The sequence below is a fragment of the Triturus cristatus genome, chromosome 4_1, assembly GCF_964204655.1.
Source record: "Triturus cristatus chromosome 4_1, aTriCri1.1, whole genome shotgun sequence".
Taxonomy (NCBI): domain Eukaryota; kingdom Metazoa; phylum Chordata; class Amphibia; order Caudata; family Salamandridae; genus Triturus; species Triturus cristatus.
Window position 1 is genome coordinate 34882194 of NC_140585.1, and position 144179 is coordinate 35026372.

The window sequence follows — 144179 nt, forward strand, 5'->3', positions numbered from 1 at the left end:
TGTTGAGAGAGATAGAGATCAGGGCGAGGAGTGTCCCGGTCTCCCCCTCTGGTGGCAGCATACCTTTAGTAACTCCTGAGTAGAGTTTATATTCCTAACGATGTCATTAAGGATTTTCACAAGAGTGAGGATATTGGGCAATGGTTTGCCGCATATGAGATAGCAATGGTGTCCCACCGGGTCCCTGAGAAGGATTGGGGAGCGGGCTTGTGGGGACGCTTTGTGAGTGATGGTAGGGATACCCTGTTGGACCTGCCTGAGGAGAGCAGGATGGTGTATGCCCAAATGAAGGAAGCTTTGATGACCCATTATGGTTTGACCCCAGAAATGTACAGGCAGAGGTTTAGGACCTCTAAAAAGTTAGAGGGTACCACATGGGTTGAATATGTGTCTTATTTCTGCAGAGCAATGGATCGCTGGGTGAAAGGTAGCAAAGTGGAAACTTTTGAGCAGTTATACAATTTGTTTGCGTGGGAGCATTTTTCTAGTAACTGTTTTCCAGAGCTACGCCAGCACTTGATTGATAGCAAGCTGACTAACCCTAGGAAACTTGCTGAGGAGGCGGACCGCTGGGTGAGCACCCGGGGCCGCAAAGGTTTTATTGGAGACTTCGCCAGAGGTGGGCAGGGTCCCCAGCAGAGAAGTGGGGGGACAAGGGTAAGCCGAGGGAGTTCCAGAAAGGGCCCCAGAGTAATTCCCAAGGGAAGGGTTCCCAACCTCCCCCTGAGAAGAAGCAGGTGTCCCCGAGAGGTAGGCCTGTTCCGAGGGGACCACTTTCTTGTTTCAAGTGTGGTCAAGTGGGCCACAGGTATTATGATCCCCAGTGGGACCCCCATGCACCCCCTCGTGCACCATCCCGCCAGATTGCCAGTGTAGCCCTGGGGGGAGGAGATGGAGGTCCAAAGTAGGTGGGACCCGTAGAGTTAACCCTTGTCTCGCTAGGAGACTTTGAGAAGGTCCCTAACCCCACACTGCCCAATACACTAAGAAGTACCGGCATTGGGTGACCATCAATGGCCATAAGGTGGAGGCTCTCAGGGACACAGGAACTAGTGTGACTGCTGTCAGCTTCATGTTGGTGTCCAAAGAGCAGATTGTCCCCCATGCATTCTGTCCCGTAGTATCAGCAGACAACTCAGAGAACCAGTGTGAGGTGGCTCAGGTTCCCTTCGAGTGGGGGGGGGGGGTCTCAGGAACTCTTCAAGAGGCTGTGAGGCCCACCATGCCTGCAGACTGTCTGTTGGGCAATGATCTAGAGAACTCCCCGTGGGCTACGGTGGAGAGGAAGTCTCATTTGGAAATGTTGAGCCTACCTGAGTGGGCATGTGCAACCACTCGGTCCATGGCAGCTCCGAAGGGTGTTCAAGAGGGCCTAGAGCCTGAAAGTATGGCCCAGGCCCCTGCCTTAAAGAGAAGGAGTAGGGGGAGCGGGAAACCGGCCCCCGCAGTTCCCATGGTCCCGAAGGGAGCAGACCCTGAGGGGGAAGCCCTGGAACCTACAGGGGAACAAGTGGCTGAACTGGGAGAGCTACCAGAGCTGACCCATTGGCAGTAGGAAGGGGGGCTCTCCAGGGAGGAATTTTGCGTGCAACATAGAACCTGCCCTTCTCTTGTGGGGGTGCGGCAACAGGCCACCGCCCAAGCAGCAGGTGATCAGACAGGGTCACATTGGATCTATTGGGAGAATGACCTCCTTTACAGCGAGCCTAAGGTTGCTGAGCCTGGGTCAGCCCGTGTGCTGGTGGTACCCCAGTGCTTCAGGACCTTCCTACTGGGGTTGGCTCATGATGTACCATTGGCCGGACAAATGGGGCAGACCAAGACCTTTGAGAGGCTGGTCACCCACTTCTATTGGCCCCAGATGCGCAGTAGCTCAGATGCCCACTGCAGGACGTGTGAGACTTGCCAGAAGAGTGGGGGGAAGATTAAGGCCCCCCTACAGCCCTTCCCTGTTGTGAGTACCCCATTCAAGACAGTGGGCATTGATATTGTGGGGCCTCTGGATCCCAAGACAGCCATGGGCAACAGGTTCATCCTGGTCTTGGTGGACCATGCCAACCAGTACCCCGAGGCCATCCCGCTCCGGACAGTGACGGCCCCCGTGGTGGGACGGGCACTGATGGGGATTTTCTCCTGCGTGGGATTCCCCAGGGAGGTGGTGTTCGATAGGGGAACTAATTTCATCTCCAAGTACATAAAGTCTCTGTGGGAGGAGTGTGGGGTAACGTACAAGTTCACCACTCCTTACCACCCCCATGAGTAATGGGCTGGTTGAGAGATTCAACCGGATCCTTAAGGGCATGATTATGGACATAGGGGAGCCCATGAGGCATAAGTGGGAAGTCCTCTTGCCGTGCCTGTTGTTTGCCTACTGTGAGGTGCCACAGAAGTCCTTAGGGCTCAGTCCCTTTTAGCTACTCTATGGTCACCCGGTAAGAGGGCCTCTGAGTCTGGTCAAGGAAGGCTGGGAGCAATCTCCCAGGAAAACTCCCCAGAATGTGTTTAATTACATGCTGTCCTTCAGAAACCAGACTTGGCGTTTCAGGAAACTTGCTGAGGCAAACCTGGAAGCCAGCCAGGAAGAGATGAAACGCTGGCACGATCAGAATGCCACTCAGATCGAGTTTCAGCCTGGACAAAAGGTTTGGGTCATGGCCCCAGTGGAGCACTGTGCGCTCCAGGATAGGTGGACCGGCCCCTTTGAGGTGGTGGAGCGCAAAAGTCCTCTTACCTATGTGGTGGACTTGCAGTCTCTCAGGAACCCCTTGTGGGTCCTACATGTTAACCGCCTGAAGCCCCACTTTGAGAGGTCTGAAGTGGGCATGCTTCTGATCACAGATGCTGGGATGGAGGAGGAGAGCGAGCCCCTTCCTGACCTCCTGCGTGCCGGGGAGCGAGAAGGGTCAGTGGAAGGTGTGGTCCTCTCCCCCACCCTGACTCCGGAGCAACAGGGTGATTGTCGCCAACTGTTGGGGCAATTCTGTGATCTGTTCTCCCTGGTGCCTAGTGTCACTGATTGGTGTGTCCATGACGTGGACACTGGGGACAGACCCCCATTAAGCATAAAGCTTACCGAGTGACTGACCGGGTAAGGGTCTAAATTAAGGACGAGGTTACCAAAATGGTTCCCTTGGGGTGATTGAGTACTCTAGCAGTCCGTGGTCCAGCCCAGTGGTCCTGGTCCTGAAAGCTGCCGTGCCGGGTGCCACCCCAGAACTTCAGTTCTGTGTGGACTACCGGGGCCTCAATTCAGTCATGAAGACTGACGCGCACTACATCCCCAGAGCTGAGGAGCTCGTAGATCGGTTGGGGGCTGCCAAATACCGCAGCACATTTGATTTGACGTCTGGGTACTGGCAGTTTGCCCTGACCGAGGGAGCAAAGGAGAGGTCAGCATTCTCCACACCCGATGGGCATTACCAGTTCCGGGTGATGCCCTTTGGAATGAAGAATGCCCCTGCCACCTTTCAGAGGTTGGTCAACAGGGTGTTGGTTGAGCTGGAAGATTTCAGTGCCGCCTAACTGGATGACATTGCGGTGTTTAGTTCCTCTTGGGAGGACCACCTGCGCCACCTCTGGGAGGTATTGATGGCACTGCGGAAGGCAGGCCTCACAATCAAAGCCAGTAAGTGCCAGATTGGGCAGGGTTCTGTAGTATATTTGGGGCACCAGGTGGGGTGCGGCCAGGTGGCATCCCTGCAGCCCAAAATTGAAACTATACTGGCGTGGGAATCCCCCAAGACTCAGACGCAGGTGAGGGCCTTCTTAGGACCCACGGGGTACTACCGGAGGTTTCTCAAGGGATATGGCAACATTGTTGCACCCTTCACTGAACTGACTTCTAAGAAGCAGCCCAGGAAGGTTAACTAGACTGACACCTGTCAGAATGGTTTTGACGCCCTGAAGACTGCCATATGCACCGCACCCGTGCTTCAGGCGCCTGACTTTTCAAAGGAATTTGTTGTCCAGACGGACGCCTCAGAGCATGGTATAGGGGCTGTTCTGTCAAAGATCAATGAGGAGGAGGTTACTTCCCCGGGGACAGAGGTGGAGTGCAATTGAGCGTGAGGCATTTGCTGTAGTCTGGGCGCTGAAGAAGTTGAGACCATACCTGTTTGGGACTCACTTCTGGGTTCAGACAGACCACAGGCCCCTTAGATGGTTGATGCAGATGAGGGGTGAGAATCCTAAGTTGTTAAGGTGCTCCATTTCCCTACAGGGTATGGATTTTCCGGTGGAACACCGCCCTGGTACAGAGCGCGCCAATGCTGACAGTTTGTCCAGATTTTTCCGCCTCAGTGATGAGAACCCCCAAGGGGATGGGTAGTTCTCCCCACATTTCAGCTGGAGGGGACGCTTGTTAGACCTGGCATCATTGGCGTGGGTCTCCCTTCCTCTCTACTCTCCCTATCTTTTATATTGGCTGGATTTAGATGTTCTGGGCGCTGTGCCACTGTTACTCAGTGCCACAGCGCAAATGCTCCCTGTATATAAATGATTGTATGAATAAGGATAACTATAATACCTACATCGCTGTAGCTTGTTTCAACAGTGAGTTACCTTCCATTTCACTGTCGCTACTGCGAAATGATCCATTCTCATAGGCCAGGATGGGCCGGTTAAAGATTGCTTTCTATCATCCTATCGGGCCCTAGGAACCTGATAGGACCCTCAAGTTTGATACATATACGCTCAGGACATTGAGGGGCACCTTTTAGTAAGGGCCGTTTATATATTGCATGTGTTGAAATACCTTTTCAGAAAACGTGGTAGTTTCTTGCCTAAGCTTTACTGTAGGCTAATGCGCGTATGTGTATTGGCCGTCTGGTTTTGGAGTAACAAGGCCAGCTGGGTCAGACCTGGCTGGAGAGAGAGATCGGTATTCAGAGCATGGGGAGGGATGACTCTTTGATCTGAGCAGGGCCATGCCTGGCAAGATGAATGATGGCTCCACCTCCCACTGGGTGTCTGATATCAGACCCCCTCATTCTGAAAGGGCAGGATGTCATCTTGTAAACCAAGTGCTCCCCGACCCCACCGAACTGGTTCTGACCGAAGTCAGTGATTTGCAACCTTAGAGAACAAAGAATTTTTAGGTATAAAATGCTGCGCTGGAACTTTGGCCAAGTGTGTTCCTGCTGGATGTCAAGACGAAACTCTGTCCGAGTGAACAGAGGAAAGGACTTTGCAACTTTCATCAAGCTTGCCGAAGAAACTACCCGAGGGCCTAAATCGAGAGCGCCTCCTGCAGAAGTCTCAGGGACATTAGACTTCAACCCGTCCGCCGTCTAAATTCCTGTGCGAGGAGTTCTGCTTGCAGGTGAGGCCTCCGTCGAGTAATCGGAGCCTCTAGTTCTACTTTGAGGACCGCGGACTGGGCGCTTCTGTACTTTTGCTAAACCTGTGCGGGCCGCTGCAGCTAAGAGAGAGCTGCCACCGCTGTGAGCTCGCCTGAATCGGAATTGAGACTTTCTAAATTTCGCTTAACCTGTGCGGGCCGCTGCAGCTAAGGGAGAGCTGCTGCTGCTGAGTGCCCACCTGACTCTGAACCTTTGAACCTTCTTGCTAAACTTGTGTGGGCCGCTACAGCTAAGAGAGAGAGAGCTGCCGCCGCTGAGAGCCGCCTAAATCTGTACCTTCAAACCTTTCGCTGGATACGTCTGGGCCGCTGTAGCTAAGAGAGAGCTGCCGCCACTGAGAGCCCGCCTGAATCTGCACCTTCGGACCTTCCGCTGAATCTGCGTGGACCGCTGCAGTCGAGAGAGCACTGTGGCCGACTTGTTGAGACCCTAAATTGTCCCGTGAGCTGCCGCAGCCAAGAGAGAGCTGCTGCCGCTGAGTGCCCGCACCCTTTGCTACGGTGCACCATCGTGATCTGTCCCGTGGGCCGCTGCAGCCAAGAGAGAGCTGCTGCCGCTGAGTGCCCACACCCTTTGCTACTGTGCACCATCGCGATTCATCCCGTGGGCTGCCGCAGCCAAGAGAGAGCTGCTGCCGCTGAGTGCCCGCACCCTTTGCTACAGTGCATCATCGTGATTTGTCCAGTGGGCCGCCGCAGCCAAGAGAGAGCTGTAGCTGCTGAGTGCCCACCCCTGGTACTTTTTTTCATCCTCGTAATTTGCCCAAGGGGCCGCTGCAGCTGAGTGCCCGCACCATTGACAACTTTGCATCCTTGGGATTTGTTCTGTGGGCGCCGCAGCTAAGAGAGAGCTGTGGCCTCTGTGCGCCCGCATCATTGACAACTTTGCATCCTTGGGATTTGTTCTGTGGGCCGCCACAGCTAAGAGAGAGCTGCTGCTGCTGTGAGCCCGCCACGGAGCTGCACAACGAGAGTCATCGCCACCACCAGCCCGGGCCGCCGCGTGCTGCTGACACTGAGCGCCCGCCTGCCCCTTAGTGCCTGAACCACTGTGAGTGCACGCTGCGTACCTCAGCCTCCAAGACCTGTGGTCGCTGGGAGTCCGTCTGTCACCGTCTCCGCTTCTTTCAGAAGCTGCGTGCTGTAGTCCCTTTCAACGACAGGTACCTGGTGCACAACGGGTCGCGTAGGCCCCGGCCCTGAACTCAGCCCTGTCCCGCTTTGGGTGAATACGTTGTTGTCTCTTTTAGTTCCTACAGGTTGACGTGAATTGTAGTCGTGGAAACACTTTGAGAGTCTTTGAGTTAAACGGTTGGATAAAGGTATTATTTTTCTATATCTACCTGAGCTGTGTCCTTTTGTGGTGTCGTTACTGCCTTATTGTACATGGTCATAAACGCTTCACACACTGCCTCTGAGATAGGCCTAACTGCTTTTGCTACGTTACCACAGGGTTGAGCAGGGGTTATCAAAGGGAGTAGCCCACTTGCCCTGACTTAGGAAGAAGGGTCCCTATTTGGACAATGGCGCCAGCCATGGCCAACTAGAGACCCCCATTTCTAACACTTCCCTACCACCTTCTTCCGTACATTCGAATGCCTATCCCTAGAACTTCAAATACATCACGGCTCACCCTTCAGATTCCACACCATCTACACCCGCCCGGTAACTACTCTTCCTTTTTGGAGGAACTCACCGACTTCATTAGTGACAATTTTCTCAAAGTGACAGACAGATCTTCTTGGGTGACTTTAATCTCCACTGGGGCTCTTTGGAAGACTCGCCTGCCAACAAGCTTACCACCTTTCTCTCAGCCAATGATCTCTTCCAACATTTCTCTGAAATTACGCACTCCAAGGGCTCAATTCTGGACCTTGTCATATCCAAAGCAGACCTGATTTCTATTGCTCCCCCCATCCATGTAGACTGGTCTGGCCACTTCCTCATTCCCTTCAGTTTTCACCTATCGCACTTTATAACTCTCAGCCAACCTAAAAGAGCTACTACCTGGTTCCGCAACACTAAACACATTGATCTTGACACTCTTTGTGATTCTGCTATGCGTTCACTTCCTAGACTAGACCCTAACGTGGATGTCTATGATCTCACCACTCATTGCCTCTCAGTCCTAGCAGTCTTGCATTTGTATTTGTATTTGTAGGGGAATTTATATAGCGCATGTATACCGACAGGTCTCTTAGCGCTGACAGAAGGAGATTTGCAAAAATGGCCCGGCAAAGACAGTCCTGGTGACAGGGATCTTAACAAGTGTCTCTAAAAAGCAGCGTTTTCAGTAGCTTTCGAAAAGGGAGTAAGCATGGTTCTTTCCGTAAAGCATCCGGCAGTTGGTTCCAAAGACGTGGCAAGATAACAGAGAAAGCTCGCCCACCCTTGGTGGCCAGATTGCTTCGAGGGCAGACCAGCTGGAAAGCATCTGTGGATCGAAGTAGGCGTCCTGGAACATACTTAGCCAGGCGATCCCTAATGTAGCTGGGGGCGTGACCATAGAGGGATTTATGGGCGATACATAGGCCCTTGAATTTCGCGCGTTGTCTAACGGGCAACCAGTGTAGCTTAAGAAGCAGAGGTGAGGCATGGGACCTTCTAGGAAGGCTGAACACCAACCTAGCAGCGTCATTCTGTACCACCTGGAGCCGGTTAGTGAGTTTCAGAGGAAGACCCAGGTACAGCGCATTCCCATAGTCAAGGCGTGATAAAATAGTAGCCAAGACTATGGATTTCATGGAGGAAGTTGATAGAATGGGAACCAGCTTCCTCAGTTGCCTCAAGATACCAGTGCAGGTGCCCACCACTGAGGAGACTTGATGACTTAGTGAAAGTTCAGCATCAATCTTGATTCCCAAGCTTTTCACGACTGGGGATGGACAGGGAGGAGTCCCAAGTTCTTTGGGCCAGAACAGGCCACACCAGGAGTTATTAATGGTTGGGACGACGAGGACCTCCGTTTTGTCGGGGTTGATTTTTAAAGAATTAACTGTCATCCAGTTAGTGGTGAATCTTAAAATATTTTGAACCGTCTCCTGGGCATGGGCTGAATTGTCAATCCTCAGAATAAGCTGAGTGTCGTCAGCATAATTAAAGACACGACAGTCCAGATTGGATAGGGCGGTCACTAAGGGTTGCAAGTAAATATTAAAAAGCAAAGGGGACAGCGCAGAGCCCTGGGGTACGCCGCATGGGATGTCACCTCTCTTAGAGGAACAATCACCAAGATGAACCCTTTGCGAGCGACCAGAGAGAAAGGATTTTAGCCAGTCAAGGGCCGAGCCCCTGAGTCCCAGATCCATCAGACGGGTCAGTAAGATGGAGTGGCTGACCGTATAGAATGCTGCAGAGAAGTCCAAGAGCACAAGTGCGCTCGGCTCTCTCTTGTCAGCATTCAATCTAAGGTCATCAAGGACAGACAACATGACTAGCTCCATGCTATGATGGGCTCTGAAACCAGCCTGACGTGGATGTAGAAGCTTAAATTTGTCCAGGAAGTCGGATAGGCTTCTTAGGACATGTTGCTCCATAACTTTAGCCAAAAAGGAGAGTTGTGAAATAGGCCTATAGTTTTTCAGTTCAGCCTTGTCAGCTCCTGGCTTTTTCAGTAAGGGGATAACTCTGGCCTCCTTCAAGTTAGATGGCACCTGACCAGTGGCCAGGGAGTTGTTGAGGAGCGAGAGGATCTGGCATTGCAAGATTGGGCGAGCCGGCTGAAAAATCCTGGGTGGACAGGGATCAGCCGGTGAGCCGGATTTAACTTTGTTTATCAAGAAGGCCAAAGCTTCTGAGTCCAGAGGAGGAAATTGGGCAAGAAATTGGGCTGGTAAAATTTGAGGTAACGCCAGTCCCGGACTGCTCAGGGCAGCGACCGCAGGAGATCTATTAATCTCGTGCAAAATATCCATCACTTTCTGCAGGAAAAAGGACTGCAAGGTGTCAACGTCGAAAGGTATTAAAGTTGACGTGACATCGACCTTTCTGCTAAGTTCTTTTAGGATCTTAAAGGTTTCCTTTTGTTTGTTAGGGGCATCAATAATCCGAGCCTCATAATATTCTGCTTTCCTGGAAGTGATAGCTTTCTTATAGAGGGCCAGAGCAGCTTTATAAAGGATCAGGTCGGAGGCGTTATACGCTCTCCTCCACTGTCTCTCAACTTTACGCAGGCTCTGTCTATGTATCCGTAAGGCCTCATTGAACCAGAGAGCCCCTGTATTTTTGGACTTTATTCTTTCCCTACGTTCTGGAGCCAGGTGATCAATGGCCGATTGGAGAGTATCGCTAAGAGATTTACTGGCTAAGTCGATATTAGTATAGCCCTCCTCTGGCCTGTGCGGGGGTAGTCTCTGAAGAAAATCGGTGAGATTATCCGACTTGATCTTATGCCAGCTTCGCACTCTCCTCCATTCTGGAGGTAAACAGGTGGAAGGACAGTCCAAGGGGATCCAGCAAGAGATAAGGAAGTGATCCGACCAGACACATGGGAGACAATTTAACAGTCTATCTTGCTGGCTAGTTGACCAAACCAGATCAAGGGTGTGTCCCTTAAGGTGAGTGGGGCCATTTACCAACTGATGGAATCCTAAGTTAGACATGGTCATGTCAAGTTGACAGGCCTGAGACTCACGGGGACTGCTATCCCAGTGGAAATTAAAGTCACCCACAACCATAAGCTTTTGATAGCGTGTACTAAGGTCCGATATAGTTTCGCTGAAGTAATTGCAGAAAACAGGTGAGGCGTCCGGGGGGCGATAGACTGTCAGAAGTACAAAACAAGAGGAGTCAAAAATAAACTTGACTCCTAGGATCTCAGAATTGTCCGAGCTTTCTGATAGTATCATAGTGGCCTTGAGACTAGATTTAAAAAAAGTCGCCACCCCCCCACCTCTTCTATTATCTTGCCTATTGTGCCAGAAGGCATCAAAATTCCCTGGCAGGGAAGAGATGAGGTCAGGGACTGATGCATCCCCCATCCATGTTTCTGTCAATGACAGAATGTCAATATCGCCATCCTGAAGAAGGGTAAAGATTTCAAGGCGATGTTTGTGCAGAGATCTTGTGTTCAGGAGGGCCACTGTCAGGCCCGGAGGCTTCACTGGTCTGGGTGAAGGATGGACTGGGGGAGCAACAGAGTGGACTGGGGTTGCAGCGGGAGTCCTAAGAAGGTTTTCAGTTTCCAGTATTGACAGGGTAGAGGGTTTGAGAGGGTAGACAAATGTAGCGAAGGACAACAGCTCAATAGATGAATATTTTAACGTTGGGCCAGGGTGTATGGCCCATGGTCCCGGCAGGGCGCGGACGGGCGCAGACGGGCTTGCCTTAGGCGCGCCTTCAGCTCGCCCGCGGCACGCCCACTGCGCGCGTCCGCTGTGCGTCGGCTCCAGCGCGCTGAAATGTCGTCCCCTACCGCCCCCCAACCAATCAGCTCTGCTGTGCAGCAGCTGCTAACTCCCTCCCTCTCAGCACTACACCGCGTTCAAAGCGGAAGTGGTGGTTCTGGTCAGTGATTTGAACAGGACCAACAGGAAGTGAGTCAATTGTTTAAATTTTTAAAAACACGGGAGTGACTTTGAGCAAATTAAAACAGTGACAATTTACATCAGAGACAGGTAATCGAGCACTGCTTTACCAGGACACACATGAAACAGGACTGCCAGAGAGCTATTGGCGCGTCTCTCGCTTCGTCCGCTGCGCGTCGGCTCCAGCGCGCTGAAATGTCGTCCCCTACCGCCCCCCAACCAATCAGCTCTGCTGTGCAGCAGCTGCTAACTCCCTCCCTCTCAGCACTAGACCGCGTTCAAAGCGGAAGTGGTGGTTCAGGTCAGTGATTTGAACAGGACCAACAGGAAGTGAGTTAATTGTTTAAATTTTTAAAAACACGGGAGTGACTTTGAGCAAATTAAAACAGTGTCAATTTACATTAGAGACAGGTAATCGAGCGCTGCTTTACCAGGACACACATGAAACAGGACTGCCAGAGAGCTATTGGCGCGTCTCTTGCAGTCGAAATCGATAATGTCGCTCCACTCCAAAGCAAAAGGAAAAGACTGACCCCCTCAGCACCTTGGTTCAATAAAGCTCTCTACGATGAAAGGAAGAACCTTAGAATCGTTAAGTAAGATCCAAATACCACAACCACATCTTCCATGAAAAAGCATCACATTTCAGATCCCTCCTTGGCTCAGCCAAAAACAGACCCAAAAAACTTTTTGACCTCATCAAAAACCCAAACTGTTCTCCCCTAACCATTGAACCTGAGGATTCCACAAAGAAAGCAGGAGAATTCGCTATATTCTTTGATAAAAAGGTCAAAGCACTGGTGGATGAGGCCGCCCACCCCTCCCACATTGAGGAGCGGAAATCCTTAGTCACTTGGCAGAACTTTGACGTGATCTCGAAAGATGACCTACTCAAATGCATCCTGGTAACTAAACCCTCCTACCATTCCTCTGACCCCATCCCTAGTGACATCGCCATTGAAATCTACACCCATACTCTCTCTTACTGGACCAGGCTAGTAAATCTCTTCCTCAGTCAAGGCCCCTTTCCTGTTGCCCTCAAATCAGGACAGGTTACCCCTCTTCTAAAAAGAAACCCTGCTGATGCGAACGACCTCAACAACTTCCGCCCTATCACCAACCTCCCTTTTCTTTCGAAAATCACAGAAAAATGTGTTGCGAAACAACTTTCCCTACATATTATGGACAATAATCTCCTCAACGTTTTCCAGTGTGGCTTCATCCAAAATTGCAGTACTGAAACAGCCCTGCTGCAAGTGATTGATGATGCGCTGCATATACTTTACTCTGGAAAATCGTGTCTTCAGATTTTTCTAGACCTATCTGCAGCCTTTGACACTGTTAATCATAACACCCTCCTTAACACTATTCAACAGAGAATGGGCTTGGATGGCACAGTGCTTAAATGGTTTGCCTCATTCCTCTGGGACAGATCCCAAATGATCAAGATAGCGAACAGTCTTTCGTCTCCATTGGCTGTAGGTCAAGGCGCCCCTCAAGGTTGTATCCTTGCACTCACTTTGTTTAATCTCTATCTGGAACCATTAGGGACCTGTTGTATCCCGCATTGTTAATAGTATAACAACCAATCAGATTACCAAAAGGTCACTGTAATCTGATTGGTTAAACTGTTCGCGTCAGATGGAATGTGGGGGTGGTATTTATTCAACGTCATGTTATGGGCGTTACCTTTTCCCCTGCGGCAAGCGTACGAGCCGGATCCTATGAGTTCCGACGATTTCACTTCAGCTGTACTGAATAAATATTGAATATATAATGAGCTGTTGAGTTTCAAGAAGTCTTCCTTGGCGTCACACCACAAATGGCGACGAGTGCGGGATGCCGATCATTCATGAAGTATCGGGTGAAATTCGTGTGAAGAGGAAATCGTCAAAAGTTTGTTTCAGCGATATTCTGCTGACTACTATTTCGTGGTGCGGCTACCTGCTTCGTGTGATGAAAACTGGAGTGTTGTTGTTTTCTGCCTGCAGATTTACGCGTAAAGGCAAGTTTCTGCATACATTTATTTCGTGGAAATCTGCATAAAATTGAAGACGGCATTTTTTGTTTATTTTATCAGGCATCGTCTATAAAAGGAGTGTAGAGAAATCTTCATGAAGCGTGTGGGTAATCGTAACGGTATTCAACCGTCAGTTTCAACTGCCACATTGCTCGTTGACGTTTGACAGTTCAACGTCAGCTGTTCCGTCAGTTTCAACCGCCGCATTGCTCGTTGACGTTTGACAAGTCAACGTCAGCTGTTCCTCAAGTAAGGTGGCGCATGTAAACGCGTCGGTTTCACGTTACGTGACGCCATTTTGTTGATTTTTTTTTATTCTTTGTTTTGTTAGTAATTCAGAGTTTACGGCCAAAGTCCACAGGATTGACAGATACTATTTGAAGTGAGCTTAACACTCAGAATTCATTTCTCAATTTAAGGAAAGAGAAATAGGATATAAAGTTGAAATATATTTCTCTTGTGCAAGCAATGATATGAACTTATATAATAATACTATTCTAGTGTGACTAATACATAAACATTTTTTTTTTTCAAGATATTTTATATTTTCAGAAAGTAAAGCTTGTTTTGTGAATAACATGGCAAACAATTCAAATATCAGTGCGCCGGCTGCATTTTTGAGTGAACCGGGAAAACCGGTTATGAGGTGGAAAAATTGGTTCCGGGCATTTGAGAACTACCTGGTGGCCATTGATGGTAAAAAATATGAACCTGAAAGGAAAAAAGCAATTATGTTCGGTTTATTAGGTGCAGCAGGTCAAGAAATTTTTGACAGTTTGCCAGAATATGAGGCTCAACCTGGTCAATTTATTCCGCTTGATGAATTTCAGGAAGCAACTAAAAGATTGGAAAAGCAATTTGGGGAAGAACCAAATATTATGGTTGGCAGACATCGTTTTGCTATGCGCAAGCAATCTGAAAATGAAACAATAGAAGAATATATTGCGTGTTTAAGAGTTTTAGCAACTAAGTGTGACTTTAATGATATGGTTGATGTGTATATTCGCGACCAGTTTGTTTTCCATTGTTTCGAAAAGAAAATACAAGAAAGGTTATTGGCATGTAAAAACCCAACTTTAGAAGAAGCAATTGATATAGCAAAGGGCATTGAACGATCACTAGAAAGTTCAAAAGTTTTATCTGCAGAGAATGGTACCAAGACTAGTGTGTACTATCTGCAGGACAATAAGAGAGTTTCAAATGTACCAGACAGAAGAAATAAGTTTGCGTCCAGTTCAGAAAATAACACATTTGTTTGTTTTAGGTGTGGTTCGAGAAATCATAAAGCAGATTACACAGGATGCCCAGCACAGGGGAAGAAGTGCACAAAGTGTTTCAAGGTAGGGCATTTTGCAGGTGTATGTAAGAATTTCAGGGGGCAAAAGTTTTCAAAAGTAAAAGTCAATGCAGTAGACGATTTTGAAGAGGATATGTGTTCCAACATTGTTCTAACTTTGGGAGATGATTACCAAACCATAAAAGGTCCTTTGGGTATTGCACACATTGGAAGTGTGGAATTAAATATAATGGCGGATTCTGGGTCTCCAATAACAATTGTTTCTGACCAAAAATATGAGCAATATTGGCCAAATGTGGATCTTTTAGCTTCCGATGTGAACCCAAAGGCATTTGGAGAATTTGACATCAACATGCTGGGGTATTTTCATGACAATTTGGAGGTCAAAGGTAGATCTGTCACTACAAAGGTTTATGTTGCAGAGCGAGGTAGGAATATAGTTGGTTGGAGGGATTTAGCACGTTTGGGAATTATTTTGAAACCCGGTGCAAGTGATCCTATCGTATTAGATGAAAATTGGGTGTGCTCAATTTCTGATTCCAGTTCAGTATCTTATCCAGAAAATGTAGGTATGGTGCTGAACAAGTATTCATCGTTATTTGAAGACAGAATAGGTTGTGTAACAGGATTTGAGCACAACATCAAAATTAAGAAGGGAGCCATTCCGATCAAACATAAGGTAAGATCAATTCCTTTGTCAGTAAAAACGGATTTAAGGAAAGTTTTAGATAAGTTAGTCAAAGAAGAAGTAATTGAGCAAACAGATTCAGCAGAATGGGTATCTGCAATTGTTTTAATTAAAAAAAAAAATGGCGAGGTGCGTTTGTGTGCTGACTTGAGGTCTTTGAATAAAAATATTGTGGTGGATTGTTATCCTTTGCCTAAGGTCCAAGAAATTTTAGCAGCAATTAATGGATCCAGATATTTTTCACTCATTGACCTCAAGTCGGCATATCATCAGGTCAAGTTATCTGATAGTTCAAAAGATTTCACAACATTCATCACACCGTTGGGTGCGTATAGATTTAAGAGATTACCATTTGGTTTGGCTTCGTCGTCAAGCGTATTTCAAAAATTGATGGAGTGTATTTTGGAGGGTGTTGAAGGTGTACAGAAATTCCAAGATGATATACTCATTCATGCAAGCACCATTGAGGAGCATAATATCATTCTTGACTTAGTATTGAATAGATTAAATGAAAGAGGAATGACAGTTTCAAAAGAGAAATGTACGTTTTTGCAAACAGAAATTGAGTATTTAGGCCACGTAATTGGGGGAAATGGTATAAAACCAAAATTAGATTTAGTTAAAGCCATAAAAGACGCCCCAGTACCACATGACAAGGATGCTTTAAAGTCATTTTTGGGTTTAAGTGAATATTATTCTCGATTCCTGGAAAATTATTCAGAAGTGGTTGAACCTTTGCGTATTCTTCTGCGCAAAGGAGAAAAGTTTTCATGGGCTGCAAGTCAAAATTGTGCTTTTGAAAAGGTCAAACAAGCAATTGTAAATGCACCTTCATTAAAACCGTATGATCCGGAAGGAATAAACATTATTACAGTTGATGCAAGTTCAGTTGGAATCGGTGCAGTTTTCACACAAAAAGTGAAAGGTAGTTCCCACACAATAGCTTTCATTTCTAGACGGTTACAGGAAGCTGAAGTGCATTATAGCACTATAGAAAGGGAAGCACTGGCATGTGTGTGGGCCGTAGAAAAGTTAAAAATGTATCTGTGGGGAAAGCAATTTGAATTGGTGACGGATCATAAGCCATTAACGTATTTGATGGATGGTTACGGTAGAGGTAATGGAAATTTGTCTGCCAGATTAGTAAGATTATTGGCTAAGCTTCAGGAATACACATTTACCATAAGTCATATTCCAGGTAAGAATAATGTGAGAGCAGACTGTTTGTCAAGGTTGCCATTGGATATTCCTGAACCAAAAGTGGATGAAAACACGGAATGGGTTGTTTCTTGTATAAAAGATGTTGAAAAGAATTTAAAAGTGGGAAATACAGCAGAGTGGTTGGAATATATTGAAAACGATCCAGTGTTGACAAAAGTTAAGAACTATATTGTAACCAATTGGCCACCAGTCAGGAATCTGACTTCAGATCTCAAAACATATTTTCAGGTAGCAAATGAACTATGTATTGATAGTGGTTTTGTTTTAAGGGGTGACGCATTAGTGCCGCCAACAAAAATAAGAAAAAAGTTGATTGAACAGGCACACAAATGCCATTTGGGATCTATCATGACAAAAAAGTTATTGAAGGAGCATTATTGGTGGCCGGGGTTAGATACTGATGTCAACAGATTTGTGGATAATTGTGCTATTTGCCTTAGATCAGACAAACATTGGAAGATGCGAGTGCAAGAAATGCAATTAGTACAAATACCTAGTGCACCATGGTTAAAAGTGGCAATTGACTTTGCCGGACCATTACATGTATTGGAAAATGTTTGCAAATTTTTAATTGTTATAAGTGATTATTATAGCAAATGGATTTATTTCAAATTTGTGTCTAAAATTGATTCTGAAGAAGTGATTAAGTTTTTGGAATCTTGTTTTGCAATAGAAGGTTTACCAAAGATATTGGTATCAGACAATGGCAAACAGTTGGTTTCAGAAAAAATGGTGATGTTTCTGAAACAAAATGAAATTGTGCAAGAAAAAACACCAAATTATTCACCTAAATCAAATGGTCAGGTTGAAAGGGTGAATCGATTCTTGAAGGAAAGTATACAGATGGCATTGGCAGCTGGTTACCCAGTACAGGAGTTCGTAAGGGAAAGAGTCAAAGCATATAATGCCACAACTAATAGTGTTACGGGTTATTCACCATTTTTTCTTATGAGAGGTAGACAGTGTATTACATCTATCTCACCAAACTTCGGTTTGCAAAAGGATGAAGCTTTGAAGAGAATTGAGGTGAAAGATTCTGAACTTAAGGTAAAGGATAAGATTGTAAGTCAACAACTTAAGTCCAAGGTTTACCATGATAAAGTACACAGAGCAGTTGTGAAAGACATCGTAATTGGTGACTGGGTTTTGCTCAAGAAACCATTTGTAAAATATAAAGGAGAGTCAAAATTTTATGAGCCACAAGAAGTTGTAGACGTGTCAAATAGTGCAGTGCTATTGCAAAATTTTGGATGGCGACACAAGTCAGATATAATTAAAATTAAAGACATGCAAAAAGATCTAATTAACAAAGAAGGAAGATGGGCTGCAGATAATGATCAAAGTAACGGGTGGTATGATTTTGGAGTAATGGAGAAAGAGGTTCAATCTAATCAATGGAGGAAGGAAGAGCAGGAAGATTTAGACAGCGAAAATGATGTCAACCGTACTTTGATACATCCAAGATCTGAAGTTGCGTCTGAGGTGGTTAGATGTGAAGCATCGCAAGGTGAAACACAGTCTATGAGTGATGTGAATGTTAAAGATCAGAGCACCATCAAGATGCCTACTTGTGAAGCATCGAGTAGTAGCCAAGAGGTGTACCCTAGCACATCATCTGGAAGAATTTCGCGCTTTCCAAGTATTTACAAAGACTATATTGTATATTGAAGCATTGGTGTTTATAATGTAAAAGAAAGGTTATCATTCGTAACCAGTTTGATATTTAAATTGTTTATGAAAGGGAGATGTTGTATCCCGCATTGTTAATAGTATAACAACCAATCAGATTACCAAAAGGTCACTGTAATCTGATTGGTTAAACTGTTCGCGTCAGATGGAATGTGGGGGTGGTATTTATTCAACGTCATGTTATGGGCGTTACCTTTTCCCCTGCGGCAAGCGTACGAGCCGGATCCTATGAGTTCCGACGATTTCACTTCAGCTGTACTGAATAAATATTGAATATATAATGAGCTGTTGAGTTTCAAGAAGTCTTCCTTGGCGTCACACTACAGGACCCTCCTAAGTAAATCTGGGATCCATTACCATCTTTATGTGGATGACACTCAAATCTACCTCAAGGTGTCTTCCGCACACGATCTCAAACTACTCAACTCTACTCTCAACTCTATTAACAACCGGATGCTAGCTCACCAACTCATTCTAAATCCCGCCAAAACTTAATTCCTCCTCCTTTCTACCTTTCTCTCCCCTCCTCCTGTTCAATCTTGGATGGATCAGCTGAACTTACTCAACAATAAAGCCATCATTGTCGACAGCGCTAAATCCCTAGGTGTCATACTTGACTAAAGACTCAACCTAATCTCCCACATCAACTCTATTTCTAAGAACGCACGTTACCAGTTGCGCCTTCTGTGGGGGATTCGTCGGTTCTTCCCGGAAAAAGACCTTAAAACATTGGTACAATCACTGGTTCTCTCGAAACTGTATTATTGCAGTTCTCTTCTGACGGGCCCAACCCAAATCCCACCTCTCCCCTCTCAAATCCATCCTCCATTCAGGAGCTCGCTTTTTTCAGGGTCTAAACGAAGCGACCACGTCACTCCTATCCTGTCTTCTCTTCGATGGCTTCCCATCGAGGCAAGATCTATTTACAAAACGGCCTGCATCACACTCAAAGCATTGCACAAGTCCCTCCCTCGTTACCTAGTGAATGAATTGAAATTGTCCGGAGGCTCTCGACCTTCTTGCAATGCGGAAAAGCTTTTGCTTGAGCCCCCCTCCTTCAAAATGGAAAATCGATGGCGCAATCCTTCTCAGGCAATGCGGTGAGAATATGGAACTCACTTCCCCCATTGCTTCGTGCCACCTCCTCTACCCGGATCTTCAAAGCTGACTTCAAATCTCTCCTCTTCCAAAGACACTTTCAGAACGAATTCCTTCATTCTCAGGCCCCTCGAGGAAGTTCGCTCATCATTGTAAATTCCTCACCCATGCTTACTGTGTTGGATTTTGTGTTTGTGTACCCTTGCTTTTATAACAAGCATTGGCATAGCCAATAGGTCTCGCCTTTGGGACCTTATAAGTGTTTAGCCATGCAACAGTTGTATAACTAAATACTTATAAGGTCCCAAAAGCGAGACCTATTGGCTATGCCAATGCTTGTTCATTACAGGGCTGAGAAGTAGTTATTGCATGCACGGGAAGAGGGCTCAAATACCGGTCTGAAACACAATCCAGACCCACTACGCCCCTGCCTCCTGGACTGTCTATCTCTAATAAGACCACAAGTGGCTAACAATCATGCAAGTTCGTAGACGCAATTTAACTGAACCTTGCAGACAATTGTCTTATGAACGTGCATAAGCTGAAGAATTTAAATACGCTTTTGTAGCTTAAACTCTTGAGTTAATGGTTTAGGAGCTTCTAAAACAAGGAGGAAAGAAAGGGTTAATCACATGCACATACCACCACTGCTGGAGTAAACAGAGGCAGGCAGGAGGGAGTGCTGGAGGGGGGTTTCGCAGTGCAAGGTCTCTCAACCATGAGAAGCCCACAGCTATGTGTGTGTGCTTGGAGGGTGGGGGAGGGCTCCAAGCGTGAGGAGGGAGGGGGGAAGCCGTTAACAGGCAGACAGAAGGGATTATCAATGCCTTTGTGAACACCAGCGAAGGAAAAGGAACATGAGAGGAAAGAAATGAGAGTGCAAATGGATAACGCAGTTTGCAGCTTTTTAAGCAGCAGGCGTTCCAAAAAGAATAGAAATGGGGTGAAAGCCATCCATCCAAGACAGATTTTTTTTTTTTCCATCAACAAAAATCTTTATTTAAAAAACTTTGAGATATACAAACATAGGTCAGGGAACTGCAAGCAGCAGGACTTGATAGCGTGGGTGGGCATGATCATGAAGAAGGTAAGCACGTGTTTGAGGGAAGGGTGAGTAGCTGCTGTGATGGTGTACCCAATGCCAACAAAAACAAGAATAGGAAATTATTATGGGGAAATAAAAAGAGTAATTCAAACTGAAAGAAAATAGAAGCAAAAAAGACTCAAGAAATAATTTCTGATGGAGCCAGAGAGAATGAAATACCGAAAAGAACTGGTAAAAGAAAACAAGTGCGAGCCACGAACCATGTTCTGAAAAGGGAGGAGGGAGATGCGAGCAGAGCATATGGTGTGCACTTTCGCGGCCGCTTTAATGTTCTCAGTGGCCGCGCTCACTGAGAACATCAAAGCGGCCGCGAAAGTGATCAGCAGGCAAACAAATGGTGCGCGCGCCCGGCGCACATGCACTGTAGCTAGAGGCCTGAAAAGCCACTAGTTTGCACTGCCAAATCCTGTTTACTAAAACTCTCGCCAGAGCAGCGCTAAAGCGCTGGCTCAGGCGAGACCTAAAAATGCCCTAAATAAAACAGAGCACGAGCTCACGATACAACCCCGGGCGCCACCAGGGCTGCAGCTGTTCAAGGCCAGGGCTCGCGGCCTGGGGCTGCTTCCGGGGCGGGGCAACGCGCGCAGGCGCAGCACGGAACGTAGCGTGTCCTGACGGGCAGTTCACAACGATGCCGTTCTCTTTGGCGGAAATGGGGCACCCGGAAGTGCCATGGAGCCGGAAGTGGGGCACACACACGTGCTTCCGGTGCCGCTGCTGGAGGTGAGTGAAGGGGAGACGATACACAAGCCACCCGTCACCGGGCGGGACCCCGAGATAGACGCGCTGTGCCTGCCCTTGTCTACCCGAAGTCCCCTGGGTGTGCCTCACACTCCACCGTCCTGGGTCCCCCGCGGCGCCCCAGCCTCTGCTCATTGAGCTGGGAAGCCCTGGGCTTAGGAAAGGATCCCCAAGTGACACCCCCTCCGAGACAGCTTTATCATCGGTGCTTGTGCATCTCCTCGCGCAAGATGCCCCCCACGTGCACCTCCCTCATGCACGTGCTGGTCCCAGCCGCTGCAGCCCCCTCCCTCCGGCGTCTGTCTACTCTCCTGCACCGCGCCCAGCCATCGAGGCGCGCCTCGTGTGTTTAAAGATGCGAATGCGAGACGGCACCGAGCTCGCGCGCTTCACCTCTGCATGCACCGCTGATGTCCTGCGAGCTCTGACAGAGGCCCTCTCTCCGGTCCGTCGCCAGGCTTCCTAATACACCTCTGCATGCACCCCTGTCTCACTACTGAGGGTCCTGTGCGCTCTAATGCACCTTTGCATGCAGGGCTGTTTCACTACTGAGAGGTCCTATGAGCTCTGACAGAGGTTTTCTCTCTGTCCTTCACCAAGCTTCCTAATGCATCTCTGCATGCACGGCTATCTCACTACTGAGAGGTCCTGTGAGCTCTGACAGAGGCCCTCTTTTGACCTTGACCAGGCTTCCTAATGCATCTCTGTCTCACTATTGAGAGGTCCTGTGCGCTCTAATGCACCTCTGCATGCAGGGCTGTTTCACTACTAAGAGGTCCTATGAGCTCTGACAGAGGTCTTCTCTCTGTCCTTCTCCAAGCTTCCTAATACATCTCTTCATGCACCTCTGTCTCACTACTGAGAGGTCCTATGAGCTCTCTCTCTTCTGTCCTTCTCCAAGCTTCCTAATGCACCTCTGCATGCATGGCGTTCTCAGTACTGAGAGGTCCTGTGAGCTCTGACAGAGGCCTTCTCCTCTGTACTTCACCAAGTTTCCTAATGCACCTCTGCATGCGCCTCTGTCTCACTACCGAGAGGTCCTGTGAGCTCTAATGTACCTCTGTATGCACGGCTGTTTCACTACTGAGAGGTCCCGTGAGCTCTGACGGAGGCCCTCTCTTCTGTCCTTCACCAAGCTTCCTAATGCACCTCTGCATGCACAGCTGTCTCACTACTGAGAGTTTCTGTGAGCTCTAATGCACCTCTGCATGCACAGCTGTTTCACTACTGAGAGGTCCCGTGAACGCCCTCTCTTCTGTCCTTCTCCAAGATTCCTAATGCACCTCTGCCTGCAGGGCTGTCTCACTACTGAGAGACCCGTGCGTGCTAATGCACCTCTACATACAGGGCTGTCTCTACTGAGAGGTCCTGTGAGCTCTAATGCACCTTTGACTGCAGGGCTTTCTCACTACTGAGAGGTCCCGTGAGCTCTGACACAGGCCCTCTCTTCTGTCCTTCACCAAGATTCCTAATGCACCTCTGCATGGATGGCTGTCTCTACTGAGAGGTCCTATGAGCGCTGACAGATGCCCTCTCTTCTATCCTTCACCAAGCTCGCTAATGCACCTCTGCATGCAGGGCTGTCTCAGCACTGAGAGGTCCAATGCGCTCCAATGCATCTCTTCATGCACGGCTGTTTCACTACTGAGCGGTCCCGTGAGCTCTGACAGAGGCCCTCTCTTCTGTCCTTCTCCAAGCTTCCTAATGCACCTCTGCATGCATGGCGTTCTCAGCACTGAGAGGTCCTGTGAGCGCTGACAGAGGCCTTCTCTTCTGTCCTTCACCAAGCTTCCTAACGCACCTCTGCATGCACAGCTGTCTCACTACCGAGAGGTCCTGTGAGCTCTAATGTACCTCTGTATGCACGGCTGTTTCACTACTGAGAGGTCCCGTGAGCTGTGACAGAGGCCCTCTCTTCTGTCCTTCACCAAACTTCTGAATGCGCCTCTGCATGCACGGCTGTCTCACTACTGAGAGGTCATGTGAGCTGTGACAGTCCCTCCCTTCTGCCCTTCACCGAGCTTCCTAATGCAATTCTGCGTGCACGGTTGTCTCACTACTGAGAGGTCCCGTGAGCTCTGATAGAGGCCCTCTGTTCTGTCCTTCACCAAGATTCCTAATGCACCTTGGCGTGCAGGGCTGTCTCACGACTGAGGGGTCCTGTGAGCGCAGACGGAGGCCCTCGCTTCTGTCCTTCTCCTAGCTTCCTAATGCACCTCTGCATGCATGTCTGTCTCACTACTGAGCGGTCACGTGAGCTCTGACAGAGGCCCTCTCTTCTGTCCTTCACCAAGCTTCCCAATGCACCTCTGCATGCACGGCTGTCTCACTCCTGAGAGGTCATGTTAGCTGTGACAGTCCCTCTCTTCTGTCCTTCACCAAGATTCCTAATGCACCTCTGTCTCACTACTAAGAGGTCCTGTGAGCTCTAATGCACCTCTGGATTCACAGCTGTTTTACTACTGAGAGGTCATGTGAGCTGTGACAGTCCCTCTCTTCTGCCCTTCACCGAGCTTCCTAATGCACCTCTGCGTGCACGGCTCTCTCACTACTGAGAGGTCCGGTGAGCTCTGATAGAGGCCCTTTTTTCTGTCCACCAAGATTCCTAATGCAACTCTGCCTGCAGGGCTGTCTCTACTGAGTGGTCCCGTGAGCTCTAATGCACCTCTGCATGCACGGCTGTTTCACTACTGAGAGGTCCCGTGAGCTCTGACGGAGGCCCTCTCTTTTGTCCTTCACCAAGCTTCCCAATGCACCTCTGCATGCACAACTGTCTCACTGTTGAGAGGTCATTTGAGCTGTGACAATCCCTCTCTTTTGCCCTTCACCAAGCTTCCCAATGTACCTCCGCATGCATGGCTGTCTCACTCCTGAGAGGTCATGTGAGCTGTGACAGTCCCTCTCTTCTGTCCTTCACCAAGCCTCCTAATGCACCTCTGCATGCACAGCTGTCTCACTACTGAGAGGTCCTGTGAGTTCTAATTCACCTCTGCATGCACGGCTGTCTCACCACTGAGAGGTCCTGTGAGCGCTTACAGAGGCCTTCTCTTCTGTCCTTCACCAAGCTTCCTAATGCATCTCTTCATGCACCTCTGTCTCACTACTGAGAGGTCCTATGAGCTCTCTCTCTTCTGTCCTTCTCCAAGCTTCCTAATGCACCTCTGCATGGATGGCTGTCTCACTACTGAGAGGTCCTATGAGCGCTGACAGAGGCCCTCTCTTCTATCCTTCACCAAGCTCGCTAATGCACCTCTGCATGCAGGGCTGTCTCAGCACTGAGAGGTCCAATGCGCTCCAATGCATCTCTTCATGCACGGCTGTTTCACTACTGAGCGGTCCCGTGAGCTCTGACAGAGGCCCTCTCTTCTGTCCTTCTCCAAGCTTCCTAATGCACCTCTGCATGCACGGCGTTCTCAGCACTGAGAGGTCCTGTGAGCGCTGACAGAGGCCTTCTCTTCTGTCCTTCACCAAGCTTCCTAATGCACCTCTGCATGCACAGCTGTCTCTATTGAGAGGTCCTGTGAGCTCTAATGCACTTCTGCCTGAAGGGCTTTCTCACTACTGAGAGGTCCCATGAGCTCTGACACAGGCCCTCTCTTCTGTCCTTCGCCAAGATTCCTAATGCACCTCTGCATGCACCTCTGTCTCACTACTGAGAGGTCCTGTGAGCTCTAATGCACCTCTGAATTCACAGTTTTTTCACTACTGAGAGGTCCCGTGAGCGCAGACAGATGACCTCTCTTCTGTCCTTCTTCAAGCTTCCTAATGCACCTCTGCATGGATGGCTGTCTCTACTGAGAGGTCCTATGAGCGCTGACAGAGGCCTTCTCTTCTGTCCTTCACCACGCTGCCTAATGCACCTCTGCATGCACAGCTGTCTCACTACTGAGAGGTCCTGTGCGCTCTAATGCACCTCTGCATGCATGGCTGTTTCACTACTGAGTGGTCCCGTGAGCTCTGACAGAGGCCCTCTCTTCTGTCCTTCTCCAAGCTTCCTAATGCACCTCTGCATGCACAGCTGTCTCACTACTGAGAGGTCCTGTGAGCGCTGACAGAGGCCTTCTCTTCTGTCCTTTACCAAGCTTCCTAATGCACCTCTGCATGCGCAGCTGTCTCACTACTGAGAGGTCCTGTGAGTTCTAATGCACCTCTGCATGCACGGCTGTCTCACTACTGAGAGGTCATGTGAGCTGTGACAGTCTCTCTCTTCTGCCCTTCACCGAGCTTCCTAATGCGCTTCTGCGTGCACAGTTGTCTCACTACTGAGAGGTCCCGTGAGCTCTGATAGAGGCCCTTTCTTCTGTCCTTCACCAAGATTCGTAATGCATCTTGGCGTGCAGGGCTGTCTCACGACTGAGCGGTCCTGTGAGCGCAGATGGAGGCCCTCGCTTCTGTCCTTCACCAAGCTTCCCAATGCACCTCTGCATGCACGATTGTCTCACTCCTGAGAGGTCATGTTAGCTGTGACAGTCCCTCTCTTCTGTCCTTCACCAAGATTCCTAATGCGCCTCTGTCTCACTACTAAGTGGTCCTGGGAGCTCTAATGCACCTCTGGATTCACAGCTGTTTTACTACTGAGAGGTCATGTGAGCTGTGACAGTCCCTCTCTTCTGCCCTTCACCGAGCTTCCTAATGCACCTCTGCGTGCACGGCTCTCTCACTACTGAGAGGTCCGTTGAGCTCTGATAGAGGCCCACTCTTCTGTCCACCACGATTCCTAATGCACCTCTGCCTGCAGGGCTGTCTCACTACTGAAAGGTCCTGTGCGCTCTAATTCACCTCTACATACAGGGCTGTCTCTACTGAGAGGTCCTGTGAGCTCTAATGCACCTCTGCCTGCAGGGCTGTCTCACTACTGAGAGGTCCCGTGAGCGCAGACGGAGGCCCTCTCTTCTTTCCTTCACCAAGCTTCCCAATGCACCTCTGCATGCACAACTGTCTCACTATTGAGAGGTCATGTGAGCTGTGACAATCCCTCTCTTTTGCCCTTCACCAAGCTTCCCAATGCACCTCTGCATGCACGGCTGTCTCACTCCTGGGATGACATGTGAGCTGTGATAGTCCCTCTCTTCTGTCCTTCACCAAGATTCCTAATGCACCTCTGTCTCACTACTGAGAGGTCCCGTAAGCGCAGACAGAAGCCCTCTCTTCTGTCCTTCTTCAAGCTTCCTAATTCACCTCTGCATGGATGGCTGTCTCACTACTGAGAGGACCTGTGAGCTCTGACAGAGGCCCTCTCTTCTGACCTTCACCAGGCTTCCTAATGCACCTCTGAATGGATGGCTGTCTCACTACTGAGAGGTCCTGTGAGCGCAGACGGAGGCCCTCTCTTCTGTCCTTCTCCAAGCTTCTTAATGCACCTCTGCATGCACTGCTGTTTCACTACTGAGAGGTCCTATGAGCTCTAATGCACCTCTGCCTGCAGGGCTGTCTCACTACTGAGCGGTCCAGTGAGCGCAGAGGCCCTCTCTTCTGTCCTTCTTCAAGCTTCCTAATGCACCTCTGCATGGATGGCTGTCTCACTACTGAGAGGATATGTGAGCTCTGACAGAGGCCCTCTCTTCTGACCTTCACCAGGCTTCCTAATGCACCTCTGCATGCACCTCTGTCTCACTACTGAGAGGTCCTGTGATTCTAATGCACCTGTGCGTGCACGGCTGTCTCACCAGAGAGGTCTTGTGACCTCTGACCGCGGCTCTCTCTTCTGACCTTCACCAAGCTTCCTAATGCACCTCTGCATGCACTGATGCCCCAGTTCTGAGACATGCCAGAGCCTGCACAGTACTCTGTGAAACGTCTCACTCGGCGCAGTGACGTTCTTGTAATGGACGATGCATTCAGACGGCTCTTGCACCACCCGTTAATACTAACATGCAGTCTTCAATGGTATTTTTGTAGTGAGACATTCACTGGAATATGGCCCTCTGTATTAGAAGTACAGCATTCACAGGCTACTCCTGATGCGCCACTGTACTGACCTGCAGTCTTTTCTAAAATTCCATCTCGCACATAATGAGGCTGTGATAAAGTACAGTTGTACTCCTACACCAATAACTAACCACTCGGAACTGGACAGAAACTGAAATGTACTGTGTTGTTTGGAAGGTTTGTGAGAGCAAATGCAATGGTTAAGGTATGCCGGGACAGTGTTTTGTAGCGCCTTGAAAGTGTGGGTGAGGAATTTAAATTTGTGCTTTTTTTTAATGTATGGAGAGCCAGTGAAGGTCCTTCAGGTGTGATGTGAGTGTAGCTTCGGAGGTTGAAAGTGATTGACTGCCTAGTTCTAAATGGTCTACTGCCTTCTGGCGAGATTTTCTTAGGTCTCGCGCCTAACATCGCAGCGCGAGACCTCTTGTACGGGCTTCAGAAAGCTGACCATGCGCTCGTGCGTGTGGTTTTGCTTTCGCAGCCTGCAATTGGCTTTAGCGTGCTTATTAAAAAAAAAAATGCAGCACGCAATTGGGCAAAGGCGGGCGCATGTCCCGCCTTTGCTCCGCCCATTCCCACCGGTGTCTGTTACGTGCACAGACAACAGGCTCCCTCGCCCCCACTCCTCTGGTGCGTGCGCACTACTGGTTTGTAGCCGAGTGCGACGGTCCTAAAGGTCCGGGAAGACTAATCTAGCTGTAAACATCAAAAGCACAAAGCCCTGCGCGGGCTCGAAGCATTGTGCTGGCTAGCGATCTCTTCCTGCGTCGATACTGTGCTCTAAAAAACATCAATCTTTAAAAATAATGTATTCTGTTAACTTGCCTCCTTCGTTTCTATACCCCCTACCCGATAACACTGAACGCGCTCAACAAGCATCCTAGGACCCCTCTTCAGCCAGGATAGCTTGATTCCAGTGGCACAGTGAGCCCAGGACCCACATCTGGGCATACCTGGCGCACTTACGGCATGAAAGCAAAAGACACACAATTGATGGACGGAATGCAGAACAAATCAAAACATTCACCCCCAGTCAAGAGATCTGGGTTAAATCCATCCTTCTTTTGCTCACCATACCACCCCAGTTTAGACCTGGCCATATGCAAATCAGTCTTGACCCTGTGCCTCATGGGAACAGTTCAGCCCGAACTGCTAAGCCCAGATCTCTTTACTGGGGTGAATGTATGACATTGTTCTGCATTCTGTCCATCAATAGTTCTTTTTGCATTTGTCACCCCGAGTGGGACGGGTATGCTCAGTCCCGTGCTCTCCATGCCACTGGAATCAAGCTATTCTGGCTGAAGAGGGGGGAAACCCCGAAACCGGTCCTGGGATGCTTGCTTCCAGTCCAGGGAGGACCTGGCCTAGCAGTTCGGGCTGGACTGTTCCCATAGGGCACAGGGTCGAGACTGATTTGCATATGGCTGGGTCCAAACTGGAATGGCATGGTGAGCAAAAAAACGATGGATTCAGGCCCAGATCTCTGTACTGGGGTGAATGTATGACATTGTTCTGCATTCTGTCCATCAATAGTTCTTTTTGCATTTGACTGGTTTCTGGGTGCTGATTGGGATCCATTTGAAAATGTTTCTCTGCCTCTTGAGGGTATGGAAGCATGAGGCGATGATGCCATTGACTCAGACGCTTGTGTCAAGTTTTGTCTGTGATTATCCCAAGGTGTGGGGGTGGTTGGAGGGGGTGTTGATCTTAGCTCTGTTGGCCACCAGGTAGATTCCCACGGTGATGTGCTCTTCCCGAAGATCAGTTTGTCTTGTCGGTGTTCAGCTTTAGACAGTTGGTCTTCATTCAGTGGGCAATTTTAGTCTGCATACATTGTACTGGGTGTTTTGTCTGTGAAGGAGAGAGTGAGTTGTGCATGGTAGCCCTAGGAGAGGGCATTGATGTTGTGAGCGCAGATGGCCATGTGTGCATCAGAGAGGGTTGGGCTTTGTGAAGAACCTTGCGAGCTCCACTGATGAGGTCTTGGGTATCCAAAATATACAGTACCAGAGTGGTTCAGTCAGTGGGAGCAGATACATCAGAGTGCATTTTCTTGGATTCCGATATCATGTAGACGTTGGATGGTGTGGGAGTTCGGAGAGATTCGGGAGGATATGGGCTGCCATGTCTCTTCTGTCCAAAATCAAGCGTGTATCATTCATGGCGGTGATGAGGGCATTTTGTGTGCTGTGGGACTGGAAACCAGACTGGGTGCTGTTGAGAGCTTGGTGGTCATTGAGGTATTCAGTGAGGTGTATGTTGATGGCTTTCTCTAAGATCATGGTCCGGAATGGTAGCAGCGAGAATGAGCTTTAGTTGGCGAGTGCTTAAGGGTCCTCAGAGGGTTTCTTCATCAATGGGGGGACAGTGCTTGATTTTAAGCATAGGGAAATGTTTCAAAAGAGAGATGCATTCAGAATGGGTGTGCACATGGAACTGATGGGTTGCAGTCCTCTGGAGTAGGCGTGGTGGGGGAGGTGTCCAATGGGGCCCCTGAGTTGATGGACTTCATGCTGGCCCTGTTAACTTCTGGGGTGATGATAAGCTAGGTGGTTAGCATTGGTTCTTTGGATAAGAACAGGCGCTGTTTGGTGATGCCTGTCTGGTCCGGTTGTGGGCTGGAGTTGCTGTAAATGACTGATTTTGTTGCTGAAGAATTGAGACTGACTGATGTAGAAGTCTTGCAACAAGGGGGGTTATCGAGTTGGAGGTGGCTGCTGGCGAGGACACATTTTCCATAGTGGCAAATATGTCTTTGTTTCTGGCATCCATGCAGTCTGCTGAAGTGGCTCATTTGGTGATCCAGATCGTTTGGTGGTAGCGTCTTGGGACAGATTTGAACGTGCTGCTGGCTTGGCTCCTTCTCCATTTGAGCTTCAGTTTGAGGTGCGTTTCATCAGTCTGATTCCTCTGTTTGCTAACTGGCCTGGGTTATTTGAGGGGGTCCAGGGAGTTGGCGCAGGAGGTGAAGCAATTGTTGAAATTCTTAATGGCTTTGAGGAGGAAGTTGCAGTGCACCTCTATGCCACCCAGCACCACTATCCCACAGGCTAGAACTTATCAATGTGGGTCAGACTCTACTGCATGCTTTGTGCTGAATTCCATGTGTTGCACCTGTCCCTCCCATAAAGGTCCTTGACTCCTCCCTTGCATTTATTTATTTAAATTCATCACTCTTCCCCAAGCAGCACAACATCTTGGAATTGTTTAACCTCTCTACTGCAAAAAACGATACATTCACATTCTCTGTAGTGCTTCCCTGCTGTGGAGGACTGAACATGAGTAAGACGCATCTCAGAATCTCAGCAGAAGGATTTAGTGTGAGTAAAATAGTCTTGACTTGAGAGAGGAGATTCCTTCTAATCCCAAGATTATTTTTTTTCCTCTGTGCGTGCTGATATCACACAGGGAGAATGTGAAAACAGATGGCACCATTAGGTTCTGCCTGCTTTCACCTTAATTGGTGTTTGGGAGTCAGATCTCAGCCTCCCCACCGACTGAGCACCGATCAAAGTGGGAGAGGTACCATCAGAGAGAGGACAATGTCACCTTTTCAGTGGTACTTCTCCCTGATGGTCCTTGACTTGGGGATCCATCCCCATGACACCTGTGGCAACCCCCCATAGGCAGTAGCAAGTGCTCCTCTTTTGACATATGGCGCAGCAAAAAGCATTGCGTGCCCGAACCCTCAAGGTGTCTGCCTTGCATGGACCCCAGCACATTTTCATACCCAGAGTGGCCTGCAAATGTCAAAGTATAGGTCAAAAAAGGCTGTTTTCCCCTTATTTATTTGGCCTAAAAGTCTGGCCCTGATCGACTAAAGTCTTCTCACTCTGCATCTACACACTTCTCAAATGAAATGCTGCCTCCCATGTGGGTGGATCCTTTGCACATCATTGCAACTGACCAAAACGAAGACAATGTGGATACCTCATTGAGCCTACATTGACTTCACAAGGTCCAAGTTATGGCCGATTCCTGTCATGGGTGGCAGGCTCAGCTACACTAGTGAGGTACTGTTTTTATTGGGAGAAGTGTGGGAACGCTGGGTGGTAGACATTTTGGGGATCTCTCTCAGATTTTGTACATTCCCTCACAGCAGTATAATGAACCCTTGATTTTAGTCCAAGTTTGGCGTTTCCAGGGCATTCTTATTAAGAAACCTTAGTGGGATCCATACAGGTTCACCCTGCCCTGGACTGATCTGGGTGTCTAGCTAACCAAATCTCTAGAATATGTCAATCTGCAATGGGCAATCTTGACGGTTCCTTGTTGTGTTTTTGGCCTTTTCCTGACACAAGCGATGCAAGTGTGGTACTGGTTTTATCAGGAGGAATGTTGACACGAATAGTAGAACATTAGTTGTTAATTATATTTCTGTCCATTTTTGGCTTTCAAATGGAAGCCAGTGTGCGAAGAAACGGTGTACTATTTGCAAAATGTCCCCTGAATCAAATGATATTATGGATAACTCCAAATTATTATTTATACATATAGCCACGATTCCTAAAGTTGGGCACATTTAAACAATGTCTAAGTTCCCTTCATTTAGATTTTTAAAATTAGTTTTCATCATTTGGATTGATTTCTCGTCGGTACCTAATGAGACATCATAGGCGTCAGGCCGAATTGTTGGCTCCAGGTGTCGTGTGTTTGAAGAAACACTATACAACCCGGAGATCAGAGGGTCTAACAGGCAAAACTATGCATTGCTTTTGTAATTTGGCCAATGGGGCAAAAGATTACAGGAGAAAATATCAACTATTTCTATTTTATATTTCTTATTTTAATTATTTTTTGATTTCAGCAATTGGGTTCTTTCGGAAAACCATGAGCGATCTGCAAATGACCCATTGCTGAATTCCAGATTTTGTCTACTTAACAGACCTAGCTTTTCGGATTCACCCATGAGTTTCACAAACAGGCTGCATTTAGGTAGAAACCACATGAAATAGGAGAAACAACTACAACTTAAAGAGAATTCAAAAACTCTAGTTAGTTATTTATAGATATATATATATATATATATATATATATATATTCACTGAAAAAACCATGGGTTTCACACACGTTATAGTTAGGAATTAGCATTTAAAAAACCTTAGAAATTCAGTGAAAAAACCATAGGTTTCACACATGTTATAGTTAGCTGGACATTTTACTCGTAAAAAACCAATGAAATTCCCCCGTTATAGTTAGTTCAGCTAACTATAACTCGCGCGCCCGCAATGCACTGCTGATGACGTCACATATTACATCACTCATGACATGGTCAGTGACATCACTCATGACATCACTGATGACATCTCAAATGACATCACTGATGACCTCACTGATGACATCATCCAGTGAATGTGTGTTTTTCTGAAACTTAAATATGTTTTATATATGTATATCTCAAGGTCGATGGAAGAATAAATGGGTATATTACTGTCTAAATGGATGATTTCTTTTTGAAAAATTGATTGTGTAACTGACTGATTAAGTGTATCATAGTGAATACATGGCTTAGTGAGTAATGTTTAAATATATAAATATCTGTATCATTTTTTCACTTTGTGTATAAGTGGCTGCATGGGTTGGTGAGTAGCTACATGGGTGTCTATATAGGTTATTAGTTGGTTTTTTGAGTATCAGTATGAGTGTCTGCATGGTTTGGTGGGGGGTATTACGTAGTGCATAGGTGCATGAATGAGTGACTCACTGTTTGTATGTGTTGAACAGAGCATGTGTGCAGGACTGCATGGGTGGATGTGTGTGTGTATGGGTGTGTTAGTGAGTGAATGACTGTCTCAATAGTGTCTTTATGAGTAACTACATATGTTTAAAACTAGTATATGTGACTATTGGTTTATATATGTGAGTATATGTGAGAGTGAGAGATTGAAAGAGTTCCTGTATGAATAAGTATGTATTTCTATAAGTGATTGTTTAAAAGACTAAGTATGTGTAAGTTTCCGTAGAAGTAAGTGTGGTGGTGTGTGTATAACTGTATATGCAAGTAAATGTATGTTTGATTCTTTATTAGCATGAGTGACTGTGTGTGAGTAGCTCTATGGATGAGTGGCATTGTGTAACAGGATGTATAGGTGTATGAGTACATATGATAAGTGAGTACATGTATGAGTGACTGTATTGGACTGTTGGTGAATGAGTGGATGTGTATGTGGATCTTAGAATTACTGAAGAGGTTGTTGTAACTGTTATTGGTATGTCCATTCTTATGTAAATTTTAGTCTCTATTTTTGAATGTGTGTATCAAAGGTTTTATTAGGGGAAGAGGAGGTCTGCCACTCTATCACAAGGATGATGTCATCAGCGAGGTCATCAGTGATGTCATTTGAGATGTCATCAGTGATGTCACTGACCATGTCATGAGTGATGTAATATGTGACGTCATCAGCAGTGCATTGCGGGCGCGCGAGTTAGTTAGCTGAACTAACTATAACGGGGGAATTTCATTGGTTTTTTACGAGTAAAATGTCCAGCTAACTATAACATGTGTGAAACCTATGGTTTTTTCACTGAATTTCTAAGTTTTTTTAATGCTAATTCCTAACTATAACGTGTGTGAAACCCATGGTTTTTTCAGTGAATTTGCAAGGTTTTTTAAATGCTAATTGTTTTTTTTTTCTTCTATTTTTTTTAACATATTTTTATTTTAATTTTCTTACCTTTTATAAAGACTATGGTTAAATTTTTAAAATTCTTTAATATGTTTTTTTTAAATATATTTTTTAAAATAAACATGTAAAATTTATTTGCAGTACTTTTTTTTTTTTATTATTATTTTTTTAGTACGCGCACCGTAAGCTTACGGTAAGCGTACGGTTTACGCAACGCCCGTAATTTTTCTACGCTGCTTGCGTATAGTTACGCAATTTGCGTAGCCGCGCGTACTCCGCGTGGGACGCGTGCGCACGTACGCTACACGCGCACGTTACGCGGAAGTGTCGGGTAGTGACTGTTATGCGCATGCTCGCAAGCGCGTGTCTTTTTTACGCGCATGCGCACTTTTGCCGTAAGCGTACCGTAAGCGTACGGTAGGTCATGTGATCATGAAACACAACTTTTGATTGGTTGAAACTACTTTCAGTTCTAGAACTCTCCTACACCACACCCATTCCCCTCATTTCTGCTTGTGATCCCTTAGGAGAAGGAGCTGGGTTGTCTTTGTGATACGATGGCAGAACAGCAGAGCTCTTCTGAGAGTGAGGCTAGCACTAGCAGCACTACCTTGAGGCAGAGAGCGAGGAAACAAAAGCCCTCTTATGTATGGGATTATTTTACTTTTCCTGAAGGCCAGCAAAAGGTAAATGCACCTTTAGTAACTTGTAAGCTGTGTAAGCGTGTACTTTCAAGAGGTAATCCTGACAAGAAGTATTCCTTTGGGAATCATACCATGAAGAGACACCTCAAGGATGTACACAGAAGGACACATGGTCGACTTTTTGGAGGTAACTCTTCAGAAAGTCAACCAAGCACATCCACAGCAGCTCAGCCTGGACCATCATCTGCAGGGCTGACTCCTTCTTCTGCAGGTCAGGTGAGCCCTTCATCTGTGGGGGGAGCATCTCCTTTTGCTGGCCCTCTGGAAATGAACCCTCGATTTCGAAGGGTTGATATTCGATGCGCCTTTTGTCAAGATCTAATTTGCCATAGGGAGACCAGTGTTTCCCTAGTGAACAACAAAATAGATCAGCACATTTGTCGCTTTGAATAATTTTCCCATTCTTTCTTTCCTCTGTCCCTGCATGAACACAACGGTTCTTTTAAGAGCCAACCTTATCTTTCATCTTTTTTTTACATATGTTTTTAAAAACGTTTTTTTTTTTTTTTTACCGTACGCGTACGGTGCGCGTACTTTTTTTTTTTTAAACACTAAAAATCAATTATCACATTACAAGGTCCTTGAGAGACTACAATTATTATTATTGACTTACCATACCCACTCAAAAAAATATTTATTCATTTGTTTTTTAAAAAAATAGCTTTAAAAATGGTTCTAGTTTTCGAAATTTTTCTATATCAATCTGAAAAAAAAAAGTATTAATATTTTTAAAACATTTTATAATACAGTACACATTTACATATTTTTCAAAAAATATTTTTGCCTTATTTTTGCTGTTTTCAGAATATATTGCCTTAGTGATGCTGAATGTATTTGCATTACAGACTGAAACCTGAAAACCCCACTCGCTTGTAAATACTGTGCATGATTATACATGGCAAGCAGATGGGTGTGTGCTAAGAGTCTGCTTCTTCCCCCCAAAAATCGCTCCCCCTTTTTCCTACTAATGCAACTGTGAAATCACCAGAAAAAAACGCAATAAATCTCTGCCTGTAATTCCTATTTCCACACAGTCATGTTTTCACATTAGTCCCAAAACGAAATTTCTTTGCCAATTTGAATGCACACTTACTGCTCTTTTTTTTTGGCAAGTGAAAATCACTTTTACAGACTGACACATTATGAATCCACTTTTTTGATTTTTTTAAATGCACATGTCCAAACTGCTTTTTCAGACCACCACCATGTGTAACCTGGGTGGCTGCCTACATTCCAGCAAGGGCAACCAGCCTTAGTGATGCTGAATGTATTTGCATTACAGACTGAAACCTGAAAACCCCACTCGCTTGTAAATACTGTGCATGATTATACATGGCAAGCAGATGGGTGTGTGCTAAGAGTCTGCTTCTTCCCCCAAAAAATCGCTCCCCCTTTTTCCTACTAATGCAACTGTGAAATCACCAGAAAAAAACGCAATAAATCTCTGCCTGTAATTCCTATTTCCACACAGAGTCATGTTTTCACATTAGTCCCAAAACGAAATTTCTTTGCCAATTTGAAAGCACACTTACTGCTCTTTTTTTTTTGGCAAGTTAAAATCACTTTTACAGACTGACACATATTGAAACCACTTTTCAGTTTTTTTAAAAAGCCCATGACCAGACTGCTTTTTCAGACCACCACCATGTGTATCCTCAGTGACTGCCTACACTCCTTCAAGGGCAACCAGCCTTAGTGATGCTGAATGTATTTGCATTACAGACTGAAACCTGAAAACCCCACTCGCTTGTAAATACTGTGCATGATTATACATAGAAAGGAGCAGGGTGTGTGCTAAGAGTCTGCTTCTTCCCCCAAAAAATCGCTCCCCCTTTTTCCTACTAATGCAACTGTGAAATCACCAGAAAAAAACACAATAAATCTCTGCCTGTAATTCCTATTTCCACACAGTCATGTTTTCACATTAGTCCCAAAACGAAATTTCTTTGCCAATTTGAAAGCACACTTACTGCTCTTTTTTTTTTTGGCAAGTGAAAATCACTTTTACAGACTGACACATTATGAAACCACTTTTTTGATTTTTTTAAATGCACATATCCAAACTGCTTTTTCAGACCACCACCATGTGTAACGTGGGTGGCTGCCTACATTCCAGCAAGGGCAACCAGCCTTAGTGATGCTGAATGTATTTGCATTACTGAGTCCAACCTCAAACCCTTAAACTATTCTTTTTTTTTTCCAGTACACCTTAATTTATCGTGTAAACATAGTCCATATTATTTTACATGTTCCTCACATTTAAATTTCTCCCAAAACAGAAAATGATAAACGCAACTTCAACAAAAAGAATTTCCATTTCTATTATTCATTTCTTAATTTACCATATACATCTCCTCTCAAACTCTAACCTCACCTTTAAAATTAGTTAGTTGTGAAAGAAATGTGGCACTCAAACAGCAGATTATCAGAGCCAGGATCTCTGTTCTGTTCACCTCTCTCCTCTCAGCAGAACCAGATAATGGCAAACTTTCCCTCTATTTTTCCACACATATACATGTAAGTTTCAAATCTCAGTGCTTCCCCCTTTTTTTCAAATGTAATCACACATTTCTATTGGTTGAAAACCAACCCTTTTCCAAAAGTACCCTTCCCCCAACTTGACTTCTGCCTAGTACCCTTCCCCCAACTTGACTTCTGCCTGCTACCATAGCAACAGCTCATGGAACACTGCTGTGTGGAGTCAGGTCAGAAGTTCGCCACACAATGTTTCAATTCCACAGAGCAAGAGTGCTTGACTTTTCAAACCTAACAGCAAATCCATAGTACTGTTCTTTGGTAACACATTTTTTTGTACCAATACAAAACATGCTTCTATTAATTTACACATACAGCCTAGTTTTTATTCTAGAATGGTATGAAACAGCCAATCAGTTCTTTTTGTTTTGAAAAAAATATGTATGCCTCCATTTCCAAACTGTCTTTCTTTTCATATTGCCATTCTACTGAAAGACACCTCCTGAGTGCATCCAGTTCTCCTTTGAAGATGTTCACAGTGTGGATTGTAGGGCACAGCTATGTCTTCTGGAGTGAAAAGTTTGCAGAGAAAACAGATATGGTGAGAGACCTTGCTTTGCCAAATGTAGACATTAAATGGATTGGTCAGAGAGGGTTAAAGTGGCACCAATTGATGCCATTGGTGAAATCCTTCATGCAAATCCAACACCCTGACCTCATAATAGTGCACTGTGGTGGCAATGACCTAGGCACTTTGACTGGGGTAGGTCTGGAAATGCTTATGAAGGACACCTTTGCACAACTGTTTTCACTTTTCCCTAAAACTGCCTTTGTGTTTTCCAACATATGCCAAAGGCAAAAATGGAACTGGTCCAATCATTTCTGTCCGCAGATTGACGAAGCAAGAAAGCACGTCAACAAATCTGTTTCTGCTTTCCTCCGTGACTATGGTATGGGTGCCATTTACCACAACAACTTGCGTTATGACATGCAAGACCTTTATAGAGGAGATGGTGTGCACTTCAATGATGAAGGGAACAGAGTCTTCCTCTTGAACCTTAGACTCTGCATCGGTACTTACTTGTAGGTACCACTAACAAAATGACTTCATAAACACAACAGCTCTTTTTAGAGCTCCCTAATATCTAAACTCTACATTTCATTTCTTTTTTAATTTATTTTTTCTTCCGTACGCTTACCGTACGCGTACCCCGTGATTTTTTTAAAAATCAATAAATGTTTTCTTTGTACTTTACAGTCCTTCTTTGACCCCCTCACAAATGTAAGGGGATCTGTAACTCTCCTCATTGCCCCCTTTTCTTTTTTTCACTCTTTTTTTTCTGAGTGAAACACACAAAATGGCGGCTGCCGCTTCCTGGTTTCGGCCGATTCAAATGTTTACTAAGATCTAACAGCCAATCAGAATCTCGCTCGCGCACGCCACCGTACGCGTACGGTAAGCGTACCGTAAGCGTACCGTAAGCGGGCTCAGATATATATATTGATTTAAAGGCTATTTTCTCAGAATCTACTGAACAGATTTACACCAAACCTACAAAAGGCACTTCCTTGACCTACGGACTACCTCTCTGCCAAATTTCTAGTAATTCTGTTCAGCCGTTCGGGCTGTAGCTCGTTCTAAAGGTCCTATGGAAAAATGCATGGGAAAAACGCGTTTTGGGACCCCCCTTTTATCTCAGCCCCCGCTTGACGAATCCCCCCGAGACTTTCAGGGTAGGAGCGGAGCGTAGCGCCCCACCCTATTTGAGAAATTCGCGAGGATTCATCGACCGGCGCCAAAGTTATTCAAAATAGAATGTTGCGGATTTCCTATGGAAAAGGGGTCCTAACTATAACTACCTACTGGCGACCGGGCGGTGACCACTGTGCCCTCGGCCTGGTCGCTCACACACCTCCCGCCTGCTACTTACCTGCTGGACCTCCTGCTGCCGCCTGCCGCCTGAGCCACCACAGGGCCGCCGAGCGCCGCCCCAGCCGCCACAGGGCCGCCAAGCGCCGCCACCGAGCCCCCTGGTTTCCCGCCGCTGCCCACGAGACCCCGCCCCCCCGCCCGCCGATTGGTTCCCGCGCTCCCCGCCTCCCCGCAGACCCTCCCTCCCGGCTCCCCTCTTATGACGCCCCCAGAGCGACCGCGCAGCGGACGCGCGCAGCGGGAGCACCGAATGAGCGCCGGAGGTGCGCCAAAGGTAAGCCCGTCTGCGCCCGTCCGCGCCTGGACCGCACCCAGCGCCAGACCCCCTGGCCCCCGCGCCTGCCAGCCCCCCCGCAGGACCTACGATGCCGCCACCCTCAACGCACTCAACACCGGCCGAACCCCCGGGTGCTACCGAGCCACTCCGAGACGCACCCACGGACCCTTCAGCTGCCTCACCTGCAAGTTCACCTGCATCCGGACCTGCCCCGCACCAGCACCCGCCAAGCCGAACACCAGCAGCAACCACCTCAAGTGCATCCTGCTCAACACCCGCTCCGTCCACAGACACGCCGTTCAACTCTGGAACCTCCTCGACACCACAGCTCCTGACGTTGCCTTCCTCACGGAAACCTGGATGAACGACTCCTCAGCGCCCGACATCGCCATCGCCGTCCCAGAGGGCTACAAGATCATCCGGAGAGACCGCGACAACCAGACTGGAGGAGGCATCGCCATCATCCACAGAGACACCATCCGTATCTCGACCAACACCGACAACACCCTGACATCCGCCGAACACCTGCACTTCCAGATCCACACCGACCCCCAAGACCACCCTCAGAGGCACCCTGATCTACCGACCCCCGGGACCACGCACTCAATTCAGCGAAGACATCGCCGACTTCATCAGCCCGCACGCCCTCCCCTCGGCCGACTACGTCCTCCTCGGGGACATCAACTTCCACCTGGAGAACAACAACGACCGCAACACCACCACCCTGCTTGACAACCTCGCCACCCTCGGACTCAAGCAGCTGGTGACCACCCCCACCCACCTCGCCGGACACACACTCGACGCCATCTTCTCGTCCAGCAAAGACATCTCCTTCAGCCACGCCACTGGACTCCACTGGACGGACCACAGCTGCATCCACTTCACCTTCAAAAGAACCACGGTCCACCACCACCAGCAACAGGCCGCACGAAGAAGCTGGAACAAGATCACAGCCGAACAACTCACCACATCCCTGAGCCAGCACCCTCCCGCCAGCTCACCGAACCCCAGCCAAGCCGCCGACAACCTCACGAAATGGATCTCCACCTGCGCGGACGAGCTCGCCCCTCTGAGGACCCCACCCAGCAGACCCGGAAGCAAGAAGGCCCCTTGGTTCACCGACGAACTCAAGAGCTCCAAGAAGAACTGCCGAGCCCTCGAGAAAGCATGGAGAAGAGACCCAACGCCGGACAACATGACTACCCTCAAGCTCGCCACCCGAAGGCACCATCAACTGATCCACGCCACCAAGAAAACAGCATTCAAGGACCGGTTGGACAACAACGCACACAACAGCAAGGAACTCTTCAACATCGTCAGAGAGCTCTCCAACCCCAACGCCGGAACCAACGACATCACCCCATCGCAAGACCTCTGCAACTCCCTCGCCTCCTACTTCCACAACAAGATCGCTGACATACACAACAGCTTCAGAACACAACCAACGCTCCCCACGACCAAACCAACGCCCCCCACCACCACCCTCAACGCCTGGACACCGATCAACCTCGAAGACACCATCAGCACGATGAACTCCATCCACTCCGGTTCCCCAACCGACCCCTGCCCTCACCACATCTTCAACAAGGCCGACGCTGTCATCGCACCCCACCTGCGGGACATCATCAACACCTCCCTCAACACCGCCACCTTCCCTGAGAGCTGGAAGCACGCCGAACTCAGCGCTCTACTAAAGAAACCAACGGCGGACCCCACCGAACTCAATAACTACCGCCCCATCTCGCTCCTCCCGTTTCCAGCCAAAGTCATCGAGAAGACCATCAACAAGCAACTGGCAGCCTTCCTCGAGACGACTGGTTCCCTCGACCCTTCCAGTCAGGCTTCCGGGCCAACCACAGCACCGAGACCGCCCTCATCGCTGCCACAGACGACATCCGAACCCTGTTGGACAACGGAGAAACAGCGGCCCTCATCCTCCTGGACCTCTCCGCGGCATTCGACACTGTCTGCCACCGCACCCTAGTGCAGCGCCTCAGCAACGTCGGGATCAAGGAGAAGGCACTGGAATGGATCATCTCCTTCCTCACCGGAAGGACACAGAGAGTCCGCCTGCCCCCGTTCAGATCAGAAGCCACGGAAGTCACCTGCGGCGTCCCTCAGGGCTCCTCGCTCAGCCCCACCCTCTTCAATGTCTACATGAGCCCCCTTGCGGCCATCGCACGCCAACACAACCTGAACATCATCTCCTACGCCGATGACACCCAGCTGATCCTCTCCCTGACCAACGACCCCGCCACCGCCAGAGCCAACCTACACGAAGGGATGAAAAACGTGGCCGAGTGGATGACGACCAGCCGCCTGAAACTGAACACAGACAAGACGGAAGTCCTCATCCTGGGCTCCTCACCCTCCGCCTGGGACGACTCCTGGTGGCCCCCTGCCCTGGGCAACGCACCCAAACCGACAGACCACGCACGCAACCTGGGCTTCATCCTGGACTCCTCCCCCTCCATGACCAGACAAGTCAACGCCGTCTCCTCGTCCTGTTTCAACATCCTGCGCATGCTACGTAAGATCTTCCGGTGGATCCCCACCGAGACCAGGAAAACAGTCACCCAGGCCCTCGTCACCAGTCGACTGGACTACGGCAACGCCCTCTACGCCGGTACCACCGCCAAGCTCCAGAAGAGACTCCAGCGGATCCAGAACGCCTCGGCGAGACTCATCCTCGACGTCCCCAGACGAACTCACATCTCCAGACACCTGAGAGACCTGCACTGGCTCCCGATCAACAAAAGAATCACCTTCCGGCTCCTCACCCACGCACACAAAGCCCTACACAACCAAGGCCCGACCTACCTCAACAGCCGCCTCAACTTCTACGCTCCCAAACGCCACCTCCGCTCGACCAGTCTCGCCCTCGCAGCCGTCCCCCGCATCCACAGAGCGACTACAGGAGGTAGATCCTTCTCCCACCTGGCCGCCAAGACTTGGAACGCCCTCCCCACCGAACTACGCCTGACCCAAGACCACCTCTCCTTCAGGAAGAAGCTCAAGACCTGGCTGTTCGAGCAGTAGCGGACCCCCCCCCCCCCAGCGCCTTGAGACCCTCCGGGTGAGTAGTGCGCTTTATAAATGCCTTTGATTGATTGATTGATTGGTCGATGAATCCTCGCGAATTTCTCAAAATAGGTGGGGCGCTACGCTCCGCTCCTACCCTGAAAGTCTCGGGGGGATTCGTCAAGCGGGGGCTGAGATAAAAGGGGGGTCCCAAAACGCGTTTTTCCCATGCATTTTTCCATAGGACCTTTAGAACGAGCTACAGCCCGAACGGCTGAACAGAATTACTAGAAATTTGGCAGAGAGGTAGTCCGACCGCCAGTAGGTAATATATATATATATATATATATATATATATATATATATATATATATATATATATATATATATATATATATATATATTACCTACTGGCAGTCGCCAGTAGGTAGTTATAGTTAGGACCCTGTTTCCATAGGAAAACCACAACATTCTATTTTGAATAACTTTGGCGCCGGTCGACGAATCCTCGCGAAATTTTCAAAATAGGTGGGGCGCTACGCTCCGCTCCTACCCTGAAAGTCTCGGGGGGATTCGTCAAGCGGGGGCTGAGATAAAAGGGGGGTCCCAAAACGCTTTTTTCCCGTGCATTTTTCCATAGGACCTTTAGACACAGCTACAGCCCGAACGGCTGAACAGAGTTCCTTGAAATTTGGCAGAGAGGTAGTCTACAGGTCAAGGAAGTGCCTTTTGTAGGTTTGGTGTAAATCTGTTCAGTAGATTCTGAGAAAATAGCCTTTAAATCAATATATATATCTGAGCCAGCTTACGGTGCGCTTACGGTGCGCTTACCGTACGCGTACGGTGACGTGCGCGAGCGCGATTCTGATTGGCTGTTAGATCTTAGTAAACATTCGAATCGGTCGAAACCAGGAAGCGGCGGCCGCCATTTTCTCTCTCGCACTCTGAGTGGGGATTAAAAAACAAAGGACAAAAACATGTAAAGGGGCTGTTAAGACAGCTCCTAAGCACCTAGCCATGTTGGGGGAGTCCCCAAAGATCCCCCAAGGCCAAAAACGGAATTTTAATTTTTTCGATAATTTCGCCGATTACGCTTACCGTACGCGTACGGTAAAAATGTTATTAAAAAAAAAATTATCCATACTCTCCCCACCCCATGTGCAAATGTTGCCCGAAGGGCACCATTTGTGCATGGCATATCACTGATGTGAAAAATTAAAATATTACCTTTCACAACGAAGCGCATCATATGTCCTCCATGTGCGCACGGTGCGCGAAGCGCATCGTGCGTGCACGGCACTAACTGCGTAAAGTGGGCGCGCGGTGCGCGTAGCGCACCGCGTGCTCACTGTGCGCGCACGGTGCGCGCACGGAACGAACTGCGTTAAGTGGGCGCGCACGCCACGAATGGCGTAAAGTAACTTAGCATTTAAAAAACCGTACAAATTCACTGAAAAAACCATAGGTTTCACACACGTTATAGTTAGGAATTAGCATTTAAAAAACCTTGCAAATTCACTGAAAAAACCATAGGTTTCACACATGTTATAGTTAGCAGAAATTTTACTGATAAAAAACCAATGAAATTCCCCCGTTATAGTTAGTGCAGGCAACTATAACTCACGCGACCGCAATCTTCTGCTGATGACATATGTGTCTTTATGAAAAAAAAATATTTGTAATATATGTATAGCTAAAAATTTATGGAAGAAGACATGGGCAAATAAGTGTCTAAATACAGTATTAGCATCAGCAGAGGATTGCGGTCGCGTGAGTTATAGTTGCCTGCACTAACTATAACGGGGGAATTTCATTGGTTTTTTATCAGTAAAATTTCCGCTAACTATAACATGTGTGAAACCTATGGTTTTTTCAGTGAATATATATATATATATTAGTTACTACCTGTTTCTGACCTAACTGTTCCAGAAAGCTGGGCAGTCTGTGATCCAAGAACAGATCTTTTTTTTTTAATGCCATTTTTAGAATAAAAAATGCTTAGACAATGCTAGTTAAGTCAGTAAGGGAGAGAATGACCTGTTGTCAGTGTAGAATACTATTGATGCCGTAGGCTCTGACAATTTTTATGAGGGGTGTTGTGTAGGCATTGAAGAGAATTGGACTGAGCAATGATCATTGAGGGTCTCGGCAGGTGAGTTTCTTGGGTTTTGAGGTGTAAGGGGGAAGTCTAACTTGTTGAGTTCTGTCCGTGAGGAAGGAGGATATCCGCTTGAGAGCCGGTCCGCAGAATGCTGAAGATTTCTGTTCAGTAGTTTGTAGGGGATTGTATTGAAAGCTGCAGCGAGGTTGAAGAGGACGATTGTTGCAGTTTCTCCTCGGTTGAGGATGCTTGAATGAATGAATACTTTATTTGTGCGGTTAATCAAAGCCATTACAAAAATGCGGCATATTTAAAAAAGAAGAAAGCAGCACCTCCCCGGTTGAGGATGCTTCTGATGTCATCAGTGGCTGCAATGAGGACTGTCTCTGTGCTATGTTTGTTGAGGATGCCTGATTAAGAGTTGTCTGGGACTCGATGGAGTTCTATGTGGTCTAGAGCTGGGTCCCCAATGACTTTAGGTGGAAAAGGCAGGAGCGAGATGGGTCTGTAGCTGCTAAGGGTGTTGAGGTCTGCTATTGGTTTCTTCAGTAGGGCATTGATTTCAGCATTCTTCCAGCAAGACGGGAATGTGGAGGTGGTTATGGAGGTGTTGAGGATAGCAGTGTGTGCGGTGGAGATGATGGTTCTTCCAAGGTTGTATATGAAATGGCATGGGTCTAAGGGGACTCCTGAGTGGATGGTATTTATCAGGGTGGTTGTTTCTTCATTTGAGAAGGGCTTTCAGTTGCTTGGCTGATGTTTGGCGATGTAGGATGTGTCCGATTGGTCGGGGGAGCTCGTATTGGTATACTGTGGGTCGAATGTGTTGTATATCTTGGCAATTTTCAAAGACATTTGAGAGGTTGTTGCAGAGTGCTTGAGATGTGATTATGTTGTTGGCATCTGCAGGATTGACAAACTCCTTGACAATGGTGAAGAGTGCTTTGCCACTATTGAAGCTGGCTTTGAGTCTGAGATTTGAGGGCTTTTTGTGTCTTGTAGTGGTTGGTGGTAGAGGTTGAGGGGTTGAATGGGTAACAAAGGCTGAAGGAGGGTGTTTATGCTGGTGATGGTGTTGTGAAGGTAGAAGAGCGTTTGATCCAGGACTGAACCTTGCTGAATGCCCTCTGGAAGGGATACCCAAATGGAAGTGCAAACACCTGAAAGAGCGATTGGGGAGATAGAAGATGCACTTACCAGTGACGCAATAGGGTGTAAGAGAGTCAAGATGGTTGACCGTGTTAGTCTGTTGAGAAATTGGAGAACTAGTTATGATAGACTGTACTGTGCTGAAGAAGTTACTTATGTAAGTTATCTTGATGCAGCTGAATTGGTGGATTAGTAGGGGTTTGAATAAATAACAAGCATTGGCATAGCCAATAGGTCTTGCCTTTGGGACCTTATAAGTATTTAGCCATGCAACAGTTGCATTACTAAATACTTATAAGGTCCCAAAAGCGAGATCTATTGGCTATGCCAAGCGGCCGTGAAAGTGATCGCGATCAAACATCAAAGCGGCCGTGTGGCCGCAAAATTGAAAGTAATCGCGGTAAAGCGCGGTGCGTGCGCCCGCGCACATGCACTGTAGCTCTAGGCTGGCCTGGTAGCACTTTTTGGATCCCTCTCAATAAGTCTCGCCAGACCAGCGCATGCGCTGGGTCAGGCGAGACCTAAAAAACAGGAGATATGGTAAAGGGTGTGCCGTTTGAGCACCTGTTCCATTGTTTTTTAGAAGAAAGGAGGGCTATGGGTTTTACTCTGTTTAGAGGTGAGCATATATCTCCATCTTACTAGAACAGATGGTGAATATGACCCAGTTTTAATTAATTGTGGTGCAGGCAAAACATTTTTTAAACGCCATCCTAAAAGTTAAGAGAGTTTACATAGTTCTGTGGCAGATTTGCAAATCGTTCCACAGTTTGGTGGCGTATCCTTGGAAAGAATACTTAATTGGGTGAAAAGTTTTGTCATTTCTGTGGATCCAACAGTAGAGAGTTCCTTTCTCCTCAATCCTCGTTTGGTACGTCGGGTAAAGAGATGGCCTGAGAGGTAGGACTGTCTTAAAAAAAAAAAAAAAAAATGGTTCTATAACTCGAGCACTAGTTTTCAATTGTAATTCTCACTTCCCAAGGTAGCGAGTTCAAGTCTTTTACAATAGTTGTTATGATCAGATTTTCACAAGAGACAGTAAGGCTGGTAAGTGAAATACTGCTTTCCATGGAACAAGGCATGCATGTTGGACACTAACAACCAGAGCGTTGCCGGAATGTACAAATGAGTGCATGGGCAGCAGGTTGAGTATGAGATTTATCTTCATGTTCTTTAGAGATTAGAGGAAGATGTCTGTGCACTTGGTGAACTTTGTTTTACTTTAGGGGGAGGTAGAGTGTATTGTCTTTGCTGATGCCCATTTGTCATCCTGAAATCTCGGAGCCCTCTGGTGTGTGATTTAGTGTCTGTTTCTGAGACTTGGATGTAGGGAAGTGGAGGTTCTCCTGCAGTTTCTCGATGCCACCACCCCATGGTCGGGTTGCTCTTAGGGTTTGGCGGGACCCCTGTCTCCGCGGTCTACCCAAGCCTTGCACAGACTCAGCTTGTGGAGGGGTCATCCCAGGAGACATATGAGCGCCTGATGTTTTTGTGTTCTTTCAGCCTGCCCCACAGCTCCTGGGGGGTATTGAAGTGTGATTTCTCATTATCAAGGACCTTACTTGCATAGACTTAGGCTTCTGTTTGTCCTCCATAAATGATCGTCTTTGCTGTTGTACTTTGAGGGTGTAATCTGGGGTGGGACTGCTCTTCCTTATTGCTTGAACAGACAGTCTCTATAATTGAGGTAACAAAGGATGAGGCTAGTCGGAGAGGCGTCCAGGGGGAGGTTTTGACACCCTTTCCACAAAAAAGCACTGGCCAAGTTCCAGCAGGAATCCACGATTGGTGCCAGGATGTGATGAGTTGGGTCGGATGGTGGCCCACAGTCCCCTCTGGCATTCCCACTACATGTATGATGTTTTGCCTGGAACAGCCTTTGTCATCCTCAGCACTGTTCTCCCGTTCTGGTTAGAAGCAGCTTGGTAACCTGGTGTTGGGGGATGCACACAGTCTTCTATTTGAGTGGTACAGCCCATCTGTCCTCTGCCGCCCTGTCAGCATGTTGCAGAGGTCTTAATTTAGGAGGGATTTCGTTTCCAGGCAGACCCAACCCACTCCCCCTTTCCCCCTTCCATATCGAGATTGGCAAAAAAAAATCGTGAAATCAGCACTTTAGTAAAAATGCCGTAAAATAAACATTTTTAAATTTGTATATCCTGGTGAAGGGGTGGTCTGCTCTTCTCTCAAGCCTGCTCAGTCTGCACTTGTGGTACTCATTCTGCTGCTGCTTGGCAGTCTTTACAGATGAACATATGTGCCCGTTCTGCCATCTTGTGGCTATTTGCAGAACAGTGATTGTGTCCTTCAAATAAATAGTTCCTCATAGGAATAGCCGTATTTGCGAGACCAGGAAGTAGGGAATACTTTACTTCGGCAGAATGGACATTCAGAACGCTTATGTTTTTTTGTGCCGGTCGGGAGAGTATCATTTTTTTACTTGCTTACTTGCAGTCGTTTCACTAGTTCCAGCCTTGACTGGGGACTATTAATTTTGCTCAAAACAGAAACATTACTGGTTGGCACCCATAAATAATGATGTCATGCAGTCTTTAGAGTGTCTTGCTTGTCCAGTTTTCTAGGGTCTACGCTAACTGTGACAACGTAAATCTGGTATCTCTGGCATTTAACTGGCCATCTATGCCCTACTGCATGTATTGGGTTTCAAATTAATGTGTCTAAAACTCAGGCACACAGTTCATATAAATTCTCTCAAGGTGGTGAATTGAAATAAAGGATCCTGGGATAGAGTAAGAAATTAATCGACTTCCTCCGTTAGAGCAAGTGCTAACTCAGCAAGAACTTTGTGTTTTCTAGTTTAGATGTTGTTTTGATGTTGAGGGCATATGCTTAGAGTTTTCATTGCACGTAAATATTAGTTTAGTAAGTATAAAAAAACCTCATTCAGGCCCCCCCGCCTGTGCCGCATGCGGCGTGCACTGGAGCCATATAAAAACTAAGAATATTTGTTCACCACCCCCAACCCATAGCACTCCAGCCCACCTTCACCTTGCCCCCTACCGCTGCCCTGTTTCCCAGTCACCTGTCGGTGGCTGCTTTCCTCTCCCAGAGCAACCTGTAAACCTCCACTTATGCGAGGGTCACGGATGCCGACTGATATGCCCCATCTGATACGACGGGCCATGAAGGTTGGGGAGCGAGTGGTGACCAGAGTGTTAGAGGTCATCATTCATCTGGGACCAAATTTTTGTTAGCCGTATTAGTGATGTTATGTCTGTTTGCGCTGGAGGGTGGCAGGGGGAAGAGAGTATAGCAAACACTCTCAGACACTTGAAACATGCTTATTCCAAAGTAGAATGCTAAAACAGTTTCCGTTTATTTTAGGTTCAAAAGGAAGGATTAAGAGTAAAAAAGTGCTGCAAAATTTCCATTTTTGTGCACCAACTTTGCAAATCTATGCCGCAATATTCTGGGGTCTGTCCAGTGAGGAATGTGACTATTATGGCTTGTAAGATCGTAGATTTGGCATGGTTTCCTCTCCCCCTGGGGGTTAGGCAGATTCTACAGGTCCTCTCAGCTTTTTTGAATTTATCTGTGGTGGCTCGCACACTTTCTGGGTTTGGTTTCTTTCCCAAAAATTGAGTAACAATGAGTGCGATGGTGAACACACAGGGCACACAACGTTCAAACCTAGCCGTCCGACTCCACCAGGACAGTCATGCGCACCTTGTGTCTGGGACTCTGTTTCTTAGCACTAATGGAGTTGTGGCAGATGCCGCTGGGGTTCTTAGGGGTTTGGGCGGCTCCAGTAAGGCTCAAGTTGAGCAATACAAATGTGGGCCTCGTATTCATGCTTTGGGTATGTCTTTGGTGGAAGTAATGCACAGAAGGAGGTAAATACAGGACTGAGCCAACATGAAGGAGCTCATCCACCAACTGCGGCTGCCACGGGAGGGCACAAGCAGCTCCAGAGTCAAGTTTAGCAATGTGGAGAGTTTTGTCCTGTTTTTGAGGGCTCCCCCACTTAAGCACCCTGCATAGGGAGGGGTCCCTAAAATGTGTTCAAACTGATATTGTTCTAAGTAGAGCCTTATCCCATTCATCACTGGAGACTAAAATTGACAAAGTGAGAATGGATTTATCCCTCCAATGCCGCGACTTCCGCAACAGGTAGACAGGTTGACAGAGGTGACGGGCAGTATCGCCAAAACCGAAGACAATGGATGCCCTCCTAGGCCTGAGACAGCACAGTGTCTGGGTAGAATTGCTGCAGTGTTGTGCAGGAGGCGGATAAGGTTTTATTATTTCACCCCATGCATGCTGCTGCCAGGTTTGGGGGAGGGTGTGTGTGTTTGTGTGTGTTCAGGTCCGGTAACTGTGCTTGTTGCGCTATTCCACTTCCCGCAGCAAGGAGGGCCCACCACATGGAAACTGTAATGGGAGGCTGCCTTTTTGCCTGGTCAGTTTGGGCCGTCAGATACTTGGGTCGATGTATGCCGTAGTGATTTGAGGCTTCCGTCCACCTCAGGATGCAGCGACGGCCCATTTCATGTCTCTATCAGTCATGGGAGGACGACTCTCTGGTGCGGCTGGCAGCAGCCCGGTTCAAGGTGTCTCGCCTCGTTGCTCACTCCAGTTGTCTACACTCACTCCAGCTGGCCTCATCCCAATATTCATTAGATTCTGTGGCCACAAGGCATCTCAAACAGTTGACATATCCTACAGACTCAAGTTGAGTTGGATGATGGATTGCTTCAGATTTTGACAGATGTCGGCGCGTTGGAGCAAGAGCGTACCGAGATGCCCCCGCCATCTTCATTGGGCAAGCCCCACCCCCATTGAAGCCCTCTGTACTAACTTATGGTGAAATTAGGAGAGAACTCTACATGATTCAGTTTGGGCAGAATTATTGTCTCAAATCTGCTTTGATGTTATGAGATACTAGAAGGAACTTTGTTTTTATGTTAAGTCAGCATGAAGAGAATGTCTGAAATGCATTGCCGTACAGTCATGTGGTAGTAGCTTAAATATTGGGTGTTTTCATGGATGAGATTCTGAAGTACAGTTGGTGGTCATTGGGGTATTGACGTATGGTGACCTTGTAGTTGGTTGCATATAGGCTGTGTGGCCTCTTGAGACTGTTCCGTGTTCTACTATCTGCAGAAGGCTTTGATGATTGATCATACTTTTCTTCTCCCAGCCAGGATGCCTCCAAACTGAGAGGGAGTGTAGCTACCCCCAGAACCGGTTGTGAGTGACCACAGAGGAGGGGACTGATCATTTCCCTGGCCACACCTCTAATAGGGCACACTGGCTCTGCACAAGGGAGAATGTGCTGCCCCATTTTGAATTTTGGGAATAAGCTGCACTGTGAGATTGTTTACAGTAGGGCAAACAGGAACTGCTGTAAATGTGGGTTGGGTTGCCCCTGGGAACTTTTAGCCAATTTGTTCAAGAGAAGCCAGTAGTTATTCCCTCCCACTAGCAAGTGCCAACCATATATTTTACACCCCAAGACACCCTCGTCAGACCACTCACTGGGCCTTGAAAGAACAGAAGAGGACTGGACCTGCCGTTTCAGGCCTGTGAGGAAACCTGAAGGTAGAAGTGCCCCCACTTCTAACTAGGACAAAGAAGTGGGCAGTAGTAAGGATCAGTTGAGTGACTGCCTGTGCGCTGCCCTCCAGATCGGTTATGGTGTGGTCACCGATCAGTAGATCTGTGGCTTGTTGCATTTGTAGGTGCCTGGTCCAACAAAGAGTTAATCTGCAAATGGATCCTGTAAGTTTGAGACTACATTTGGAGTTTTACATCCTTTCTGGAATCAAGCCTCCACGGTTCTTACAGTTCAATGGCAGATAGAAACACTGGTAATTTATATAGAGGCAGATCCCCCTTGTCACTTAATTCAGTGTAACTCCCTTTGCATGCTATCAGGTGACTTCTGTCATGGTAACCACTATGCATTGGGTTGTCCCCTGATACATATATTCATACGTTTCCTCTTCTCTGTGCTTAAGGTGTATAGCTGTCCTATTGAACAGATTTTGTAAATGCAGTTTTTCAGTGAAAGATTTAAAGGGGCCTATTGTCACTTGCTGAGGAAGGATGTCTGGTGAATGGAGCTCTTCATAGTGTTGGCTCTGCGAGGGGCAGGAGCTGTGATAGATTTGCTCTTGTTGGCCATAGGAGTGTGCTGGGAGCTCTTGCTTCCGGCTCTGCTGAGGAGAGGCAGTGAGATAGATGTGCTCTTGGTCTCCTTGGGAGTGTGCTGGAAGCTCTTTCCTCTGGCTCTGCTGAGGGGCAGGAGCTGTGATAGATTTACTCCCGGTGTCCTTGGGAGTGTGATGGGAGCTCTTTCCTCTGGCTCTGCTGAGGGACAGGAGCTGTGATAGATTTGCTCTTGGTCTCCTTTGGGAGTGTGATGGAAGCTCTTTCCTCTGGCTCTGCTGAGGGGCAGGAGCTGTGATAGATTTGCTCTTGGTCTCCTTTGGGAGTGTGATGGGAGCTCTTTCCTCTGGCTCTGCTGAGGGACAGGAGCTGTGATAGATTTGCTCTTGGTCTCCTTTGGAAGTGTGCTGGGAGCTCTTTCCTCTGGCTCTGCTGAGGGACAGGAGCTGTGATAGATTTGCTCTTGGTCTCCTTTGGGAGTGTGCTGGGAGCTCTTTCCTCTGGCTCTGCTGAGGGACAGGAGCTGTGATAGATTTGCTCTTGGTCTCCTTGGGAGTGTGCTGGAAGCTCTTTCCTCTGGCTCTGCTGAGGGACAGGAGCTGTGATAGATTTGCTCTTGGTCTCCTTGGGAGTGTGCTGGAAGCTCTTTCCTCTGGCTCTGCTGAGGGACAGGAGCTGTGATAGATTTGCTCTTGGTCTCCTTTGGGAGTGTGCTGGGAGCTCTTGCTTCCGGCTCTGCTGAGAAGAGGCGGTGAGATAGATTTACTCTTGGTCTCCTTGGGAGTGTGCTGGAAGCTCTTTCCTCTGGCTCTGCTGAGGGACAGGAGCTGTGATAGATTTGCTCTTGGTCTCCTTTGGGAGTGTGCTGGGAGCTCTTTCCTCTGGCTCTGCTGAGGGACAGGAGCTGTGATAGATTTGCTCTTGGTCTCCTTTGGGAGTGTGCTGGGAGCTCTTTCCTCTGGCTCTGCTGAGGGGCAGGAGCTGTGATAGATTTGCTCTTGGTCTCCTTTGGGAGTGTGCTGGGAGCTCTTTCCTCTGGCTCTGCTGAGGGACAGGAGCTGTGATAGATTTGCTCTTGGTCTCCTTTGGGAGTGTGCTGGGAGCTCTTTCCTCTGGCTCTGCTGAGGGACAGGAGCTGTGATAGATTTGCTCTTGGTCTCCTTGGGAGTGTGCTGGAAGCTCTTTCCTCTGGCTCTGCTGAGGGACAGGAGCTGTGATAGATTTGCTCTTGGTCTCCTTTGGGAGTGTGCTGGGAGCTCTTGCTTCCGGCTCTGCTGAGAAGAGGCGGTGAGATAGATTTACTCTTGGTCTCCTTGGGAGTGGGCTGGAAGCTCTTTCCTCTGGCTCTGCTGAGGGACAGGAGCTGTGATAGATTTGCTCTTGGTCTCCTTTGGGAGTGTGCTGGGAGCTCTTTCCTCTGGCTCTGCTGAGGGACAGGAGCTGTGATAGATTTGCTCTTGGTCTCCTTGGGAGTGTGCTGGAAGCTCTTTCCTCTGGCTCTGCTGAGGGACAGGAGCTGTGATAGATTTGCTCTTGGTCTCCTTGGGAGTGTGCTGGAAGCTCTTTCCTCTGGCTCTGCTGAGGGACAGGAGCTGTGATAGATTTGCTCTTGGTCTCCTTGGGAGTGTGCTGGAAGCTCTTTCCTCTGGCTCTGCTGAGGGACAGGAGCTGTGATAGATTTGCTCTTGGTCTCCTTTGGGAGTGTGCTGGGAGCTCTTGCTTCCGGCTCTGCTGAGAAGAGGCGGTGAGATAGATTTACTCTTGGTCTCCTTGGGAGTGTGATGGGAGCTCTTTCCTCTGGCTCTGCTGAGGGACAGGAGCTGTGATAGATTTGCTCTTGGTCTCCTTTGGGAGTGTGCTGGAAGCTCTTTCCTCTGGCTCTGCTGAGGGACAGGAGCTGTGATAGATTTGCTCTTGGTCTCCTTTGGGAGTGTGCTGGAAGCTCTTTCCTCTGGCTCTGCTGAGGGACAGGAGCTGTGATAGATTTGCTCTTGGTCTCCTTTGGGAGTGTGCTGGGAGCTCTTTCCTCTGGCTCTGCTGAGGGGCAGGAGCTGTGATAGATTTGCTCTTGGTCTCCTTTGGGAGTGTGCTGGGAGCTCTTTCCTCTGGCTCTGCTGAGGGACAGGAGCTGTGATAGATTTGCTCTTGGTCTCCTTTGGGAGTGTGCTGGGAGCTCTTTCCTCTGGCTCTGCTGAGGGACAGGAGCTGTGATAGATTTGCTCTTGGTCTCCTTTGGGAGTGTGCTGGAAGCTCTTTCCTCTGGCTCTGCTGAGGGACAGGAGCTGTGATAGATTTGCTCTTGGCGTCCTTTGGGAGTGTGATGGGAGCTCTTTCCTCTGGCTCTGCTGAGGGACAGGAGCTGTGATAGATTTGCTCTTGGTCTCCTTTGGGAGTGTGCTGGGAGCTCTTGCTTCCGGCTCTGCTGAGAAGAGGCGGTGAGATAGATTTGCTCTTGGTCTCCTTTGGGAGTGTGCTGGGAGCTCTTTCCTCTGGCTCTGCTGAGGGACAGGAGCTGTGATAGATTTGCTCTTGGTCTCCTTTGGGAGTGTGCTGGGAGCTCTTTCCTCTGGCTCTGCTGAGGGACAGGAGCTGTGATAGATTTGCTCCTGGTGTCCTTGGGAGTGTGCTGGGAGCTCGTTGTTCCGGCTCTCCTGAGGGGCAGGAGCTGTGATAGATTTGCTCTTGGCGTCCTTGGGAGTGTGCTGGGAGCTCGTTGTTCCGGCTCTGCGAGGGGCAGGAGCTGTGATAGATTTGCTCTTGGCGTCCTTGGGAGTGTGCTGGGAGCTTGTTGTTCCGGCTCTGCTGAGGGACAGGAGCTGTGATAGATTTGCTCCTGGCGTCCTTGGGAGTCTGCTGGGAGCTCGTTGTTCCGGCTCTGCTGAGGGGCAGGAGCTGTGATAGATTTGCTCTTGGCGTCCTTGGGAGTGTGCTGGGAGCTCGTTGTTCCGGCTCTGCGAGGGGCAGGAGCTGTGATAGATTTGCTCCTGGCGTCCTTGGGAGTGTGCTGGGAGCTTGTTGTTCCGGCTCTGCTGAGGGACAGGAGCTGTGATAGATTTGCTCTTGGCGTCCTTGGGAGTGTGCTGGGAGCTCGTTGTTCCGGCTCTGCGAGGGGCAGGAGCTGTGATAGATTTGCTCTTGGCGTCCTTGGGAGTGTGCTGGGAGCTTGTTGTTCCGGCTCTGCTGAGGGGCAGGAACTGTGATAGATTTGCTCTTGGCGTCCTTGGGAGTGTGCTGGGAGCTCGTTGTTCCGGCTCTCCTGAGGGGCAGGAGCTGTGATAGATTTGCTCTTGGCGTCCTTGGGAGTGTGCTGGGAGCTCGTTGGTCCGGCTCTGCGAGGGACAGGAGCTGTGATAGATTTGCTCTTGGTCTCCTTTGGGAGTGTGATGGGAGCTCTTTCCTCTGGCTCTGCTGAGGGGCAGGAGCTGTGATAGATTTGCTCTTGGTCTCCTTGGGAGTGTGCTGGAAGCTCTTTCCTCTGGCTCTGCTGAGGGACAGGAGCTGTGATAGATTTGCTCTTGGTCTCCTTGGGAGTGTGCTGGAAGCTCTTTCCTCTGGCTCTGCTGAGGGGCAGGAGCTGTGATAGATTTGCTCTTGGCGTCCTTTGGGAGTGTGATGGGAGCTCTTTCCTCTGGCTCTGCTGAGGGACAGGAGCTGTGATAGATTTGCACATGGTATCCTTGGGAGTGTGCTGGGAGCTCTTTGTTCCGGCTCGCCCCGCACACTGAATCTGAGGCCACAGTTCGACCAGCTTTTCTTAATGTGTTTCGGCCATGCTTAAATGGAGCCCAGGACCGTAGATGCCAGTTTCTTGTGGAATGATCTAAATGTTTTGTTGTACCTGCTTGACCCCCTGTCTAAGTGTCTGCATCTCTATTTCAGCTCTGAAGGACACACACCCTTGTGAGATTGTATTGGTGCTGGTGTGAGACCGGCGCAGACCGATCTTTTCGAGGATTCTCCCACATCAGCTTTGTGGGATTTCTTGGAGATTAGGAATAACAAGCAGAAGTATAAGATTTCATTGAGGATTTGTTAGCAGCTGCAATCAACTCTTCAAAGGGAAGACTTTGGCACTTTGAGATCTTGTGGCCGAGAACCCCTCGTACACCATGGACCCCATGAGAGCGCAGCAGCTGGCTGCTGAGCTGGAGGTGGAGATGATGGCCGACATGTACAACAGGTAAGCGTTGCACAGGTGTGCTGTGCCGAAAGGGGGTTAAATAAGGGAGCAGGATCCTGTTTGTGTCTTCCTGTCCTTTCCCATTACTTTCAACATTTTACAACCCCGGGTGCAAATACCTTCTTTTGTGATCTGTATTTTTTTATACTCCACCTTTCATGAGTACCACTATTCCACCAGAGAATTTCCTGGAGATGAGAAAAGCCTGTTGCTGTGCAGTAGTCACACAGACGATCTTTGGTTTTTCCATTCTCATTCTATTTCCATTGCAGAGGCCTACGCCACAAAGCAGCACTCGGTCACCTTAACAATGACTCCACTACAGTGGTCCTCTTCCGTGTATGCGTCTGTTCAGTTGTTTGTCCTACATTGGTTCTGCTTTTGTCGATTCCTTGATTACTCATGGGCTGTCACTACTCCATCAGTACAAGGACCTGGAAAATGGGTGTACCATTCCATGCGATATCAAAACAGCAATGTTTGTGTGCTCTCCGTCAGTGCTGTTGTAAATTGTGTACCCTAAGTAGTTGTTACAGGTAACTCTAGTGCGGGTAGGACTTTTTACCTATTTTCCCTCTTCAGAAATCCAGGATTGGTAAGGGTGTGTCGACCATCGCTCATTAAGATTAACAAACCCCCACCCAACTTCTGGCCCTTACCACCAATCTCATCTCTGTGCAGGATAAGCTTCTCCATGATATTATTTCCTTCAGTGTGTCACCGAAGCGAGGAACCTGTAAAAATATCAGATGAACGTTCTTGCTTTCAGCGTGTATTGTTTGGAGAAGCCTCTAATTATTGACTTGCATAGTTAAATACACAATGCCTGGTGGCCCTGTCTCCATCATCAGTAAATATACTGCCTGATTCTGAGTTAGTTCTTTTCTGGCTCCCCTGGTTCTTCAGTTACTCTCGCATTATACGTACCCCGCTTACAAATATTAATGCATAAAGACCACGACAGACAAATTGTTATCATTTGTGACATCTTCACACAGCTAAAACCTGGCCATTGACCCAAAACTGGAGGTGCTCTTTTGTGGAGTGAGTTATTGGGACCCTCATCTTGTGCTTGTGTTTTTATCTATAGTTGAATTGTGCTCATTGATTTTGATGGGTGTTGCCCGTATTAGTCTAGTTTACCGTGCACGTCTAGCTCCTGTTTTAAGTTCTGTAGGTAATTTTGTGTACTTGGTCTTGTTCTCTATGTCCCCCCTGTGCCCCTGACTGCTACCTTATTGATGTGGCATATCCCTGAGGGCTCTGGGGTACTGGTCTTCCCACCAGCTGTGTCAGGTACAAGCACACAACTCCACATGGGACGGACTCGATGGCGGCAAACAGCTGAACACCATGTCTGACTATGGGTGAAGAGAGAACGTTTCTGTGCCCTGGTTTTGCGCATGTTTATGCCCCTGAGCTACTAGGAAGGCCGAAGACAGTGCAAGTTTTCACTCTTGTAATGTGTCTCTCCAGCTTCACAACCTCTATCTGGCACGGTTTTGTCATCATTATGAGCTGCTCTTGTCCTTGGTTTCGGCACCTCTCCTGTTGGAGTCCTCTTCATGCTGCTTGACCTTGTTATTGGTCCTACTCGTTCGTCCAGGTCTGGCCCTGGATAAGAGTCAAACGCAAGCACTGTTAAGCCTGTAGCCGGTATCTTCTCTAGGCGGGTGCAATACATCTCCATGTGAGTTTCAGTTTACTGGGTCACAGGGGTACTTGTTATCCTAGTTTAGGGCAAGAGCTGGCATCAAGAGCCAGCCAAACTTCACTCTTCTTTCAAAGTTCAAACTTCATGTCCAGTCAGGAAGGGATGGTTTTTCCATCTCTTGTGAAGTCTTCCTCTGCATTCAAAGCTGCCAGCTACACACTGCGCTGGTGTGTCAGTCGGGGTTGCATATGGATCGCCTGCGTCATTTTTAGGCAAGTTTCTACGGTGCCTACAGTCCAGCATTTCACAGGTAAGTGAATCTCGAGTACAATGGAGTCCACCGGGCACCTACAGGCTGCTCGTCTCCTATAGCGTAAGAATGCAGCACACGGGTATAAAAAACACCATTTGGTGCTGATCCACGTACTGTCCTTTCTGCACAGTACTGAACTACACCTACTCACTCTGCCCCTTACTCATCCTACATGCCAGCTGGGCAGTCCTTCCTTCAGGGATGCCAATAAATGGGTCTGAAGGACCAGTCAGCGGTCACCAGTCTCCCATCAAGCCATAGTCTGGTATGTTGCATGTAACCCATTTTATGGCCCAACACATTCCAGGTGTGTTTCAGTGAAAGCTGCTGCTCTGCCACTGACCCTTTGGTGGGTTTCTAGAGCCCTGGCATGCCATGGAAGCGTCTTGCCTCCTCTTCCCGTCTAGGTGACTCTGGCCCAAGAGCCAGCCTTTCTGACCTTGAAATGAAATGAATTTTTTATTTATAAAGCGCTCTACTACCCAGATGTGTCTAGCCACTAATGCTCTAACAAGGAGGGATGTAGAAGAGGAAAAGAGAAAACTGAAAAATGGGAAACCAAGACGTTACTTATTGAAAAGCCTAGTTTTTAGGGTTTTGCAGAAGGAGAGACGCTCTGACTTTTTCTTAAGATCTGGCAACATAGAATTCCATAGCCTAGCTGTGCCGCTAGAAAGCTTCTACCACCCCAGGTGGCTTTTCTAGCTTTGCGAATCACAAGATTGAATGCAGGTGTAGATAGGGTGGTGCAGGGAGACAGAGGAGATGGCAACATCTGCCCCCAAGTGTATCACACTATATGGCTTGTTTTGTTTGGGGTTTCTCTTTGCTAAGAGGAAACAGAGGTGGGGGGAGGGATTCAGGATAGACGCGACAGTTGTGGGTTTTCGTGGCTTGGTTGGGTAGGTTAGTTTTGTGTGTATGGTTGAGTGCCGTAGAAGAGACGATATACGACATTTCAATACCAGGCATGCCACATGTACAAGGGCCCATTCATCACAGTTGTCATACTACTCTAATGGCTTCTGAGGGCGGTAGGGTACAGTCTTTACATCTTATGACCTGGAACGTTTGCGGCCTCAACAATAGTAGGAAGGTTCGGAGAGTGGGAGCCTATTTGAAGAAACACTCTGTGGTTATTGCAATCCTACAGATGACACAACTCACTATGGAGCGGGGAAGTACACCGTAAATTACAAGGGCAATGTTACTCTGCAGACTATACCTCACATGCCAGGGAGGTCCTGATATGGATAGATAAAAAGCCGTGGTGGAAATGACTGGACTAATCAGGGACCCACAGGGTAGGTTTGTGGTGGCCCTTTGTAACAAGGGAGATCTGAAAATCCTTTTGGTCGGTGTGTATGGTCCGAATCATCATGATCTCCAGTTTTATAATTTGCGGGCTGCAAAGTTGGTGCAGTGGTAGGGTATCTCGCAGGTGTGTGGCTGGGATTTTAATTGTATACTCAATCCAGATATTGATAGATCCCAAGGCCTGCCCAGGCTCCCAGCGGCTGCTGCGGTAGCGATACTGGATATAATGCACACAGGGTGCCTCATTGACATTTGGAGCTATAGATAGTCCTCGGGGAGAGGCTACACGAACTATTCCTCAGCCTACGATGCTCACATCCGTATTGATTATTGGTTAATTTCTGGGGGGTTAGACACCAGAGTCATGGCCTGTACTCATCGCTCCCGGTCATATTCTGACCACTCCCCTGTTCAGCTCCCAATGCAATATAGAGCACCAAGAGTTCCAGCATTCACTAGGCATTTCCCTCCCTACTCATTATTAGACACTGTGTTTTTTTAAAAGCAGGGTTGACAACGGCAATAGAAGACTTTTTCGCCAGCAACCTAGACTCGGTCAAAACATTTGCTACAGTTTGGGAAACGTTCAAGGTATATATTAGGGGAGTAGTGATTCCCACCCGCGGGATCGTTGAGCTCCATTTGTGGTAGGTTAGCGACCTTAGAGCAGGTAATAGGGCATTTAGAAAGGGATCTCTCTGGGACGGGTGCTGCCCAGACTGCCGAAGCAGAAGTTCCTAGACACAGCAAATGATTAACCCAAGCACATGGGGGAAAAAAGCCATAGCACGCAGTTTCGGGGAGCGGGAACGACCTGGAGCCACGCTAGCCGGGATACTGAGACCCAAGAGGGAGTTGGATAAAATGGTAGGCATGATGGACGATGACGGACATCCTCTGTGCACTACAAAGGAAATTTCAGCCCATTTTCGCTCCTATTATCAGACACTGTATTCATCCCAAATCCCGACGGACACCGTTGCCCTTGAGGAGTACCTGTCTTATATTAAAATGCCGTGGCTAGTGACAAAACATAGAGGCTCCTGATGGCACCCCTGAAGTCGGATGAGATAAGGGACGCGCTGCGCGGTATGGCTGCTGTGGAGGCTGCAGGAGCGGATGGGCTCTTGTGGCCTTTTATAAAGAATTCCAAGACTTATTGATCGCCTACCTTAAAATGCTTTATGAAGAGATGGCATAGTCTGGAATTATGCCTCCCTCCTTGCGTGAAGCTGTAATTGTCACACTATTAAAGGCGGGCAAGTCACCTAGCAACTGCTCCTCATACAGACCCTTCTCTGTGCTTAATCTTGATGCCAAAAGTTATGCTAAAATCTTGGCTAACAGACTTGCCCCTTTGCTGCCTGGTATCATCCGTCCCAAACAGGCTGGTTTTGTCCCTAGTTGCAACTTGTCACAGAAATTGAGAACCTTGTTTAGAGTGGTGCAGAGATTGAACCCAGAAGTCAAGGCTGCGGCAGTATTTCTCGATGCTGAGAAAGCCTTTGATTCTGTGGAGTGGGAGATTGTGCTTGCAGTACTGCGCAAGATGGGCGTTGGGGACATTTTTCTTCGCTTAGTGTCCGTGTTATACACATCGCCCACTGCTAGAGTGCGGATTGAAGACACTGTCTCCCAGTCATTCAGCATCACGCGGGGTACAAGACCAGGGTGCCCGCTGTGTCCACTGTTGTATGTGATTGTTGCCCAACCACTGGCCTGTGCCATCCACGAAAACCACACGCATAGAGGGCTGGGGTTCCCTGACAACACACTGAATATTTCCGCTAATGCGGACAACACTTTGCTTTATATTCATAACCCAGAAGTAAATCTGTCCCCCATACTGCGTAAGGTGGCCCAATATGGTGGATATTCGGGGCTACAAATTAATTGGGACAAGTCCATCATATTTCCTCTCACCCCAGCCACTTTAGAACCGGCCATGGAATTTCCGCTGTGCTGTACTACTGAGGCAGTGCGGTATCTAGGTATAAAATTTCATACCGACACAGAGTTAGTGGTCCGGGAAAATTACAGGAAAGCTGCACAAAAACTAATGGAAGATGTGGCTAAAGGGATTAGGCTCCTGTTCTCGTTAATGGAGAGAATTGCTATAATGAAAATGGTGATTCTTCCGCGTTTTCTCTTTTTGTTCCAAAATATACCTATTCTTTTACCACATACCCTATTTAAACAATTACATACACAGCTGATTCAGCTAGTTTGTGCGGGTAAACCACCCCGAAAACTGTGGGATTCCCTCACTTTACCCTATGAGTTGGGTGGGCTGGGTGCCCCAGATTTAGAGAAATACTAGAGCGGCAAACAGCACGTTCGCCCCTTATTGGATACATGGCCCACAGGATAAATCCGTATGTGTAAAGCGCAAACTACTCACCCTTACGGGTCTCAAGACGCTGGGGGCCGTCGTGGAAATTAAGGGCCATATGTAGGTGGCCTAACATTTACCACTTCATAAATACCGAATTTTACCGATTCGGTATTTATGAAGTGGTAAATGCTATGTAGGTAATCCATCGGTAATATTTACCGATTCGGAATGGGTCGGTAATTAAGAATCGGTATTTACCGATTCGGTAATGGTAACTGGCTTCCCATTGATTCCTATGGGCCAGGAGTCCCATAGGAATCAATGTGAAGCCAATTACCATTACCGAATCGGTAAATACCGATTCGGTAATGGGGGGAGCACAATCAAGGGTGGCAGGGTGTCACAGTGACACCCTGTTGCACCCCTGATTCCTGCATGTGTGCACATGTGGCACACATACATGCCCTAAGGGCATGTATGTCTGCCACATTGCACACTTCTAAGTGCAAAAAAATGATTTTTCACTGCCATTCGTCATTTACCACCAACTTTTAGTTGGTGGTAAATAACGAATCCCCACACCAACGACACACTCCCCCTACATATCATTTCAGGATTCGGTATTTACCGAATCGGTAATTTTACCGATTCGGTAAATTACTGAATCCTGAAATGTGGCCCCTACATACCAAAAGCCTGAATACCGGTCGGTAACGGGATTTTTACCGAAAATCGGCCGTTACCGACCGGTATTGGGCTTCCTACATATGGCCCTTCGTGAGCTATTGCCCAGAGTCACATGATGCTGACCTGCCGCCGGGGATCGAACCGTGAACCCTGTGCTCCAAAGTCAGCTGCCCTGGCTGCTGCACCACACCTCTCCACTTGCCACTGCACTACACCCTTCTTAAACTTGGAAAGGAACGCGGCGGAACTGCTCACGCTACCCCAGACGCTTAAGCCATCCAGCCTCCAGGCATCTGCAAATCTTTGACTTATTAGGTGTCACGCAGTACAGTAAAAAATCTGGTTGTGGTAGAAAATTTTAATACAGTTTGATAGCACAAAAGCATTCACCACTCATTTTTTATGTAATGCTTTAGTCATATATAATGCCAAGTTTTGACAAGCATTAAATGCGAAATAAATTCAAAGCATTTAGATGGCAACACAGTTGCTCCAGAAGATAACAGTGAAATTGTTATTTACAGTGCTCTCGAAGTGGAAAAAGAAGAGGGTATGGGGTAGGAGGTGGTGAGTCAGTGAGTGAAGGACAGGAAAAAGGTATGGTGACATATGTACATCATTTACACATGAAATGGAACCTTTCCAGCCTAAAATAGGTTAACTGTTCCTGTGTCTAGACATAGCTCAATTATACATGTTAATCGTCACATTTAGTCCATTGAGCTTGTAGTAGAGGTGGTAAGTAGTCTACGTTTTGAACCCAGAGTAAGAGGGTAGGTTATGTCCTCATGTTAGGGTCTTCTTCAGGACAGGGCTGTGAAGAGCACTTGTGAGCGAAGCATGACGAGTGTGCGTTCGGGAAGGAACAAAGCTCCAACGTAGCTTTGTGTGAGAAGTATCCGTAAGTGAGGTCATCAGTCTCTCACAGGGGGGAATGAATCCAATCAAAATCTCATCCGCGGCTGTCCGGCTCGAGAATTCATTAGCTGTCACATCACAGGCCTGCCAGACATTACTGCACATGCAAGCCGGGGCTTTCCTGTACTCTTCAGAGATGCCACTGCAATGGTGTTTGTGGTTTCCGCTGGATCAGGACGCGGGAGCAGTGCGGGCACTGCAGACTGTGGGTATTCACACAATGGGTGATTTTTTTCAATGATGGAGCACTGGTTATTTGAGAGGCTTTGCAACATCCGGGGATGCAGGCTGCAGGTGCAGCGTTGTCTTTTTTTTCAGGGCTATACACACCTGGCACACTCCCCTGGGCGAGGATCTGTTGGAACCAGAGGCCATGGGGGCATCCACCACTCCTTAAAGTCAAGGAACCCCTTAAATTGATCACTAAATTCTACACCAGCATGCAGGAAACCCGTTGTTCCGAAGTATAGAAAGTTAGACTGGATTGGCAACGTGAATTGGGGGCTCCACTAAGCGATAAAGAGTGTAAATACTGCTGCACCCTGTCCGTCTCTCTTAATGGGAGACATAGGGGCTCCTCCATTTTAAATTTGTGCATAGAGCTTACTGTACTCTTGAGTGGCAGTTTCGCTGTGGGCAACAGAGAGCTCCTGTTGTCACAGATGCGGGGTGGAAGGGGCGGGATTCTGGCATTTCGCTTGGCAGTGTCCTGGGATTCAGTTATTCTGGAGCAGAGTGTTTCAGGAGCTAGAGACCATCATTAGTGCAGATTTGGAGCCTGACCCCAAGATGGCATTACTGGGGTGGGACCTAACCGTCGACAAGACCGTGCGTCCTTTGCTAGCCATAGAGCTTCTTCTGGGAAAGTGTTGTATGGCATTTCAATGGGCGGGTGGCCCGCTACCATTGATAAAAGAATGGCAATCTGATATGTTATATTGTAATACGCATGCTGATGTATAGAACGAACTGCTCCCTCCCCAGAGCCGTCCTAAGAGCTGCTGTAGTCCATACCAAACATATCTCTTAAGTAAAACTTCAAGTGCAAACTTAGACCCTCAGAATACCACTGACGGGGCTACGTCCCAGGAGACATGCGTATAGGAGAGCATGGAGTTCAGAGTCTATGGAAGGGTCCCATTAGCTGGGCTGCTAGGCAAGAGCTTGATCTTAAATAAGACTATGGGCAGCAGAACTGCATGGGAGATAGTATGTGGGTATGCGATTTGTGTCGAGAGATGTAACTGTTTAGGTGGTATCCCTCAGATGCCTGATTCATGTGTCTGATTGTAAATAATTGTGTGCTATTATGCCTAGGCGTGATGTACCTGTGTGCTAAGTCGTATGTATAATGCAATTTAATAAAATCAATAACAAAAAAATAAGTATGTAATACAGACAAGAAAGGAAGACTGGCCGGCCCCAATTCAGAGCGCCTCGCTCTGCATGCAGACTCGCAGTCACAACCACCTTCAACAGTCTCTAAAGCAGTCAACAGAAGCAAGCGCCTGCCAAGGCTCTTGGGCAGTGCAGCAGTTTACCTCTAGAGCCTCCAGTCCCGCAGTCTACTGACTGGTGTAGCACCGCTCACCTCTTCTTTGCCACCAGTCCCGCAGTCCACTTCTTCTTTTCCTTCAGTCTACTGACCAGTGTAGCACCGCTCACCTCTTCTTTGCCTCCAGTCCCGCAGTCTGCTGACCGGTGTAGCACCGCTCACCTCTTCTTTGCCTCCAGTCCCGCAGTCTGCTGACCGGTGTAGCACCGCTCACCTCTTCTTTGCCTCCAATCCCGCAGTCTACTGACCAGTGTAGCACCGCTCACCTCTTCTTTGCCTCCAGCCCCGCAGTCTACTGAGCGGTGTAGCACCGCTCACCTCTTCTTTGCCTCCAGAGCCTCCAGTCCCACAGTCTGACCGGTGTAGCACCGCTCACCGCTTCTTTGCCTCCAGTCCCGCAGTCTACTCACTGCTTCTTTGCCTCCAGAGCCTCCAGTCCCGCAGTCACTGACCGGTGTAGCACCACTCACCGCTTCTTTGCCTCCAGAGCCTCCAGTCCCGCAGTCTACTAACCGGTGTAGCACCACTCACTGCTTCTTTACCTCCAGACCCGCAGTCTACTGACCGGTGTAGCACCGCTCACCTCTTCTTTACCTCCAGAGCCTCCAGTCCAGCAATCTGCTGACCGGTGTAGCACCGCTAACCTGTTCTTTACATAGAAGCTCAGCTAGCTCCAGTCCCGCAATCTTCTGACCGGTGTAGCACCGCTAACCTGTTCTTTACATAGAAGCTCAACTAGCTCCAGTCCAACTTCAGCAACACAAAACAGGCAATCACCCTGCATCCAGTCTTGGGCCACCCACCCAAGTGTACATCTTTACACCCCCCTCCCGCACGCTGAATGCACCATCAACCTCCACTCCCTCAAAAGGACATTCTCCCATCACACATCCTGAAATTTCAGTAAGGAAGGGCCCTTTGTCCTCTTTGCAACATCATCTTTACTTCTCTCACTAAAGGTACTGTCCATGATGCCCTCAAAACAGAACAGATCCTCTCCTGTTGAAAAATCTTACACTGGATGTGGAATACCTCTCCAGTTTCTACTCAGTCACTGACTGACGTTTCCCTTTCGATGGGATAATCTTCCCCAAACTACTTGAGGGCTGAAGACCAGCCTCCTCCAGGACTTCCAGTTTGGCTTCAGGCCCCTCTGCAGCCCGGAGCACCACTCTTAAGTACTCCGTGAACACACTCTTCGTGAAACCAGTTAGCTCTGCCTCCTGGTTCTGTTCAACTGCTACCTGCTGTCCAGAAGCTAGGCCCTTAAGCACTGAGCGACACCTGGAAATGTGGATGGGATCCTCCGAGACGGGGCTCTGGGGGTTCACCTTCTACCGCGTGTCCCACTTGGAAGGAGCTTCCAGTCTCCTCCTACAGGCCCCTTGTGCCTTTGTGGCCAGCGATATCACCTCAAACACCCCCCAAAACAACCCACCTGCAGACACTGCAGAGAAATGAAACACTTCATCACCACACCTGCAGACTTAAAACAAAATATGCAATCGGGATAGACCAGGAGACAGGCCGGAATGTGGAACAACATTCCCATCCTTCTCAGAACAGCTCCTGCAAGTCGGAAGGAACCAGAGGAATGATTTTGTAAAAGCAGCCCCGCCTTGCCGATAGGGACCTGCTGTTTCCTGCCTGTAAATCATGCTGTTCAGTGTTACTTTGCTTCAACACTGGATTCTGTACACATTTGGCTACATAGATACAGAGATGTATGAATATCGAGCCACTTCTTAGCTCGTTTCCTAAAGAAGTCAGCCAGACCTGTACTGGAAGCAAATCTATTTCCAAGAACCAGGGGAATTCTTTACAGAGAGCTCTGCAGTTACAAACCTCCCTTCCTCCTCTTTAACTACCTACCCCAACTATTTTAGGTTCAAACTGAACCTGGTATCGCCTCCCAGTGAGTAAATTCCGCAACAGGATTGCTAAAGTAATGCGCCTTGGTGAGTGTATGTTTGATGTAGTTTGTATTACATGGATTTCTTCGATCAATGTAATTTTTTTTTTTAAACTGAGTTTTATATAGTGCGAACTTGACCCGAAGGTATCTAATATCAGAACGCTTTACACGAGCACCATTTACGTTACATGAGGGAATATTCATTTTTGTTAGGCTCAGGGAGATTAAGTGATTTGCCCAGAATCCTAGGATGTTACACGTCCTTGCTGAGACTCGAACCCGGTTGTTTTTAATTTTTAAAAGCTATGAAATAAGTTTTTGCCATTTAATTTTTCAGTGATGCTCTTTCATAGCCCACAAATCCTCCTCAGTCCTGCACCTGCAATAACACACTCCCTCATATTATGAAGATGAGGGAAACAAACTTGCACCCAGATGCCAGTACAGTTTTAAAAAGATGACCGTGTGGCAACCATCAAAATGTCATACCTTGGTGGATCGCTGTCAAACGACATATGAGCATAAAAAAGAGGAGCTAGAATGTGTCCTTCAAAGCGCATAAAAGAGAGGAGCTAGAATGTGCCCTTCAATGCGCTTGAAACAGAAACTAGAATGTGTCCTTCAGTGAGCATAAAAGAGAGGAACTAGAATTGTGTCCTTCAGTGAGCATAAAAGAGAGGAACTGGAACATGTCCTTCAGTGTGCATAAAAGAGAGGAACTGGAACGTGTCCTTCAGTGTGCATAAAAGAGAGGAACTGGAACGTGTCCTTCAGTGTGCATAAAAGAGAGGAACTGGAACGTGTCCTTCAGTGTGCATGAAAGAGAGGAACTGGAACGTGTCCTTCACTGTGCATGAAAGAGAGGAACTGGAACCTGTCCTTCAGTGCGCCTGAAAGAGAGGAACTGGAACGTGTCCTTCAGTGCGCATGAAAGAGAGGAACTGGAACGTGTCCTTCAGTGCGCATGAAAGAGAGGAGCTAGAATGTGTCCTTCAAAGCGCATAAAAGAGAGGAGCTAGAATGTGCCCTTCAATGCGCATGAAAAAGGAACTAGAATGTGTCCTTCAGTGCGCTTGAAAGAGCGGAACTAGACTGTGTCCTTCAGTGCGCTTGAAACAAACTAGAATGTGTCCTTCAGTGAGCATAAAAGTGAGGAACTAGAATTGTGTCCTTCAGTGAGCATAAAAGAGGAACTGGAACATGTCCTTCAGTGTGCATAAAAGAGAGGAACTGGAACGTGTCCTTCAGTGTGAATAAAGAGAGGAACTGGAACGTGTCCTTCAGTGTGCATGAAAGAGAGAAACTGGAACGTGTCCTTCACTGTGCATGAAAGAGAGGAACTGGAACGTGTCCTTCAGTGCGCATGAAAGAGGAACTGGAACGTGTCCTTCAGTGCGCATGAAAGAGGAACTGGAACGGGTCCTTCAGTGCGCATGAAAGAGGAACTGGAACGTGTCCTTCAGTGCGCATGAAAGAGAGGAACTGGAACATGTCCTTCAGTGCGCATGAAAGAGAGGATCCAGAACGTGTCCTTCAGTGAGCACGAAAGAGAGGAACTGGAATGTGTCCTTCAGTGAGCACGAAAGAGAGAAACTGGAACGTGTCCTTCAGTGCGCATGAAAGAGGAACTGGAACGTGTCCTTCAGTGCGCATGAAAGAGGAACTGGAACGTGTCCTTCAGTGCGCATGAAAGAGGAACTGGAACGTGTCCTTCAGTGCGCATGAAAGAGAGGATCCAGAACGTGTCCTTCAGTGCGCATGAAAGAGAGGATCCAGAACGTGTCCTTCAGTGAGCACGAAAGAGAGGAACTGGAATGTGTCCTTCAGTGAGCACGAAAGAGAGGAACTGGAATGTGTCCTTCAGTGAGCACGAAAGAGAGAAACTGGAACGTGTCCTTCAGTGCGCATGAAAGAGGAACTGGAACGTGTCCTTCAGTGCGCATGAAAGAGGAACTGGAACGTGTCCTTTAGTGCACATGAAAGAGAGGAACTAGAAAGTGTCCTTCAGTGCGCATGAAAGAGGATCTAGAACGTGTCCTTCAGTGCGCATGAAAGAGAGAATCTAGAACGTGTCCTTCAGTGCGCATGAAAGAGAGGAACTAGAACGTGTCCTTCAGTGAGCACGAAAGAGAGGAACTGGAATGTGTCCTTCAATGCGCATGAAAGAGAGGAACTGGAACGTGTCCTTCAGTGAGCACGAAAGAGAGGAACTGGAATGTGTCCTTCAGTGAGCACGAAAGAGAGAAACTGGAACGTGTCCTTCAGTGCGCATGAAAGAGGAACTGGAACGTGTCCTTCAGTGCGCATGAAAGAGGAACTGGAACGTGTCCTTTAGTGCACATGAAAGAGAGGAACTAGAAAGTGTCCTTCAGTGCGCATGAAAGAGGATCTAGAACGTGTCCTTCAGTGCACATGAAAGAGAGAATCTAGAACGTGTCCTTCAGTGCGCATGAAAGAGAGGAACTAGAACGTGTCCTTCAGTGAGCACGAAAGAGAGGAACTGGAATGTGTCCTTCAATGCGCATGAAAGAGAGGAACTGGAACGTGTCCAACAATATGCACGAAATAGAGGAATTAGAATGTGTCCAACAATGCGCATGAAAGAGGATCTAGAATGTGTCCTTCAATGCACATGAAAGAGGGGAACTAGGATTGTGTCCTTCTGGATTGTATTGTAGTATCTCACATCAGACAGCCGTCTATACTCGAGGAACACGCAAGCATGGCTAGACACTAAAGAGGAAAAATTCCTTAATGTGCAAATGAAAATGTAACTAACTGCAAATACTGTTGATAGTATAAAACTTGAGCTGAAGAAGCTGAGGCCTTCAAGACAGGGGTAAGCCCTCACTGTAACCTTTTAGTTTCTGCCGTGACATGTGGGTAAATGCAGTAGCCACTGGATGGGTTTATCATCCTTTGAACAAAGGTGTTGGCTAGGAGGAGTATATATCAGGCCTCATTGTGCAGAAGTCGCTGCCGTTGTACAGTCTAGCCATAAGGGAGAGCGCTCAGTCCTTGCACTAGTCGCTGCCGTTGTACAGTCTAGCCATAAGTGAGAGCGCTCAGTCCTTGCACTAGTCTCTGCCATTATACAGTCTAGCCATAAGTGAGAGCGCTCAGTCCTTGCGTTAGTCGCTGCCATTGTACAGTCTAGCCATAAGTGAGAGCGCTCAGTCCTTGCAGTAGTCGCTGCCGTTGTAGTCTAGCCATAAGTGAGAGCGCTCAGTCCTTGCACTAGTCTCTGCCATTATACAGTCTAGCCATAAGTGAGAGCGCTCAGTCCTTGCGGTAGTCGCTGCCATTGTACAGTCTAGCCATAAGTGAGAGCGCTCAGTCCTTGCACTAGTCGCTGCCGTTGTAGTCTAGCCATAAGTGAGAGCGCTCAGTCCTTGCAGTATTCGCTGCCGTTGCACTGTCTAGCCATAAGCGAGAGCGCTCAGTCCTTGCAGTAGTCGCTGCCGTTGTAGTCTAGCCATAAGTGAGAGCGCTCAGTCCTTGCAGTATTCGCTGCCGTTGCACTGTCTAGCCATAAGCGAGAGCGCTCAGTCCTTGCAGTAGTCGCTGCCGTTGTACCGTCTAGCCATAAGCGAGAGCGCTCAGTCCTTGCAGTAGTCGCTGCCGTTGTACCGTCTAGCCATAAGTGAGAGCGTGCAGTCCTCGCAGGCACCAGCAGACGGATCATGCCACCCAACAGAGGCCAAACGTTGTATGTTGCCAAATAATGACGACCCCAGAACAGCTTCCCTGTGATATCAGACACTGCGTACCTCAGTCAGCCTTGTTATGAGGTGCAGCACCCTTTTTCTTCCCTTGCCAGGTTCAAATTGTATGTTCCACAAAGATTCTGATCCTTGCGGGCAGTCGTACAACAGCTCGGCTCGAGCGTCTGCAAGGTACGTGCAGGATACACGCTGGTGCACCTTCCGCAGCCAAAGCGCCCTAGTAATCGCCATTCAGTCCGGGCAGTTCTCTTCCCTGGCATCATGTCACCAGCGTCACTGCTCCGTTGGCGAGCTCCTGCGCTGCTCTTCATCCATGCCCACTGCTGCTGTCCCAGTGCTGCATCCCTGCCTCTGCGCATGTGAGGTCTCGCCTGTGCACACGCTGTGCATGTGCCACTACATCCAAACTACTATTCCCACAGCTGCATCCCAACCTCCGTGCATGTGCGGTCTCACCTGTGCACATGCTGTGCCTGTGCATATAAACATTGGACTGATGCTGGAATGTTCTTGCTGTCTTTGGGGGTAAAGTATTGGTTGCAGAAAGTAACATGTAAAAAAGATTTGCCTATGCTAGGACCGTCCTGGCAAGGACAATTTAATGTTAAAAAAAAGACATTTCTCAAAATGTAGACGGGGCAACACAGTGATGCACAACACATGAACTGTGCAGAAGGTACAGCTACCCGGGCAAACAAGGAGGCGCCGAGTAACAAAAACGATGACAAATCTTGTACGATGGACCAGATAGTGGTGCAGTGAGGTGCCAGCGAGGGTGTTTAATAAGACTCTTCAGCTCGGCCTCCCAGGGCTCGAGGACTCCATTAGATTCCTATTCTGGAGGCCGAGCTTGTCCTCACTTTGTGAAGCCACAAAGAGCTCCGTTGTTTAAACCTTGGAGGCTGCAAGATGCGCCAAACCAGACATGATCTGCTTCTCGCCAGGTCACCAGCTTCTGAAGTGTCCTTCCGCCCTTCGCCTTCTTCCCACCGGGTCACGAGCCTCCTGACAAGTGTGCTTCCGCCCTTCGCCCTCTTCCCACCGGGCCACCAGCCTCCTGACAAGTGTCCTTCCGCCCTTCGCCCTCTCCCCACCGGGCCACCAGCCTCCTGACAAGTGTCCTTCCGCCCTTCGCCCTCTTCCCACCGGGCCACCAGCCTCCTGACAAGTGTCCTTCCGCCCTTCGCCCTCTTCCCACCGGGCCACCAGCATCCGGACAAGTGTCCTTCCGCCCTCTTCCCACCGGCCCACCAGCCTCCTGACAAGTGTCCTTCCGCCCTTCGCCCTCTTCCCACCGGGTCACCAGCCTCCTGACAAGTGTCCTTCCGCCCTCTTCCCACTGGGCCACCAGCCTCCTGACAAGTGTCCTTCCGCCCTTCGCCCTCTCCCCACCGGGCCACCAGCCTCCTGACAAGTGTCCTTCCGCCCTCTTCCCACCGGGCCACCAGCCTCCTGACAAGTGTCCTTCCTTCCTTCGCCCTCTTCCCACCGGGCCACCAGCCTCCTGACAAGTGTCCTTCCTCCCTTCGCCCTCTTCCCACCGGGTCACCAGCCTCCTGACAAGTGTCCTTCCGCCCTCTTCCCACCGGGTCACCAGCCTCCTGACAAGTGTCCTTCCGCCCTCTTCCCACCGGGTCACCAGCCTCCTGACAAGTGTCCTTCCGCCCTCTTCCCACCGGGCCACCAGCCTCCTGACAAGTGTCCTTCCTCCCTTCGCCCTCTTCCCTCCGAGCCACCAGCCTCCTGACAAGTGTCCTTCTGCCCTTTGCCCTCTTCCCACCGGGCCACCAGCCTCCTGACAAGTGTCCTTCCTCCCTTCGCCCTCTTCCCACCGGGCCACCAGCCTCCTGACAAGTGTCCTTCCGCCCTTCGCCCTCTCCCCACCGGGCCACCAGCCTCCTGACCAGTGTCCTTCTGCCCTTCGCCCTCTTCCCACTGGGCCACCAGCCTCCTGACAAGTGTCCTTCCGCCCTTTTCCCACCGGGCCACCAGCCTCCTGACAAGTGTCCTTCCGCCCTTCGCCCAGTTCCCACCGGGCCACCAGCCTCCTGACCAGTGTCCTTCCGCTCTTTTCCCACCGGGCCACCAGCCTCCTGAGAAGTGTCCTTCCGCTCTTCGCCGTCTTCCCACCGGGCCACCAGCCTCCTGAAAAGTGTCCTTCTGCCCTTCGCCCTCTCTCCACCGGGCCACCAGCCTCCTGACAAGTGTCCTTCCGCCCTTCGCCCTCTCCCCCACCGTGCCACCAGCCTCCTGACAAGTGTCCTTCCTCTCTTCGCCCTCTTCCCACAAGGCCACCAGCCTCCTGACAAGTGTCCTTCCTCCCTTCGCCCTCTTCCCACCGGGCCACCAGCCTCCTGACAAGTGTCCTTCCGCCCTCTTCCCACCGGGCCACCAGCCTCCTGACAAGTGTCCTTCCGCCCTTCGCCCTCTCCCCACCGGGCCACCAGCCTCCTGACAAGTGTCCTTCCGCCCTTCGCCCTCTCCCCACCGTGCCACCAGCCTCCTGACAAGTGTCCTTCCTCTCTTCGCCCTCTTCCCACAAGGCCACCAGCCTCCTGACAAGTGTCCTTCCTCCCTTCGCCCTCTTCCCACCGGGCCACCAGCCTCCTGACAAGTGTCCTTCCGCCCTCTTCCCACCGGGCCACCAGCCTCCTGAAAAGTGTCCTTCCGCCCTTCGCCCAGTTCCCACCAGGCCACCAGCCTCCTGACCAGTGTCCTTCCGCCCTCTTCCCACCGGGCCACCAGCCTCCTGACAAGTGTCCTTCCGCCCTTCGCCCTCTTCCCACCGGGCCACCAGCCTCCTGACAAGTGTCCTTCCGCCCTTCGCCCTCTTCCCACCGGGCCACCAGCCTCCTGACAAGTGTCCTTCCGCCCTTCGCCCAGTTCCCACCGGGCCACCAGCCTCCTGACAAGTGTCCTTCCGCCCTTTTCCCACCGGGCCACCAGCCTCCTGACAAGTGTCCTTCCTCCCTTCGCCCTCTTCCCACCGGGCCACCAGCCTCCTGACAAGTGTCCTTCCGCCCTTCGCCCTCTTCCCACCGGGTCACCAGCCTCCTGACAAGTGTCCTTTCGCCGTCTTCCCACCGGGCCACCAGCTTCCTGACAAGTGTCCTTCCGCCCTTCGCCCTCTTCCCACCGGGCCACCAGCCTCCTGACAAGTGTCCTTCTGCCCTTCGCCCTCTCCCCACCGTGCCACCAGCCTCCTGAAAAGTGTCCTTCCGCCCTTCACCCAGTTCCCACCGGGGCACCAGCCTCCTGACAAGTGTCCTTCCGCCCTTCGCCCTCTCCCCACCGGGCCACCAGCCTCCTGACAAGTGTCCTTTCGCCCTTCGCCCACCGGGCCACCAGCCTCCTGACAAGTGTCCTTCCGCCCTTCGCCCTCTTCCCACCGGGCCACCAGCCTCCTGACCAGTGTCCTTCCTCTCTTCGCCTTCTTCCCACCGGGCCACCAGCCTCCTGACAAGTGTCCTTCCGCCCTTCGCCCTCTCCCCACCGGGCCACCAGCCTCCTGACAAGTGTCCTTCCGCCCTCTCCCCACCGGGCCACCAGCCTCCTGACAAGTGTCCTTCCGCCCTTTTCCCACCGGGCCACCAGCCTCCTGACAAGTGTCCTTCCACCCTTCGCCCAGTTCCCACCGGGCCACCAGCCTCCTGACCAGTGTCCTTCCGCCCTTTTCCCACCGGGCCACCAGCCTCCTGACAAGTGTCCTTCCGCACTTCGCCCTCTCCCCACCGGGCCACCAGCCTCCTGACAAGTGTCCTTCCGCCCTTCGCCCTCTCCCCACCGGGCCACCAGCCTCCCGACAAGTGTCCTTCCGCCCTTCTGCCTCTTCTCACCGGGCCACCAGCCTCCTGACAAGTGTCCTTCCGCCCTTCGCCCTCTTCCCTCCGGGCCACCAGCCTCCTGACAAGTGTCCTTCCGCCCTTCGCCCTCTCCCCACCGGGCCACCAGCCTCCTGACAAGTGTCCTTCCGCCCTTCGCCCTCTTCCCACTGGGCCACCAGCCTCCTGACAAGTGTCCTTCCGCCCTTTTCCCACCGGGCCACCAGCCTCCTGAAAAGTGTCCTTCCGCCCTTCGCCCAGTTCCCACCAGGCCACCAGCCTCCTGACAAGTGTCCATCCGCCCTCTTCCCACCGGGCCACCAGCCTCCTGACAAGTGTTCTTCCGCCCTTCGCCCTCTTCCCACCGGGCCACCAGCCTCCTGACAAGTGTCCTTCCGCCCTCTTCCCACCGGGCCACCAGCCTCCTGACAAGTGTCCTTCCTCCCTTCGCCCTCTTCCCACCGGGCCACCAGCCTCCTGACAAGTGTCCTTCCGCCCTTCGCCCTCTCCCCACCGGGCCACCAGCCTCCTGACAAGTGTCCTTCTGCCCTTCGCCCTCTTCCCACTGGGCCACCAGCCTCCTGACAAGTGTCCTTCCGCCCTTTTCCCACCGGGCCACCAGCCTCCTGACAAGTGTCCTTCCGCCCTTCGCCCAGTTCCCACCGGGCCACCAGCCTCCTGACCAGTGTCCTTCCGCTCTTTTCCCACCGGGCCACCAGCCTCCTGAGAAGTGTCCTTCCGCTCTTCGCCGTCTTCCCACCGGGCCACCAGCCTCCTGAAAAGTGTCCTTCTGCCCTTCGCCCTCTCTCCACCGGGCCACCAGCCTCCTGACAAGTGTCCTTCCGCCCTTCGCCCTCTCCCCCACCGTGCCACCAGCCTCCTGACAAGTGTCCTTCCTCTCTTCGCCCTCTTCCCACAAGGCCACCAGCCTCCTGACAAGTGTCCTTCCTCCCTTCGCCCTCTTCCCACCGGGCCACCAGCCTCCTGACAAGTGTCCTTCCGCCCTCTTCCCACCGGGCCACCAGCCTCCTGACAAGTGTCCTTCCGCCCTTCGCCCTCTCCCCACCGGGCCACCAGCCTCCTGACAAGTGTCCTTCCGCCCTTCGCCCTCTCCCCACCGTGCCACCAGCCTCCTGACAAGTGTCCTTCCTCTCTTCGCCCTCTTCCCACAAGGCCACCAGCCTCCTGACAAGTGTCCTTCCTCCCTTCGCCCTCTTCCCACCGGGCCACCAGCCTCCTGACAAGTGTCCTTCCGCCCTCTTCCCACCGGGCCACCAGCCTCCTGAAAAGTGTCCTTCCGCCCTTCGCCCAGTTCCCACCAGGCCACCAGCCTCCTGACCAGTGTCCTTCCGCCCTCTTCCCACCGGGCCACCAGCCTCCTGACAAGTGTCCTTTCGCCCTTCGCCCTCTTCCCACCGGGCCACCAGCCTCCTGACAAGTGTCCTTCCGCCCTTCGCCCTCTTCCCACCGGGCCACCAGCCTCCTGACAAGTGTCCTTCCGCCCTTCGCCCAGTTCCCACCGGGCCACCAGCCTCCTGACAAGTGTCCTTCCGCCCTTTTCCCACCGGGCCACCAGCCTCCTGACAAGTGTCCTTCCTCCCTTCGCCCTCTTCCCACCGGGCCACCAGCCTCCTGACAAGTGTCCTTCCGCCCTTCGCCCTCTTCCCACCGGGTCACCAGCCTCCTGACAAGTGTCCTTTCGCCGTCTTCCCACCGGGCCACCAGCTTCCTGACAAGTGTCCTTCCGCCCTTCGCCCTCTTCCCACCGGGCCACCAGCCTCCTGACAAGTGTCCTTCTGCCCTTCGCCCTCTCCCCACCGTGCCACCAGCCTCCTGAAAAGTGTCCTTCCGCCCTTCACCCAGTTCCCACCGGGGCACCAGCCTCCTGACAAGTGTTCTTCCGCCCTTCGCCCTCTCCCCACCGGGCCACCAGCCTCCTGACAAGTGTCCTTTCGCCCTTCGCCCACCGGGCCACCAGCCTCCTGACAAGTGTCCTTCCGCCCTTCGCCCTCTTCCCACCGGGCCACCAGCCTCCTGACAAGTGTCCTTCCTCTCTTCGCCTTCTTCCCACCGGGCCACCAGCCTCCTGACAAGTGTCCTTCCGCCCTTCGCCCTCTCCCCACCGGGCCACCAGCCTCCTGACAAGTGTCCTTCCGCCCTCTCCCCACCGGGCCACCAGCCTCCTGACAAGTGTCCTTCCGCCCTTTTCCCACCGGGCCACCAGCCTCCTGACAAGTGTCCTTCCACCCTTCGCCCAGTTCCCACCGGGCCACCAGCCTCCTGACCAGTGTCCTTCCGCCCTTTTCCCACCGGGCCACCAGCCTCCTGACAAGTGTCCTTCCGCCCTTCGCCCTCTCCCCACCGGGCCACCAGCCTCCTGACAAGTGTCCTTCCGCCCTTCGCCCTCTCCCCACCGGGCCACCAGCCTCCCGACAAGTGTCCTTCCGCCCTTCTCCCTCTTCTCACCGGGCCACCAGCCTCCTGACAAGTGTCCTTCCGCCCTTCGCCCTCTTCCCTCCGGGCCACCAGCCTCCTGACAAGTGTCCTTCCGCCCTTCGCCCTCTCCCCACCGGGCCACCAGCCTCCTGACAAGTGTCCTTCCGCCCTTCGCCCTCTTCCCACTGGGCCACCAGCCTCCTGACAAGTGTCCTTCCGCCCTTTTCCCACCGGGCCACCAGCCTCCTGAAAAGTGTCCTTCCGCCCTTCGCCCAGTTCCCACCAGGCCACCAGCCTCCTGACAAGTGTCCATCCGCCCTCTTCCCACCGGGCCACCAGCCTCCTGACAAGTGTTCTTCCGCCCTTCGCCCTCTTCCCACCGGGCCACCAGCCTCCTGACAAGTGTCCTTCCTCCCTTCGCCCTCTTCCCACCGGGCCACCAGCCTCCTGACAAGTGTCCTTCCGCCCTTCGCCCTCTTCCCACCGGGTCACCAGCCTCCCGACAAGTGTCCTTTCGCCCTCTTCCCACCGGGCCACCAGCCTCCTGACAAGTGTCCTTCCGCCCTTCGCCCTCTTCCCACCGGGCCACCAGCCTCCTGACAAGTGTCCTTCCGCCCTTCGCCCTCTCCCCACCGGGCCACCAGCCTCCTGACAAGTGTCCTTCCGCCCTTCGCCCTCTCCCCACCGTGCCACCAGCCTCCTGACAAGTGTCCTTCCGCCCTTCGCCCTCTCCCCACCGTGCCATCAGCCTCCTGACAAGTGTCCTTCCGCCCTTCGCCCTCTCCCCACCGTGCCATCAGCCTCCTGACAAGTGTCCTTCCTCCCTTCGCCCTCTTCCCACCGGGCCACCAGCCTCCTGACAAGTGTCCTTCCTCCCTTCGCCCTCTTCCCACCGGGCCACCAGCCTCCTGACAAGTGTCCTTCCGCCCTTCGCCCACCGGGCCACCAGCCTCCTGACAAGTGTCCTTCCTCCCTTCGCCTTCTTCCCACCGGGCCACCAGCCTCCTGACAAATGTCCTTCCGCCCTTCGCCCTCTCCCCACCGGGCCACCAGCCTCCTGACAAGTGTCCTTCCGCCCTTCGCCCTCTCCCCACCGTGCCACCAGCCTCCTGACAAGTGTCCTTCCTCCCTTCGCCCTCTTCCCACCGGGCCACCAGCCTCCTGACAAGTGTCCTTCCTCCCTTCGCCCTCTCCCCACCGTGCCACCAGCCTCCTGACAAGTGTCCTTCCTCTCTTCGCCCTCTTCCCACCGGGCCACCAGCCTCCTGACAAGTGTCCTTCCGCCCTTCGCCGTCTTCCCACCGGGTCACCAGCCTCCTGACAAGTGTCCTTCCTCCCTTCGCCCTCTTCCCACTGGGCCACCAGCCTCCTGACAAGTGTCCTTCCGCGCTCTTCCCACCGGGCCACCAGCCTCCTGACAAGTGTCCTTTCGCCCTGTGACTTAAGTAATTGGAACATGACCGGTGCCTTCCCTTTGCTCCACGTAATTTGCTAGCGCCTCGACCTTCCCTGTAGACCGTATAATTTGTGCATCACATGTGGGGTTCTGTCTCCTCTTTAGATCTGGAGTTCGTGTCCCGCGCGCCAATGTTTGCAGTGTCATCATCGCGTGCAGATGGAGCACTTTACCTTCTTCCAGAAACCATGGGATTTTCACCCTCTAGCTCCTAGAATCCGGCAGTTATTCTTTCTTTGTTGTTTAGTTAAAAAACCATTACAATTTAAACCTTGATCAGTTCATCGTGAAGAGGACCACTGAGTAGAAACCCACTAGAGCATTGTCAATAAATGATGGTCAACATGTAAAAAAAGAATTTTTAAAAATAGAATGCAGAAGTTAAGTTAGTTAAAACCTTCGAGTGCATTGTGGGCAGATTATCCTCGCCTGGAGGACCGGGAACAGTACGGCTGATGTTGGCAGCTTGAGGTTCTGTTGTTAATCCGGCAGGCTGGCTGCCGCCCTGCTGCGGGGGGGGGGGGGGGGGGGGAGATTTGGCGGCGCTAATTTCTTCCAGCTGCTTTGACGCTTTGTGGACTAGTTTAGTGAGTCCAATGTTCAGCTTGGTGTTTTCAGGATTTAGGGCTGCTATTGTGGCCTGGCAGCAGGTTCGAGCTCCTAGGCTGATCCATTCGCCTGCAGTAGTAGCAGTCTGTCTGTAAGCATAGCGGGGCATGCACAGACTGTGTTCCATTGCTTCAGAGGGATAGCCACACATCCTGCATTCAATGTTATCTGGGCGACGCCAGTCGGGCAGGTTCTTTAAAGATGGCCAGTCACCCATCCTTAGAGCTAAGAACCTTTGGTCAAGTAAAATGAAAGTGCTGGATAGGTGAGGCGACTCCACTCCTGGTTTGAAGATGGAGGTTACTGCCCAGGCATGCTTCCTCTTTGACAGAATTGCCCTGTCTGAGTGAAATGATCCCAGTCGGACGCTCTTCTTAATAACGCCTTAAGCACCTGCTGGGAAGGGTGTGTTTCCCAGAGTTCTTTCACTCCTCGTAGTTGTAAGCTCTGATCCAGGTGTTGCCGATGATTCAGGCTGGACTGGCATTTCGCTTTTTCTCGCCAAAGTTTAACCTCCAGGGAGCCCTCCCTTGAGTGGCGCAGTCTATTGCAGAACTTTATAAGTGCGCCGGCCTCCGCGCCGTGATGATCCAATAGGCCCCGTTCCAGACGGACCTTCGATGGTGAACTTGATTTTGGTAGGCGGAAGGCACGTTGAAAGATTTTGGTTGTTAATCTGTTTAGTAATGAGCTAGTTGTGCCCTTGTTGATCGCCTGCCCGTGCGGCCGGGAGTTGGCTGTCCTCGCCTCCATCACTTTCAGCGATGCGCTCGACTTGGGTCACGTAGTTGTGTTGATAATCTCGCGGCGGCGGCGGCCTCTAGTGGCTCTGGGGGCTTTGGTCCTGAGCGTTTCTTGTTCTGGAATCCTTTTCATTCGGCTGAAATACCTGAGACTTCACATCCAATTACAACGTATGAACATTGAAATGTTCAAAAGCATTCAGTTGAAAGACTTTTCCAGACTTTATTTTTGTTACTGAACTTACTTACCTGTTTGTAATAGTAGTTGGATTGTAGTTGGTCTTGGGAACCTCTGTTCTTTTCTTGCAAGCTTCCAGCAAGATTTGCCATGATTTTTTTTATGGCCTGTTGACAGACTGGACATTCTGGGAGGGGGCACACCAGGGAGCTGCCTCGGCTCCCCCACTTTTGTAACTTTAAGGGCGAGACCACCAGCACCGAGCTCCTTTTCAATTGATATTTGCTTCTTATAAATAGATTTAGTTCATACTTGTAGCCATATAATTTGAGGTGAGCGAATCTTTTCCATATATTTTATTTTCTGCCAGTAGGTGGCAGCATGTGTGAGGGCATTCAAGCTGTGTTATTCTGCGAATGTATCGAGTTCACGCGCATGTTTCGGCTTTGATCTATTTCGAGCTGTTTTTAGGATTCTCTATTTGCTGTTAAGTCCGTTGACTTTGGGTATTTTAGTTTGTTGTCACGCGCTTCGGTGTTACGGGTTACAGACCTTGGCGGCTCCCGTTTAACCTGTTTTATCATCGGAGTGAGGCCTTGCTTTCCCACCCTGCAGCCGTGTTCACATGCGCGCGCGCCCCGGGCCCCTCTGGTATTCCAGCCCGCCCATCACGCACGCGCGGACGGGCTGTGCCTGCCCGATATCAGAGGTACTAGTTGAGCTAAAGAGGAAGGAAGTGCACAGTCCTTTCAGGGTCTGACTTAGGCGATTGCAGTTTACCCCCTCCCTTGGCACACCCGGGGGCTCCAGTGTCTCCTGGGTGGCCCCAACATCTAGCTTGTCAGCTCAGTTCCCTTCACTATTACTCCTGACTTCTTGGCACTAGTAGTTCGATGGCCTTTCCTTGCCATCCCACCTACCTGTAGGGAATAAACGCACACGCTTCCAAGTGCACAACTTCCTTCACTCTCAGCTCCGCACGGAAACAGCAACTTCTTATGAGCTTGAACCTCTTCTGTGGGTGTAAGGCTTCTTGATGCAAACCCAAATAGATACTCTTTCTCCACCCTCCTTCTGCGCGAGCTCTGCACCCAAACCATTTCCACTGGCATCCACAGGAAGAATGCTGCATAGTTCTGGATCAAAGGCCCGAATCGGTGCTGCACTGCAAATGCCGTTCTTTATGTTCTGGAATGCTGTCACACAGTCTCACATGGCACCTTCAGCAACTGTCTAAGGTCGTGTGACTTTTGTGCAGAGTTGTTTACACATTTTGAGTAGAACTTGGCGAGTCCAAGAAAAGAGGGCAGGTCCTCTTTATTCCCTGCCTTAAGCGCTTCCCTTAGAGCCTCAAGCAACTTTTTCCGGTGATGTACCTTCTTTCCCAAACGCGTCACTTGGTTTTACTCAAACATTTTGGAAACTCAGCTGCCCACCGTGTTCCCTGTAAGGTGCGCACGTGCGTGCACCCTACTGTTTGCAGGCGCGCATGAAGAGAAAGGCTTCCCAAGCTTTAAAACATTCATGCTGCAGAAAGCTTCCTCTTGGTGCGTGCGGTCACGCGAGCAGCGCACCCGCTCTTCCATGGTTTTTCTGATGGGGGCCTCTGGAAAGGGAAAGTATGACTTCATGGGCAGACGGCTGTTACCAATGCCTCTGCTGTCTCTACAAACCCTTTCAAACCGGATTCATTGCTTACCTATGGCTTCTGCGGCCCAATGGCCAGAGCTGCTGCTAACTTTGGAGCTGATGAACTAAGTTCACACCTCGGCAGAGCTCAACATCCTGTGATTCACTCAAACTTCCGAGGTTACAAAAACAATGTAACTGGTGCTCATGTGAGGTGTTCCGATGACTTGCCCTAAATAAAAACGGCGGAAAAATGCACATCGTGATAAAATCGAAGCATTCGCATAAGAGTAAAGACCAGTAGATGCCTTTTAAGTGGCTGGTCTGTACAAAGTTAAACCTGCTGAAATCATAGCTTCCCTGCTTAACTTGTGACATCTTCGACAGTGATTTTATTGGGCCAAAACTCCTTTTCCTTCATTGTTGCACATGAAATCCCTTTCTAGTATGTGACTTCAGAATACAAGTTGTACAAAAACCTATTGTGTGAGATTCAATAGGCTTTAATGCTGCTCTTTAACAATCTGGGCCACCTACAGGGTTCACATCACCACTGTCCTGCCTAGTCGTTCACTGGTGGTTCGTGTTTCAAGCCGATGGGCCTCATTTACAATATTTTGATGCTCGGCAGCGCAGCAAGCCTCCCTGATGCGCTGCGGTCCGTAGTGAGAAAAGGGCAGGAGTGCGCTGTATCTACAAGATCGGGCACATTCCTTTTCCTCTGCGCCGACGCCCACTGGGCGGCCATGTGCCAACGCAGGCACCCTTGCGCCTTGGTTCAAGGGTGTCCGCGTTGTAGGGGTGATTGTGTGCAGGAAGGGATCCCTTCCTGCACAAAAACCATCACCCCTACAACGCAGGCACCCTTGCGCCTTGGTTCAAGGGTGTCTGCGTTGAAGGGGTGATTGTGTGCAGGAAGGGGTCCCTTCCTGCACAAAAACCATCACTAGAGGAGTTTTCCCAGTTTGAAGGAGGTGAAATAAAGAGGTTTCTTCTTGTTGCGCCTCCCTTACGCCTCTCCTGGGAAGGCCTAGGAATCTGACACATTACCAGGTTTACGAAACCTTGTAAATATGGGGCTGCATCAAGTTCCGTGAATGTTGAGTGGGAACACCCACAGCAACACCCACGGAACACCCCTTTCACGCAGAGTGATGCGTGAAAGGGGGCCTTGTATACAAGGCCATGAAAAGCCACGCAGGGTTAAAGGGTGAGTGATGTCACCTCGTACAAATGCCACTAATTCTGGTAGCGCACCAGCTTGGTTAATGAGTTGTCACATGACTTTGACACACATGGCCTTGAATGCGGTGCACAGAGACCATTCACTGCTGCCCACAGGAAATTTCATTTAGAAGAAACGGCTGTCAACCCCTTCATTTCTAACACCTTCATAACTTTATTCAACCTTTCATCATGCTCCGTTTTGTTCTTGCCCACAATCAAAACATCGTCCTGAAAATACATAACTCCCTCAATATTCCTCAAAATTTCACTCATTAACTTCTGAAAAACAGAGGGCCCGATTCACAGAACTAACTGAAGACAAAATCCTAAACTTACTACGATTTTGGTATTCACAGAAGGCACTTACTCATTTCGCTATTCACAGAATTTAGGAGTCCTAACTTTAGAACTCCTAAACGCCTTCTGTGAATACCGAAAGTCCTAAAGCAAGGATTTTTCTCAGTTTAGAAGTAGTAAAGTTAGGACTCCTAACTTTACTACTCCTGAACTGAGAAAAATCCTAACTGTAAGACTTTCGGTATTCACAGAAGGCATTTAGGAGTCCTAAAGTTAGGACTCCTAACGTCTGTGAATACCGAAATGAGTAAGTGCCTTCTGTGAATACCAAAATCGTAGTAAGTTTAATATTCTGTTTTTGTTAGTTCTGTGAATTGGGCCCAGAGGCTGCTGACCCCAGACCAAATGACATCCTCACATTTTGAAAATACATACGGTGTGATGAAAGCTGTTATTTTTCTGCTTTGTGCATGTAGGGGAACCTGGTGGTACGCTGATGATAAATCCACAGCAGTTGAAAACCACTTCATGTTTTTCATCTTGGCCAGTAATTCACTGATTTTGGGTAATGGGGAATTGTCCACTTGAATTTGCCGCTTCACATCTCTTAAGTCCGCACATAATTTGATCTTGGCGTGGACTTCTTGCCCACAACTACTGGAGACATCCATTCCGATGACTGTATATGTTCTATTATTCCTGTCTCCTCACATCTTGAATATTCTTTCTCCATTTTGTTCCTCACCTTGTAATTTACTACTATAGCGTTTTCCTTCAGTATAATGTTGTTTTAAACCCTCTCAACAAACCAATCTTTCCCGAAAATACCTCACTGAATTCCTTGCTTAATTACTAACCCTCACTGTCCCCTTCATTCCACACTAGCACTTGATCTTCACTGTTGGGATTTACAATGATATCCAGACTTCTCTGGTCCCTCCAACCTAGTATACACGGTCCATACTCAGCAACATACAACCTACCTTTTGCCCTTCGAACTTTAAACTTGAAAGAAACGTTTCTGCCGCCACCATTGTCATTGCTTTTCCTGTAAAACTTTATGGATTTATATCCGATTTTCTTAACGCCTCGCCTATCTGCCTTTCAAAATTTCCCTTCCACATGTCCAAGTTAATGATGGTGAATGGTGACCCGGAGTCTGCTGCCAGAATCATCGGTATGCCTGCCACTTCCACTTCACATCTGGGTTTGTTCATACCACTGTTGTCAGCATCTAAGACTACGTCCTTCACCATTAAAACACAATCCTCCTCCCCCGACTGTTCATCATCTGATGTTGACTCTCTCTGGGACTTAGACACACACTGTAGTCTTTCTTTTCTATCCCTTCTCCTACATAAGCGTGCATAGTGCCCTATTGTAGGAGAGTAGGGTCTGCTATCCTATGGTCACCCCAAATTTTTGCTTTTTGCTTCACTGGTTTTTGACATATTGAGGCTGTGGGCCTGCCAATCAGACCCCCAGCCTGCTGTTCTCTCTACTAAATTTACACTATGCACCCTAGGTGCATAACCAATTGGAAGTGGATCACCCTGTGAGCCCCTGTACCAGTGTACACTAGGTACCCAGGGCATTGGTGTATCTAAGGCCTACCAGGGGCTGAAGCATATATTATGCCACCCCTGGCATGGCCTAACAAATTTGACACAACTGGCTGATCACTCAGCTGGGGTAAGTTGGTGTAACCACCTCTTACTTAGGTGTAGTATACCTATACCTAACCTTAAATGGGACACATGTTAACCTATCAGTCACTCCTATGGCAGGCCTTAACAATCCTGAAGGCAGAGTGCTTGGTTCCATGTGAGATGGTGCTCTGGCATGAGCTGAGCCTGTCTGCAGTGGTCGGAACAACTTCCTTCTACTGTTTCCAGATATCGTCATACCATATACTCTTAAGTGCATTATGAACCTCGCGGTTAAATGATATCTTTGGTTTGGCTTTATCAAAAGATGTCGAGTAAGGTGTCATACGAATTGGAATACTAACCCCTCGCCAATTCTGGCGACGGGGTTAGCATTCCACCCTTCTAGAGGGACACGACATGTACAGTACCTGAAACCCGGGTAAAATCAGACATAGCCTCAGCTCCACAAAATGGATACTGCCACCACAGACACAAGTCTGCCCTCCTGCTGCTGGGAGTCCTTCCAGCTTGGGAGGTGTGGACAAAGGGTTTCCTGCCAGGGGAGGTGCGTGCACCACCCCAGACAGGATTTTGTGTATTGGTCAGGTAGGGCTTGAAAGGAATCAGACATGCCTGAGGCTCACAAGGAGCCTCTGTGCATATGCCAGTTCAATCCGGTCCTGGGGCACACCCGCCCTGGACCTGGGGCGAGCTGGACAAAGGATTGGGGGTGTAACCACCCCCCTTCCTGGTCCCACCCTTAGGGAGGGACCTAGCAGGTAGTCCGGCCCCTAGAATCCGCTTAAAGGTAGGAGCTGTGTCCTAAGACTTTAGACATCCTGGAATCAACTTAACTACAAGAAGAAGACGGGAACTTCGACGCTCTGCCGCACAGAGGACTGAAGCCAATCTCCCCTGTGGTCAGGGAGTGACCACCTTGCTAACGCAAGCACCATCCAGCGAATCAACGTCTGCTTTGCCGCCGCCTCCCGCCGGAGCCCGAGCCCAGAGACTGACAAGACCTGGACCTCCAGACCTCTCACCGCCCGATCCACAGTCCCTGAAAAAGAGGAACACGTGGAGCCAGCCATCTTGAAAAGACCACGACAAGCTGCAAGCGCAACAACCGAGGCTCCCTCCAAGTTGTGCTTTGGGATCTGAGAAGCCCAACACCCGAGCAGCATCTGCACCAAAGGTGAGCCCTCCAGCATCTCCACGATCTGCGTGGGGCCCTTCTGCATTTTGCCACTCAACGCGCTTAACCGGTTGCTGGCTAGTGGCCATCTTGGCGACGAACTTAAAGAACTACACCGCTGGTCTGGTTGCTCCAGACTGGCCCTTGCTCCCCTCCAAAGGAGGGGAGCAAGGGCCTTGCTGGTCAGAACCATCAGCTTATTTCGTTTTCCGTAACAATTGCTTTTGCCAAGGCTTGTTTGCTTTGATCAAGTCGCCGACACCGCCGACAGCGAGAGCCTGCGTGGGACAGCTCGTGAACCGACTCCTGGACGTCGTCGACCTTCAGGGACCACGTGGCTGCAGAGACAAGCGACACCTTTCCTCCTGTTTGCACCCGACGTCGCCTGGTACCCACCTGGTGCCACGCTGGTCACTGGCTAGTGACTGTGAACACTGTCCCCTCTGCTTACAGGTCTTCTACAACTCCGATCCACTCTGGGATCCACCGCATCTCTTCCGGACCAACCGCCTGCAGCATCTTTGTCTTCAGGCTCCATTGAACAGATAGAAGAAACCCGACGCACTTCGAGACCTATGCACCCGCTTCCTGTGGGTGAGGTAAAGCTGGCACTCCGGTGCCCAAGTGTAGTGTAACATCTCTAGTGTCTGTGTTTCCAATCTTGAGTTCATAGTCCATCCGGAAGATCCTTTTTGCAGTAACTTTGTAACTTTTACGCACCCATTGAAAACCTATGGGAGCCCGCGTGTGACTATTTACTCTGCACACGCAACCCGTGGACCTCCTGGTCACTAACTAAAGTTAGCTCCTTGTAGGCCCAGTGATTCTAGAGGCCCTAGGCCTTTTCCCTTTTCTGTTCGTGGTACTTATACCACTATTTTAGTATATGGTTCGAGTGGCCACCAGGGCCTATCCATATAAAGTGCAACTTCTGTGTATTCTAACGTATTCTTGTTTAACGATTTGTGCTCCTGTGCTCATAAAGAGTCTAGGGGATACTTTGAGAAATAAATACATATATATTTTCAATATATATCTGTGTGGTGTCCTTTCATTGGTATAAAGGGGGGGTTACATTTGGTAAAACAGCCTGCTTAACACGTTTCACGAGTTTAGCCTCAAAGACTGCTTAGCCTACGCTACCACTAGGGCAGCTAGTCCGAAAAGGTTGACTTACAACCACACCATAAAGGTTGCTAGGCATGGTACAAGGTGGTCACTTTAACTAGTGAACATCATATACCAGGCCAACTTTTCACACCTATCCATCCACATTTTGAACCTTTCTGATCTCTTGACCTGCATTTCTTGCTGTTCGCCAAATGTTCTTGACTCCCACATCCGTTACAACACACACCCTCTCGCCCCTCAGTCTTCCTGTAATGTGTTGCAGGCATGGACAAATTATTTTGATCCTTCTTCTCTGGACCTTTCCCAACTTCGACCGTCTGTTTCTACTTTTTACTGGTCTTTTTCCTCATTCACAATACAGATTTTGTGCTTACTTTACTTTCTTCTAAAGCAGCCTTTGCACATCGGAATGACATTTCTGCTTTTCTTACTATTGCCGACACTTTAAGGTTCCATCCCCCATGACCCACAACCTTTCTTTGACCCTTTTATTGTTAGTGTGCATAATAACTTGGTCCCTTAATAATTCCTCTTGTATTGCTCCAAATCTGCAAGGACTTGCCATTTTCTTAAGCACAGACAAGTAATCAATGGATTCAGACTGTTCCTTTTTGCGGTGGTAAAACTTGTACATGTCTAGGACTGCATACAGTAGACGCATGATATCTTTCTAAATCATCTAGCTCATTTACATACACTTCTGTTTCTTCCTCACGCCTCAATTTTTTCTCCATTTGGTTGTACTGCCTTATGGCTCCAGGGCCCAAGGAATGTAACAAAATACCCTTTTTAGTTTCCACTGTTAAGGTTTCATTGTTAATAGCATCCATGTAATTACAAAAATAATCTTTCCATTCTTGCAACTTAATAAGTGGTTCACCTGGAACTGGCTAGAATGGAATAGGCGGGGTCAATGTGAACGCTTGTGCAGCGCCCGACTCCGTTGTGCACCCCTTGTCACAGTAACCTGTTCCCTTTATCAGTCGCGCAGTTCCTTCCTCAGATTTGTGTGTTATATACATCCTTGCTGAAATACTTTTCCGTTTCTTCCACAGCACCCGCAGGCAAATGGCTATATGGATACAGTGAAATTTCACAATCTGCCTTAAACTTCATGTCAAATCAGTATCATTTTAAAAAAAAACATTTTTTTTTAACAAGACAAAAATCAGCCTTAACAAAAGTTTTAAGAAACGTCTACTCTGAGTAGCTTCTGACTTTTTTCCGTGTGAAGCGTCAATTACAATGGTGTGGGATTCACCGCTGCGCTGCCCATCACTTTACAACTAGAGAGAGCCTGGTGTGCATATCACCAATAATGAGCGCCTTAACTTGCACCAATGTAACATTCAGGTGTGTGCATCACCGCTGCTGTTTTATTTTTTATTCCGCTCTAATAATCAACTGGTGTGCAAATCACCGATAGAACGCACACTAGGCAGGAATCTTACTTGCGTGTTTCTTCATACTCCCCAAACTGCCTTCCAAACTGTGACTTCTCGTTACGATCAACTATCGCAAGCCGCTCCGCTTACACACACATCAGCCCTTTCTAAAATGGCCATCCCCCGATGTGTTGCGTGTGCCACTGCTGTGTCACACATATCGACCCGCCTCTTCCTTCCCAGATTCTCCGTCCACGGTGAACATCTTGATTAGAATCCTCCGCTCCTCACGCAACATGCTTGTGTTCCTTCGGTCGAGTCTCTGCTCGCAACTTCCACTTGAGCGCCTTTTTGAGTGTCCCAACACAGTAAGTCTTCTTGTCTTTACTGTTCAACCATTGATTTACGGCACGTTATCCAGTAGTTGTTCTCTCTGATAATCTTCCTCAGGATAAGTTCAGCTATTCCTCTATATTCAATCCTTTCGTCTTGGGATATTGTACATGCATCCACAAATGGTTCTCCTTGAATCCGCACGCCGCTTCACGCAGAGTTGATCCCGTCGCCACTTTGTAGGGAATGAATATACACACACTTCAAAGTGTACAACTTCCTTTATTCTCAACTCTGTACTATGGCAGGACAGCACGGAAACAGCACTTTCCATGTCCAAGCCTCCCCTTCAATTGCCAGCCTCCAGAACCCTCAAGCGCCCCATTCCAACATACCTCATAATGATGCCCTGCACCTTCCAAACCGGAGTACAGCAGCACCACACAGTACCACCTGGAGCAATGGGCTTTGGCGGCTAGCAGGGCTAAAATATGGTGGGGTCGATATACTTCCTTCCTGCTCAGCGGAATGCGAATCCAACCAATCAAACATGAGAGCAACTCCAGGATTGGGGGGGAGCAGGCTAACCCAGCTCACATTTTGAGGCTGGGGGCCTGTGACCGCAATCCCCCGGCTGGCTCACAGCCCTGGGATTGCTGGGTCTACAGTGCGCATGTAAGGCTGGCTGTAGCAAGACAGCAGGTCAACCTGACATGCGCACTGCGTGAGCTGGTGGCAATATGAAATGGCATTTGTATGCCATTTTATTTATTTGTGTTTGCCTGCTTCGCTCACAGCAGGCGGGATGATGCTTCTCTGCTCTTTAGGAGAAGCCGCCCTGGCAATGGCTCCGCTCTCTCCAGACCAGCAGACCTTCGCAGTCCACTCTTGCCCCCACCCTGAGCTTCTCATGGCCTCGCACAGCTCGAAGTGGTATCGAGGCGCTGCTTGTATGTGCGAGGAGGAAGTGAGGCACTGAAAGCAGAGTGCACTTGTGCCAAGGCCCCTCCTTAAACCTCCGCTGTTCTCTCTTTGCCGTACAAAAGGGGGTGGTGATGGACGGAGCATCAGAACCAATCAAACACTCACACCCAGTCAACAGATCTGGGTTTGATCCATCACCGTTCTTTAGCCCACTCTGCCACCCCAGTTCAGACATAGCCATATGCAAATCAGTCTGACCCTGTGCATCATGGGAACAGTCCAGCCCGAACTGCCAAGCCATGTCTTCCCTGGACCGGAAACAAGCTTCCTAGGACCGGTTTCTGGCATTTCAGCCGTCTTCAGCCAGGCTTGCTTGAATCCAGTGGCAAAGTGAGCAAGGGACTCACGTCTGAGCATACCCTGCCAACTTATGGCGAACAAAGCGGTACAAAAGGGGGTGGTAATGGACGGAGCATCAGAACCAATCAAACACTCACACCCAGTCAACAGATCTGGGTTTGATCCATCACCGTTCTTTAGCCCACTCTGCCACCCCAGTTCAGACATAGCCATATGCAAATCAGTCTGACCCTGTGCATCATGGGAACAGTCCAGCCCGAACTGCCAAGCCATGTCTTCCCTGGACCGGAAACAAGCTTCCTAGGACCGGTTTCTGGCATTTCGCTCACAGCAGGCGGGATGATGCTTCTCTGCTCTTTAGGAGGAGCCGCCCTGGCAATGGCTCCGCTCTCTCCAGACCAGCAGACCTTCGCAGTCCACTCTTGCCCCCACCCTGAGCTTCTCATGGCCTCGCACAGCTCGAAGTGGTATCGAGGCGCTGCTTGTATGTGCGAGGAGGAAGTGAGGCACTGAAAGCAGAGTGCACTTGTGCCAAGGCCCCTCCTTAAACCTCCGCTGTTCTCTCTTTGCCAGCAAGTCCTGGTGTTGCATGGGAGCTGCCGGCACCATTGGTCCCTCAGGCCTCTGCTGGCTGTCGGCCCATCCCCAGCAGGAGCAGGAAGGTCTGTGTGTTTCTCAAGAAGAAGACTCGAGGGAACCCTCCGTCAAGTGTAATCCTTAAAGTTCTTGGCCACCGAACCAGGAATAGTAGAGGGCCATACAGTTTGGCTTGTGGGTCTGAGCGGGCACTTGCCCAGGTCCAGTACTCCTGCGGGTGCGTATTTACTAATGGATGAACTTGACCGCATAACGTCAGAAGGGGAGGAATCCGCAATGATGCGCAGTAGTCCGCTGCGGTACGCCATTAAGGGATAATCCTCAATTAAAATATGTGCCAAATTCCGGGTGACTCAAAGATTTACAAAACGACAGTCCGCTTTCTAGGTTCCCTTGGCTGCCTCTGACTGCGGTCTGTTATATTTGGGAGTTTCCTAGGATATGTATGGGTTAATACACTTAAACGTGGCAGGACTACAAGAGGGCGGAGTAGGGATATTAGCAGTTAGAGCTCCAAGTTTTGGCAGAACAGCAAGGTCTTTTCAGCTGCAAGACATTGGCTCAGCGTTCAATCTCTGGGATTGTGGCCAAGAATGCGTGGCAGGATTGCGCCGCTCTCCACACAGGTCAGGGCGCGCCTCGGATCCATAGCTGGCCACCTTTTGCACACCTGAGGCAGACTGCTGTACAGGGCTCTGTGCATGTCTTGGGTACATGACAAGTGGACCCTTCTGTGCACATCCATGGCACACTGCCAAGTAGGCCACTGTGTGCACATGTTCAGCACTGTGCTGAGATGGGGGCAGAGCTATGGTGTCCTGCGTGCACATAGGCTACCATGAAGAGTGGGCAGAGAGGAGCGCCGTGTGAAAACATCTACAGCAATCTCTCTAGTAGGCAACTGTGTGTGTCTATCTAAGGTATCATTCCAAATGGGCGAATGAGGACACCATGGGTACTCCGCCACAGTGGCCTCAGTGTTCATGTTTAGGGCGATCGCCAAGCTGAGTATGATGTGCACATATGCCAAAGTCTGAGTGCACCTTTGTCTGTCTTCAGCTTCTGTATACAACTCATGCACCCTGCTCAGGAGCTATGGTGAGCTTCAGCTACCCTTCCACCAAGGCACGGTGCGCTTCCCTAGGATGTCCTTTGTAGTATGTTTGGTGCTGTCACTGAGGGTACGGCTCCCGGCGAGGTACGGTGTGTTTGTGGCGGATACTCCATGTAGTGTATTTAGTGCAGTGATTCAGGGTAACTCCCAGCGAGGTACAATGTGTTCACGGAGGACACTCCCTGTAGTGTATTTAGTGATGCCACTGAGGGTAATCCTCCCAGCGAGTTACGATGCGTTCACGGAGGATACCCCTTGTAGTGTATTTAGTGCAGTGACTTGAGTATTCCTTCCAGCAATGCATGGTGTGCTCCGTTAAGAAACTCTCTGCAGTAGATTTGGTCCAGTCACTCATGGCTCTTCCAGTGAGGCGCGGTGTGCTCATGGGAGATACCTCAGTAGTGTATTTAGTACAGTCAGTTAGGGTAGCCCTTCCAGCGAGGCACAGTGTACTCCTGGAACCTGCTGCAGTAGTATATTTGGTGCATCCACTTAGGGCACCCTCTCAACGAGGTTTCATGCAAGGCATGCCATGCTCACCTCAGCGACTGTCCTTCACTCGTGTGGTTTCTCTCTGTAAAGTCATCATTGGGGAGGTAGGACTTCACCTCTTTCAATGACACGAGCAGGTACCTCACTGTCTTCATCCGGGGGGACGGGGGCTCCTTCTGGCTGAAGCAGCCGCTTAGCCTTGGTTGTCAGTTGGTTGTTGAAGCCATGTAGACTCGTATGGGTGAGCCAGTTCAAGACGACTTGTTGTTGGCAAAGAGTTTACATCTGCCCTTGGTTGGGTGGCGCTTCGTGTAGGCTCTGAGCTTGTGTGAGGTGGAGGCAGTGTTTAGGTGCGGAGCGTCTAGACATTTGATGTTGCAGTCATGACAAGAATTCTGAGAAGTTCCTTGAATTGATTAAAGATTGCAGGGGATGATTGCAGAAATCTCACTTTTAGTGCTGATTTTATGGCATTGGGTATCTTCAGATACAGGCAAATGTTGGCCTTCTTGCGCCTGATCCAGAAAAGACTTGAACTATCAATCTGTGCAGAACCACATTTTTGTGGTGTATAGTCTCAAATTCAGGTCTGACTTCCCACATGCAAATCAGTGTCATGTTTTTAAGAATAAAACTATACACGCGCTGATCACATTATTATTCATCAGCAGTTAGCAAATCTGTTTCTCCCAGAGTAAAACAGTCTGACTGAGACATGAAAGGTAATAGGCTCAGGAGAATGCAACTCTGTATCTGCATGGGACTTCTAGTTAAAGATGCCAACCTTTTGTCTGGGAATTTTGAATATTTGTAAAAACTGGTCTGCTGGTGGTCTGTGGTACCTTTATTCTGTGGGCCCATTGTGGGGGTCTCCGAAACCTCTCATTTGAACAACACTGACCACCATGTCGTAGGTTTATATATTTAAAATGCCAGTGTCTCAGAAGGTGTCACCTAGGACTCAAGATGCCAGGGATTGAAAAAAAGATGTAAAATGTTTTGGAATCTTCTAAATCTGAAGTGCTGCTTCCAAGGTTCTGTGATGTAAACAGGGGGTTTCATCAGCATGGACACATTTAATGACAAAGAATGAACCATTCTATCTGGCCGGTATTAATAATTTTATTAGCACAAATAAAACAACAACCGTTTAAATGATAGCTGTGATTAGTTCCTCAGTGTCCAAAACAATTCCACCTAGCCACGTCCAGATGACACTGAAAATGAAATCTAGTCCATTCTGGACCTTGAGTAGCTTTTTATTCTCTATTTTCCCTCCCTTGCTGAAGGAGGCGGCTCAAAGATGGGTACAATACAGGATACACAATACATAGACAAGACAGACCCACTGGCAGGGGAGGGGGCATCGCAATTGTAGTCCGAGAAAGTTTGCAATGCCAATTTGAAAGCGCCCCTATCCTGGACAGCGAGGCTGGGAGTTTCACTATTAAAGTGAACAACAGCTACACGCTAAAGGGCATGCTAATCTACAGACCCCCTGGTCCTATTGCCAAGTTTGAGGAAAGTCTAGTTGAAGGTATCATGGAGACCGCTTTATGTAACAATAAATTTTTGGTACTTGGAGACCTTAACCTACATCTCAATAACCCATCAAACAGTATTAGTACGAACTTCAGTCAGGCATTAGGTGCCCTCCAGCTGACTCAAATTGTGAGCGGTCCAACACATCTGTTGGGTCACCTTTTGGATCCCATATTTGCTAACTGGGGGGAAGTAGAAACCAAATCCCCTATTCCTATCCCCTGGTCGGATCATTACTTAGTTCCCTTCACCATTCGTATCCCTGGAAATAGACCTCCGCAGCCAGCTTTGCTGCATCATCTTAGACGAAACTGGGCTACCTTTTCCCAGCATAAATTCTGCGAGGCACTGATTAAAGGGGGGAGCCCGGGGGGGGGGTTGACGCCGACACAGCCAACACTAATCTGTGCAAACGTATCACTGAGGCACTTGACTGCACTGCTCCTCTTCAAAAAACCAAATCTGGGGGCCGTGTTCATAAAACAGCCCCATGGTTCAACGAAGAACTTAGAGCCCTGAAAACCGCACTGAAGAAACTCGAAAGAGAATGGCGCAAGACTTTCTCTAAAGAATCTAGAGCCACCTACTTGACTGAGAGGCAACTCTACCATGGTCTAATTAGAAAGTGCAAAACAGCATACTACACGCTTAGAGTTAATGAAGCCAGCAATTCCACAAAAGAGCTGTTTTCGCTCTACAAAACTCTCTTGAGTGGGAAATCATCCAGTGTCCCAGATGATTGTTCCCCCGACGCGTGCAATAAAATTGCTAATTTTTTTTCCGAGAAAATAGCAAAAATATACGCAGCGTTCCCAACACAGCCTATAACGGGTGCAGAATTCGTCGAAAGCCCCAGGGAATGGGGTGATAGACTCAGACTGACCCACTTTGTTATCCCACCACCTGAAGATCTCGTAAAAATGTGTAAATCCGTGAAGTCGGGTTCTCCTCGAGACCCTACCACACCTAAACGTTTGACAGACAGTCTGGTGGTATTAGAACCCTACATCAGACATCTACTTAACACATCTTTTAGTAGCTCAATTGTACCTAAAGACTGGAAAAAGGCGGTGGTCCTACCCCTAAGGAAGAAACCGACCATCAGTTTCGAGAAACTAGAGAACCTACGTCTAATTTCACTTCTTCCCTACTTGGCCAAAGTAGCCGAAAAATTGGTCAACTCACAACTGATGGACTTCGTCGAAAAAGCGGCATTATTACATGACACTCAATTCGGCTTCCGTCTCCGTCATTCCACAGAGTCCGCACTCTTAACAGCAGTGGAGGCTCTTCGTCAGGGGGCGGATGAGGGTCACACCATGGCCCTCATCCTATTGGACCTGAGTGCAGCATTCGACACTGTAGCTCATGCCAACTTGCTACAGTGTTTGAATAATGGAGGTATATCTGAAGCTGCACTCCTATGGATCCAATCCTTCCTGACTGGGAGAAGCTTCCAAGTCCGCCTGGGCGACCACTACTCGAGAGACATGGGTTTGGGACAGGGCGTTCCCCAAGGATCGTCCCTGAGCCCAACCTTGTTCAATCTCTACATCTCCCCAGTGGCTTTGATTGCCGCGAGCCATGGTCAGGAAATCGTGTCATACGCAGACGACACGCAGTTGGTCATCTCCCTATCACGAGGACCCGGACTTGCTTCGAACAGTTTCAAGGCCTGCATGCAAGACCTTGCTACATGGATGTCCATCAATTGCCTTAAGCTAAATGGCAACAAGACAGAGGTGCTCGTGGTGGGGGGGAGCCCTTCCGCATGGTCATCGGCGTGGTGGCCCCCTTGTCTGGGGAAGGCTCCTATGCCCCGTCAGGAAGTCAAAAACCTTGGCGTATGGTTTGATGCTGATCTGTCTTTTGGACCCCAAATAAACCGAGTGGCGGGTGTTTGTTTCAGCGTTTTAAAAATCTTACGCAAGGTCCTTGCTCTCCTCCCTATGTCCGCCCGGAGAACACTGGTACATGCCCTCGTGACATCACGCCTGGACTATGGCAACCTACTGTATCTAGGTGCCACCTGTAAGGCAGTAAAACGCCTTCAGGTATTGCAGAATGCGGCAGCCCGCCTCATCTTAAAACTCCCCAAAAGATCAGACTCCAAAGCTGCCCTTCACACTCTCCACTGGCTGCCAGTAAGAAGCAGAGTGGAATTCAAGGCCCTCTGTACCTGTCACCGCATTCTTGCTCGGAAAGCGCCTCCACCACTCCAGAACCTAGCCATCAAGTATGTACCCTCACGTGCTTTGCGTTCTTCTCACGGAGGTCTACTGGTGGTCCCTAGGATCAGAAAGGCCCGCATGGGTGGACGCTCTTTTCGCCATTTGGCAGCGAAATTCTGGAACGCCCTGCCTCTTAATCTCCGCCTAGACCCTTCGGAATCCAGTTTCCGGAAAAACCTAAAAACACACCTTTTCTCAAGGTAACTGAACCTCTCCTCACTTCTGCTCTGAGTTTTCAAATGTAGCGCGGGGACACGCTTCCTGCGTAACCAAGCGCTTTATAAACTTCCCTAATAATAATACAATAGCACAACCCCACCCCCACTTTTGAAATGTATTCTAATGCCATCCTATTCCGAATCAACATCTTGGCCTTTGCGTCTTATTGATCAAACACTAGTTGTAAAGACAATATAGTGGAGTAGGCGATCTCTTTCATGATTTCTGCATTTTGTCGTGCTTACTCTAAAGCAAGTCGTACCATCTGTTGAAAAGAAAACAGAAAAAAATATGGTTTTAGTTGAAGCAGCCCACCTATCTTGTCTCCGTTGCTAAGGGTGGTCATCAAAGTGATTCGTTGCAGAAAATACCTATCCGGCACAACCGGTCCCAGCCCTATCTTAGGGCAGCGATGGATAAGTTCAGGATGTGTGACTGAAAAATTAATTGTCCTCTTACTGATTTATTTATTTTTAGAGCTTTAAATAGCACAGACTTGACCAGAAGGTATCAGTGCTTTACAGAGTTTGCAAACAATATTTACAAGGAATACATACGAGGAGAAAAGTAATAGGCATTCATTTACAAAAGATGGTGTCCGGCTCCACAGTGGTGGAAGAGGGAAGTGTATCAAGGGAAATTGATTATTTTAGGAGGGAGGGTTCAGGTATTTGGTGAGAAGTAATTTGAGTTTTTTTCTGAAGAGTAAGAATGATTGGCTGTCTTGTAGTTCCCGTGGAAGGGCATTCGAATTTGTAGGCGCATTTCCAGAGAAAGAACGGGTGAGTGACATTTGAACTTCGCAGAGGCATCTTTTGGTCAGCTATTAATAGCTTGTTTACGAGGTATGTAGGTTTTTGTCGGGGTAGAGAGCTTTGTGGGTTATGCAGACCATTTTGAAAATACTTCTTGCTTAGATAGGTAGCCAGTTGAGTTCCTGGAGTGTTTGGGTGATGGGCTCATAGCGGATCTCCCCGGAGAGGAGTCTGGCCGCTGTGTGGATTTCATCAGGATAAATAGATTTTTTGGTATACCAGTGATTTGTCGCATTTATTAAGTCTTTCTGCGTGTAGAAGGCTCTTTGCTGAGGCGTTGATATGGTCATTCATGCTCAGGTGTCTGTCAATCGTGATCTCAAATGATGTAACAGAGTTGGAGATAGTTTATAGTTAAGGTTAAGCCAGTTATGGACAGGGTAGGACTTTGCTTTTGGCTAGTTGAGGAGTAGTTCGGTTTTGTTGGCGTTAAGCTTTTAGTGGTTGTTAGTCAGCCAGGATTGTACCATGGAGAGAATGTTGTTAGATGCTGGATGTCTTTGGATGAGGAGATTTTATTGTAGAGTGAGGTTTTATCAGCATAGAGAAAGTAGGCAGTTCTGTCTGGTTTCAGTGTTGTTGCAAGAGACTCTAATATATAAGTTGAATAAGGTAAGCGACAATATTGATCCTTGGGGAACTCCTTGTGGGACTGTTACTGTTGTTTGATACGGGGAGATCATTGATTTAGGAATGTGGCGAACCACAGTACCATTGATACCTGCACATTGGGAGAGTGTGTTTTGGAGCATGTTGTGGTTGACTGTATCAAAGGCAGCCGAGAGACCCTGGATCACTAGGAGGCAAGCCTGGCCATCGTCCAGAGGTCTGAGTAGGTCTTCTAAGATGTTCAGCATTGCAGTCTCAGTGCTGCAGCCATTCCTGATCACAGATCGAAAAGTGTCATGTAGATTGAATGTTTCGATATGGCTGTTCACTTGTAGGAGGACACATTCTTCAATAGTTTTGGCAAAGAGAGGAAGGTTAGTTATAGATCTGTAATTTTTGAGGTGGTTCAGGTCAACATCTGGCTTTTTGATGAGGGGGTGACTTGGTTGAGTTTAAGGGGAGCCGGCATAAAGCTGCAGTATAAGGAAGAGAATGGTTTTAGTCCATGTGAGGGAGATGTGCCTGAGATTGTTGACAAGATAGGAGGGGCGAGGGTGAAAGGTTGTCTTCAAGGATGCAAGTATTTTGAAGACCACTTCTTCGGAGAGATAGTTTCAGATTTGGTCCAGGTTGCATTGTGTTTGTTGTATGTGACTGTGGTTGGTGCTGTGGCCCAGTGAGGAGGTGGGTTTGAGGGACCATCATAAGTTGGAGGTGAGGCAGATGTGGGACCAGCTTTGGAAGAAGGAGTATTTTTGGTGAGGAAAGAGGTGGTGGGGGTCAAGTGAGAGTTCGATGCTTATTTTTTTTTCAGAGAAGAATTTGGTAAACTCTTTACCGCGATTAACCAAGTCATCAGTTGAATGTTGTGGGAAAGAGGATGTCTGATGATGTTGAAAAGGTCTTTAGATCTGTTTCTGGAGAGGTCAAGTTGGGCTCAGAAGAAGGCTGATTTTTCTCTGTAGATTTTTTTTGTAATTAAGGCATTCAGCTCAAAGTAGAGAGAGATGGGACAGCAAGGGTTGTAAATTTGCAGCGCTCTTTATTAGGGTCTTCATTGAATCAGGATCTGGAAGGGATACTTCTTGATTATTTTTTTTTTAGTCTGAGAGTGGCGCCATTGTCAAGAAGTTGACATTTTTGTGTTTATAATGGGTGGTTAGGTCGTCGGTGTGAGAAGTTGGCCTGATGTATGATGTCACTAGTTATAGTGTACACCTTATATCAGTCCAAATACCCTTATGGTGATTGGTTGTAAAGTCAACCTTATAGACCAGCTATCCTAGTGGTAGCATGGACAAGAGCAGTCTTAGGCTAAACTCTGAATGGCATGTGAAGCCAGCTGTGATACCATATATAATCCCTTGAATACCAAATGAAAGGACACCACAACAGATATATATATAAAATAAAGTGTATTTATTCTAATCAAACCCTCAGCACTCTTTATGAGATTAGAGGTAAGTACAACACAGTCTTATTAATGCATACAGTAAGTCACACAGGTAAGTAATACAGTTAGGCCCTAGGGGCCACGCAAACCATATACTAAGTAAGTGGTATAAGAACCACTGTCACGGAAATAGAATAGGCCTAGGCCTAGGGAATCGCTGGGGCTACACTACACTAGCGTTAGTTAGGAAGTGGGAGGCCCACGGGATTCGTGTGCAGAGTGGAAACACTCACGCGTAATGCGTAAAAGTCAATAGCAATATTACAGTTTAGAAATAGATAGATTTAGGACACTTCCGGAGTAGCTAGGATGTTGAGACTTGAAAACTAGACACTAGGATAGTCACTATCCTGATGAGCACCGGAGTACCCAAGTTACCTAGCCCACAGGCTGCGGGTGCATAGGGGTGAAGATGCGTCGTTTTCGTCGTCGACTCCTATGGATGCCTGAAGAAAGATGCTGACAGGCAGTCAGGGGAGAGTGTCCGGTGGATCCCAAGGCTGGGATCAAGAAGAGAAGAAACCTGCAAGCAGAAGGGACAGAGTCAAGGTCACTAGCCAGTGACCACGTGGAACCAGGAAGGAACCAGGCGATGTCGTGAAGAGTTGCAGGTGAAGGTGAAGCTTGTCGCTGCAGCCAGGAGGACCAGGAAGCGTCGAGGACGACCAGGACCAGGAGGCGGGCTGTCCCACGAAGGCTCTTGCTGTCGGCGGCGTCGAAGTTGGACTAGGACTCACCAAGCCTTGGCAAGCGGAACCCACGAAGAACAAAGGACTTGCTTCTGGTGCAGACCAGGAAGGTCTGGGGTGCTTCTTCTTTGCAGAGAAGCGGGAGCCAGTCTGGAGGAGCCAAACCAGCGCAGAAGATTTCAGGGTGCGTCGTCACAGAGGCCACTAGCCAGCGGGCAAGCAACCGGACAGACGCGGCAAGCAGGAAAATGCTGAAGGGCCCCACGCAGGACTCGTGGAGTGTGGGGGGCTGATCTTCGGTGCAGATGGTGCTTGGGGTTGGGGCTTCTCAATCCCCGGTGCACAACTTCGAGGGTACCTCAGAAGCTGCGCTGTAAGTTACTAGCCACTTTTCCCAGGTAGCCGGTCCCACGTCGCTCGTCGCCTCCACGGATCTCAGCTCTGCTGCAGATGTGGATGAGGGTCGGAGAAGTCTGGAAGTCAAGGCTCTGGTCGGGCTCTGCAGTCGGTTCCTCGTAGAACGGTCGCAAAGCAAAGGGTAGTCTCTTGATGGTGCCTGTTTGCACAGGGTAGCCATTCCTTGGCTACAAGGGAGATTCTTCAGTCTTCTTCTTTAGTCGAATGTCGAAGGTCCAGAGTTTCTGTTCAGTTTTGCAGGTTCAGGATAATCCAAAGTCTTGAGGCCCAACTCCCACTCTTATACTAATCTGGGGGGCTGGGATACCTGCTAGGTCACGCCTTATGGGTGGGACCTGGGAGGGGGTGGTTACACCCACTTCCCTTTGTCCAGTTTCGCGCCAGAGCTGGGGCTGGAGTGCCCCAGCGCCGGTTTGAACTGGACTATGCAAGGAACACCTTGTGTGCCCCAGGCATGTCTCATTCCTTTCAGCCCACCCTGCCCCAATACACTAAAGGCTGTCTGGGGAGGTGCTAGCACCTCCCCAAGCAGGAAACCTATTGTCCAGGCCTCCCTGGCTGGGATCACTCCCAGCTGCAGGAGGTCAGACTTGTGTCTGTGGCAGCAGCATCCATTTTGTGATGCTGAGGCTCTGGTTAGAGTTAAACAGCAAAGTAGGATTTTAACATGTCTCTCCCTCTAGAAGGGAGGAATAATATCCTCATCACCAGAAATGGTATGGGGGTATTATTCCAAAGTGTTAGACACCTTACACGACATGTTTTGATAAAGCCAAACCATAGTTACCATAACCATTTAAGATTATAAGGCACTTTAAGAGTATATGGTAGGCTATATCATAGAACAGCTATAAGGACATGGTTCCGAAAGCTGCAGACAGGCTCAGCTCATGCTAGAGCACCATCTCACATGTTACCAAGCACTCTGCCTCCAGGATTGTTAAGGCCTGCCATAGGAGTGACTGATAGGTACACATGTGTCTATATATAAGGTAGATATAGATATACTATATCTAAGCAAGGGGTGATTACACGACCTTGCCCCAGCTGAGTGATCAGCCAGTTGTGTCTGATTGGAAGGCCAGACCAGGGGTGGCATAATACATGCTGCAGCCCCTGGGAGGCCTAGGGTACACCTATGCCCTGGGTACCTAGGGTACACTGTACAGGGTCCAATAAGGTGATCCTTACCAATTGGTTATGTACCTAGGGTACATGGAGTCCATTTTACAGAGAGAGCAGACAGCCTGAGACCCTGAATGGCAGGATCTCAGGCCAACTAAGTCGAAAAACCAGCTAGACACTAGGCAAAAAGTTGGGGGGTAACCATAGTCAGATATCCACCTTCCTACAGTCGGCGGAGGCGAGGTCAGGTGGCGGTAAAATTTGGGAGCTGATTAGGCATTCTAGCTCTAATTGAGGGATGACACTTTAGAAGCAATAGTCCGGTGCGAAGACTGAATTCTTGCGGAGGGATTTGTAACGAATGGTCTCTACAATAAGATCCTAGTCACTCTTTCTACTGAAAACACTTCAGATGTTCTCTTTACCGTGCCCCCCGATAAGTCCTGAGTCAGTCAGTGCAAGATGAGTCCTGTCTGGCCTACACAGTCCCAAATAATTAAGCTTTTCAAGTTCCTGGTAAGAAGTGGGGGATATGCTGGCACATTCTGGCAGTCCGTGCCCATTGTAGAAGGGATCAGAGCAAGTGTTATGTATGATTGGCACATCAATCAAAGGGATACTACCTGTCGCATCACCAGGCAAATGCATTGAAATCCAACTAAAAAACATTGTTTGTAGTATTTGGAGTCTGCACGTAGCAGTTTTTCCCATAGGCTGAGCGGTGGCTCTGTCCTAAGAGGTTCACTACAGTTAGGCCTTAGAATAATTCCCTATTCCACAGCAAAAGAAGAAGCTTGTGTTTTGGAAAAAAATGGATTGATGAAATGCAATGTGATGCAACATTGTTGAAAAAATACAAATATTTCCATGAATGTAGATATGATGGCACACATGGAATGGATTTGATTATATTTTGATTATACTTTCAGTAAACCTGAACTGTTAAATACAGTAAAATAAAAGGTCAATCACCTTCTATTTGATTAAGGAGCTAATCATTGGTAGAACCTTCCAGGTCTATGAGTAGCGCGCCTTGTATGTTTTGTACATTTTGTACTCCAACGAGATGTTAAGAGCACTGAAGTTGTGCATCACGCCAAACGCAAACTTTTAATCTGTGTACACAGCAATAATCTTTTTCTTGGCTAAGGTGCAGGCTTTGAGGAGAGCAACACACTTTCAACTAGAGCACATCTGACTGTCCAAGATGGCCGACTGTTAAGGAGCGCCTGGGCTAGGGATTGCCATATGGCGCGAATGCACAGAAAAAGCCCACACCAGTCAAGCCACCACCCATCAGGATCCCAATGAAATGGTCTTGCAATCTGCATAGCCGATGCAACGCAGACTGTGGTGACGATCATGCAGCAGCAAGAAATGAGACAGGAACCTGGGAAGAATTCCCCCGGGCTAGGGATCGTTGGTGTAAATCCTCCGGGTGCATGAAGACGGCTGTGCACCCTGTTCTCTTTCGGAGGAAGATGAATTTGGGCTGGGACAAGTTTCGGGGGCTCACAGATGCCGCCTTTCCCGATCTCCTGCACCCCCAAGACTTGCAGGATCGGGGGATGCAAAGAGCAGGGCGCCCATGTTGATGTTAAGAGAACCCACTGCTGCCCTCCTCCACTGCCCGTTGGGTGCCTGCAGATGCCCACCAGTACTGCTGCACCTGTACACCTCGTTCCCCATCCCATCAACGGTTTTTTGATATGGGTCCAACTGCCGGAGCAAAAGGACAGTGCCTCTACTGACCTCCTGCAGGCCTGTGACTTGCAGGAGTGGGGTATGGTGAGAGTAGGGCAGCCAAGTCGATGTGAGGAGAACTCTCCACCAGCCTCCACGGTGCTCAACTAGCCCTCTGTGACGAGTACCGACCACTATGACTCCCTGATGTCTGTGCAGTGCTGTGAGACAACCGGGAAGGTTGGCCCACTTGGGTGAAGCACAAGACAGCCTGGCTCGCTCCGCCCACGCAGAGCGAGCCCTGTCTGTAGGTCGGTTGCGGGGATGAGACTAGCTGTAGGGGCTCACGGACGCTGTCCGGGTGAAACGTACCTCCTTCGATTCCCCCCCGCTGGTGTGCGACCTGGCTACACTGGCAATCCACACTGATATTCTGGCAGTCCACTGTTTTATGTCTGGGGTGCACTGGTAGCCTACACTAGTATTCCATGCCGTTTCATGCTCTTTTGATATTCTACTCCAACAATGGTTCTACACTGTTATCATATGCCTATATGTTATGCTGTGCTGATATGCTTATCTTTGCTCTTTTTACGCAAACATAGTTAGCTTCACTTCTACGGTCCCTGTATGGTTCTGGTATTCACTGTCGCCATGTATCTGTGTATCATGTTATGCTTATATGCCTATCTGCACATTTCACGTCCGCACTACTAGCCTATTCGTACACTGGTACCTTAGTCGATACGCTCTATCGGAACTACCTCAGAACTATATCGCTTACATATCCTAATGTCCACTATATTTCTCTGGTCTACACTTGTCGCCAGGTATCTATGTATCCCGTTATGCCTATATGCTTTTTTTTTTTTTTGCCCACGTTGCGTCAGTACTTTTGCGTCTACTTACAGTGGTTCCTTAAGTTGACACCCCTTACCGCAACTGCTCGGAACCTTTAGATCAAATTTCCTGCTGCCCATTGTTTACTTCTGGTACACACTATTGCAATGTATCTGTGCTCACCCCATGTAATCGTATCTATCCCACATGTAACTTCTTCTTTTTTGCCAACTATGTAAAGCGCTTTGATACCTTCGGGTCAAGCTTGCGCTATGCAAAAGTCTATAAATAAAATATATATATATATATATATATATATATATATATATATATATATATATATATATATTTGGCAAACAACAACTTTCCTCAGTTTGATACACTGGTACTTACAGCCTAACAGCTACTAGGACACCATTAATCCTGAAATCTATTCTGTAAACAGATTACATCAGTTCACAATAGGCACATCTGTTAAATCAGCATGGAGTGTGGTGACTGGGCCAATAACAAGAATACTGTCATGGGGCTCCCCTCCTCACCGATGGGCATTAAAGAGGCAGGGTTCAGAGCCAGGGACCGAGCCAAAGTGATACGGTAAGTGGTCAACAGTAACCTTTCATAGCTGTGTAATCCGGCTGTAGAGGGTGCTCAGTTTTAGTAGTTAGGAGGAGTGCAACCACAGACTCCGCCACAGACCATAAACCTGGTGAGAGCCGGGCCGCAACTGGGTCCTGGATCGAGGAGTAATAAGCTATGGGCCTTTTCTGATTCCATTGTAACTCCAATAGAAAATTGGTTATGTTCATGACAATTCAATCTACAGTGTTTGGCATAATCTGGGAATCCTGAAGCGGATGCAGGAATGAATGCTTGTTTAATTGTTCAAATACAGTTTGACTTCATTGGACCACTGCGATGGATCACAAATATCTTTCCTGACATCGTCTTACAACAGCTTTGCCATGTCGGCATAGCCCAGCACCCAATGCCTGCAGTATACAGCCATGACCAGAAAAGTACGTACATGAGGAAAAAGGTAGAGTGGGGCATCATATGAATGGCTCCACCTTGGTCACAGAGCGGGCGGTATTTACCAGTGGAGATTTCATGCCCAAGAGATCACACTTGCAGAAAGCCAATTTCTCTTTTGAAGACTTATACCCCTTATTAGCCAATCTGTTGAGGTGATAGATTGAGTCCACCTGCAGTGATCTAGAGTAATAGATGTCATGTGAAACCCCGGGAGAGGGGGAGGGGAGAACACCAGCATGTTCAGATCTTTCTTTAGAGCTTGAGAAAAGATTGAAGTAAGATAGGGCAACACAAGTTGAGATACTCTGAATGAGATTGAGAAGAGTCATTGCCTTTCTTCCTGCATAGGGATGGAAAACCAAGAGGAACAGAGAGCAACTACCGTAAACGATTAGGTGTTTGTGGGGATACAAGAAAGGATGGTGGCAGGGTTGGGGACCACACAGACGCTTGGGATAACCGCATTATTAATCACCCAAATTTGTACACATTGGCCTTACCCGCCATGCGTGCCAGCAGAGTCTACTTACCACAGGCACTAGAACCCCTTACATAACCGGATCCATTATAACAGGGTGGATTCCTTCCTCTGGTTTTGATGGGTACTGGAGTATTTTAGGTAGCTTCTTCTAAAGATCGAACTTTGTCTTCACTCGTTCCATTAATTTTAAACCACATCATTGGCCTGTTGGATCACATTGTGGCCAGTACCTGTGAAGGCAGTTCTGTTAAGTTGGGAGACATGCCATTTTTATCCGCATCATTTTGGCAGTTTGTGCTGTTACATAGTGGTACAAGCTCTTAATTGTCTTGCTGTGTGGGTCTAATTAAGTAAGTAACGCACCATTCCATCCGGAGTACAGTATATAGTACTGTTTTAAGTTGAAGAGATTACCTCTGCTGAACATGTTAGCTGGATAAGTTGTGCTAAGCAAAAACAAATGCTCATCACTAATGGGCCCAAGTAGATGGGTCAGAATAGACCGGACTGAGATGAAGCTTTCACTGGCCTCTTGTAATGTTCAGGAACTTTTATTGACTGTCCATGCAGAAGGAAGGGAGAAGTGCGGAATGGACTTGTTAATTTGAAGCTCTTCATCTGTTCACTGACTGATCTAATTTTGGCATTTTAGTTTTATTTCAATCATTAAATCCTTTGTCATTTCACAGAATTGGTTTGGGAGCCTTACTGAATAATTTGAGTCAGGTTTTGTGGTAAAACTGCTGATATCTAACACACATTCTCAGAAGTAACCACCTCGCTGCTAAGGGTAGACAAGGCTGTCTTTATGAAATAGTATTTGCCCGTCTAGCTAGGGGCTGATTTTACATGGTGGTGGAAGAATTTGCCCCTTCAAGCAGCACGCTTCTGATACCACTGGAAAAGATGGACATTGGCCTTTTTGAGCTAAGGGTCTCATAAGTGCCCTAGGTGCCATGCCGAATTGAACAGACATCGATGGCTTCAGAAAATCAGTAAAGAAGCTAGTGAAGTTTCACCATATATCTGTTTACAGGTATGTGCTTTGAACAACATTAGATGGTCTTTCATTTCTGGTCTCATTAAAAGGACATTTGAGCTGTTTTTAACATCGCCCGAGTGAGGACAGTCAGACGTCCAGAGGCCTGTGTTCCAGTGGAAGGGTCCTGTAAGCTGGATTTTTCAGAACCTAGATGTTGGACAGAGTGGTTTGAACATGATCAGAAGGTTGTGTGTGGTGGACGTGGGTTCGTGGTTGTGATGTGGGAAGTTAAAATAATCAGCAGGCAAGCCAGGGGATAAGCCATTGACTACTTGGAATACTAGAGTCAGAAACTTGAAGATGGCCCTGTTCGCAGCGAGCCACCCAACTGCTGATGGATGTTTTGGGAACATGGCACTCGAGGTTAGGTCAGGTTCTGGTATCAGTTAAGAAAGCGTCCAATGGTGAGGACCACTGAGGGAAACCCACAGGTTGGCTGTTGCAATGATCAACTTTTCTGCGCAGAAGTGAACTGCTTGGTTGCTTAGTGGTGATACATGCCTAAAAATGGCAAATGCTACGTGTGGTTAGTACTCCTATCCAGACTACAATGATGGTCATAAGCAAGGTCATTTGCAGTGAGGCGCTGAAGAGCGCACGGAGACTTCAAGCCCATTAGGTGAAAGTTTAGATATTTGTGTGAAGTGAACTGAGCTTGGACGCTGTGATGGACGGAGCTGCCTAAAGGAAGAAAAGGACTTTGGACGAGGTCAGCATAAGCGATTGTAAAGTGATGTGGACGCCAGCGCTGTCTCCGTAGCATTGACCTACCTGGTTTGGACTATTGCTCTTTGGGCACTGAGTTTTGGGAGCAATGACCCTTTACTATTGTGGGCTTTTAAGGAAGCAGCAGAGAGATTCAACTAGAGACTATTGTAAGAGAGGGTGAGGCATATCGTGGCAAGGTTACTAAACTGACTTCTATTTGTCTGATGCCTCTGACCTACTCATTGAGCCCGAAAGTTTCCTAGAATGACAGGAGTACAACCCTATAGGATACCATTAGCCATAGGGGCAATGTTCTAGAAATCCTACAGTATAAAATCTAGAACACATGGTTTCCACTATGAATCCTATTTTGTTCTGTTTTACCTATCTGTAAATAAGTCCCATTCTTCTTTGAAGCTGTACTACTGACTAGACATTCAGCGCTGTTTCATGTGTAGGTTGCGGTGTCTGTCTGTATCGAAGTTTCTAACCTGTGGCCCATTTAAGAGTAATCCTTGATTGTTCGGCTTCACTACCCCAGGAGAGTCAAGTGCTCAAAGTAAACAACATGTTTATCCAATTGGGATGCAATTGTATTGAGGGCCCTTGGGCACTATTGGTACATGGCCCTGTGGAGAATGCTGTCAACTAGCCCTTGAACATAATAGTGGCTTTAGTTTTTCCAGTATGTGTTTAAGTTGTTGTTGAATGAACAGAGGGGCTCAGTGGACAGGGCAGTGTTCTTGAGCAGAGACCGACAGCAGTCGAGGCGGTGGAGAGAGGTTTCCGCAGAGACTGCTGGAAAGATGACAGCAGTGGAGGAGGTGGAGAGAAGTTTCCGCAGAGACTGCTGGAGAGATGACCGCAGTTGCGGAGCTGGAGTGAAGTTTCCAAACATTATTTTGCCCCAGGCTTCCTGACTTCATATTTCCGGTTCTGGGCTTTTGTGTTATATAGCATTATTAGGTTTGTTAGCTTACTTGGTTCAACAGAACACATGACTACAACTTCCAGCATGCATTAAGCTGTCAAATGAAGCCCATGAACTGGAACCTGGGATCGCCGGCATGGAGCCAGGTGACCGAATATGTGGGGCTGCCAAATTTCAGTGCTTTGTGTGGTACAGCAGGGTGTGGCCCATATCCCACTAATGCATTCGTGAGTGAGAAATAAATGCGTGAACATGAGCCTGGCTACTGCATGAAATGGTCGGGAAGGAAGTTCATAATGCCTCCTCTGAATGGTCCAGACGCAAACCCAGGTACGAAGTCTGGATGTGTACTAAAGAATGTAAATGGTTCCAGACAGCTGCCCAAAACCTGATCCTTTACACATTCCCTTTCCTTGGTTTCAGTTTGTATGCAGGATTGTGTGCAGTTTTATTCAGTTTTTATTTTATAGTAGATAATCTGGTTATTTAATCTACTCTCATTTCCCATCCACCCAAAAGTCTGACTTATTAATCAATTACATTTCTATGGCCTTGGGAGTGGTTTGGGAAGTCTTGCTTTATGAACCATCTTAAGGTAGCTTCCATTAGACACTGATGGCAAACATTGGGGAATGGGTTTCGGACCATGTTGAAGAAGTTTGACCTGAGTTAGGACTCACAAATGGCTTTATCCCTTTCATGACAAAAGTGCAGTAGAGCAATCATGCCTTTCCACTTATTTCCTAGGAGCATTTAGTTGTGAGGTTCAGTGCTAGATTTGGACAATAAAAATCACGCAACCGGTTAGAGCTTTCTAAACGGGAGAGAGAAACGCTGTTTTGAGGTCCTTGGTTTTAAGCACTCCGGCCCACTTTTACCTGACTGGCTTGTTTCTGTTGAGATCAAGAGATCATCTTACCAGCTTGAATCCTCCATTCAGTGGTTTTCTTTTCACCTCTTAAGAGCACCTCTCTGCCCCAGCTCCATCAAATGGCTGGTGCTTCCTACCCTTTGTCTTCTGAAATGCCTCCTTCCTCCGCCAAACATCTGGAGAGGCCTTCATGTATTGCCTTATTGCCCATATTATCCCTTCTTCAACGTGTATTTCTGATCTCTTCTGAGTCTCTGCCTTTTCCATATACCCCCTTTTTGAGCATGCCTGCCCCCATTGCCTCTATTTTTGATTTACATCTGAATTTCACTCTCATCTGTCTCTACACCTCCTTAAAGTTCCCCCATTCATGGGAGTTCCTCTCTCCACCAGTCCAGTCCTCTTTCCAACTGCAGTCTGTGTCATTTCCTAGTGTTTTCTCCTAGTCACATGTCAGTCTCTGACCCTTTCTTGACCCACCACCCACAGATTTTCCTCTTTCTCTCCTCTTCTGACTGCCTCTGCTCTTTCATTTCAGGATGACCAATGCCTGCCACCGGAAGTGTGTCCCGCCGCACTACAAGGAAGCTGAGCTGTCCAAGGGAGAGTCTGTGTGCCTGGATCGCTGCGTATCCAAGTATTTGGACATCCATGAACGTATGGGCAAGAAGTTAACTGAGCTGTCCCTGCAGGACGAAGAACTGATGAAGAAGATGCAGCAAGGTGTAACGCCGGCGCAATGATATCATGGTCTGGGGTATCCTCCTCTCAGATAACTCTACAGACTTCATGCTAATGCAGGCTACCTCCGGCCAAGGGATGATTCCTGAGCAGGCCCAGTTGCCCAGGCTGACTGCTTGTCTGTCCACAACAGACGCACATGACTGTATCCTTACTGGCCCCTATTGGCATTGAGGTCTTGATTAAATCGGGTGCACTGGTTATCATTCCATTACACTTCTCCCCAGTAACGACTGGTTCTCCTTCCACCATAGACGCCAGAAGTCCTCTTCTCTGGTGATCACTGTGGCCACTCGCCCTCGCCTAGTGACACATGCTTCTTTGATCCTGCAGGATGCGGGGCTTACAATTTCAGTTATCGTAGTCTCACCACGAGAATGATTATCTTCTTGGAACTGTGTATGGTTGTTTTTCTGTAATGCCATGTCTGCTCACTGTCTCATAAAGACCAGTCAACCCCAATGTGTGTGTAATCATGATTTTAATGTTTTACGTTCGCCCACAGAGGCTGGCCATTCTTTTGACGCCACTGATCAATCCTGTAAAGACTGGCTACTCCAGTGTAAAAGGCCAGTGTAAAATTCCTTAAGACTGGTTTCCTTCCCTCAGGGGATTTGCAGATGTCTCTTGTTTTATAGCTTGATCGCCCTGGCTGCCTTCCTTCCATTTGTTTTTCTTTTCTTTTTTTAAATAATTTATTTTCTCTTCATAAAGGTTTAAGGCTTTTGCAGTGGCTCAATTTATTTTCACCCTGTTTTACCCGCCATTCTACTTGAACAGTGGCCTTCCTTCTAAGGTGTCTCTCTTTCTCAACAAAATACCGTTAGTTCGTTGTAACGCACATGCCTTCTTTATTTATATAACTTCTTTATATAAATTATCCCTTTTGTTGCTGAAAGAAGATAAACCCTGAACAGGTTTTAGTTTGAAAAAGATGCTTTGTAGATTGTCCAAGATAAAAGATGGCATGTTATTTCTGCAATTGAAGTGCGATCCCAGATTTCTGCTCTTGGAAAATCGTCCCACAAATGGCACGTTCTAGCACGTGACGTACCCTCACTTAGGGCCAAGGCTGTGAGTAAACTGACCATCTAAGGCTGTCTGAAGGTTCCAGAGGCTGATGCTGGCTCATCATGAGTGTCCTCTTCTTCCAGGCCTTGCGTTCTTCAGCAGCTTACAAACCGCTTAGAAGCAGGAGAGAGTCTGAAGACTGACATATTTAAAGGGAATGTTTGGGGATAATGCTGCAGTTCCAAACTGGTGAGGTTTGGTGTTACCATGATTGGTACGGAGTTGGGCTAGTGTTTTAGGTATGGCGGTGTGGAGCTGAATTCTGGCCTCTGGCAGACACAAGTGATAGGTTTTCAAGAGAACTTAAAAAAAGATGTAGCAATAAAGGTGGTGTGGCTTAGATATTGGTAGTGGCACTTAAGCTAAATGTTGGATCTATGAGGTACGTTCAAAATACCTAGATATGGCATTATTGCAGGATCCAGAGGTCCTGATTGTCTGCAGCAAAAAAGAGCATTCATCTGACCTTCCCCCACTGAGCACTTTCTTCCACGCTCCTAGTGTTGTGGTGCATAATTTGCAGATTTCTGGATCCATCACAAGAACGTCCAACCATGAATGAAGTTGCAGGTCTTAAGCAGCAAGAACCCAGCATCTAGTGGCGCGGCTCAGAATAGCATTTTGTTTTTCTTACGTGTACAAGCATTGTCCAAGCCTATCGATCTATTTTGCATTTTGAATTCTAAGCCATACCATTGGAGGAACACCTCCACCTCCACTTCCAGATCCAGACCAACCACCCTCCACGGCACCCTCGTCTACAGACGTCCTGGCCCCACACCGACATGATCACCGACTTCATCGCACCTCATGCTCTTTTATACACCGATTACATTCTTCTCTGCGGCCTCAACTTTCACCTGGACAACCCCTATGACCACAACACCCCATCCCTACTGGAGAACATTAGCAACATAGGACTCGAGCAGCAAGCCACCTCTCCAACCCACGCAGCAGGACACACGCTCGACTCAGTCTTCGCCAGCAAAATCATCATCTACAGCCACACCTCTGAACTCCTCTGGACCAACTGTGTGCACTTTGCCTTCACCAAACCCACGGTACACCACCTATCTCCCTGCCCTCTGTAGTTGAAACAAGGTCACCAAAGAACATCTCACTGCCTTCCTCAGCACTATTACACTGCGGATATCCGCCAACGCTAATATCTCACTACACAACTTCCACCGATGGATCTCCAACTGCTCCGACTGTCTGGCACCCCTCAAGAAGGCAAGCAACACTCCAAGAAAGCCAGCTGGTTCTCTCCCGCCCCTCACGAGTCCAGACTCACCTGTAGACAACTCATGAAAAGATGGAGGAACAGCAAAACACCAAAAGCCCACACAACATTCAAATCTGCCATCACCGCACACCACCTCTTCCACAAAACCACAAAGAGAACAACCCTCCATGACCGAATCGACAAAAACGCACACAACAGCAAAGAACTCTTTGCCAGAGTTTGCCAGACCCACCATTGAGAGCAAACATTCCACCCTCCTAAGACCTCTGCAACAAACTTGCCACCTCCCTCCATGACAAGATCAGGCAGATCTACAACAGCTTCGCCACCCAAAACCCTCCTGCCACCGTCGCACCCAAACAGATCCTGCTCAATTGGTCCCGCTTTCCACAGAGACACAAGATCATGAAGAGCATCCAATCCGGAGCCCCCTCAGACCCATTCCTTTACCACATCTTCTTTAGAGCAGCCACCTCCATTGCCCCCAAGCTATGTTGCGCCATCAACTACTCCCATTGAGACTGCCACCTTCCCTGATGACTGGAAACATGCCGAGATCAACCCCCTGCTGAAGAAGCTATTCACCGACCAGACAGACCTAAAGAACTTCAGACCTATCTCCCTGGCCCCTTCCCAGCCTAGGTCATCGAGAAGGCCATCAACGCCCACTCTCCGAGTTCATCGAAGCGAACCACGACATCTCCCAATCTGGCTTCGGAAGCAACCCCAGCACTGAGACCACTCTCCTCGCCGCCACGGACAACACCTGCTCCATCTTCGACCGGGGCAAAACAGCAGCCCTCATCCTTCTGCACCTAATCATGAGAATCCACTGTGCCGGCATCCGCTACAAGGCCCTGGATTGGATCCACTCCTTCCTCACCGGTTGAACACAGCGAGTCAGACTACCTCCGTTCCTTTCAGAACCAACAGAGATCCGCTGCGGAGTGCCCTTGGGCTCCTCCCTAAGCCCCACCCTCTTCAAAATCTACATGGCCCCACTCGTCGCCATCGTCTGGAACCACAAACAAAACATTGTGTCTTATGCTGACGACACCAAGCTGATCCTCTCCCTCGCCAACAAACCCACAGCCGCCAGAAACAACTTCAACAGCGGGATGAAGACTGTTGCCACGTGAATGGGACTGTTGCCTGAAACTCAACTCTGACAAGACTGAATTCCTCATCCTGGGAACCACCTCCTCTGCTTGGGACGACTCCTGCTGCCCCGCCGCACTGGGAACACCCCCACGGACCACGCATGAAACTTCAGCATCATACTGGACTCCTCGCTCACAATGAACCACCAGATCAACGCCGTATCCTCATCTTGCCTGCTTCAAAAGGCATTCAGATGGATCCCCACCGAATCCAGAAAGACAGTCACCCACGCATTCATCAGCAGCAGACTCGACTAGGGCAACACACTCTATGCCGGTATCACCCAGGAAACTCCAGAACATTCACAATGCTGCTGCCAGATTGGTCCTCAACATCCCCTCCCGCAGTTACATCACCGAACTCCACTGGCTCCCAGTCAACAAAAGAATCACTTTCGAGTGCCTCGCATCCGCCTACAAAGCCCTCCACAACGGAGGACCAGCATATCTGAATCACTGCCGCTCATTCCACGTACCCACCAGACACCTCCTCTCTGCCCAACTGACCCTTGCCACCGTCCCACAGATCTGCAAGACCAGAACCGGAGGAAGATCCTTCTCCTCCCTCATCACCAAGACCTGGAACATCCTGCCTCTCTACCTCAGGCAATTCCCGTCAATGACCCAATTCAGGAAGGATCTCAAGGCCTGGCTCTTCGACTGAACCCAGCGCCCAGACAGATCAGCAGCCCTGTTTACCCCTCTCAATGCCTTGAGAGACCCGTGGGTGAGTAGCCACGCTACACAAACCCCTGATTGTTTTAGTTAATTGCCCATGCCTATCTGAGTTGGTAGCAGCTCGGTGGCAGGATGATAAGGAGTAGCTGGACATGTTGAACAGCAGTGGTTCTTTTGCATCTTGCTGGTGGGTGTGCTGAACAGCAAAAGCGAAGCCCAACAGCAGGAAGAGAAGGAGCCACTGGCTGCGCTGAGAGGCAACAGCTGCTGGGGTCTCCAGTCAAACATCCACTGGAGGGTCCAACCCCGACGCTGGCCGAGTCACGGTTCCACCACTGGACCCAAACTGATGCCGGTTCAGTCTTCCACACTGGAACGATGGTCTACATGAGTTGCTTCCATGCTGGCACACATACTGATTTCTGCCAGCCCAGGTTCCTGATCTGATGATGTCTCTGACCAGGATTAATGTCTGTCCTTCCACCAGGCCTATTGTCACGCTATGTAATTAAAACCAAACTATCTGGTCACTGTACAGCCATACGCCAATCGTAGGCTTTTGCCATGATGCCAGTACTACCAGATGTTGGAGGTGTGATGCGATCCTGATTCAGAACATGCCTAAATATATCTGTGTAAAAGGTGGCGGGGGAATCGTGTGCCTCTTCGTCAGTATCATGAGTGCTATTAGCGTACTAGTTCTCATACTGATAAAGAGGCACATAATCCCCCCCCGTGCCCCCCCTTTACACTGATATTGGCTTATTCTTAGATTTACAAACCAATTGGCTAGACACATTCCCTGAGACCGAACTAGACTCACCACCTAGACTACCAACAGAAGAAAGTTCCTACAGTAAGGTGCACCAAATGATATCTGTAAACAAACAGTCCAAAAGGAGGGGTTTCCAATTTATGTTCACATCTTCTCTTTATTCTGCAAATTGTTTCAAATTTCTTTTATACATGTGACAATCAGACAGCTGGACTATTTATTAGTTTACAGTTAGCATTTGGTGCACTGTACTATGTGTATATTTGTATAGTCTGTCTTTTGGACCACACCTTTTCAGCAATTGTTGATATTGAGTGCATATTTCAGGTATATTTCATGGTTGAGTACTTGGGGATATACAGGTTAAGTGCGATCTGTGCTGGGGGGTGGTTCCACGGTCAGGCTTTGTTTTAATTTTGGAAAAAAAATCCTCTTTTTCAGTAGTGGTGCGACGGGCAGCTGATTTCTTGGACTTACAGCTCTTTTAACAAAAAAAATTGTGAATGTATTATTTATTTATTTATTTATTGAATTTATAGGGTGCACAGCTACCTGGAGGTTTCCCGGCGCCAACGGACACACGTAGAAGAATGGAGCTGCTCTATTGGTTGAATAGCCAAGTTTTCAGATCCTATTGAAATTTACAGTAGATAGTTTTGTGCCGGAGTTGAAGGGGGAGGGAGTTTCACAGTGAGGGAGCAAGACATGAAAAGGATTTACCACCCATGCGTACTTGTTTGATCCGGGGCACACTGAACTTAGCCTGAGACGAGGATTGAAGAAGGCGTGTAGGAAGGTAAGGGTGGACCAGGGCCTTGAGATACTGAGGCGCTGTCCCAGATTTAATCCTGTGCATGTAGCAAAGGGCTTTTAATTTTGTGCGATTTTCTACCCTGAGCCAGTGAAGGTCGCGGAGGGTTCCTGAAATGGGTGCCAGTCTAGTTAATTGGCACAGTAACCTGGCAGCAGAATTCTGGACGACCTGCAGCTTACGCACTACTTCTTTGTTAGCACCCAAGTAAAGTATGTTGCCGTGGTCCAGTCGGGATACAATTAGAGCCTGAATGACCGTTCTTTGTGTGGTCAAGGGCAACATCCATAGTATTTTTTCAGCCATTTAAGGATGGTGAAGCAGGTTGAAGCGACCTTGACTGCTTGCTGCCTCATAGAGAGTTTACCATCTATGATAATTCCTAGGTTACGGACTGATAGCGAGGGTTTAGGGAGATCACCCATTTGAGGCGGCCAATGTCGGGGGCACCACAGATCTTTATTTCGGCCGAGGATAAGGACCTCAGTTTTCCCACCGTTGAGCTCAGCAGATTGGAAAGCATCCAGCCAGCTATCTTTTGTAGCCCTACCTGGAGCGATGACACATTCGAAGTCTCCTTGGAGGACAAGGAGAAGATAAGCTGGGTGTCAGCTGCATAGGAGAAGATTGTTAGCCCAGCATCCTCAACAGTAGCGGCCAGAGGGCTAACATAAATGTTGAAGAGTAGCGGGCTTAGTATGGATCCCTGTGTTACTCCATACGGGGAGACATAAGCCTTGGAACTAGCAAAGGGAGAGAAGACTTGGAAAGTCCTATCCGCTAGGAAACTAGCCAACCTTTTGAGTGCTGTTCCGACAATATCCCAAGAATGTAAAGTTTGTAGAAGGGTGGTATGAGATACAGTGTCGAAAGCAGCACTCAAATCAAGCAGTATGAGTGCCATCGTTTCTCCCATGTCTAGGCGCTTGCGAAGGGTTTCAGTGACGCCCAAGAGCGTGGATTCCGTGGAGGAGCCAGTTCTAAAACCTGATTGAGATGCATGGAGGATTTTTTGTGAGTCTGCAAACTGAGATAGCTGTAGGTTGACATGTATATCCAGGATTATAGAAAAGGCTGGGAGAAGGGAAATAGGGCGGAAATTAGAAAGGTCCGCTGCATCAGCATTCACTTTTTTCAGCAGGGGTAGAACCATGGCGTGTTTCCATGCCGCTGGTACTATTGCTTCCCGGAGCGATGAGTTAAGCAGTTCCATGATAACATTAAGTAATGGAGGTTCCAATTTTTGAAGAATGGGAATAGGAAGTGGGTCTTCGGGGGAACCTGATCTAAGGCCGGAAAGGATGCGACTAAACGAAGGTGTGTCAAGAGGTTGCCAGCTTTCAAGCATCACACCAGTAGCAGCAGTGGTGGATTGTGTCATAGAGGAAACTGGACTGCCCGATGTGGGTGTTATGGTTTTTAAAAGCGGCTCCGAATTAGTAGGCAAGTTGGTAAACTCAGTATAAAGTTTTTCAACAAAGTACTCTTCCAGATTTTCGCATTGGGCTGTATTTAGCTCCGGAGGTATAGGTTGGCAGGTTGTGCCTGACAGCTCTTATACAACTTTGAGTAGGACTTTAGGATTCTTGTGTGTCAAGGTGATGGTGTGATTCGCATGTGCCGCACGAGCAGCTTTACATAGTTCATGGTAGTCCTTTTTTGCCCGTTTATAGGCAAGTTTTGATTCTGGTGCGTAGTCCTTTCTCCAGCGTCTTTCTAGCTCTTTGCCTGTTGTTTTAACTATTTTTAATTTGTCCGTGAACCATGGGGCAGGTGGACGGTGATTGTTCATATTTTTTTGGGACATAGGTAGACATGCGTCCACTGAGGCCATCAACCATGATTGGAAACTGTCCGCCTCCGCAATCTTGGTTGGGGGAGTGTCAGGGATATTATTAAGAAGATGTTGGTTAAATTGAGCAATGTTTAAGTTTTTCCAATTTCTGAAACCAGATTTGGAAGGAAGGGTAGAAGAGTTAATACACTGTGTCTCAAGTTTTACCCTAAAATTGACCAGGAAGTGATCTGACCAGGTAATGGGGAGAGCTGTCTGGCATATGATATGTAAATTCGAAAACATCTGGTCGAGTACATATCCTGCCTGATGAGTGGGTCCCGAGTTATGAAGTAACACATTCATGGCTGCTGAATCAGCAGTCAAGGTGGAGCTGATAGTGCACGTGGGGTCATTCAAATGGATGTACAAATCTCCTAAGATGGTGAAGTTTGTTGCTTCCATTAACAGGGGAGCAATGAGTTCAGGGCGCAACGATGCCCACGGTCCAGCAGGGCCCGGAGGTCGGTAAATCAGGGTCCCAGAGAGGGTGAATTGGGAAGTGAGCAAGAGTTTGAATAAGCTGGCTCCGCAGCCTGTGCAGGATAAATCCTCCCATTTACAAGTATACATTTTTTAAAAATAAGTACGATTTCTCCTTCAATTTTGTTAATACGGTCTTTCCTAAGAATAGTGTAGTTGGGGGGGGTAGGGCACTTGCCACATCTGGGCCGGAACTCTCATTTAGCCATGTTTCTGTTAGGAAAATGGCGTCGAGTGTGTGTTAGATAGCAAGTCATGTATATCTTCCTCATGTTTAGGAAGTGATCTGCAGTTAAGGCTGAAGAAAGTAAAGTCTTTTGATGGAGCTATTTTAGTTTTATCGGAAGGAGGTCGCCGAGGATTAAGTTTCAAGGGGCGAGAAGTAATGTCAGTGTGTGCCTTCCCGAGTTAGGTAACGAAAAAGAAGCCACAGCAGTGACAGGACTGATTATCCGGGGTTATGGAGCTACATTTCACTTTAGGCCTGGGGCGCAAGTCAAGTAGTGATTTCCGGGAATAAGTCTTCAAGGTATTGAAAAAGGAGGCAGGGGTCGTGGCCCCTGGGCCCGGTCGGGCGCGGACGGGCGCAGGCGGGCTTGCCTTTGGCGCGCCGCCAGTGTGCCCGCTGTGCGAAGCGTGTGGCATTTCAATTTATGCTGCTGATCAGGTGATCGGTAGCCAGCGACACTCCGCCTCCCCTCACCTCTAACCCGGAGTATCTAAAATATGCCGCGCTTCCCTCCACAACAATCAGGGTGGGAAAAAGCCTGTGGTGGACCGGGGAGTATGCGATACTGGGTGTTTGAGGTGTACAGGTAAGCTTTCCAATGCCCTTAAGTAAAAACACAGTGCATACGGTTTTGCTTTTTTTTTTTTTTTTTTAAACAAGTTTAAAAGCCAAACGTCGCAAGTGAGAATTAAAAGTTCTAAGGATACAGAAATGCAGCTTTCGCTTACAGCGCGCGTCCGCTATTGTGAATTTACTAACAAATTCTCTAACGAGGGCTGGCTTCATGTTACCCTTTCTTGCCTTCCAGTGAAGCCTTCTTGATGGTGACAAGGCACGCCTGGACCTCCAGTTAATCGACCTACGGCTAAACAATGTAGACTGGCCCCGGTGATCTGGAGTGCCCGACCAAACATTTGACACCTGAAACGGCTGTTAGTTCAGGCATCCACTAGGTGAATCAAAATTATTTTCTGATGAATCCCCCAAACAGGGTCAAAATGAATTGAGGTTTTTTTGGAAAGGTTCTCATCTGCAACTTGGCCCACCGATCTTTCAGTGCAGCATGGCATTTTGGTAAATAAATCCCTTGCTTTGTTGAACATGGTAGTGAGAGCTGGCTGTGCCAGAAGACCTCGGGCCTTATTAGTTCAAACGATAGAGGATGGTCAACCCATGGCCAAGTATATACTGCATGCTGATTTGAACACAACTAGCTGCTTAGGTAATAATAATAATCCACATTTGTAAAGCGCGAACAATCACCCGTAAGGGTCTCTAGGCGCTGGGGGCCGTCGGGAAGATTAAGCAAGCTTTTGCCGAGAGTCACATGGTGCTGGGCTAATCTGCCACCGGTGCCGGGGACCGAACCATGATCCCCAGATCCCCAGATTCCAGAGTCAGTCGCCCTGGCGCCACACCTCTTCCCTAGGGTAGAGCTGCTGGCACTAGTGGCTGCTTCAGAGGCAGGCCTGGAAGAGATCTACCAGGTTTTAAGGAGATGTGCCAGCGTCCGCAATGGACATCTCCTTTGATGGGTCCAAGTTTTGGAGAGAAAGCTGATTCGGTCCTCGAATAATTCAAGTTAGTTGGAAAACAGTATAATTTTTGGGACTGTTTTTCCCACTTAAGCAAATTTCACCAGCAGTACAGTATGTTCATGGGCCATTCTAGGGGCTAGCTTACAGACAGCGCCAGCCCTTCCCAAACATTGAGCTACGGCAGTAGACCTAACCATTTCGGGGAGAGGATGCGGCATCAGCTGATGCCGTTTGCGCCAGCAGAGGCAACAGTCCTCGTCTGCTGCCACGTCTCTTGGGCTACTTAAGGTTCCCTTCACAGGCACATGCCTCACTGTGAGGAGGCACATTATTCATTCCCCCCCTTGCTGGAGGTCCATCACATCAGACAGAGGGGTCTTGCAAGTCACTCAGAGGGGTACGCTCTGCATTTCAATTCCTCTGAAACACACACACACCCCCACCCACCCCTTACTCACTGAGCAATTTTAATGCATGAAATCAATCTTCTTCTGGTCGAGGGTGCCAGATGCGCAGAAAGGAGAGGGGTGTTATTCATTCTGCTTCCTATGCCGAAGAAGGACAGCAGTCTCCGGTCTATACTGGGCCTTAGGAGGAAAGTAAAATTAAAAATGGTTACTCTATCTTATATTATTTATGCTCTGGCCCCAAGGGATTGCATGGTGTCTCTGGACTTGCAGGAAGTTTATTTTTATGTACCAGTCCTGTAGCCCCTGCGGTTTGTTGTGAGGACCGAACATTTTCCATTTGCCTTACCTCAGCACCTTGGGTGCTCTTGAGAGTGATGACTGCAGGTCGTGAATCCATGTGTTCCCGTACCTCGATGACTGGCTGCTCAAGGCAGGCCGCCTCTCGTCGATAACGAGCACAAGAGAGGATTCCCTTCATTGAGGCTCTCTTGGACACAGGCCACATTGAAGGCCTTTCCTCCAGGTCAGCGAGTCTGTGATATTCAGGATATGATCCCGATATTTCAGTTTCAATTATGGGCTTTGGTGAGGATGGCTCTGATGCTCTTCATACCCTCCTCATCCCCTCCTCATCCCAAACACCAGGTGGCATATGCGGGCCCTGCAGTGGGACGTCCGACGCAGTGTGTCCGGCATCGGGGCTTCCTCTGGGACTCCATTCAGACCTCGCAGGAAACTGTTCACGGACTTCAATTGTGGCTGACCACCAGTAATAGCGTTACCGGAGCTATGCAACATGTCCATCATGTCCCGGAGCAAGGAGTTCTCAATGTCAAAGACATCTGTCTGGATGTGGCAGAGCTCCCACCAAAGGCCGACAGGGTGTGGCTGAAGTGGCAATTGAAGCTGACCTCATGATAGAACAGATTAGCAAGTATTCAAAGTCCATCCCTCTGGGATGTCGCTGCCTCCAGGCTGAGGAGATCCAAAAGGAGGGAAACAGCTGCCAGAGTCGTTATGGGAAGAGGCTGTGTCAGTAACAGGCCTGAAGTAAAACGTGAACTAATGCAAAGAAAAAATAAGGCTGGACTCCACCTAGTTTTCTGTTGCCCCGGTTGGGTTTACATCAGGAATGATAGTCTGTCTTCTGACTATGGTGAGACTGTCCCGCAGTCGGGGTCGCCTTGTAGTCTGTCATCCCTGGAGTGTACCAATTGAGTGAACCCCATTGGCCCTTACTGCGCAGTTAATTATTGGAAACGGGCCTTCCCTTCTTAAGGGTGGTAGTGTCCGTAATCAAATGTTGCTTGCTATGGTTGCCACTTTTGTTTTGGTGTAATGTCCCATTGCCAGTGAGAGTTGTACATTGAGGGCTTCACGTACATACATTCCTTGTAATGCCTCATCATTAGAGTCACATAGACTAATGCAGTTACCAGTGCTTTGGCATTAAGTGTTTGAAGTCCCTGTAGAGGGTCATAGTTCGTTTCATATTGGCTAGGACCCAGTACAGGCAATTCAGCCAGGCGCAGTTTTTGCAAAGTGTTCTTTCTCTCCTGGTTGGAGCACAAGAGACCACAGAAGGTTCATGTGTCCTGGGGTAGGAGCTGGGTGTGATAGAAGGTGTGTGCCTGAGGTATGACGAGCTCTGTAATATTTGGACCAACCTTTCCAGACTCTGAGGTACAGAGCAAAGAGGAGGAGGCTGTATTGGAGTCCTGAAGGCGGCTTGCTCATTTACGCAGTTAGTTTAAAGTCCAGGCCTTCAGAATGAGCATCGCATCCAGAATCTAACTTCCAGCATGCAGACATTGTTTGTATACGAGGGTCCTGGAGCTCAGTCCGATCCCGGTATCGATCAGGGAGCGTGCCTGCTTTGGAAAACAAAGACCAATGATAAGTCATTGTACCCTAAAGAGACTGTTAGTGTGTTTGATGCTGAAAAAAGGACCCTTTCCTGCAGGTAGGAGTGTATATTTCTCACACCTTAGAAAATGTGTGCTTCCATAGTTTGGTCATGAATACCTACGAAAAGACTAAAGTTAATCACCTGGAACCACAGGCTGGATACAATATGCTTTAAAAAAAGAAAAGCAGGCTGTCAGAAGTGTGACGACGCATTAAAGGTTACAGCTAGCGACGTGGCGCGAGTGATGAATGAATGACCTGCAGGCTGTGGTGCATGAAACATGGGCTTCTCCAACGTTGGTGGTGTGCATGGGACATGTAATAATCCTCAGTGGAGGAGTGGGGTGAGCCAGTATGTCTAATTAAAGATTGCTTACCCCATGTAATCATATCTACCCCACATGTAACTTCTTTTTTGGCAACTAAGTAAAGCGCTCTATTACCTTCGAGTCAAGCTTGTGCTGTACAAAACTCTATAAATAAATTACTCTTCTACTGAGGAGCATCAAGAGACTGTAGGCTCTCATCCCAGATACCTGACAGTGATGGGTTTTATTTATGCCGTATATTTTCCTCCCAGCCATTGCCTTGTGCTGATATATACCTAAGTGAAAGTGTGCTGCCACAGTTCCAGTTCTTTTTAAAGATGGTAAGAGTGGTCTTGGTGGCTATAGATTGCCAGCCTTGTTTTTCCCGTCCACAGGTTTGTTCGCCTAGTCCCCAACAGGGAATATCATGGGAAGGTCAAGGAGTGTAATATCCTTCCTGAGACGTGACTGGCTTGCGAAAGGGATGCCCTCAGTGTCCGTTGCTGGCGCCAGCCGGGTATCCGACTGGAGGAGGGCGGTGCCACTGTATTCTGCTCATGTTGACTTCACTGCTGCATTTAATGAGACGCATTGTGGTAAAGATTTGATGAAAATGAACTGGTGGTGAGTTGGGTTCCTTGTTCGATAGTATCCGCCTTAAGCGAGTTATATGGAGACTCGTGACTCAAGCTCCCGTGTGAGCGTGTGCGGACTGATCCAATGTATACCACTTGTGATGCTTGTCTAGGATTTGTGCCAAACCTTGACTTTTTGGGCTCTTATAGGAACCACTACTTTTCCTCTGAAATGTGATTTTCACCTCTCCGCTGTGGATGTTGCTGATGATATCCTGGGCTAGGACAGTTAAGAACACGAACACGATTAGAAGATGCATTCTGGTCCTTCGAGAGCGATATGGATACCATTTTCCTCCTCTTTTTAATCCTCCTTCTTGCCCTTATATTTGTGTACCTGGTCTTAGAACTATGAAATAATATTGCTTGAGGCTTCTAATGGAAACAATAAAAGAACAATAAAGACCCAAGAAAGGTACAAAGATACTGAAATACAACTTATAAACTTTGGCATTCAATTCCAAGCTTTGATCACTGTGTCACTTCATCTCATTAGATTTGTTAATTGCATTAAACATTCGCCTCAAACGCTGAAATTCGAAGTTCCCCTTAGTTGGTCATAGATTTGCAAAATATAAGAAGTCGCAAGCTAACCAGGCAGTGATGCTAGATTATGTCCATTCATGCGCACAAAAAAGCTCTCGGTCACTATTATCCTAATTCTTGGCCTTCTGTGGTTCCGGCTCATGATGGTAATAGTCTTTCGTCTGTGCACTCGTGGAAGATTACTCTCTAATACTCACCCACAGTTCTCATAGAAAGGCGAGAAGTATGTCATAGACGGGTGGATCTCCTGCAGCTTTCAACAGAAAGCTAGGTTTAAAAACACATTTCACAGGAGCCAAGTCCATGTCCACAAACAAAGGCAAAGGTTTTCAAAGGTGTTGATAGTATTTTTAAATAGATTTGCATCCCAATCCAATGTGGCTGCAAATCTGGTGAGAGGCGACTCTAGATTACCAGCAGAAGCGTAATCCAGACTGTGCTGTTCTAAATGAAATCAATCCTCATCAGGGGGGCTCTTATTCATGGTAAAACATCTGACAAGATTCTCCCCACAAACCTTGATTTAAATTGGTGTTGATGAAATTGTCAGGTCATAGGCAGGGCGTGGACTTTTCCCTCATGTTGCCACGACCAGTCTTCCATGTTTCAAACCCTCTAATCAAGCGAGTGCATTAATGTACCTCAAATTCTTCTAGAGTCCAAGATGGCTTTTACTTCATATTCCGGATGCTCTTTGATTAAAACTGGTGGTGGTTTTAAAGGTAGTTGAGTTCCTTTAGTTACTGGTTTTTAACAATGATGCATTACAGACGGGGTGAAGGTGGAGCTAACGTAGCTGCCCCTAGATTAATCGCCTTCACGGTGTCATATGGACCATCATGGCCTTGTTGAACCTTCATTTGGCTTTTCAATTTAAACTCCTTCGTGGACAAGCATACTCGATTCATGGGCTGGTAAACCTGGGCAGATCAATGATGTTTGTCAGCGTGCTGCTCCTATTTTAGTTTTGCAAAAACAAAATGTCGTTGTCTTTTTATGTACAATTTTCAAATGATAAAAGAAATGTGTACTGCTGGTACTCGTTGACGATAAGTGCCATCCACGTCAGATTTTCATGATTGAGCAGAGTTACACAGTCAACGGGGGCGGAGGGTAACTTAAGATGAGCGTTACTATAGGCAGATTCCGCCAGTCGCAATAAAGTGATATAATCACTTGCATTCTGCATATGTTGACACCTTAAATATTGTTTCAAAATCTAGTGGGCTGTTTCAGTCTGTCCCTCCATCTGTGGACGGTAGGTGGGGAGACACACAAGTCGGTGCCGAAAAGATTGCAAACAGCTCACCAGAAATGTAAAATAAACTGAGAGCCTTGGTGATCCGACCACAAATGGCTACCCATAGAGTCTGACCACGAATTGTAACAAAACTAGGACTAAGTCTGCTGCAGAAGGGACTTTTTTTTAAAGGGATAAAATGTGGAGCCTGAAAATTGATCACCTATTATTAAAGCAGTGGTCGCGGATCTCCGGGAGGCAGCTCCCAAGCGAGCCTAAGACGACAAGAGAATCCTGAAAGGAGAAGCAAGCCATTCATAGGAGGCCCCTGAGAAACAGTCAACAGATAAAGTCCCAGGGACTTGGCAACTGTAGCCGGGGCCAGTGCTCTTTAAAAGTGCACCTACAAAGGTATGCCTTTGGCCTAAGGTACATTAGTATGGAGGCCCCACTTAGAGGTGACAATTCACTGGAGGTAATTATCAAAAAATAAATGGATGAAAAGGAACACAAGCGCACAGAAGGTCGGTTAATAAAGGGGAACTACAAAACTCGGTTAGGGCAGTCTCTTGTACAACTGAATATCTGTAATGAATACCTTTAGGTTGGGGGGCAAATAGGGGTGGCACTGCAGGGAGGTGGGGGAGTTGGGTAGGAAGGTGATGCGACCCATTGTTATTTGTTTTGTAACATCACCCAGTGGTGATGGAATTGGAGTCTTTGAAGACACAGCCATGCAAAAGGAGATGTTGGAAAGGAAAGGGTGGGGTTTGGCCAGATTGAGACCTGTGTTACTGTAGAGAAAGAGGGAAAATGGACTTCGACTAAAAATTCTGGCCTGGATTGTAAACCTGCTGGGCAATAAAATTAAAAGAGGGATTGTGATGCAGGACTTGAATCGGCATGGGCCAGACCTAGTGATAGACCAAGAACACACTTAAAAGGCCATAGTGTTAAAGCATTGGAGCGACACGGGTACAAGATACCCGCCCACTGAAGACACACGTCAGATTCCAGAGAAGAGGGACAGGTAATTAGAACATTGATACTGTACACACCACAACAGCTGGACGGACTGTAGCACAGACAGCGCATTGGGATTAGTTAGCATTGAACGTTTGTTGAGTGTGTGCACCACCACTCATAGACCTAGGTTCCTTCTGCAGTTCCCAACATGGATACTCCTAGTAGAAGCAGACCTTAACCTAGTGGCTAATGATGAGACTGTTAGGAGGAGGCTGATGAGCAGAAAGGGAAATAACAGCCCACTGACAGACTTCCTAGAGGCGCTGGAGCTGGCGTGCATATGGAGAAAGGCCAACCTGCTCGAGCCAGCAGACTGGAGACCCCGGGCAGAGGTGAAACTATTGAAGTGGTTGAGCCCAAGTCAGTGAAGCAGGAGTGGAGTACATGAGGCGGAGGTCAAAATACGGCAGGTGATTTGGGGCAATAAAGAAATAGTAGAGACCTTTGCAAGCTGCTATTGACAAATGTACATTTCCAGATCTGCAAAGGAAGTGGCAGGCAGGCTTCCCCAGAGATAGTAAGCTCTTTCAACTTACTTCTGAAGAGATAGCAGCAATCAAAGATTTGCAGTTGGGAGAGGAAATAGGTCTCAATGAGATACCAAGTAAACTATATAAACGAATGGCCAGTAGGCGGTCTACACACGTGCTGTGCATATTTATGGAAGCCACTGAAAAGTGCAGGCTCCCGTATGAACAACGATTGGCCACCATGGTTACGATTCTGAAAGAGGGTAAACCACTGAGTCAGTGTCCTTTATGTAGACCCATATCATTACTCAATGCTGAGGTAAAGAGGCTGATGAAGGTACTCGTGACCAGGTTAAAGTGCTAATGCAACCTTGGTCCACCTATAGCCGCAAGGTTTCATGCTTAATAGAGGGGCAAAGTTTAATCTTCGCAGGTTGTACGGCTGTATGGGATATCTAAGGACGCTCGTGGTATCACTGGAGGCCAGAATGGTGTTTGATGCACTGAAATTGATCTGCATGTTTGGGGTCCTGGGAAGGTTGGGCTTCGTGGAGCCTATTTATAAGCACCCATAGGCTAGAGTAAGGGTAGCAGAGAGAAAAATACTCCCAACTAGGGAGAGGGGCCAGGCTGGGTTGCCCGTTATCACCTGTGATGATTGCATGGCACTGGAACCGCTAGCTGCATAGATCAGAGACGACCTGCTGATTCGAGGCTTTCGATGGGATACCTCATGGGATGAAAGGATATCATTATATGCTGATGATATACGGTTAAACCGTGGCACAACTATGCCCAGAATACTACAGGTGTTCAAGAGATTTGGGAGTTACTCTGACGACTAAATTAATACGGGGACATAGCTCATATACCCATCAACAGGTGGGGCACCCAGCCTGCCGCTGGCTGGCCATTACTGATCTCTTTGGAGGGTTATTGGTACCTCTGAATATATGTCGCTACGGTATCAGAGGATTTTCTTAATCATACTCTGTTCACACTGTTACATAGATGTCAAACATTGAAGGACGCTGCCTCTGTCGTCGGTGGGTAGAGCATCAGTGTTTAAGAAGGTGAATGTGCTCAGATTTCTATTTGCCCTCCTTAGCACCCGTACCCGATTCAAAAAGAGTTCTTTGCGAAAGTAGAGGCAGTAATCAAGTAGCTCCTGTGGAGCAGTGGGGCACCCCACATAAACTGGAGCAAATTGATAAAAGGGGTGTATGATGGTGCCATAGCACTACTCGATATCACAAAATGCTATTGAGCCTCGTAGCTAGCCATAGTAAACCAGTACTTAGCGTACATGTATGGAATAAGCTTGTTAAAACATACACAAATGGTGGCGACAGTCTGGAAGAGGGTAATATATCTAGGATGGGAGTGCCCTTACTAGGGAGATAACCCTACAGGACAGCAATGCTGTTGCAGAAGTAGATGGCATTCGTGGATGCTGAAGGGTGGGATCTTATAGGCATAGGTAAACTGGGGGATCTCTGGTTGGAGGGGGGATTAGACTTCTAAGGGAATTCCTGCTGGCGGACTCTGAACAGTTTAGATAACTGCGGATTAGGCACCCTGATATCTCACATGAATAGAGACACCACATTAGAGGAATCCTCATTAGAGGATAGAGAGCTGAATGACCCCTGCTATAAGAAAGCCACTTCTATGATGTATAAAAAAAAATAATGAACAATTCTCCCGAGTATCGTGTAGAAATTAAAGTCTGATTGGGAAGCGGAAGTGGGAAGCTTGGAAGAAGAGGAGTAGAAGGAAACACTGAGCCCCATGGGAGGTGAAGATTCTTAAGACTGAGAGAGCTATCATTCTACATAGATCATGCTATTCGAGAAGAAGATTGCAACAGACAGGTGTCGGGGTTTACGCATCCTACATAGATCATGCTATTTTAGAAGAAAATTGCTACAGACCGGTGTCTCAGGCTTTACGCATCCTACATAGATCAATCTACCCGAGAAGAAGATGGCTACAGAGAGGTGTCTCAGGTTTTACGCATCCTACATAGATCATGCTACCCGAGAAGAAGATGGCTACAGACAGGTATCTCAGGCTTTACGCATCCTACATAGCTCATGCTACTCGAGAAGAAGATGGCTACAGACAAGTGTCTCAGGCTTTACGCATCCTACATAGATCATGCTACCTGAGAAGAAGATGGCTACAGACGTGTCAGAGTTTATGCATCCTACATAGATCATGCTACTCGAGAAGAAGATTGCTACAGACAGGTGTCAGGGTTTATGCATCCTACGTAGATCATGCTACTCGAGAAGAAGATTGCTACAGACAGGTGTCAGCGTTTACGCATCCTACATAGATCATGCTACCTGAGAAGAAGATGGCTACAGACAGGTGTCAGAGTTTATGCATCCTACATAGATCATGCTACTCTAGAAGAAGATTGCGACAGACAGGTGTCTCAGGCTTTACGCATCCTACATAGATCATGCTACCTGAGAAGAAGATGGCTACAGACAGGTGTCAGAGTTTATGCATCCTACATAGATCATGCTACTCGAGAAGAAGATTGCTACAGACAGGTGTCAGGGTTTATGCATCCTACGTAGATCATGCTACTCGAGAAGAAGATTGCTACAGACAGGTGTCAGCGTTTACGCATCCTACATAGATCATGCTACTCGAGAAGAAGATTGCTACAGACAGGTGTCTCAGGCTTTGCGCATCCTACATAGATCATGCTACTCGAGAAGAAGATTGTTATAGACAGGTTTGTCAGGGTTTACGCATCCTTCATAGATCATGCTACTCAAGAAGAAGATTGCTACAGACAGGTTTGTCAGGGTTTACGCATCCTTCGTAGATCATGGTATTCAAGAAGATTCCTACAGACAGGTGTGTCAGATTGTGCGCAGACAGGTTGTTTTATCCACATCACTTGGTCACCCCTGAAGTTCAAAGGTGTTGGCTTGCAGTAGGTCAGTGCATGTTGACGGTGGAAAGAACTCGGATAACAAGCTCTCCGGGATCCTATGTTTTGAATATTAGGGGAGAGGAAAGGATTCTAAAATACTTGAGATTATGGGTGATGCTAGGACTGGTGGTGGCAAAAAGGAACATGTGTGGACACTGGGGAGCAGGAGACCCGCAGACCCTTCAAGCTTGGATGGACATGGATTGGGGCATGATTCTGGGAACAAAGGTGTACGATGGTAGACCTGGAGGGCATACCAAACCCACCAAAGACTGGGACAAGATGTGCGGGGGGTGCGGGGTGCACGAGCGGTGCAAACTAACGGACAAGATGCAAGTTACCAGTTTAAAGTGTACGAAGGAAGTGATGATGTGTGGAATCTTCAATACGGCAGTGACGCAGAGTCTCTGCAATGTGACCAAGAGGTGGACCAGTTAATACTGTTCTTGCTGTTTAATAAAAATATATATAAAAAAAACAACAATTGCTAAAACAGTGTTATAACTTTTGACCTTCTGTTACTGAAGGTAATTCCAATAAAATGTGACAATATTTTATGGCAGTAACAAGGAGACACTGGCAAAAGTTGAAGAAGATCAACAGGTCATTGATGACAATCTTTGTTATTGGCAGAAGTAAAGCCAGAAGAAACATATCCCATAACTCTTTGGACATCGACCGCCACCAAAAGGGACTTTGACTTATCTGTAATGTTTTTGAGTTTGCCAGGGTGAACCACCAGCAGAGAAGGGTGACACCATTCAAAAGCCTTTTCCTCTACTGTCTCAGGGCCTCGCTAGGAGTTGAACTCGTTCACCTGGAGCGATGGCCCAGATTGAACTCACCTAAGTCCCCATTGCAAGTGCGTGGGCCTGGGATTATCCGGTCTGAAAACTGCACCTGAGAATTCTGGGACGGAGACAAAAAGTCTGTCATTCTTGATCCGGGACAGGGTCTGCGGAGAGCGGAATGGCCAGTCTCCTGTCCCCCCCACCCCTTTTGTGACGTCTAGGGCAGTGGTTCCCACCCTGTGGTCCGGGAAACTCTGTGGGGCCGCGAAGCCTCCTCAGGGGGTTGCGACTACTTAGGAAATAAAATAATACTAACAGATTAATAAAGTGCATATAATTACGAAAGCTAAATGTACAATTCAAAATTTAAAAACATACTGTAAATGTGAAGGAATTTGACATTGGAGGCTAAAAATGTAATTAGTATCTTCAGAATGATTCGTGGGAGCAGCGCACGGGCATCAGACAGAATATAGTATGGACTGCGAGTGGCCTCAACTGAATTTAGAAAAGCTCCAACCTGTCTAATATTTTTTTTATTGTTATTTATTTGTAGGTTTGTGAATTAAATAAAGTGTCATTCTTTGTGTATTTTGATGAATGCTTTTTTGTGTATTATTTTGCGGTTCAAATCATCATCAGTGCTTAGTCTGGGGGCCCCATCTTCCAGTAATGACTCAGTGGGGGTGGCCCGGGACTCCGATAATGATTCAATGGAGGGTCCTGGGTTCCAGTAAGGATTAAGTGGGGGTCCCCAGAATTCAAAAAGTTGAGAATGAGTAGTCTAGGGGGATCAGACGATGCTCCCTGTAGACAGGCGCATGTGTGCCCTTCACCCCTATCTCTCCCCTCCCACCTGCAGACACTGTTTGCTTCCTTAGAGCAGGTGGAAGATATGTCTGCATTTATTTTACTGAAATGAATCCGGTACTTGTTGCTGTCTCTTTCGCCAGGAGGATGTTCTGTAGAATCCTGACGCCTATTTCTACTCAGGCCATCCTCATACAGCTACCGGGCAATCCAAGACTGTGGAATAAGTTACTAAATCATTATTATCTTGCTCTAACCTTAGCAACTCCATATGAGCTGATGTGTAAAGAAATCTTTGGCCAACAGCTTCTTCATTTGTGCTTCAACTAAATCAAAGATCCAATAAAGGTTGGTTTCTTTGAAGAAGAGGAACCGACCAAGAGGCAGCCGCGCCTCCCAAATATGACAGTACAGATGGCAGCTTGCATTGTTCATTAAGAGAACAAGATAATTTGCACATTACATGTGATCGGCACAGATTCAAAAGAGTCGCAGATGTAGTCGCCTGTCCTAGAAGCCTCTCTGGCTGGCCTAGGGGGACGGTTGGTGGAGAGACGACTTGCGCTACTGAAGTGGCATTAGGGATAGTCGTCGCCGTAGATGTTGTTACTGACGGAGTTTGAAGATTAGAAGGCTGGAAAGTTGTAGGTCTAATAATTGGGTTTGGTCTGGGACCTACTGGAGGTGGCTGAACCCCAAAATTACCTATTTCTCATTCTAAAATATCTGCCCTCTGAGTTGATGCTTCTGTAACTGACTGTGATTGAGAAATCTCCTTTTTCAGATATTATCTTCCTGTAACGTAATTGTCATTGAAGCTGAATCTGTTGAGGTCTCTGCATGGCTATCCAGATCACTAAGGCGCGTGCTTATTCTTGGGCATGGCATTCTGTCGCAGTCAGGAACACGGACCTGGTTGTAGTCAGGCTGGAGATGCAGGTCTCAGTTCCTTCCTCGTTGCACTCTGTCTCTTGCACTTACAAGCAGTGACATGAATTCAAGATACTCCAAGGTGCGCAGGGGAATGGAGTCCCAGAAAAAAACAGAAGACTTTGAAATCTTCTTGTCCTTCTGGCCTTTGGTTCTTCCCTCTCTCGTGGACTCGTCTGGTGCTAGAACAACATAAAATATATGTATTGCTTCAACTATATTCCTCTCCTTTCTTATAACTCAAATACTCATGGTATATATGTTATTGTACACCTACTCTTACTACAGTGAAATACTATTTTTACTTTGCCCTTCGAAGGGAAAATAAAAACCCTAAAAAAGATAGAAAGATACTGAAATATAACTCCTTTTAAATTCCTGGCATGCAATTTCAAACTACTGATCACTTTAGATTAACTACATATGACTTCACATCATTATTTTTGTCAAATGGACCATTAAACATTCCCTTCAAAACCAAAGGCCAATCATTGCTCTGCAGCAAAAATGAGTCTAGGTCCATGCTAATCGGTTCGCGATCCAATATCACATTAATTCCTGCCTGCACACACAAAAAGAGATCTCTCAAAGTTTTCAGACACCATAGTCTTCCTGAGGGATATTTTTGCGATTGAAATAATGAGCTTTTGCACAGTACACCTGTAGAAGATTACCACCAGGAGAATCGCGGAACTGCGATTCTAGTATATGTATCCAAATTCCCAGTTGAGAAGCAAGCGGTATGCAGCTGATGGAGACAGAAACCCCGAAGCAAAGCTCAGATCTCCAGAAGTCTTATGGTGGAAAACAAAGTTGAAAAACCAAAGTTCAGAGTATCCAAGTCCATGTCCAGAATGATACGCCAAGCATTCCCAAGGCATTCGTAGTTGTTTTTAATAGATTAACATCCCAACCCAACGTCGGTACCAATCTCGCAAGATGTGACTCCTCGCAAGTTTAACAGGAAGACCGTCATCCAGGCGCCATGTTTTTCTAGCATCATGGAAGACAGACTGTACAGAAGATGTCTTCCTATATAGAAACAAAAATCATAGACTGGATGATGGAGTAACCTCCCTTGTCAATATATTAAAACAATTCTCATAAGGGGGACATTATCCAAGGTAAAACCCTGACACGGTGTCACCTTCGTCAGGCTATAAATGGGTAGTAACATGTTTATACAATCTTGTCTAGTCTAGGAAAGTAACGTTGAGGTTAACATCAAAAAGCCAAAATAATGAGGTTTGGTTTGGAAGGAAAGTTAGTTATTGGCGCCTGATAAGCTTGTTGTTGGTTCTGTCGCTAGACATAGACGGGTAGAGAAGAGACCGATATCCAGATAGATTGATTGAGACAACATTTCTTCGGAGCACAATACAGCTTTTATTGTCTCAAATATCAGTATTTGCGGATTGATGAAAAGCTCTGTTTGGATGCTATGTTCTAGGTCTAAACGTGGTGGCTATTTCCTCTGTAGGTGCAGTTCTGCAGTAGGAGGTATAATGGATACTTCTCTGACCATGCTAAAGTTCTCCTCTCAGAGACCCTTTCAATGAGCTTGAGGCAGTTTTAGCTGCTTTTATTTTGAGACATTTTATAATGGTTCTGTGTCCCCCTCTCTCCGGGGTATATTGAGAAGATCCAACAATACCAGCTCACAGCCTGGGTTCTAAGGTAATTGTACAAGTGGGCCTCGGGGAATTCTTTTAAGTGCCTTGAAGGCTCAGGCAAGACCCTCCATCTCTTAACGTTTCAAAGACCCTGATAAAGAATCGATGATACTTAAGTTTTATTTAGTAATGGATGCCCAGGGCTTCGGATACAGGAAGAGGCATCTTTATCTGAGTATCGAGGTGGATCCAAGAATAAGATGGGGCTCGATGAGCGGCTTCATCTTTACCTGAGGTGAGGCAACTATGTACGATGCTCCCAGGAAGCGTGGACTGTGAGATAATCTGATCGGGAAATTCAGCATGGGTTCTGTCTTATTCTGTTCTATCTCCTGCTGTATTGACCAGTTATGTCAGAAAGGTGAATAGATATTATCAAACTACTTTTCATAAATCTGAGTGGTAATTTGCAATTAAGAGAGTGTGAAACAATAGATGTGCTAATTAAATTAGAAAATATCAGATTGGTATTACAAAACATAGTTGGATAGATTTTTTTACTTTATCAAAAAATTATATTAAATAATGTTATAATGTCATTTCTTAGTGTGAGTTGTTTTGTAATGATGCAATCTATGTTGTTGGTGTTTTAATGAATAACATTTAAAAATATTGGAGCTGCCAGTTCCGAAATTGCAGTCGGTGCCATTGGATCTGTAACTATACTCGATGCCGGTGCGATATAAGGAAAGTGCTTTCGACCCCAAGTGTTAGTTCTCGAGCCGAATATAGATCGATTTCAATGACGAGTACCAGAATTGAAGCTGAACCAGAGATTTACAGTACTTTGATCCTGAAAGTTGCCAGTTGAGAAGATTTGTGAAATATTTAGGAACCTTCAGTGGTCTTGAGAAGGATGCTTTACCTTCACAAAGCAGTGACACAGGTCCCTCTAATGCACACAGAGAAAGAAGGAAAAATAGGGCACAAAATGTGTGGCCCCTGCCCCGGGGGTCTCCTGTTCATGACCATGTTGATGCAGCATTTGGAGCGACTCACTGGGTGAGGTCTGTCCTTCAGAGCAGTATCTGAGGATGGAGGATGATTTCAAAAAGGCACAAGATTGTGATGTGGTGGAACCTTTGAGGGAGAGCAGAACTCAAGCTTCAAAGTGTTCACTACTCCTTAGGGTCACTCGATTCAACCTTCCTACAGAAAGCAACAGAATTATATCGAGTGGAGATGGAAGATCGAGGTTAACAACACATACTTCGCAGTGCAGGCCGTGACTCAACATGAAAGGAGGAATCCTTGTCCTCCAGCACTGCCCAAGGTATTACAACCTCCAAAGACAACCTTCCCCGGTGATACCTGTGCTGTGTGTAACGTGCATGATTGAAATACTGTACAGACCTTATGATCTGATGGACATCCGGGGGGCATTCAGAACTCGATTCAATAGTCGCTGCTGTAAGGAACCAGACCAATCCAGGTATATTGCGGCCCACAGCTGATTAGCGAAAGCAAGTTGATGCTTTTGGAAGAAAGTTGTAAGCAGAGTTGTTAACTCCTTGTAAATTCCTAATTCCTCTGCCTTGTATCATCAATACAATGAAGACCTAGGCAGTTGTATCTGGCATCTGCTGAAAGACCAGTAGTGACATGAAGATGGCGGGGTTGTCTTGAGACAGGTAGACCTCCCAGAGGGGGTGATCTCAGGATAGGTGGACCGCCTGGAGGGGGTGATCTGAAGATAGGTGGACCTCCAAGAGGGGGTGATCTGGAGATAGGTGGACCTCCCAGTGGGGGTGATCTCAAGATAGGTGGATCTCCCGGAGGGGATGATCTGGAGATAGTTGGACCTCCCAGTGGGGGTGATCTGGAGATAGGTGGACCTCCCAGAGGAGTGAACTGAAGCTGGGTGGACCCACCCCCCCCCAGAGTGGGATATCTTGAAGCAGGTAGACCTCCCAGAGGGGGTGATCTGGAGATAGGTGGAACTCCCAGAGGGGTGGCCTGGAGATAGGTGGACCTCCCGGAGGGGTGATCTGGAGATAGGTGGACCTTCCTGAGGAAGTGATCTGGAGATAGGTAGACCTCCTGGGGGGTGTGGGGGGAGGGGGTGATCTGAAGTTAGGGGGACCTCCCGAAGGGGTGATCTGAAGAAAGGTGGACCTTCCAGGGGGGTGATCTGGAGATAGGTGGACCTCCCAGAGGGGGTGATCTGGAGATAGGTGGACCTCCCTGGGGTGATCTGGAGATAGGGGGAAATCCCAGAGGGGTGATCTGGAGCTGGGTGGACCCCCGAGTGGGATATCTTGAAGCAGGTAGACCTCCCAGAGGGGGTGATCTGGAGATAGGTGGACCTCCCTGGGGTGATCTGGAGATAGGGGGAAATCCCAGAGGGGTGATCTGGAGATAGGTGGACCTTCCTGAGGGGGTGATCTGGAGATAGGTATACCTCCTGGTGGGGGTGATCTGAAGATAGGTGGACCTACCGGAGGGGTGATCTGAAGAAAGGTGGACCTCCCGGAGGGATGATCTGGAGATAGGTGGACCTCCCAGAGGGGGTGATCTGGAGATAGGTGACCTCCCGTAGGGGTGATCTGGAGATAGGTGGACCTTCTTGTGGGGGTGATCTGGAGATAGGTGGACCTCCTGGAGGGGTGATCTGGAGATATGTGGACATCCTGGTGGGTGTGATCTGAAGATAGGTGGACCTCCCGGAGGGGTGATCTGAAGATAGGTGAACCTCCCGAAGGGGTGATCTGGAGATAGGTAGACCTCTTGGTGGGGGTAATCTGGAGATAGGTGGACCTTCTGGTGGTGCAGGCTCGGTTAGGTTTGGGATCTGAAGGTAGGTACACCTCCCAGTGGTGAAAAACACATTGGGTGGGTGATCTTAGGCTAGACAGACATCCCGCTAGTGCAGACCAGGTTTGGATGGGTGATCTGGAGATAGTTGGACCTTACAGTAGTGCAGAACATTAGTTGGGTGGCTTGGTTGAGTGGGTGTTATGGAGGTCTGTGGACCTCCCAGTGGTGCAGATGCAGAGTAAGTGAGTAATCTTGAGGCAGGCAAGCGAAAGAGGTTTGATTCGATGATCTGGAGGGAAATAGAACTCTTGGTGGTGCAGATATATGTTAGATAGCTGTGCTAGAGGTATGTACTCCTGATGGTGCAGATATGTGTTGGGTGGGTGATCTGGAGGTATGTATTCCTACTGGTGGTGCAGTTGTCGGTCAGGTGGGTGATCTGGAGGCCGGTAGGCGTACCAGAAGTGCAAACATGGGTAAACTGGAGGCAGGTGTGGTCCCAGTATTGCAATGGGTGATCTGGAGGCAATAGACCTCCTGGTGGTGCCGGTGCTTGACAGGTGAGTGATCTGAAGACGGTATCCCTTGTAGTTTTGCACATGTAAGTGACCTGGAGGCGAGTATAATACTGGTGGTGCAGATTTGGGGCAGGTGGATGATTTGGTGGCAGGTAGGTCTATTGGTGATGCTGGTGCATGGAAAATGGATGACTTGCAGGCGGGGTACATACCTGCATCAGGTAGGTGACCTGGAGACAGATTGACCTCCCGGTGATGCCCATGCATGGCAGGTGAGTGATCTGGAGCCAGGTGTTCTTCATGGTGGTGCAGATACGGGGCACCTAAGTGATTAGGGAATTAGTATAAGTCACTATGGTACAGATGAAGAATGGGTGAATGATCTGGAAGAGTCTATACCTTGCCATGGTGCAGATGCAAGGAAAGTGGGTGATCTGGAGGCGCCTTTTTAGGTCTAACCTAAAGTGCAATCATGTCTGGTTGTGAAAGGCACATTGTGTGCTTACCAAGAACATAAATGGGCTTGGAGCCCATCCATTGCTTACCATTGGTTGGATTTTCTGTCACTCCCATTGGTTGCTTCTTATTTCATGGCTTTTTTTCAGTCTTGTGTTTGTTCCTCCCATGGAGCATAGCCTCTTTGATCGGCTAGCTTCTATTTTTCCTCTGCTCTCTTATAGGGAACTATTTTTGTCTTGTTATGTTATGTTTAAGCACTCCATTAGTTTGCATGTGTTTTCCAGCTGTCTCCCTCATGTGCTTTTCTCCATTTTAACTGTCTCTGCCCATGTGCTTCTCTACCCTACCTGCACTCGTGTTGTCCTCTCCCACCTGTTTGTCTCCCCGCCCTGTGATCCACATTGCTGTCTTTCATCCCTGTTCGCTCCCTTTTGTTGCCGCACCCCCACCTGTCCGCCATGTTGCTTCTCCCCTCAGCCGCCATGTTGCTTTACCCCACCCCCTCCCCAAGCTGCTCCTGCAACCTGCTCTTTTTTTTAAATTGCTTTCATGCTATGTCTTAAAGCAGCGTTTTCGCAGTATTTTTTGAAATTACTGATCCATCTCGGATTGGAAATTAAAAAACGTCCTTTTGTAGGCACGCATGCCTATTGAATACTTGTGTGCGCCAAAATGATGCAGCAGACGTTTCTTTGCATTTTTACCATGTAGCTCAGCAGCTTTGATGCTATACAGCAAGGCGAAAAAACATTAGCCAAACCAGTAGGCCTTATAGGCGAGACTGGTTGGCTTTGCCAGTGCTTCTTTACAGAAGAGGATGAGACCCTCGTAAAAGTAAAGGAGGCGAGGCAAAAAAACCTGCAAAATCCATAGTGGCTGTAGAACTCCATGCACTATAGGGACGAGGGGGCCTCAGACGAGTCGTCCCTTACACACTAGAAAGATAGCAAGCATTGGCATAGCCAATAGGTCTCGCCTTTGGGACCTTATACGTGTTTAGCTATGCAACAGTTGATGTTGTTGCACCAAGGATATTGTGCTGGATAACTAAACACTTATAAGGTTCCAAAGGCGAGACCTATTGGCTATGCCAATGCTTGTTTAAATGGGGCCTCGAAATGGGTCTCTATCGGGCTCTGTTTTGTGACCTGGCGCAGGCGGTCTGTTTTTTTCCGGACTGCAGGGACAGCTCGCACATCGATGTGCACTGCTCACACTGCTCACTTCTCACTAGTGGAGAAGTTATGGCATGACGGCATGCCTGGTGAGCGTTGTAGGAGAAGGGAAATCCTGTAAAGAGAGTCATTTTCTCTCTAGATTGATGTGCTGTCACATGCAACTAACAACCATTAACAAAGCCAATAGTCCTGACTTGTTGAAGGTATGATGTTACTTGTTGTATCGTATATCTAGATGCAATGACAGATACATCAAAATACAAGTCGGGCGGCACACTATGCTAAGCACAGATTTTTAGCTTAGTGTTTTAAGCCATGCCCTTAACTACATTGGCCACGCCCCTTTGAGAGACCCTCCAGTTTTTTCATCCCACTTAAAGCCCTGATCTTACCATCAGTTTCACACACACCCAAGCAGGCCTTGGCCCCACCATCCCCTTCCACTTCTTACCTCTATTTAGTATTCAAATAACCATCACGTGACTGCCTGTCACGGCGCGGGGTGAAGCTAAATACTCTGAGAGGCTGTCCATAATTCACCATTGCCGTTTCTTTCTCCCGAGCCAAGCACTGGCACTAAAGTCAGACTTCTACAGTTTGGAATCCCTTGACTGTACATGTCACAAAGCTTAAAACAGTCTGACAAACAGACTGATTTCTGTGGTTTATTCTGTGGCTATTGAAATGTGCGTGGTGACGTACTGGATTCATGACGTCATTTGAAACCTTCCTGTAATAAGAGTGCAGGTATAACTTAACGCCGGTGTCACACTATCAGAACGGAAACCTCGCTGCTTCAGCCCTGTGCCAGACAGTTCACAAGTGTGTGCATAAAATGAGCCAGTAAGAATCTACACAGCGCTAAGACACCCCATGGGAGTGAACGTTGTGCTAAACAAATATCCCAAATAAATAAATAATTTAACACTAACATTTCTTAAGTGACTAGTGCAGAGGAGAAGCTGTACTGCCCCGATGATAATTAGGCGAGGGGATTTGTCCAGCTTAGTGGCACTAAGGAAGGATAAGGAAGGATGAAAGGCTCAGCCAGTCCCTTCCTTTAAGGTTGCAAGCTGAGCTCTGCAGTATGCACATTAACCAAATGATATACGTTACCAGCTGCTGAAGGAATTCAGTTTCAGGCAGCCCACAATGTTCCAGCCCCTGAGCGTCAGAGTGCATGCTTAGCTCTCTTCCATATGTGCATTAACCTATTGACTTGCATGAGAAGGATGAAAGGCAGAGAAGGATGAAAGGCAGAAGTGTACAATCATACAACTCCTCTCCACTTGCTACAAGCATACACACCACAAACACAGGCAGAGAGAGAACGATAGAGATACCTGCAGTGAAAGCTCACTCACCCAGCTATATGAATGGGTGTTAACTGAGGCAAAAATCACTTTCTTAAACCCGCCTCCGGTGAATGTCATGTTCCTCCCTGTACAAGCTTGCTAGCTCCAGCCATTTGCAGGCATATTTGGCAGTGCTGCTCACACACAGACCCGGGGCTGTAAAGCTGTGAATGAGTCTGTTAATGCAGCGTCAAGGAAGAGGGGTTTTAATGGGCTCCACCGCCCCAGCCTGGCCATCAAAAGTAGAGCGCGCGGTGGAAGAGGCGAGGCCGGGTGCAGCCTGCTATGTGTGCCGTGTCAGGATGATGGATGCGCGGGGGAGCGGTGTGCAGTCTCCGGCGGAGGCCCGCTTTAATCACGAGAACTCCCCATAAAAGCAGAAGGCAAGGCGGGAAAGTAACTGCCCCTCCAGGGAGGACGGGGGCGAGCTGAATGCATCTCATCTGCAAAAATACAACAATTAGGGAGAGCTCAGGTGGGCAAAAAACAGCAAGGACGCATTTTACATAGCAGTTAGACACCTGGGTATCGAGGCGCTGCTGTGCTAATTAATGTTACTATTACCAGCCACATTCCCAGTGGCGAAGGGTAGCACGCAGAGTTTTGGAGCTTTTTGACGTCCTGCGTACAAACCTAAATAACTTGAAAAATACATATTTGTGTGTATTTGAGTGCGGGGGTAGGAGGCTGAGAATTAGTGGGGGGGTCTCCTACTCCCAGCCTGCTGACAAACAACACTTTTTAGACAGAATATACTGTTGTGCTGTTGTTTACCAAACAACACATACACAAGGACAATGCAAACAGAGCCTTGAAGCGATTAGCGTGTAAAGTTTCACAGTATATCATGTGCACGTAGTGTTTAGCCTTAAAATTCCCCACAGCACTATTAACATATAGCACCAGGCCATATGTTTTTAATTATCGCGCCCATGTCTGGGCACAATAATTCAAAACATATGGCGCCCGTGCGGGTAACCGCAAGCAATAGGCCACACACGCACGAGCGTGTGGTCAGCTTTTTGAAGCCCCCTTACAATAAGTCTCGCCTAGCAGCGCAAGGCGCACTGCTAGGCGAGACCTAAAAAGGTGGTTGTAAAAACATCCTAAGAGAGTGTAGCGAAAACAAGCACCAAATGTAAATTTATTACAAACAGGATACGAGTTTAAGCAAAGGCAGTAGGTTTTGTAAAGGCGATTCTTTTATTGAGCAAAGGCAGTAGCTTTTGTAAATGCAATTCTTTTATTAAAAAATGTTTATTATGAAGGAGGAAAAATTTGTCTTTCACATTAAACACTCACAGACACATACAAACCCATGCTAAAACATTTTTATTTTTATTTTACAAGTTTTATATAGCGCTAGCTAGCAGGCGCGCGCACAAACACATGGTAGCGTATGCAAACATACTGAGAAGTACACACACTCACACATAAATCCACAGACACACCAAAACATGCACTTATACACTGCTCCAGTCCTACAAAAACAGATTAACGCACGCACACTACAACACACGTACACACGCACGCATAACCACCCACAGACATACACACACGTACTGACAAAAACTGCAATACAGAACTATTGACTGTGTCAATCCTGCCCCAGGTCGCCCGGGCCCCTTCTCAGTGGGTTGAAAGGTCCTGCCCCTGCTCTCTAGCCCACGTCGTCCCGTGCTGCTGCTCCGTGCTCCTGGCGATGCTCAATTTCCTCTCTGGAAACCTTCCACCGGAGTCCGCTGTAGAACTAGGCATTTTTTTAATGTGCCAACATCTCGCCAAGGCCTCTTCGAAGCGCGGTGGATGGGTAAGGGGGCATCATTTTGCACAAGGACAGGGAGGGGGGCATTCTGAAGAGGGTGTTTGGGGGAGAGATCCAATGCAGGCACAGCTGCCAAGGTTTCAGATTGCTATCTGTAACAATTTAATAATTTCAGTATAATTAAGAGTGACATCTCAACAACTATAAGTGACGCGCGCTCTTCGATGACGCGTGGACTGTGTTGGCGGCCTGTCCAAAGAAGCGAAAGCGGTACTAAACATTGTGCAGGATGAAAGCGAAGTTAAAGATATGCGAGGAGCTCAATTTAATAATTCCAGTATAATTAAGAGTGACATCTCAACAACTATAAGTGACACGCTGTGAGAAGTTGGCCTGGTATATGATGTTCACTAGTTAAAGTGACCACCTTGTACCATGCCAAGCAACCCTTATGGTGTGGTTGTAAGTCAACCTTTTCGGACTAGCTGCCCTAGTGGTAGCGTAGGCTAAGCAGTCTTTGAGGCTAAACTCGTTAAAGCGTGTTAAGCAGGCTGTTTTACCAAATGTAACCCCCCTTTATACCAATGAAAGTACACCACACAGATATATATTCAAAATATATATGTATTTATTTCTCAAAGTATCCCCTAGACTCTTTATGAGCACAGGAGCACAAATCGTTAAACAAGACAATGTTATAATACACAGAAGTTGCACTTTATATGGATGGGCCCTGGTGGCCACTCAAACCATATACTAAAATAGTGGTATAAGTACCACGAACAGGAAAGGGAAAAGGCCTAGGGCCTCTAGAATCGCTGGGCCTACAAGGAGCTATCTTTAGTTAGTGACCAGGAGGTCCACGGGTTGCGTGTGCAGTGAGGAAAGTCACACGCGTGCTCCCATAGGTTTTCAATGGGTGCGTAAAAGTTAAAAAGTTACTGCAGAAAGGGTCTTCTGAATGGACTACGATCTCAAGATTCGAAACACAGACACTAGAGATGATTCTCTACACTTGGGCACCGGAGTGCCAGCTTTACCTCACCCACAGGAAGCGGGTGCATAGGTCTCGAAGTGCGTCGGGTTTCTTCTATCGATTCAATGGAGCCTGATGACAAAGATGCTGCAGGCGGTCGGTCCAGAAGAGCTGTGTTGGATCCAAGAGTGGATCGGAGTTGTAGAAGACCTGAAAGCAGAGGGGACAGTGTTCACAGTCACTAGCCAGTGACCGGCGTGGCACCAAGTAGGTACCAGGCGATGTCGGGTGCAAACAGGTGGTGAAGTGTAGCTTGTCTCCGCAGCCACGTGGTCCCTGAAGGTCGACGACGTCCTGGAGTCGAGTCACGAGCTGTCCCACGCAGGCTCTCGCTGTCGGCGGTGTCGGCGACTCGAAAGAAGCAAACAAGCCTTGGCAAAGGCAGGAGTAGTGGAAGTTCAAGAAAGCTGATTGTTCTGACCAGCAAGGTCAGAGGGGCTGCTCTTTTGGAGAGCAGCTAGGGCCAGTCTGGAGCAACCAGACCAGCGTCGTTGATTTTCAAATAGGTCGCCAAAATGGCCACTAGCCAACGGGCCAGGGACCGGGCAGGCGCGCCGAGATGCAAAGTGCAGAGGGGCCCCACGCAGATCGTGGAGATGCTGGAGGGCTCACCTTTGGTGCAGATGCTGCTCGGGTGTTGGGCATCTCAGGACCCAAAGCACAACTCAGAGGGAGCCTCTGTCGCTGCGCTTGCAGCTTGTCGTCGGTCTTCCAAGATGGCTGGCTCCACGTGTCTCGGTGCCTCCACGGGTTCCTTCTTTGCAGGGACTGTGGATCGGGCGGTGAGAGGTGTGGAGGTCCAGGTCTTGTCGGGCTCTGGGCTCCGGCTCCGGCAGGAGGCGGCGGCAAAGCAGACGTTCAATAGCTGGTTGGTGCTTGCGTTAGCAAGATGGTCACTCCCTGACCATAGGGGAGATTTCCTTCAGTCCTCTGTGCAGCAGAGCGTCGAAGTTCCCGTCTTCTTCTTGTGGTTAAGTTGATTCCAGGATGTCTGAAGTCTTAGGACACAGCTCCTACCTTTAAGCGGATTCTAGGGGCCGGACTACCTGCTAGGTCCCTCCCTAAGGGTGGGACCAGGAAGGGGGGTGGTTACACCCCCAATCCTTTGTCCAGCTCGCCCCAGGTCCGGGGCTGGTGTGCCCCAGGACCGGATTGAACTGGCATATGCACCGAGGCTCCTTGTGAGCCTCAGGCATGTCTGGTTTCTTTCAAGCCCTACCTGACCAATACACAAAATCCTGTCTGGGGTGGTGCTCGCACATCCCCTGGCAGGAAACCCTTTGTCCACGTCTCCCAAGCTGGAAGGACTCCCAGCAGCAGGGGGGCAGACTTGTGTCTGTGGTGGCAGCATCCATTTTGTGGAGCTGAGGCTATGTCTGATTTTACCCGGGTTTCAGGTACTGTACATGTTGTGTCCCTCTAGAAGGGTGGAATGCTAACCCCGTCGCCAGAATTGGCGAGGGGTTAGTATTCCAATTCGTATGACACCTTACTCGACATGTTTTGATAAAGCCAAACCAAAGGTAGCATTTAACCGCGAGGTTCATAATGCACTTAAGAGTATATGGTATGACGATATCTGGAAACAGTAGAAGGAAGTGGTTCCGACCACTGCAGACAGGCTCAGCTCGTGCCAGAGCACCATCTCACATGGAACCAAGCACTCTGCCTTCAGGATTGTTAAGGCCTGCCATAGGAGTGACTTATAGGTTAACATGTGTTCCATTTAAGGTTAGGTATAGGTATACTACACCTAAGTAAGAGGTGGTTACACCAAATTACCCCAGCTGAGTGATCAGCCAGTTGTGTCAAATTTGTTAGGCCAAGCCTGGGGTGGCATAATACATGCTTCAGCCCCTGGCAGGCCTTAGATACACCAATGCCCTGGGTACCTAGTGTACACTGGTACAGTGGCTCACAGGGTGATCCACTTCCAATTGTTTATGCACCTAGGGTGCATAGTGTCAATTTAGTTAGAGAGAACAGCAGGCTGGGGGTCTGATTAGCAGGCCCACAGCCTCAATATGTCAAAAACCAGTGAAGCAAAAAGCAAAAATGTGGGGTGACCATAGGATAGCAGACCCTACTCTCCTACACAACCCCCCCCCAAACGCAGGGACATTAAACTAGCCTTGACCAGTCTCGTCTTCATGTCTTAAGTGGAAGTACCTGGAGAGACCATCTGCATTCCCATGGTCTGTACCTGGCCGGTGCTCCACTGTAAAGTCCATACCCTGTAGGGAAATGGACCACCTAAGCAGTTTGGGGTTTTCCCCCTTCATCTGATTTAGCCACAAGAGGGGCTTATGGTCGGTCTGAATCTTGAAGTGAGTGCCAAATAAGTATGGCCTCAGCTTCTTCAGGGCCCACACCACAGCAAAGGCCTCCCTCTCAATAGCTGACCAATTCTTCTCTCTGGGGGTCAACCTTCTGCTAATAAAAGCAATGGGTTGGTCTTGACCATCTACATTAAGTTGTGACAGCACAGCTCCCACACCCAACTCAGAAGCATCTGTTTGGACAATAAACTCTTTGGAGTAGTCAGGACTTTTCAGGATAGGTGCAGAGCACATGGCCTTCTTCAGGTCATCAAATGCCTTTTGACAGCTTACTGTCCACTGAACCTTTTTGGGCATCTTCTTGGATGTCAGATCATTAAGAGGAGTCACAATGGACCCATAGTTCTTAACAAACTTCCTGTAGTACCCAGTCAAGCCCAAGAAAGCTCGAACTTGAGTCTGGGTGGTTGGAGGGGACCAGTCCTTGATGGATTGTATCTTACTCTCCAGTGGTTGAACTTGGCCTCCACCTACAAGGTGGCCCAAGTACACAACCTTACTCTGCCCTATCTGGCACTTAGTAGCCTTGATAGTGAGGCCTGCCTTTT

The 144179-nt window shown here is 48.4% G+C and overlaps 1 protein-coding gene across 2 annotated transcripts; it reads left to right on the forward strand.

Moving 5' to 3' along the window:
- The first annotated feature begins 20591 nt into the window (after positions 1–20591).
- TIMM10 (translocase of inner mitochondrial membrane 10) lies at positions 20592–109158 on the forward strand. Of its 2 annotated transcripts, XM_085651419.1 has the most exons (3): positions 20592–20725; positions 54969–55269; positions 108494–109158. In XM_085651419.1, the coding sequence occupies exons 2-3, from the start codon at positions 55199–55201 to the stop codon at positions 108696–108698; spliced, it is 276 nt and encodes a 91-aa protein (XP_085507545.1). In that variant the 5' UTR covers positions 20592–20725; positions 54969–55198; the 3' UTR covers positions 108699–109158. The 2 variants fall into 2 exon arrangements, with proteins under 2 accessions (XP_085507545.1, XP_085507544.1); XM_085651418.1 differs by lacking the exon at positions 54969–55269.
- Positions 109159–144179: the final 35021 nt, after the last annotated feature.

Excerpts from the sequence above, each read along its gene's own strand:
- TIMM10 (XM_085651418.1), top strand. The coding sequence starts at position 20,634 with ATGCCGTTCTCTTTGGCGGAAATGGGGCACCCGGAAGTGCCATGGAGC. Across the intron at positions 20,726-108,493 it reads TTCCGGTGCCGCTGCTGGAG|GATGACCAATGCCTGCCACC; the intron begins GTGAGTGAAGGG and ends CTTTCATTTCAG.